This window comes from Coregonus clupeaformis, chromosome 30 (assembly GCF_020615455.1).
Source record: "Coregonus clupeaformis isolate EN_2021a chromosome 30, ASM2061545v1, whole genome shotgun sequence".
Taxonomy (NCBI): Eukaryota; Metazoa; Chordata; class Actinopteri; order Salmoniformes; family Salmonidae; genus Coregonus; species Coregonus clupeaformis.
Window position 1 is genome coordinate 24,478,803 of NC_059221.1, and position 126,015 is coordinate 24,604,817.

At 42.4% G+C, this 126,015-nt stretch overlaps 1 protein-coding gene across 1 annotated transcript; it reads right to left on the reverse strand.

Annotated features, from left to right (window-relative positions):
* Positions 1-13,076: 13,076 nt before the first annotated feature.
* Positions 13,077-75,196, reverse strand: LOC121546055 (potassium voltage-gated channel subfamily D member 1). The gene is made up of 7 exons (XM_041857060.2): positions 74,992-75,196; positions 71,633-73,552; positions 23,784-23,946; positions 23,406-23,489; positions 15,285-15,380; positions 14,797-15,044; positions 13,077-14,233 (listed from the first exon to the last, which is right to left on the reverse strand). Exons 2-7 carry the CDS (start codon positions 72,745-72,747, stop codon positions 14,032-14,034), a joined length of 1,908 nt encoding a protein of 635 aa, XP_041712994.2. The 5' UTR covers positions 72,748-73,552; positions 74,992-75,196; the 3' UTR covers positions 13,077-14,031.
* Positions 75,197-126,015: the final 50,819 nt, after the last annotated feature.

The window sequence follows — 126,015 nt, forward strand, 5'->3', positions numbered from 1 at the left end:
AGGTTAAATGCAGGGGAATGTATTTGAGTCAGTGTATTTGTATTTGTATTCAAATACATGCCAATACTTTCCAAGTCTATTTCCAAAGTATATTCCAATATTCAACTGAATACTTACTTTGAAATGTATTTTAAAGTAATTGAGCTACTTGAAATGGTATTTGAACCCAGGTCTGCTATTTAGTTACTGTAATTCCTGTGTAGCTCAGTTGGTAGAGCATGGTGGCTGCAATGCCAGGGTTGTGGGTTCTATTCCCATGTGGAAAATTTATGAACTCACTACTATAAGTCGCTCTGGATAAGAGCGTCTGCAAAAATGACTAAAATATAATTGGGGAAATATCGGAGTGAAATCCTAATTTACTAGCTATTTAATGGTTGGGAAATTATCAAAAAATGTTAGCCCCACTTTATGAATGTGATAGCATTTTAAAAACTCCCTGAATATGGCACCACAATATTCATAGATTCATAATCTGATAAGATAGAGGTAGTTCTACAGTAGTTTTTCTTTTTTAATTCTTCAAAAGACAAAATTGCTTGTTTGATTGCTTGTTAAAAGCATCTAGAACAGGTTAATATTAACCAAAAAAAACTAGCTTTTGTACCAAAATCTAGGACAATAATTCAATAAATATTAATAACATAAGTTTAGAAATCATACAAAATAATTGATTTACTAATTTAGAACTAGGCCTAATGCAGACACATCTGTATTATCTATATTTAACAAATACATTGTAGGCCTATCAAGGGATACTGTATGTAATGGGGGACAATTTACTTCTAGTGTTGACATCTTATAGAAATAATTCAGTTATGGCCAAATATATTGGCACCCTTGCACTTTTCTTAATTTATTTTTCTAAAATAAGTTGAAATTGAAAAACAACTTTTGGTCTCCACATATTGTTATTGGATTTTCAACATTGCAGAACCTATTTTGTTGTCATGGAGAAAATTTAAGCAATTAGCTAATTGTGTCAACAACTGCAACGCTGCTGGGTTTTTCACGCTCAACAGTTTCCCTTGTGTTTCAAGAATGGCCCACCACCCAAAGGACATCCAGCCAACTTGATACAACTGTGGAAAGCAATGGAGTCAACATGGGCCAGCATCCCTGTGGAACCCGTGTAGCTCAGTTGGTAGAGCATGGTGCTTGCAATGCCAGGGTTGTGGGTTCGATTCCCACTGGGGGCCAGTATGAAAATGTATGCACTCACTAACTGTAAGTTGCTCTGGATAAGAGCATCTGCTAAATTATTTAAATGTAAAATGAACGCTTTTGACACCTTGTAGAGTCCATGCCGCAACGAATTTAGGCTGTTCTGATGGCAAAAGGGCGGTGCAACTCAAAATTAAGAAGGTGTTCCTAATGTTTTGTACACTCACTGTTTGTAGAACCTGGTGTTGTGCTGGAGATATTGAAAATTAGGTTGAAAAGTAGTGAAATTGACCCTAGAGAGATATTACCACCTATGGCTGCAAATAGACTATTGAGACGGCTTATTATGCTTCCCCAATAATAATGCATTAAATCACAGACCGGGCACATCATTGCACACATGTTGTCACACATCATGAAACACATTGAGGCAAACATTTCAGACAGTAGACTAGTCGCAAAATATAGTTCAATTGATTGAACATTACATTTATTTAAATATGATTGAAATAGCCTATATAGGCCCATGTGGCCTATGTATCTTTTAATGCCGTCATCTCATTTTTCATTTGATGCATCATTTGATCCTTTACTTAATTGTAACAATTGCAAATACTTTAGCAACTTTGTATTTGTAGTCAACTTTGTTCTGAAATTATTGGCAGTCACAGTCAGACAGATTGCCTAAACATCTTGATTCTATGTTTAGCGGAGATCTTCTTTGAATAAAGTGATGCAGAAGGGCAAAAAAAGCATCTAGCGATGCACTTTGGCTGCTGTACGAATGGTCTGGAGCACTAGTAGATGCACAAAGGTTTTTAAGGACCACGTTACTAACGAAGGCTTTGGGAAACACCTCGGCTACTAAAGATACATCGTAAGAAGGTTCTAACGATGATCTTAACACTACGAAGGCTCTGGGAAACGAGGTCCTGAATTTAACACTGGCCACTCCAGAACAGTCCAGCGTTTTTTTTTTAACCATTCCTGGGTGCTTTTTGATGTGTGTTTGGAGTCGTTGTCCTGCTGGAAGACCCACAACCTTGGATGGAGACCCAGTTTTTGGACACTGGGTTGAACATTGGATTTCAAAACACCTAGATGATCTACAGATTTCATGAGGTCTTGCACAAATTCAAGGTCCCCAGTACCAGAGGCAGCAAAGCAACCCCACAGCGTTATCGAACCTCCCCCATGTTTGTTTGTCGGCAGGGTGTTATTTTCTTTGAATGCTTAATTTGGTCGTCAGTAAACATAGCGCTGGTTTGTATTGCCAAAGAGCTCTGATTTTGTTTAATCTGTCCACAGAACATTTCCCCCAGGATTAAGGCTTGTTAATGTGAGTTCAATTGTGGTTTCTTGTGTCTCTTTCAGCAGTGGGATATTCCTATGTATATCAACTTAATGGAGCATTCAAAGAAAATAACACCCACTCCCTACAATCAAACATGGGGGAAGTTTGATCATGCTGAGGGGTTGCTTTGCTGCCTCTGGTACTGGGGGCAAGGCATCATGAAATCTGTAGATTATCAATGTGTTTTGGAGTCCAATGTTCAACCCAGTGTCCAAAAACTGGGTCTCCATCAAAGGTGGTGGGTCTTCCAGCAGGACAACGACTCCAAACACACATCAAAAAGCACCCAGGAATGGTTCAAAAAGAAACTTTGTTCTAGAGTGGCCAGCATTGAGTCCAGATCTGAATCCCAACGAAAACCTATAGCGAGTTCTGAAAACAGCAGTTGGTGGACGGCACCCCTCAAATATTGTAGAATTGGAGCAGTTTGCAGCTGAAGAGCGGGCCAATGTTCCAGCAGATAGGAGTAGCAAGCTCATTGATGGCTACAAAAAGTGTTTGTCAGCAGTTATCACAGCCAAAGGCTATACAACTAGTATTAGAAAAAGCATTAGCTCTTGGGTGCTAATAATTGTGCCCATGCCATCTGTTTTTATTTTCTACATTAAAAAATGCTAACTTAAGTTTGTTCTGCAACGTTGAAAATTCAATAACAATGTGTGGAGACCAAAAGTTTTTTTCAATTTCAACTTAATTTAGAAGAAATAGGAAATTGTTTAAGAAAAGTGCAAGGGTACCAATATATTTGTCCAGAACTGTAAATGCATGGAAGGAAAATGTTTCAGTTATATTGTCTATAGCGCACTCCAAGAAGGCTACATATCCCTTATATAAAGTACATTTAATATCCTATTGACTTCCATTATTAATCAAAGTTTCTACTTGCCTTGAGTGGAGGACAGGTGTGGGGATGATGCATGCAAGAGAAGCACGAGGAACCACATAGTCACAACAGGACAAAAAAATGAGGCAAAGAAAAACGACCTTGGTTTATAAAGGAGGGCATTTCCTTCAACTATGAACACAGGTCATCTTTGTCACCACACCTAGAAAACATAATTCAGCTCCAATAATCCCACTATTTGTTACATTACTGTATTCAGAGTTTAGGAAATTACACACTTTGATAAAGCTATGTTATATTTTACAGAATTATTTTAAATTGACAGATAAAGTTCTGTTTTACTGTAAATGAAGAGGCCTTGCCTTGACACAAAGTAGCCATCCTCACTTAGATAAATGTTACAGCCTAAACCATGGTTTTCTTGTGGTCATATAAATCAGTATTTCATGATACTGTTACAGCAAAGTAAGATGTAGTTTAGCAGGGTTGATATATTTACAGTAAAGGTACATGCATTATTGTCACATAGTGCTGACAACTGTTAAAATAACTACAAGAGTAGAGGTTATTATCAAGTTTCATATGTTTTAAGATTATTATTTTTTTGATTACATGTGAAGAACAGATATGAACACCAAATGAAACTAATATTAACCTAAATGAATGTAAACACACTTTTTGAAAGCAACAGGGCAGCAGGTAGCCTAGCGGATAGAGAATTGGGCCAGTAACTGAAAGGTCGCTGCGTTCCAGTACCCGATGCCGACAAGGTGAGAAATCTGACGATGTGCCCTTGAGCAAGGCTACTATGGCTGACCCTGTAAAACAACACATTTCACTGGACCTATCTGGTGTATGTGACACCAAAATATATATATATATATATTTTTTTTTTTACATGTAAGGTATTAAATGGCACATTTCAACATGGTAAAATATAAATTAGTTTAACTTGAACAACTATGTTTTCCATGAGCAAAAAAACTAATCTGAGGCCCTCAGCTAGATGTCATTACGGCAGGCTGTGGCTGTGGCTCAGATAAGAGATATGCCAGCTAAGTGTAAAGGTTGAGTGATCTGTGGCAATGTGGTCTGCCTGCTTATGAGAAAGATGCAGTTATCTCCTACCATCTCAGAAGAGAAAAGGGTAGGGCCACTTTTATAAACCTCATCACCTTTTGCAGAGGCATTTTCAGTAGTGCACACTGTTCTTCTATATGTGTAGAAGGGGAAATTCTCCCTTTCCAAAGAAACCTCATCAGATTAAGAGTAGTCCTATCAGTCATCCAAGTGTACCTTTTTTTGTGGCAATTTTTAAAACATGTTTTGTCATTTCTTTGTGGGGGGGGTTACAGGTACAATATTTAAATTAACATCAAGTCATATTCTGTTCATATATATTCAATACATTATTTCCCAGAGAAAACAATACAAACTGATACCTAGTCAGTTTCACAACTGAATGCATCTTCTACATTTAACCCGACCCCTCTGAATCAGAGAGGTGAGGGGGGGGGGCTGCCTTAATCGACGTCCGCTGCGCCTGGGGAGCAGTTGTTGTTGGGTGTTAACTGACTTGCTCAAGGGCAGAACGACAGATTTTTCCACCTTGCCGGCTCAGGGATTCAAATCAAATCAAATCAAATTTTATTTGCCACATGCGCCGAATACAACAGGTGTAGACATTACAGTGAAATGCTTACTTACACGCCCATAACCAACAATGCAGTTTAAGAGAAAATAAAAATAGCAAATAATTAAAGAGCAGCAGTAAATTAAAATAACAGTAGGGAGGTTATATACACGGGGTACCAGTACAGAGTCAATGTGCGGGGGCACCGGTTAGTCGAGGTAATTGAGGTAATATGTACATGTGGGTAGAGTTAAAGTGACTATGCATAAATAATAAACAGAGTAGCAGCAGCGTAAAAGAGGGGGTTGGGGTGGGGAGGGGGGCAATGCAAATAGTCCGGTTAGCCATGATTAGCTGTTCAGGAGTCTTATGGCTTGGGGGTAGAAGCTGTTAAGAAGCCTTTTGGACCTAGACATGGCGCTCCGGTACCGCTTGCCGTGCGGTTGCAGAGAGAACAGTCTATGACTAGGGTGGCTGGAGTCATTGATAATTTTTAGGGCCTTCCGCCTGGTATAGAGGTCCTGGATGGCAGGAAACTTGGCCCCAGTGATGTACTGGGCCGTTCACACTACCCTCTGTAGTGCCTTGAGGTCGGAGGCCGAGCAGTTGCCATACCAGGCGGTGATGCAACCAGTCAAGATAAATAATAAATAGTCATTTAGCAGACGCTCTTATCCAGAGCGACTTACAGGAGCAACTAGGGTTAAGTGCCTTGCTCAAGGGCACATCGACAGATTTTTCACCTAGTCGGCTCGGGGATTAGAACCAGCGACCTTTCGGTTACTGGCACAACGCTCTTAACCACTAAGCTACCTGCCGCCCTTAAGAGCAAGATGCTCTCGATGGTGCAGATGTAGAACCTTTTGAGGATCTGAGGACCCATGCCAAATCTTTTCAGTCTCCTGAGGGGGAATAGGCTTTGTCGTGCCCTCTTCACGACTGTCTTGGTGTGTTTGGACCATGATAGTTTGTTGGTGATGTGGACACCAAGGAACTTGAAGCTTCAAACCAACAACCTTGCGGTTACTGGCCCAACACTCTTAACCACTAGGCTACCTGCTGTACATTACTACAAATCATTTTGATCATATTATGAAGTTGAAGTGATAATACATTCAATATGTACAGTAGAAAAAAATAAAGAAGAAGTGGGCCTCCATCAACCTCCTATCCCATTTCCCCAACCCCACCCAGCCAACATGCCTCCACCCCCAACCTCCCATCCCATTTACCCAACCTCCTATCTCATTCACCCAAACTCCCATCCCATTTACCCAGCCCCAACCTCCCATCCCATCCACCCAACCCCAACATCCCATCCCATTCACCCAACCCCAACCTCCCACATCCCACATCCCATTCACCCAACCACAACCTCCTATCCCATTTACCCAACCCCAACCTCCTATCCCATCCACCCAACCCCACCCAGCCAACATGGCTCCACCACCAACCTCCCATCCCATTTACTCAACCCCATCCTCCCATCCACCCAGCCAACATGACTCCACCAACCTCCCATCCCATTTACCAACCCCAACCTCCCATCCCATTTACCCAGCCCCAACCTCCCATCCCATTCACCCAACCCCAACCTCCCATCCCATTTACTCAACCCCATCCACCCAACCCCACCCAGCCAACATGGCTCCACCACCAACCTCCCATCCCATTTACTCAACCCCAACCTCCCATCCACCCAGCCAACATGTCTCCACCAACCTCCCATCCCATCCCATTCACCCAACCCCACCCAGCCAGCATGCCTCCACCCCCAACCTCCCATCCCATCCTATTCACCCAACCCCACCCAGACAACATGCCTCCACCCCCAACCTCCCATCCCATCCCACCCCATTCACCCAACCCCACCCAGCCAGCATGCCTCCACCCCCAACCTCCCATCCCATCCCATCCCATTCACCCAACCCCACCCAGCCAGCATGCCTCCACCCCCAACCTCCCATCCCATCCAATTCACCCAACCCCACCCAGCCAGCATGCCTCCACCCCCAACCTCCCATCCCATCCCATCCCATCCCATCCACCCAACCCCACCCAGCCAGCATGCCTCCACCCCCAACCTCCCATCCCATCCCATCCACCCAACCCCACCCAGCCAACATGCCTCCACCCCCAACCTCCCATCCCATCCCATCCCATTTTTTTATTTTATTTATTTTTTTATTTTATTTCACCTTTATTTAACCAGGTAAACCAGTTGAGAACAAGTTCTCATTTACAACTGCGACCTGGCCAAGATAAAGCAAAGCAGTGCGATAAAAACAACAACACAGAGTTACATATGGGGTAAAACAAAACAAAGTCAAAAAATACAACAGAAATACATATATATACAGTGTGTGCAAATTTAGCAAGTTATGGAGGTAAGGCAATAAAATAGGCTATAGTGCAAAATAATTACAATTAGTATTAACACTGGAATGATAGATGTGCAAGAGATGATGTGCAAATAGAGATACTGGGGTACAAATGAGCAAAATAAATAACAATATAGGGATGAGGTAGTTGGGCGGGCTAATTTCAGATGGGCTGTACACTGTACAGGTGCAGTGATCGGTAAGGTGCTCTGACAACTGATGCTTAAAGTTAGTGAGGGAGATAAGTGTCTCCAGCTTCAGAGATTTTTGCAATTTGTTCCAGTCATTGGCAGCAGAGAACTGGAAGGAATTGCGGCCAAAGGAGGTGTTGGCTTTGGGGATGACCAGTGAGATATACCCGCTGGAGCGTAGCCTACGGGTGGGTGTTGCTATGGTGACCAATGAGCTAAGATAAGGCGGGGATTTGCCTAGCAGTGATTCATAGATGGCCTGGAGCCAGTGGGTTTGGCGACGAATATGTAGTGAGGACCAGCCAACAAGAGCGTACAGGTCACAGTGGTGGGTATTATATGGGGCTTTGGAGACAAAACGGATGGCACTGTGATAGACTACATCCAATTTGCTGAGTAGAGTGTTGGAGGCTATTTTGTAAATGACATCGCCGAAGTCAAGGATCGGTAGGATAGTCAGTTTTACGAGGGCATGTTTGGCAGCATGAGTGAAGGAGGCTTTGTTGCGAAATAGGAAACCGATTCTAGATTTAACTTTGGATTGGAGATTCTTAATGTGAGTCTGGAAGGAGAGTTTACAGTCTAACCAGACACCTAGATATTTGTAGTTGTCCACATACTCTAGGTCAGACCCGTCGAGTGTAGTGATTCTAGTCGGGTGGGCGGGTGCAAGCAGCGTTCGGTTGAAGAGCATGCATTTAGTTTTACTAGTGTTTAAGAGCAGTTGGAGGCTACTGAAGGAGTGTTGTATGGAATTGAAGCTCCCACCCAGCCAGCATGCCTCCACCCCCAACCTCCCATCCCATCCCATTCACCCAACCCCACCCAGCCAACATGCTTCCACCCCCAACCTCCCATCCCATTCACCCAACCCCACCCCACCCAGCCAGCATGTCTCCATCCAACCCCACCCACCCCCCACTTCCAGAAACCATGTTTTCCACCATTCCCACCCCCCTAAAAACGAGTATACCCCCCCTCCCTCCCCCTCCATACCATCCCCTCCCCGTGGGCCTGAAAGCAAAGAAAAGCAAAGAAAGTAAAAAAGATCAAAATCGGTATACATATATACAGTGGGGGAAAAAAAGTATTTAGTCAGCCACCAATTGTGCAAGTTCTCCCACTTAAAAAGATGAGAGAGGCCTGTAATTTTCATCATAGGTACACGTCAACTATGACAGACAAAATGAGAATTTTTTTTCCAGAAAATCACATTGTAGGATTTTTAATGAATTTATTTGCAAATTATGGTGGAAAATAAGTATTTGGTCAATAACAAAAGTTTCTCAATACTTTGTTATATACCCTTTGTTGGCAATGACACAGGTCAAACGTTTTCTGTAAGTCTTCACAAGGTTTTCACACACTGTTGCTGGTATTTTGGCCCATTCCTCCATGCAGATCTCCTCTAGAGCAGTGATGTTTTGGGGCTGTCGCTGGGCAACACGGACTTTCAACTCCCTCCAAATATTTTCTATGGGGTTGAGATCTGGAGACTGGCTAGGCCACTCCAGGACCTTGAAATGCTTCTTACGAAGCCACTTCTTCATTGCCCGGGCGGTGTGTTTGGGATCATTGTCATGCTGAAAGACCCAGCCACGTTTCATCTTCAATGCCCTTGCTGATAGAAGGAGGTTTTCACTCAAAATCTCACGATTCATTCTTTCCTTTACACTGATCAGTCGTCCTGGTCCCTTTGCAGAAAAACAGCCCCAAAGCATGATGTTTCCACCCCCATGCTTCACAGTAGGTATGGTGTTCTTTGGATGCAACTCAGCATTCTTTGTCCTCCAAACACGACGAGTTGAGTTTTTACCAAAAAGTTATATTTTGGTTTCATCTGACCATATGACATTCTCCCAATCCTCTTCTGGATCATCCAAATGCATTCTAGCAAACTTCACATGGGCCTGGACATGTACTGGCTTAAGCAGGGGGACACGTCTGGCACTGCAGGATTTGAGTCCCTGGCGGCGTAGTGTGTTACTGATGGTAGGCTTTGTTACTTTGGTCCCAGCTCTCTGCAGGTCATTCACTAGGTCCCCCCGTGTGGTTCTGGGATTTTTGCTCACCGTTCTTGTGATCATTTTGACCCCACGGGGTGAGATCTTGCGTGGAGCCCCAGATCGAGGGGAGATTATCAGTGGTCTTGTATGTCTTCCATTTCCTAATAATTGCTCCCACAGTTGATTTCTTCAAACCAAGCTGCTTACCTATTGCAGATTCAGTCTTCCCAGCCTGGTGCAGGTCTACAATTTTGTTTCTGGTGTCCTTTGACAGCTCTTTGGTCTTGGCCATAGTGGAGTTTGGAGTGTGACTGTTTGAGGTTGTGGACAGGTGTCTTTTATACGGATAACAAGTTCAAACAGGTGCCATTAATACAGGTAACGAGTGGAGGACAGAGGAGCCTCTTAAAGAAGAAGTTACAGGTCTGTGAGAGCCAGAAATCTTGCTTGTTTGTAGGTGACCAAATACTTATTTTCCACCATAATTTGCAAATAAATTCATTAAAAATCCTACAATGTGATTTTCTGCATTTTTTTTTCTCAATTTGTCTGTCATAGTTGACGTGTACCTATGATGAAAATTACAGGCCTCTCTCATCTTTTTAAGTGGGAGAACTTGCACAATTGGTGGCTGACTAAATACTTTTTCCCCCCACTGTATGTATGGCGTCATGTGTGCGAGCGGTTTGCTGATTCGGTTTGCTGATGTCAATGTTGTTCACAGAGTGCTACGGACAACAAACACAATTGCATTTAATCGATGGCAATTTGAATGCACAGAGATACCGTGACGAGATCTTGAGGCCCATTGTCGTGCCATTCATCACCTCATGTTTTAGCATGATAATGCACAGCCACATGTCGCACGGATCTGTATACAATTCCTGGAAGCTGAAAATGTCCCAGTTCTTCCGTGGCCTGCATACTCACCAAACATGTCACCCATTGAGCATGTTTGGGATGCTCTGGATCGACGTGTACGACAGTGTGTTCCAGTTCCCGCCAATATCCAGAAACTTCACAACTTTAAATTGACTGATTTGCTTATACGAACTGTAACTCAGTAAAATCTTTGAAATTGTTGCACGTTGCGTTTATATTTTCTTATGTATGTGTTGGGCTGTATAGAATGTTTATTTGTATGTGTTGGGCTTTAGCTGAGATTATTCTTTACAGAGTCAAGTATATTTGTCCAAGCCTTAATTGTTCCCTGACTAACACCATTCATTCTTGCTGTCGCTAATTCTAATATTACAACTTCTAATAGTAACTGTATCCACTGGTTAAATGGGAGAGAGTGAGGTGATTGCCATCTAAGAGCCAACATATTTTTTTGCGGCAGTGCTGCCTGCCAGGGTACTTTTAAAGAAGCACTTAGTTAAGCACAGATAAAATGCACTCTTCAACTTTTCCCTGTTGCAATATGACTGATGATAATCATTGTATGCATCGTGATTATGTTAATTAATTACTCACTTTGGATGTAACTTAGCAGCCAACATGTGTTAGAGAAATGCTTGGATGTCTACTTCGGTGATTATCATAAAACTCTTGTACTTGCAATGCTTGCTTACATTTCATGAGAAAAACACATACCACAGAGACATCTCTGCTAACAGAAACCACATCTTCCATCGTAGTGAGCCGAAGCACTGACAGTTTTTTTCACATTCTGTAGGTATTGCATGTCCTTAAATTGAACTTGCAATTTAGATGAACTTTTTATATTATACGATGTCTCCATCTCTTTCTTTGTTTGTTATTGATTTATTTCATTGAATAAGTTTAGGTGTAATATAAAGTATGTGGGTTTCTAAAATGGGCTATTGCATAAGACACTACAGCAAACATGGTGACAGTGAGGCCTAATGCTCTAATGTGATGCAAGTGCAATATGAGTGAAGCCGTGAATACCATTCAGTCATTCTCTAGCTAGCTCTGATGTCAATGGCACAAATCGTATTAGTGATGTCATTTTAAACAGGTTTAGTGGCACTTCAAAGGTCAGTGCCAATGTCAGGAAGATTCAGACTGACAGACAGACTGACAGGCAGAGTTGGACAGAGTTACCGAACACAGGTCATATTATGGTCAGATCATCAGTGGTCTGACCAGTGGTCTTAAACTAATCACACAGTACTTGCGATTTTAACTGCAAGGTATTTATTCTGCACTATTTATGAAAACAGACTGTTGGTAATTGTAATAAATTAAAAAATAATAAACCATTGGGATAATGTCATCATTTGTCTACTCGCAGTGTTTCTTAATCCTGGTCCTGGGGACCTAAAGGGTCAAACGTTTTGGTCTTTGCCCCTTAGCACTACACATCTGATTCAAATAATCTAAGCTTGATGATGAGTTGATCATTTCAATCAGCTGTGTAGTGCTCGGGGCAAAAACCCCAAAACGTTTGACCCTTTAGGTCCCCAGGACCAGGATTAAGAAACACAACTCTACTGTAATTTGAGCATAAAGGTGAAAATGTTATATCAAACGCTGTAGTGCCCCCTACTGGTGACTTCTCAAATCTCACAATGGAGGGCATTATGGGTAAAATATTTATATATATATATATAAACGTATCACCATCATTCAGGGGGAGAAACACTAGACCAAACCAACAACTTCATGTTGGCAAATATGTGTGAGGTGTCCATGACATAGCTGCAGATTGTACACCAGATAATGAGATACAACCAAAGATTTTTGGCATCCATTACTGGACGTTACATGTTGGCCTACACAAAACGTTGCCATAGATTCTTCAACTAACCTGGTATTGAGAGTATCGCCAATACCAGGTTAGTTGAAGAATCTATGGCAACGTTTTGTATAGGCAAACCTGGAACGTCCAGTAATGGATGCCAAAAATCTTTGGTTGTATCTCATTATCTGGTGTACAATCTGTAGTTATCCATAACAGTGCTGATTACTCTAGTCCTATCTGCATTATATAACTCAAACTAAAGCTAACGAATAAATACTAAAGTAACTTTAAAACAGCTGTGGTGCACAGTTACAGATTTTCCATTGCAATATTATGCAAATAATAATAATTGGAGGATAAAAAAAGTAGGATTATAAACACCAGATCTCATAAATAGAAGTCCAATCAACTACAGTAACAGCACCGATATGTTAGCATGTTGAACAGAAAAGGAGTCTGTGTCTTACACAGCCGTCAACAGGCTGCATACACTTAAACCTGTAACACAATATTACAAGAGGGTCTGAACTGAATGACAATGTGATGATAATGGATGTCAATGATAGGTAACTGTGAACTCAAAGATGGATGGATACTTTTTTATTACTGGTAACCTCTTCTCCCTTATTTATGACTCATTGACAATGGATGCTGTTGAATCCCTCCTCTACATTTGATTTCCCAAGGGAAAAAACACTTAAAATACCTAAAACGGTATCCATGCATATTTGTGATCAATTAACACAAGTCCTCCCAACCTACCACACACACAGACCATACAATCGGACTCACCCACTTTGCATTCTGGCGAGGAACATGCCTGAATGTTTTTATTTAATTCATTTTTGACCTAATGTACACTTCTGGTGCAGACATCATTATTACGTTACAATGTTGTTGTCAGGAAAAAATAAATCAAACAAACTGTTCTGAGAGAAAGAATAAGGTACCATGCAAAAAACAGATGAGCTAGTCATATCTGACATCACTAATATCAGTAGTTTCTCTTCTTCACCATCTACTGAACAGGAACATGCACTGCTGTATTAAGCTAGTCAGTACACTGACATTTTTTGGTAAAGTTTGAAGATGCATGTGATTTAGAGATGTATTATACAAAATATGTTACATATGTACTACCATCTAACGCTCCCTCACTCCTTTATTTTCAAATTAATTTGTGTAATGATATCTATTGCAGAATACAGTATTCATATTTCCATCTGTAAAGATGTATTTAAATATCAATATAGTTGTGCAATTATTCAAAATCTTTATAATCTCTCCCTGCAATTTATTTTACACCAATTATGTATATTAGTTTTTCCTGCTTGTTCTAACATTGCATATCTTGAAAAGTAAAAGGCTTTCGACGCCACGGTGGGTGTATTATTGTTGAAAAACACTTACTAACCACACCATCCATCCCTTCTCTGAGTCCATGAGGCACTGTCATCTGTTCCTGGTCAGCTCAGAGTGTGTCTGTGATACTGCCTCAATTTAATAACCCCCCCGTATCTCCCTGTGCCAAAAGGTCAACCTCACAGTAACTACATGGATAGTTACAATTAATGTACTTTTTTTTTTCTCACGCTGCCCCTACCTTGACTGTTCAGTAGACACTACGTTGGTATTGGAGTGAAGCATTTGCAAAGAGTATGGACGTTATCATCCTTCTTTCACATGTTCTTCTCTGATGATCTTCCTCTTCTTTTGTGCAATGGGTCAAGCTCCTGTGCTTCAGAGGGTTATAAAGAGGAGATCTTGACAGTTTCCTGGGTGTTGTAGGTACTGGACCGAGAGTTGCGTAGGATGCCAGGGATGGCGGGCGAGTTAGGTAGGCTCTCATCAGGAGTGTTGGCTGGGGGAGTGGGGATACTGATGATGGCTGCTGTGTAGTCATCACAGTTCAGCTTCAGGTCTTCGGTCCTGGCGTTTAGATTGGAGCGACTGCTCACACACGCACACAGAAATAAAGTTAGACAATTCACGTATCTGTCAATATTACTCCAAAATAGTTACATTTGTTTATGTTGAGAGGACTTTTATGTGTCACCATTGTAAATAGATCAGTGTATTCTAGACAAGTGGTTTGTTCTTCCACCGTCTGTATAGTGATACATCCATCACAGCAACTACGTATAAAAATGCAAACAATCTCACCATTATCAACTGTTTCCCTTACAAATAAACGATCATTAGTCATACTACAGTGACAAATGAAATACATTTTCCCATGGTTTTAGGCTACATTTCTCATTAAACCCATGGAGGTTGTTTTGACAAACATCAACAGCATCAAAATAGTTAGAGCCAGCAGAGCTTGAACAATTTAGAAAATATTCGCCTCAGCTTGTAATTCAGGATCAGCAGAATGTTATTTTCAATTAATCGGCCTGAGCAAAATATACTAAAACATCAACAGCCTCTACAGATTATTGAGTGGTGGGGCAAAGATAGAAAGGGAGAGGTGGGCTCCTTGGATCAGGTGGATAGTGTGTGCGGTACTGTACCTCTGTGGGTACTGGGTACCAACAGGAGTCTTGGTGATGTGCAGCGTGGCCAGCTCCTGCACACTTCCCCGGCTGACAGATACGGTGGAGTTGGCAAGGCGGATAGCCCTCCTCTTGGACCGCCGGGAGCAGCAGGTGGTGGTGGCCCCCTGCTGGCTGGACAAGGAAGTGCTGCGGCTGGTGCGGAAGCCCACTGAGTCCATCATACACACCTCGCTGTAGGTGACTTCATCGGTGAATTCGTGATTCTGTCGACACATAAAAGAAAGAAAGACATCTATCCTGGCCTCTGAACGGCCTCACATCTTTAAACTAGCTGTAGGGAGCTGTATACTATATGATAGCTTCTCGTAACTGCCGAAAGTGAGAAACAGCGTGAAACACTGTTGAGTATATATACAGTACATCACAGTGAGTAATAAACTTATCCGACAAAATTATACATGAGATACTTGAAACATTTCCCAGGTGGAAAAAGCAGCACTCACAGTAGTTTTCTCCAAGCACTGCAATAGGTGATGATGTTGGTGCTCAAAGGCGGACCTGTTCTTCCCACAAAGAGCTGTGCTGTCACTATCACCACCCTGAGGGACACAGCAAGACAACAACTCACTTAGCCCAACATAGCCCCATATGAAAGACGTCGTCAGTGAAAACACAATCACATCAACAGTTGAATTAGTAGTTGGCAACTTATTGCTGTGGTAAGCAAACTTCACATTATAAACACAAGTGGGAGGTGATTTTGTCTAACAAACATTGTAGAATGAGTTATTATTTAGGCAATAATACAGTATACTGATGAGTAGCGCATATACTGATGAGTCGACAGTATACTGATGAGTCTATAGTATACTGATGCGTCGACAGTATACTGATAAGTCTATAGTATACTGATGAGTCGACAGTATACTGATGAGTCTATAGTATACTGATGAGTCGACAGTATACTGATAAGTCTATAGTATACTGATGCGTCGACAGTATACCTCCACAGCTTATTACTGAGTGACTGCCCTTGACTGTCTGATTGCACAGTAATCGGCCTCCCTCTCTAGTGATGTTAACCCGGGCACAAAGAACTGTCTCCTGTACTCCCTGTGTACCCACGACAGCGTGGTCTCACACAGTTCCAACTCCATCATCAAGTTCGCTGACGAAAATAGTATGCCTGATTACCAACAACGATGAGACGGCATACAGAGAGGAGGTAGGCAGCCTGACGTCGTGGTGCCAGGTAAACAACCTCTCCCTTAACGTCAGCAAAACAGAAGAGCTGATTGTGGACTTCAGGAGGAACCAGGCTGGGCACACACCCATCCTCATCAACGGAGCCGCCATGGAGACGGTCAAAAACGTCAAGTTCCTCGGCGTACACATCTCCGAGGCGCTGAAATGGTCAAACAACACGTACACCGTGGTGAAGAAGGCACGACAGTGACTCTTCAACCTCAGGATGCTGAAGAAATTCGGCCTGTCCAAGAGGGCCCTCACAGTATTCAACAGGAGCACCATCGAGAGCATACTGTCGGGCTGCATCACAGCCTGGTACGGCAACTCCACCGCCGCGGACTGCAAGGCACTACAGAGGGTGTTACGCTCAGCCGAACGCACCACTGGTGCACACTGCCTGCCCTCCAGGACACCTACAACACCAGGTGTCGCAGGAAGGCCAAGAAGTTCATCAGGGACCCCAGCAACACTAGCCACGGCCTGTTCTCCACGCTTTCACAGCCAGTTCTCCCCCCAAACATACATTTATCCACTGGCCCCTCCCCCTGCACCCCCTCAACCCCCAATGGACATTTATACTCGTTAGTCACTTGTCACAATCTTTGTTTACACACTTCGCCACTTTTAACTGCAGCAACTGTATAGAATTTTAATCTAGCTGTAAATATATATACAGTGGGGAGAACAAGTATTTGATACACTGCCAATTTTGCAGGTTTTCCTACTTACAAAGCATGTAGAGGTCTGTAATTTTTATCATAGGTACACTTCAACTGTGAGAGACGGAATCTAAAACCAAAATCCAGAAAATCACATTGTATGATTTTTAAGTAATTTATTTGCATTTTTTTGCATGACATAAGTATTTGATTCATCAGAAAAGCAGAACTTAATATTTGGTACAGAAACCTTTGTTTGCAATTACAGAGATCATACGTTTCCTGTAGGTCTTGACCAGGTTTGCACACACTGCAGCAGGGATTTTGGCCCACTCCTCCATACAGACCTTCTCCAGATCCTTCGGGTTTCGGGGCTGTCGCTCGGCAATACGGACTTTCAGCTCCCTCCAAAGATTTTCTATTGGGTTCAGGTCTGGAGACTGGCTAGGCCACTCCAGGACCTTGAGATGCTTCTTACGGAGCCACTCCTTAGTTGCCCTGGCTGTGTGTTTCAGGTCGTTGTCATGCTGGAAGACCCAGCCACGACCCATCTTCAATGCTCTTACTGAGAGAAGGAGGTTGTTGGCCAAGATCTCGCGATACATGGCCCCATCCATCCTCCCCTCAATATGGTGCAGTCGTCCTGTCCCCTTTGCAGAAAAGCATCCCCAAAGAATGATGTTTCCACCTCCATGCTTCACGGTTGGGATGGTGTACTCATCCTTCTTCTTCCTCCAAACACGGCGAGTGGAGTTTAGACCAAAAAGCTATATTTTTGTCTCATCAGACCACACAACCTTCTCCCATTCCTCCTCTGGATCATCCAGATGGTCATTGGAAAACTTCAGACGGGCCTGGACATGCGCTGGCTTGAGCAGGGGGACCTTGCGTGCGCTGCAGGATTTTAATCAATGATGGCGTAGTGTGTTACTAATGGTTTTCTTTGAGACTGTGGTCCCAGCTCTCTTCAGGTCATTGACCAGGTCCTGCCGTGTAGTTCTGGGCTGATCCCTCACCTTCCTCATGATCATTGATGCCCCACGAGGTGAGATCTTGCATGGAGCCCCAGACTGAGGGTGATTGACCGTCATCTTGAACTTCTTCCATTTTCTAATAATTGCGCCAACAGTTGTTGCCTTCTCACCAAGCTGCTTGCCTATTGTCCTGTAGCCCATCCCAGCCTTGTGCAGGTCTACAATTGTATCCCTGATGTCCTTACACAGCTCTCTGGTCTTGGCCATTGTGGAGAGGTTGGAGTCTGTTTGATTGAGTGTGTGGACAGGTGTCTTTTATACAGGTAACGAGTTCAAACAGGTGCAGTAAATACAGGTAATGAGTGGAGAACAGGAGGGCTTCTTAAAGAAAAACTAACAGGTCTGTGAGAGCCGGAATTCTTACTGGTTGGTAGGTGATCAAATACTTATGTCATGCAATAAAATGCAAATGAATTACTTACAAATCATACAATGTGATTTTCTGGATTTTTGTTTTAGATTCCGTCTCTCACAGTTGAAGTGTACCTATGATAAAAATTACAGACCTCTACATGCTTTGTAAGTAGGAAAACCTGCAAAATCGGCAGTGTATCAAATACTTGTTCTCCCCACTGTATATACATATTGTAGAATAATAGTGAAGACATCAAAACAAATAAAAATACATTTTATATTTGAGATTCTTCAAATAGTCACCCTTTGCCTTGATGACAGCTTTGCACACTCTTAGCATTCTCTCAACCAGCTTCATGAGGTAGTCACCTGGAAAGCATTTCAATTAACAGGTGTGCCTTCTTTAAAATTTTAATTTGTGGAATTTCTTTCCTTCTTAATGCGTTTGAGCCAATCAGTTGTGTTGTGACAAGGTAGGGGTGGTATATAGAAGATAGCCCTATTTGGTAAAATACCAAGTCCATATTATGGCAAGAACAGCTCAAATAAGCAAGAGAAACTACAGTCCATCATTACTTTAAGACATGAAGGTCAGTCAATACGGATAATTTCAAAACCATCAAGAGCTATGATTAAACTGGCTCTCATGAAGACCACCACAGGAAACACGAGCAATGAACATTAGACCAGTGGAAATGTGTCCTTTGGTCTGGACCCCAAATTTGAGATTTTTGGTTCCAACCGCTGTGTCTTTGTTCCCACCGTAAAGCACAGAGGAGGAGGTGTTATGCTTTGCTGGTGACACTGTCTGTGATTTATTTAGAATTCAAGGCACACTTAACCAGCATGGCTACAACAGCATTCTGCAGCGATACGCCATCCCATCTGGTTTGGGTTTAGTGGGACTATCATTTGTTTTTCAACAGGACAATGACCCAACACACCTCCAAGCTGTGTAAGGGCAATTTAACCAAGAAGGAGAGTGATGGAGTGCTGCATCAGATGACCTGGCCTCCACAATCCCCCGACCTCAACCCATTTGAGATGGTTTGGTGTGAGTCGGACGGCAGAGTGTAGGAAAAGCAGCCAACAAGTGCTCAGCATATGTGCGAACTCCTTCTAGATTGTTGGAAAAGCATTCCAGGTGAGGCTGGTTGAGAAAATGCCAAGAGTGTGCAAAGCTGTCATCAAGGCAAAGGGTGGCTATTTGAAGAATCTCAAATATAAAATATATTTTGATTTGTTTAACACTTTTTTGGTTACTACATGAGAGAAAATAGTAAAAATAAAGAAAAACCCATGAATGAGTAGGTGTGTCCAAACTTATGACTGGTACTGTGTATATATATATATATATATATATATATATATATATATATATATACATAGTTGAAATCGGAAGTTTACATACACCTTAGCCAAATACATTTAAACTCAGTTTTTCACAATTCCTGACATTTAATCCTAGTAAATATTCCCTGTTTTAGGTCAGTTAGGATCACCACTTTATTTTAAGAATGTGAAATGTCAGAATAATAGTAGAGAGAATGATTTATTTCAGCTTTTATTTCTTTCATCACATTCCCAGTGGGTCAGAAGTTTACATACACTCAATTAGTATTTGGTAGCGTTGCCTTTAAATTGTTTAACTTGCGTCAAATGTTTCGGGTAGCATTCCACAAGCTTCCCACAATAAGTTTGGTGAATTTTGGCCCATTCCTCCTGACAGAGCTTGTGTAACCGAGTCAGGTTTGTAGGCCTCCTTGCTCGCACACGCTTTTTCAGTTCTGCCCACAAATGTTCTATAGCATTGAGGTCAGGGCTTTGTGATGGCCTCTCCAAAACCTTGACTTTGTTGTCCTTAAGGCATTTTGCCACAACTTTGGAAGTATGCTTGGGGTCATTGTCCATTTGGAAGATCCATTTGCGACCAAGCTTTAACTTCCTGACTGATGTCTTGAGATGTTGCTTCAATATTTCCACATAATTTTCCTTCTTCATGATGCCATCTATTTTGTGAAGTGCACCAGTCCCTCCTGCAACAAAGCACCCCCACAGCATGATGCTGCCACCCCCGTACTTCACGGTTGGGATGGTGTTCTTCGGCTTGCAAGCACCCCCCTTTTTCCTCCAAACATAATGATGGTCATTATGGCCAAACAGTTCTATTTTTATTTCATCAGACCAGAGGGCTTTTCTCCAAAAAGTACGATCTTTGTCCCCATGTGCAGTTGCAAACCGTAGTCTGGCTTTTTTATGGCGGTTTTTCAGGTTATGTCGATATAGGACTCGTTTTACTGTGGATATAGATACTTTTGTACCTGTTTCCTCCAGAATCTTCACAAGGTCCTTTGCTGTTGTTCTGGGATTGATTTGCACTTTTCGCACCAAAGTACGTTCATTTCTAGGAGACAGAACGCGTCTCCTTCCTGAGCGGTATGACTGCTGCGTGGTCCCATGGGGTTTATACTTGCGTACTATTGTTTGTACAGATGAACGTGGTACCTTCAGGCATTTGGAAATTGCTCCCAATGATGAACCAGACTTGTGGAGGTCTACAATTGTTTTTCTGAGGTCTTGGCTGATTTCTTTTATTTTCCCATGATGTCAAGCAAAGAGGCACTGAGTTTGAAGGTAGGCCTTGAAATACATCCACAGGTACACCTCCAATTGACTCAAATTATGTCAACTAGCCTATCAGAAGCTTCTAAAGCCATGATATCATTTTCTGGAATTTTACAAGCTCTTTAAAGGCACAGTCAACTTAGTGTATGTAAACTTCTGACCCACTGGAAATGTGATACAGTGAATTATAAGTGAAATAAACAATTGTTGGAAAAATTACTTGTGTCATGCACAAAGTAGATGTCCTAACCGACTTGCCAAAACGATAGTTTGTTAACAAGAAATTTGTGGAGTGGTTGAAAAACGAGTTTTAATGACTCCAACCTAAGTGTATGTAAACTTTCGACTTCAACTGTATATTTACACAAGACAAGGTGCTGTCTTGTGATCTTTCTGTATTCTATTATTTTACTTAGTATTATTACTATTATTATTATTATTATTATTGTTATTGTTTCACTCACTTCTCTTTGACCTGCATTGTTGGAGCTCAGAGCTTAAGAATTTCACTGTACCCTGCAATTACTGTACATCTGTGCATGTGACTAATAAACTCTGATGTGACTTGAACACACAGAACCCCAGAGGACCTCAGATGCTTCCTAAAAAGCTGTTTCTTTGTGGTTCGTTTAGAGATAAAACAACTGGCTGTGGAGTTGAGATTTCCAGGTCAAGGTGGTTGAACACCATCATAACTGTTATAGACGGTGAACAGCCTGTCAAAATCATTAACATTCAGATGATCTAATCTGTTAGACTGAGAGAAATGAGTTTGCCAGGCTGGGAGGGAGGGATGGAGGGAGCAGGGAAACAGCTCTGTTAGTCACAAAGCCAGTCTGGAGACCTGTTGCAGCGTCACTACCGCTAAGGCACATCTGTTGGATTCACTACAGACATGTCCGATAACATCGTCCCACAAACTGATATAGAGACTATACTGCAGCCAAGACCAAGAAAATACCTGGGAGAGAAAACAACACCTCTAGGTTTATAAATAGCTCTGCAGTCCTGTTAGTAATGGGTTTATAGATCCCTGCTCTCACTCTGGGATTGTAAATATTGGATTATAGTGACTTTCAACTGCTGAGAAGAAACAGAAACAAGATTACTCAGGACTCAACCTGGTGCATTAGTAAAGATGGGAATTCAGTCTCTCTCTAGCTCTGCCTCTCCCTCCTCCTCTATCACCTGTAGTCCTTAAATCAGCAGGACGTACTCTCATATTCCTCTGTCCTCCACTGGTGTGAAGAGAGATTAGGATACTGAAATATGCCTGTTAGGGAGAGGGAACACTTCTTCACCTCCCTCCCCTGGCTACGGCTATTAAGGAAAGTTACAGGAGATACTTACAGTTGCATTGTTTTCAATCATATTTGGCATCATAGAGTGTACACTCTTAGAAAAAAAAGGGTTATTCGTTTGTCCCCATAGGAGAACCCTTTTTGGTTTCAGGTAGTAAAACCCTTCGGTGGAGAAGCAGATAATATTTCAAACATTTTACACTATATGACATGCTTTTACACTATATGACGTAATTTTACGCTATATGACATGATTTTACACTATATGATGTGATTTTACACTATATGACATGATTCTTCCTCAGGAGGGCAATAACTAGGGAAATCCAAGTGATAAAAAGGTAGATACTCTATGTTAGAATGTTTTATTTAGGTGAGGGTCTATGTATTGGTAATACAACTGAGGTGAAAACAGCTAGGAGTGGAGGATGAATGCTGAGAGCAGCGAATTGCAACTCATCCTCTAGTAAATGTCTTTATCTGTTCTGGTCCCCTGTTGCTAACATCATTACCTCTGTGTGTCCATAAACCACCTGTCCACGTCATCTGCTTTCTGTCCTCTGACTCGCTGATCTCGCATTAGGATTCCACATCACACACACCTCACAGGAACGCCACATATAGCCAGGGACCTTATCTTGTTTGTTTAAAACTGTTTCTTTGCATACTGTCAATGAGACTTTGTCTCATTCTGGGGGGGGAAATAATACATATTTGCCAGGATTCCATTTTGTTGTAGCAAGTCATCCTTCATTATTGCAGGACTGACTCCGGTGGATAGATTTAATCAAGGGAAAGTTTGGGATGAAATATTAATGACTGTCAAAGTGACATTTGGTTATTTTAAACGCTGTTGAAACTGAAGATGACTGATCCCTACAATGTGCTTTATTCATCAGTTTTTTGTTGTTGGCAATCACAGTGACGTGACATTCTTATGCAGATTTCATGAAACTGCAGCAGAACGTCCTGGTGAAGGGAAGGTGTTCCAGAACAGGTAGAGAGCGCAAGAGATAGAAATCGAGAGAGAGAAAGAGAGACAGAGAGAACAGCAATCTGTCTGATTCTGAAGTAAATACAGTCATTACTGGACAAGAACAAGCTACAGTTAGTTACAAGCTACAGTTAGCTACAGTTAGTTACAAGCTACAGTTAGCTACAGTTAGTTACAAGCTACAGTTAGGTACAAGCTACAATAAATGATACAATGGCAACAAAACTGTCTCCAGAACAGAGAAATGCTTTAGCGTTATTTTAATTTTATCACAAAGCTGAACAAGTGTTTGATCTTATTAGTCCATCCAAGTATATTGTACATTTGAAATCCAAATGTGAACACGTGAAATAAGTGTGATTGTCTGTATATGAGCATAAGGAAACATTTGCTCATGTGATTTGCTCACCTGCAATCCCCCATCCTCTTTGTGCTGCAAGAATGCATTGGTGGCCCCTTTTTTAGCCATTCGAATCCTTGCCTGGCGCACTTTCTGCAGAATGGAAAAGAATTGGATGGAAATGCCTGTGTCAGCACTTGTTCCACTTACAACCCAGTGAGCAATATCTGGGGAATAAATACAAAACTCCCATTTCCCAAGACAGTGTGTTTCCTCATAGCTTTACGATAGGCTTTTGCCTGACAAGCACACCTAGATATTTGAAGGCAGAATCGTCCTACTTATTTGTCACACACACAGCATGCAATACAGCAAAAGAACTGCGGACCTTCACAACAATCTGACACAAACATGATGAGAATGACATCATGCCTCTCTCTCTCTTACCTGCTGTGCCCTCATCTTATCTGCTCTTTGGTTCTGGTGGTAGATCCTCGCGAAGTTGGAGACTATAACAGGCACAGGTAGAGCGATCACCAGCACACCACTGAGCGAGCAGATGGAGCCAAATATCTTGCCTGCTATGGAGTCTGGAACCATGTCTCCATATCTGCAAACAGCAACAACAAGCCAGTGGGGGATTAATGTGAGCAACGCTTCTCTCGGGTCATTACCGTGACTATTGAGACGGAACAGTTACATCTCAACATCACAGTGTAGACAGACAGAAAGAGGTACAAACCAACTGCTGTGAATGTAAACGTGTCAATCATCCTGCCTTGAATTTCAAACAGTTTACTTTAGAATTGCTCTGAAACTAAAAAAGAAATGTGCCAGAAATAGATGACAATTACAGCACTCTACCGCCTTTGAGAAAAAGTATTCAAATTGGAATCAAACTCATACGGTGACAAGAGAATGAAATCAACTGAAGCATACTCTTACTACAGCATGTGTAGTGAGACTTCAATACTGTATATCCATTGTGACAAGTCTTCACTGTGCATGTGTGAACATTTGATTTATAATACATTACTTGTCAAAATTCAGAAACGTATCTTTGTAATTTATCACTTTATTAAAGAAAGGCTGATTAGGGAGTGAACCTTATTTCTAATAAGGGTTACATGGAGAAAAACTGACCTCTCTGAAATGAAAATGGATGGCCCTCCCTTCAGCAAGATATATTTGACCTAAACCCTCCCTGAATGCTTGAAAAAACAAAACAAGTGACCCTCCCCTATACCCAAAATAATAATAAAAACATAAAGTGGATAGCAGAGGACATGCCTACCGTTTACCCTCACTTCCTGGACAGACCAGAAACTTAGATAGGCCTATGCAGTTTTAGAAACTGTTCTTCGTCCTGTAAGCATTACAATACATTCATTTTGATAGCGCACAGGGCTGCGGACCAGAAGGTTGTGGGCTATCAGACCACGGTGCACAAGAGTAGGGTTGGAAATATCGTTTTTATTATAAAAGCATTGCACAAATCTATCATCGTATTTGCGGGTCTGAGAAAAAAATTGCCTTTTATAAAAATGTCGTGCAACTCTACGTCATTTTACGTGACTAGAAACCTTAGCAGGATATTTTTTAATGCCACACAAATTACTGAAATTACAGGCTAGGAATGGACAGACAGATAGGCCGATGCATTCATCTTTATCATATTTCTCCAATGCCAAATCAGAATGTCTTGTTTGCAACAAAATTGTCCCTGTTTGCAAATAATTAAATCTGAGACGTCATTATGCATGGTCTTTTAAAAATGTAGGCCTACCTTTCCACCCCAGACAGTGTAGGCCTACCGATGCAGAAACATTTAAACTTGAACTGCTGGCTACTCTTATTCCGTGGCTTAACCCAACGAGAGAAGGTCACAAGGGTTTCCCTAAAAGCTGTCTGGGTTTAAACATCTTCTATTTTTACAGAAAGTTAATAGCTCAATCAATTGATAGCGACAGAATTAGACTACTTTCCAAGCAAAGTTAATTTTCTGTCTCCTCGGCTATGAAAGGTTGTAGCTCAGCCAATGAATGTCATAGAAACGTAACAAAGATATCCCCATATGCATTCAGAGTCCCCTCTTTCCCGGGTATTATACAGCTTGTTTCAAGCAAAAAGCATCATGGACCAAATCGCAGTTATAGATCACGTTATTTAATTGGATCTGTTTTATTTTCTTCAAAATCTTAAGCTAACAAGGGGTAGGCCAGGCCTATGCTTTTTGACTCTACTCCTGAACTGTCCCTATAGGGCTACACAGCACAGCCATTGGTTAGGCAGCACAAAAAAAAAAGGTTTTGATCAGGAAGAGCAGAGCGAGGCTCAGGGTTGGAATATCCATTGCAGTGTATAATGCAGCTTAGTTTTATTTACACCATCCCAGCAGCACAAAATAAGAAAGTTAATGTATAACTTTGCTCTGTGCTTCTCCCAGCATGCACTTTGTATAGCCTAGCCTACAGCCTATAGGCTATGGATCATTTGGTTGAGACCACACTAAATAGCCTATAGGTGCACTTGATATTGTGTGCCCAGCAGAGAATCAGAGATGAGGGGTGGCATCAGGCACACATAGATATATAGCCTAGTAAGCAACTCATTCTAAAACACTAAGAAATATTGAGATTTCATCTATTACAAATGACATGACCTCCCCTGGACTAGATTTAAACAATACTAAACCTTCCCCATGACTGAAAGTGAAAAAGCATTTCCCTCCAGGTCCCCATTCTGTACATTTTGAACCATCCCTTACCATGACTGAGAGTGATTATGCCAGAGCAATTCAGAAAAATCTCACTGAACACACACATGTGCACACACTTTTTCCACTTTCTCTAAGCACATGCTATCATGAACACACAGGCACACAAGTTGCTGGTGGTTGCCTCATAAAGTACACCATCTGGCCTCTGATTGGCATAGTTTGGTCCATAGATCACTGGTGCTGAGCTGAGCGACTGTTGAAAATAAATAAAAGTGGAGGGGTGTCAGAAGCCAGCCAGGTGTGGTGGAGACAACATTTCCCACATTCATCATTGCCATTGCAGTGCATTGGAGGAATATGCCACCTGAATTCTGATCAGCAAGCTGTCTCATTACAGTAAGGCCTACCCTACATAGAGAAGCTGTCAGATTACAGTAAGGCCTACCCTACATAGAGAAGCTGTCCCATTACAGTAAGGCCTACCCTACATAGAGAAGCTGTCCCATTACAGTAAGGCCTACCCTACATAGAGAAGCTGTCCCATTACAGTAAGGCCTACCCTACATAGAGAAGCTGTCCCATTACAGTAAGGCCTACCCTACATAGAGAAGCTGTCCCATTACAGTAAGGCCTACCCGACATAGAGAAGCTGTGCTCCAACAGGGAAGGGGGCTGCTGTCTGAGACAAACACCACAAACCCCGGTAACACTTTGGATAGATGGTTTGTAGATGTTCAATAATTGTCATCCACATTTGAACTTACTGTCCACTAACCCTAACCCTAATCTTAACCATACCCTAACCCTTATTATAAACCTAACCCTAACCTTAACCATACCCTAACCCTTATTATAAACCTAACCCTAACCTTAGCAAGCAGCTGCTTATCAACATACAGTTTGATGATAGTATCACCATCTGTAGATTAACCCAAATACCTTAGCATCATTCATTCATGATAAATGCACAAAAAAGTCCATACAGTAAGGCACATATGTCCAGCCCTTTGGAGCAGCAACAATCAGACCACGTAGTGGTACTAGAGTATGTAACACACTACGCCTATTTGACAACATTCTGCAGGTACAATAACAAGCATGAACATATTGGGATCTGCATACCTAAACAGCCAGTCACTGTTACAGTGGCATATTGATCTGGAAAATATTGATAGAAAAGTCTAATACTGTAGGATGCATACGACCATAAAAGGTTTTAAAAAATAATACGAATAAGAATACTGCCCCACAAACATATTTGATTTACTGCTTGGATTTTAAGCTACTGATAGACTCCTCAAGGCATACAGTCTTAGAAAAAAAGATGCTATCTAGAGCCTAAAATTGTTCCTCGGCTGTCCCCATAGGAGAACCCTTTTAAGAACCCTTTTTGGTTCCAGGTCCAACCCTTTTGGTTCCAGGTAGAACAATTTTGGGTTCCATGTAGAAGCCTTTCCACAGAGGGTTCTACATGGAACTCGAAAGGGTTCTACATGAAACCAAAAAAGGGTTCTACCTGGAACCAAAAAGGGTTCTCCTATGGGGACAGCCAAAGAACCCTTTTGGAACCCTTTTTTCTAAGAGCGCACAGTTGAAATCAGTGCTGGATAACTGCAAGGGGGAAACAGAGTGCTGAGAAAGATTACTCTACAATGGATAGGAAAGCTAATGGAGTTACTTGGGACTGGGGACATTTGTAAACCAACCAAGCCCTTTAGATTGGCACCATTTTAAGCCTTTGTTGTGCCTCATACTGTAGTTAGTGCATCATAATCATGCTCAGGAGCGTCAGCCATTTCCAACCATCTGAGTACTTGTAATAGTACTGTAAAGGTAGGGCTGCAGTGGAGATGGTTGTTCAGTAATATTAGTAGAATTAGTACAGGCATTTGGTTTAGTATGCCGATACTGTACATGAGTGGCGCAGTGGTCTAAGGCACTGCATCGCAGTGCTAACTGTGCCACTAGAGATCCTGGTTCGAATCCAGGCTCTGTCGCCGCCGGCCGCGACCGGGAGACTCATGGGCGGCGCACAATTGGCCCAGCGTCGTCCAGGGTAGGGGAGGGAATGGCCGGCAGGGATGTAGCTCAGTTGATAGAGCATGGCGTAAATGTAAATGTAAATGTAAAAACTGTATAACTTCATTCAGGACAGGATTTACATGCTCACAGCGAGACTTACACGTCTTATTAAACAAGTTATCTATCATAAGCAAATGTCTATGGGACTTTATGAGGTATAAGAAACTACAGTATATATATTTTTACTACAGAATCATTCAAATCCATCCTAGGTCTGATCCTAATAAATTCCACAGCTAACTGTTTTCCCTTTGAATTGAAAATAGATGAACGTGAGCAACGTTTTACCTGATTGCAAATTAGAGAGGAAACAAAGCGACCAGGCCATACCCGGCATAATAACAAGGTTGAACATCTCAGAAAGCCCATAACAACAAAGTGTTTGCTCAAATCCTGCCTGCTGCCTGCTTCTAATGGGAAGATGTTGTTTATTGTTGCGTTCCCTACTCCCCTTTCTTCAATAGGCCTTAAGGGGTTCTGCGCTCCCTGGACCAATTTACGTCAAACCCCAGCCTCTAATCTCCGCATTGGAAAACATCAAAATGATCGAATGGAAGGATATCTGCAGATGGCTTTGGGTTCAACGATAAGCAAAAGAGCAAGTTCTATAGATCTGTAGAAAATATGGTCATTAACATAATCGTCACCCTGTGTTCTACGAATGTTAATGCAAATTGATATCATGCTATGAAAGCTATACTGCATAATTGCAATCCATATCAATTTAAATACGGGAAAATTTACCGTAGATTGAACACAGGCATTAATAGAATACAAATAAAAATGTGATATGAAAAACAGAAAACTATTGTACACAGGCAGGCGATCAGTGTCAGAGTCTTCGTTTTTTCTTACACACCAATATCCATGCGTTTCTCATCAGTATTATGAAGCACTTCCTAGCTCTTTAATTAGCCCATAATATAATAATGTTTTAGACGGATTCTCCTTTGTGTTTGTTTGACTGTTTTACACTCCAGAGAGAAGGAATCCAAATATTGAACTGCACCCGTTAAGTGAGTTAACAAAACAGCCAGAAGGAAATTCATTAAAAACAAACTCTTCTCCTCTTTTTCGCAGGTTTAGCTAAATTCTTCCCTTGAGCGAATAGACACCGTTTACATTCAATAAGCCATCTTGATATGCTGCTCATTGAGGTGTTGATGCTACAAACTAGATAATTAGCTCAAAGGTCTTCATTAGCTGAGTACTATATGCAGGATCCTTTATTAAAAACTGTGAAGCTAGATCTCATTCAGGATCCTTTATTAAAAACAGTGAAGCTAGATCTAATTCAGGATCCTTTATTAAAAACAGTGAAGCTAGATCTCATTCAGGATCCTTTATAAAAACTGTGAAGCTAGATCTCATTCAGGATCCTTAAAAAAAAACAGTGAATCTAGATCTCATTCAGGATCCTTTATTAAAAACTGTGAAGCTAGATCTCATTCAGGATCCTTTTTAAAAACAGTGAAGCTAGATCTCATTCAGGATCCTTTATCAAAACTGTGAAGCTAGATCTCATTCAGGATCCTTTATTAAAAACAGTGAAGCTAGATCTCATTCAGGATCCTTTATAAAAACTGTGAAGCTAGATCTCTTTCAGGATCCTTTATTAAAAACAGTGAAGCTAGATCTCATTCAGGATCCTTTATAAAAACTGTGAAGCTAGAGCTCATTCAGGATCCTTTATTAAAAACTGTGAAGATAGATCTCATTCAGGATCCTTGTCACGCCCTGACGTATGGAACTCTTGTATGTTGTGTCAGGGTTTGGAGATCTATGTGATGCATTCTATGTTTGTATTCTAGGTATTGTGTTTCTATGTTTGGCCGGGTGTGATTCCCAATCAGAGACAGCTGTCGCTCGTTGTCTCTGATTGGGGATCATACTTAGGTAGCCCAGTTGCCTACTATGTTTGTGGGATCTTGTTCTGTGTTAGGCTTGTATGTGTATAGCCTGAGGACTTCACGTTACGTTGTTTCTTGTTTTGTTTATGTTTATTGAGTAAATAAACATGTTCGCATACCACGCTGCACCTTGGTCTGACCCGTCTCTCAACGATCGTAACAATCCTTTCTTAAAAACTGTGAAGCTAGATCTCATTCAGGATCCTTAAAAAAAAACGGAATCTAGATCTCATTCAGGATCCTTTATTAAAAACTGTGAAGCTAGATCTCATTCAGGATCCTTTATTAAAAACAGTGAAGCTAGATCTCATTCAGGATCCTTTATAAAAACTGTGAAGCTAGATCTCATTCAGGATCCTTTATAAAAACTGTGAAGCTAGAGCTCATTCAGGATCCTTTATAAAAACTGTGAAGCTAGAGCTCATTCAGGATCCTTTATTAAAAACTGTGAAGCTAGATCTCATTCAGGATCCTTTTTAAAAACAGCTGTGCTGTATGTATCCTAAACATCAACCTGCATCTTCCACCTGAAGCTCTGCATCCTCAGCCACACGAAGCATGACCATGACGTGTGTGCCTCTACATTCCAATATCTGCTCTATGCCAGGCCTTGGACCAGTACAACGTTCCATTTTAGGTCATTCTTGAGACACTCTCATTCCATTGTAAACGTCACTCTACAGGGAACACAAATGGCAAAGACTAATTACAAACAATATATTTTTATTTTACTTCCATTTCATAATCTCAAAACAGAACTGTTCCTCAATTGGTGTTTTCATTTTCTAACAAAGGCAATAATGCATTCACAAGATTTCATAATCACCACTCCTCCTCCCCCTCCATTTACTTAACATACAGACTGGTTCATCATTTTGTTTCAGAGCTGTTTTGTCTCAAAATATTATATTAATACTAGTTTTAGAAATATGCTTGCCTGTTTATAAGGTACGCTTGTTCAGGTGTACACCAGTCTTAAACCTTTTCAACACTAGAGGGGAATATATAGCTAACCATTACATTATATCACCTGCACGTGGGGCTTAATATCTGCTTCATAGAGGTTTGGAATAAGTGCCTGCACCTCATCAAAATTATTTTAGTGTGCAGAGCTCTCGTGGTAAATTACGGACGACACAATGCAGGCAGTTGTACCATATTTGTATGGCTTTTAGCCTTGCCCTTCAAGGTACCTCTGTTTAAAAAGGAAAATGCAACCCAAGCCGACTGCATCTATTGGCTTCAAGCCCAGGGCGAGGGACTGAGAGACTGCAGCATCGCTGTTAGACTAGACCAGACCAACACGCTATTTCAGACCAAGGACAATCTACATATATTACCAAAAATATCCCAAAGATATGGATATGCAATCAAGAAGATGGAAATTATACAGACAAGTCACTGACAGTCTGGCTGTAACAGATAACTTTTTAATGGAACTTTATTCAGAGGTTTTTGTTCTTTACCTTTTAATATTTAATCTGGAATGTTCTACCATCTAACCCAGAGCCTTTAGTCTGCATAGTCGAGCACTAAAGCTGATGACGTCATAAGTTATAAGTAGGCTACTTCCCTCAGCACAACTGAGGTTCATTGCATGCTTTCATAAACTCATGATTTTGCTCTTTCCAAAATTCTTGAGGGTTTGAAGTAAATATTGAGGAACTGGTAACAGATACTCAACTGGAATCTAATGACAAAGAGAAAAGGCCTCCAGAAGAGTTTTGACGGTCGGATATTGCGGAGAACTACATTCTTCGGGTGTTTTCACACTTGGTCCCTTTCAGCCAATTTTGTTGAATTTTTTGTGCAGTGTGAACACTCCAAAGGAACTCCAGTCAAAAGAGCCCCCAAAGCGAACCGAACTGAGACCATCTCGAGAGGTGGTCTGAGTTCAGTTCGCTTGAATTCAGCGGTCTGGTTCCCTTCTTTAGGGCAATATGCAGGGCCGGCTCTAGCTTTGTGGGGGCCCTAAGTGAGATTTGGTTGGGGCCCTAAGTGAGAATTGGTTGGGGCCCTAAGTGAGATTTGGTTGGGGCCCTAAGTGAGATTTGGTTGGGGCCCTAAGTGAGATTTGGTTGGGGCCCTAAGTGAGATTTGGTTGGGGGCCTAAGTGAGATTTTGGTTGTGGCCCTAAGTGAGATTTGGTTGGGGCCCTAAGCGAGATTTGGTTGGGGCCCTAAGTGAGAATTGGTTGGGGCCCTAAGTGAGATTTTGTTGGGCAAACAGCTAATTTCCTGCAATTCTACCCATTTTGCCATGGGGTAGAATCAAATCAAATTGTATTCATCACATGCTTGGTAAACAACAGGTGTGGACTAACAGTGAAATGCTTACTTACGGGTCCTTCCCAACAAAGCAGAGAGAAAGAAAATAGAGAAAGAGGAAAACATTTTTCAGTTTTAAAGCAAATTTCCTGTAATTCTACTCGTTTTGCCAATACTTATTCCATGTTAATGATATCTGAGTGAGAGTGACTAACAAAATCAATGTGGGCCCCATGGAGGTCAGGACCCCTGGGCACATGCCCTGTGTGACAGGTCGGTATTTGGCCATGATTACTACAAGTTTTAGATAGCTGGCTAGACTATTTTACCAATCTGAAAATTGTTAGCTGACATGGCTAATTGAGTGACAGTCAGTGATTGACATACTGTAAAAAGAGAAAAATTGCTGATGCAGAACAACATTTCGAACATGCATCTTGTGTATTCTACTATTCTAACTCTCAACAGTAAGATAGCTTTTTTTGATGATGTGCAGGTTTTTGGATATTGATTAGTGATTGTCAAAGATGCACAGAAATGCCAAAATACTCTATGTGCAGAGTTTTAGTTCAGATTATTTGTTTGCAATGTGTGATCTATAAGAGAGCTTCATACGCTGTTTATTCGATTGTGGGGTTTGAATAGTGTGAGAAGACAACAACATATTTGGTGACTATCACAACATAGGGTACAAAATCTACATTTCACATTTACATTTTCGTAATTTAGCAGACGCTCTTATCCAGAGCGACTTACAAATTGGTGCATTCACCTTATGATAGCCAGTGGGACAACCACTTTACCATTTATTTTATTTTTTGGGGGTGGGGTAAGGGGGGTGTAGAATGATTACTTTATCCTATACCAGGTATTCCTTAAAGAGGTGGGGTTTCAAGTGTCTCCGGAAGGTGGTGTTCTATTCTTGCTCTTAAAGGGCCAGTAGCCTACATTGGGTGTACAATGTTCAATTACAGCATTATATAATCTGCAGTTATTCTTCTCTTACCAATAATATTGACATGTTAATAGTATCTTCTGATTACAATTATTATGTCTAATCTTTTAACTAAATGCAATCTATTAGCTTCCAAAATGTAAGTATGTATATCTAGCTGTCCGATAACATGTTCTGATGGAATGGCTTGTTCTGCACTTTGTAAAAACCCAGAGTGCATTGAGTGAATGTTGGAAATAGATTATGGTTCCTTTCAAAACATAGCAATTTGAATGCAAAGAGGACTCGGACCACAAAATAGGTGAAGTGAACTGGCAAAAGAGTTGAGTCCTCATTCAAAGGCAAGGGCAGTGTGAATGCTCTTTTTTTACCCTAGAGTTCACTTTAAAGAGGACTGAGATCTGTTATTTTAAGGAGGACTACAAGTGAAAACACCCTTGGAAAAAGGGGTTCCAAAAGGATCCTCAGCTGTCCCCATAGGATAACCCTTTTTGGTTCCTGGTAGAACCGTTTTTGGTTCCAGGTAGAAGTACCATATAGAACCCTCTGTAGAAAGGGTTCTACATGGAACCCAAAAGGGTTCTACCTGCAACCAAAAAGGGTTCTTCAAAGGGTTCTCCTATGGGGACAGCCGAAGAACCCTTTAAGGTTCTAGATAGCAGCTTTTTTTCTAAGAGCGTATACATCCCTTTATTCAAAAACATTATTATGTCTCCTCCTGCAAGATTCTTGCCGTGTGGCAGGTTTGACTTGAGAATTCTGCCTAAGCATGATGTTGTATTATCACCTGAAATAGAGCGTTGCATGTTCTGTAGCAATAACTACACTCTTAGAAAAAAGGGTTCCAAATGGGTTCTTCGGCTGTCCCCATAGGATAACCCTTTTTGGTTCCATGTAGAACCCTTTTTGGTTCCATGTAGAACCCTTTCTACAGAGGGTTCTACAAGGAACCCAAAACGGTTCTACCTGCAACCAAAAATTGTTATTCAAAGGGTTATCCCATGGGGACAGCCAAATAACCCTTTAAGGTTCTAGATATAACAAGTGTATCCTTCTCTGCTTCTCTGTGTACCTGCCTGCAACCCTACCCTCCTCTACAGACTGTGTACCTGCCCTCCTCTACAGACTGTGTACCTGCCCTCCTCTCCAGAATGTGTACCTGCCCTCCTCTACACACTGTGTACCTGCCCTCCTCTCCAGACTGTGTACCTGCCCTCCTCTACAGACTGTGTACCTGCCCTCCTCTACAGACTGTGTACCTGCCCTCCTCTACAGACTGTGTACCTGCCCTCCTCTACAGACTGTGTACCTGCCCTCCTCTCCAGACTGTGTACCTGCCCTCCTCTACAGACTGTGTACCTGCCCTCCTCTACAGACTGTGTACCTGCCCTCCTCTACAGACTGTGTACCTGCCCTCCTCTACAGACTGTGTACCTGCCCTCCTCTACAGACTGTGTACCTGCCCTCCTCTACAGACTGTGTACCTGCCCTCCTCTACAGACTGTGTACCTGCCCTCCTCTACAGACTGTGTACCTGCCCTCCTCTACAGACTGTGTACCTGCCCTCCTCTACAGACTGTGTACCTGCCCTCCTCTACAGACTGTGTACCTGCCCTCCTCTCCAGACTGTGTACCTGCCCTCCTCTACAGACTGTGTACCTGCCCTCCTCTACAGACCTCCTGTTCTCACTCTGCTCTGTTAGACATCTGCTTGTCGATAGAAGACAGCTAAACAACAGGATGAGAATGAACATTTAAGTTATTATCTGAGTGTGGTATCGAACCAGGAATCCATCCTATAGTCTAAGTAGGAGAGCCGCGAGGGGCAGAGACAGAGAGAGAGAGGGGCAGTGTACAGAGAGAGACAGAGAGAGAGACAGAGAGAGAGAGAGAGATAGAGAGAGAGACAGAGAGAGAGAGAGAGAGAGAGAGAGAGAGAGATACAGAGAGAGAGAGACAGAGAGAGAGAGAGAGAGAGAGGAGGAAGGAGAGAGAGAGAGAGAGAGAGAGAGAGAGAGAGAGAGAGAGAGAGAGAGAGAGAGAAACAGAGAGAGAGAGAGAGGAGGAAGAGAGAGAGAGTAGTGAAGGTAAAAGGGAAAGAGCAGAGAAATGGACACCAGCTAAATGGAAAGGTATAGTGATAATAAGGGTTATGGACAAAGGTTGGCAATAAAAGGAGAGGAGGTGTGAGTGTCAGCTTGTCAGGATGCCAGAGGGGGACAAGTGGATGAGGTGGGCCAAGGACAAATAAGAGGGAAAAGAAGAGGAAGTCCAGGAGAGGTCAAGGAAACAAGAGGAGCATGGGGGAACAGGCTGATGATCAACAGGACACCAGTGAACATGCTGAAAGAAGGAGCAGAGCCTTGAGATAGAACATAAAACCTGTACACAACCCCAGAGTGGCTGGCTGGCTGGCTGGCTGTGACCATGGCAAAGGGCTCAGGTGGAATGTTGTGGCTCTGTAAGCAGGAAGGGCATTCTAAATATCCCCTATGCTCCAATGGATAAGGAGTCTGCTATTTAGAGGAGTCAGTCAGTGTGCCAGGGGATCTGAATGTCCTGGAAGTACACAGTGTAGACAATGTGTACATTAATTACTCATAGTGGTTTGAGCGAATACTCTGATGGGAATGACAGAAAGTCATTAGGAAAGAATAATAATAACAATAACTTTCGTCTTTGCATGGCACTCAAAGCACTCTATATAAAACGGAAAACAAAGTCAATCCCAAATAAATGTTATAGATTGGCACCATTTAATTCAAATCAAATCAAATCAAATCAAATTTTATTGGTCACATGCGCCGAATACAACAGGTGCAGACATTGCAGTGAAATGCTTACTTACAGCCCTTAACCAACAGTGCATTTATTTTAAACAAAAAAAGTAAGAATAAACAACAACAAAAAAGTGTTGAGAAAAAAGAGCAGAAGTAAAATAAAGTGACAGTAGGGAGGCTATATATACAGTAAAATAAAGTGACAGTAGGGAGGCTATATATACAGGGGGGTACCGTTGCAGAGTCAATGTGCGGGGGCACCGGCTAGTTGAGGTAGTTGAGGTAATATGTACATGTGGGTAGAGTTAAAGTGACTATGCATAAATACTTAACAGAGTAGCAGCAGCGTAAAAAGGATGGGGTGGGGGGGGCAGTGCAAATAGTCCGGGTAGCCATGATTAGCTGTTCAGGAGTCTTATGGCTTGGGGGTAGAAGCTGTTGAGAAGTCTTTTGGACCTAGACTTGGCACTCCGGTACCGCTTGCCGTGCGGTAGCAGAGAGAACAGTCTATGACTAGGGTGGCTGGAGTCTTTGACAATTTTGAGGGCCTTCCTCTGACACCGCCTGGTATAGAGGTCCTGGATGGCAGGGAGCTTTGCCCCAGTGATGTACTGGGCCGTACGCACTACCCTCTGTAGTGCCTTGCGGTCAGAGGCCAAGCAGTTGCCATACCAGGCGGTGATGCAACCAGTCAGGATGCTCTCGATGGTGCAGCTGTAGAATTTTTTGAGGATCTGAGGACCCATGCCAAATCTTTTTAGTCTCCTGAGGGGGAATAGGCTTTGTCGTGCCCTCTTCACGACTGTCTTGGTGTGTTTGGACCATGATAGTTCGTTGGTGATGTGGACACCAAGGAACTTGAAGCTCTCAACCTGTTCCACTACAGCCCCGTCGATGAGAATGGGGGCGTGCTCAGTCCTCTTTTTTTTTCCTGTAGTCCACAATCATCTCCTTTGTCTTGGTCACGTTGAGGGAGAGGTTGTTGTCCTGGCACCACACGGCCAGATCTCTGACCTCCTCCCTATAGGCTGTCTCATCGTTGTCGGTGATCAGGCCTACCACTGTTGTGTCGTCGGCAAACTTAATGATGGTGTTGGAGTCGTGCCTGGCCATGCAGTCATGGGTGAACAGAGAGTACAGGAGGGGACTGAGCACGCACCCCTGAGGGGCCCCCGTGTTGAGGATCAGTGTGGCAGATGTGTTGTTACCTACCCTTACCACCTGGGGGCGGCCCGTCAGGAAGTCCAGGATCCAGTTGCAGAGGGAGGTGTTTAGTCCCAGGATCCTTAGCTTAGTGATGAGCTTAGAGGGCACTATGGTGTTGAATGCTGAGCTGTAGTCAATGAATAGCATTCTCACGTAGGTGTTCCTCTTGTCCAGGTGGGAAAGGGCAGTGTGGAGTGCGATAGAGATTGCATCATCTGTGGATCTGTTGGGGCGGTATGCAAATTGGAGTGGGTCTAGGGTTTCTGGGATTATGCTGTTGATGTGAGCCATGACCAGTCTTTCAAAGCACTTCATGGCTACAGACGTCAGTGCTACGGGTCGGTAGTCATTTAGGCAGGTTATCTTAGAGTTCTTGGGCACGGGGACTATGGTGGTCTGCTTGAAACATGTTGGTATTACAGACTCAGTCAGGGACATGTTGAAAATGTCAGTGAAGACACTTGCTTCTAATTAGATGTTGCTATCTTCCATTTTCATTTTTAGTTTGTTGAGGTGACCTGGCCCTAAGAGATAACCTTACGAAGATATTAGATCAATCAAAGGAGACCCATTGCAGTTAAATTAAACCTGACAGACTAGACACTAAACAGAGGTCAGTAGGCTATACTGTATAAACCAGGGGCACAACTTTGGTTTTAGAAATGGGGGGGGGACATAACTTTTATTTTATTTTTATTTTATTTTTATTTTCAGCTGGATGAACACTCCAAACAGCCTTTACCGCATGGTCATGAAGCACACCGTTGCCTCGTTTTATATCACATTCCAACTGAGGGGGACAATCCCTAGTGAAAGTTACGCCCCTGGCCTACAGTATGAGTGGGGAGGATGGAGGGTCTGGGTAAAATTTGTGGAATAAACAATGAACATCACAATCAGAACTAGAGGACAAGAAAAACTGTCTCCAAGTGGCCCAATGAAGATGTCAAAGAGAGAACACAGAGAGGATCATTGGCTGGTTGTGTCGAGCCAGACTGAGCAGATATGAGTCCATTTGTGATGACTAAGGCAGAGAGAGCCATTAGATTGCTATCAACAGTATCTCATACACAACCCATATTAACAAGAAATTACGTAGGCAAAAGTCATTAGTCTTAAGATGAACGATCACGATTGGCCCATTCAATTTACTTAGGCTTAGTTACTGCTGCATTAAAATCAAATTATCATAACCCAAACAAACAATATACTGTGCAATCTCTCTCTTTTAAAAAACACTGCATGGAAATTCTCTCTTCTGGGTGGCCAGTTGGTTATTCTCTGTGCCCTAGCTAAAACTTGAGGGGAAGTGATATTAGATTTTTGTAAATGTAAAAATATACATTAGGCCACTGGTTATTATGTATAAACTGTCTGACCTGAGTGCAGGACCTGGCTGGTTAATGGTATTGTTAGGTAGATATTACCCCAGAGAAGAGGTTTCTCTGCAGCATCTGGTTTCTCTCAGAGTGGAATATCAATTATATACTACTAGAAGCTACAGTGAAATACAGTATGTACCTCCCTACAGCTTGGGGCTTGGGGAGAAACAAAGAATGCAATAAAAAGTAGAGGTCCACTCTCTCTACTCCCCGCCTTACTCCACTATGCAATCTAATCCATACTCTGCCTATAACTTAACCACCTAAGGTCGATGTCCACGACCCCGTGGACATCTAATTAGCATGATAAACACATCCCCATAAAAATCTGTCAGTTTATGCAAGATATCATTTTTTGCATTGGATGCCTCTCAATCCACCGCATCCGCCTGTGTAACACTTCCGTATCTGCGGTGAAAGGTGACAGAGCTAGAGAGGTGTTTGTCAGACCATGAGACATCCCGAAAATCAGTCTTCTCACAAATTTGACTCCCACAAGCGTCTTGGGACACGTCTGAAGTCGGTACAGCCAATCTGCCAACTTCTGTATGTAGAGTCCAAACAGTTTCGGCTCCACAATAATATGACCCCTCTGGGTAAAGGTGAGACTCTCACGAACACGTGCATGTTTGCTGTATTAATATATGATGCCCACAGGCCTCACAAGACTCGTCTGAAGGTCCCCCGGTACCAATTGAAAAACGTAATGGAAGTATACTGTACAGTGGGGGAAAAAAGTATTTAGTCAGCCACCAATTGTGCAAGTTCTCCCACTTAAAAAGATGAGAGAGCCCTGTAATTTTCATCATAGGTACACGTCAACTATGACAGACAAAATGAGATTTTTTTTCCCAGAAAATCACATTGTAGGATTTTTTATGAATTTATTTGCAAATTATGGTGGAAAATAAGTATTTGGTCAATAACTAAAGTTTCTCAATACTTTGTTATATACCCTTTATTGGCAATGACACAGGTCAAACATTTTCTGTAAGTCTTCACAAGGTTTTCACACACTGTTGCTGGTATTTTGGCCCATTCCTCCATGCAGATCTCCTCTAGAGCAGTGATGTTTTGGGGCTGTCGCTGGGCAACACAGACTTTCAACTCCCTCCAAAGATTTTCTATGGGGTTGAGATCTGGAGACTGGCTAGGCCACTCCAGGACCTTGAAATGCTTCTTACGAAGCCACTCCTTCGTTGCCCGGCCAGTGTGTTTGGGATCATTGTCATGCTGAAAGACCCAGCCACGTTTCATCTTCAATGCCCTTGCTGATGGAAGGAGGTTTTCACTCAAAATCTCACGATACATGGCCCCATTCATTCTTTCCTTTACACGGATCAGTCGTCCTGGTCCCTTTGCAGAAAAACAGCCCCAAAGCATGATGTTTCCACCCCCATGCTTCACAGTAGGTTTGGTGTTCTTTGGATGCAACTCAGCATTCTTTGTCCTCCAAACACGACGAGTTGAGTTTTTACCAAACAGTTCTATTTTGGTTTCATCTGACCATATGACATTCTCCCAATCCTCTTCTGGATCATCCAAATGCACTCTAGCAAACTTCAGACGGGCCTGGACATGTACTGGCTTAAGCAGGGGGACACGTCTGGCACTGCAGGATTTGAGTCCCTGGCGGCGTAGTGTGTTACTGATGGTAGGCTTTGTTACTTTGGTCCCAGCTCTCTGCAGGTCATTCACTAGGTCCCCCCGTGTGGTTCTGGGATTTTTGCTCACCGTTCTTGTGATCATTTTGACCCCACGGGGTGAGATCTTGCGTGGAGCCCCAGATCGAGGGAGATTATCAGTGGTCTTGTATGTCTTCCATTTCCTAATAATTGCTCCCACAGTTGATTTCTTCAAACCAAGCTGCTTACCTATTGCAGATTCAGTCTTCCCAACCTGGTGCAGGTCTACAATTTTGTTTCTGGTGTCCTTTGACAGCTCTTTGGTCTTGGCCATAGTGGAGTTTGGAGTGTGACTGTTTGAGGTTGTGGACAGGTGTCTTTTATACTGATAACAAGTTCAAACAGGTGCCATTAATACAGGTAACGAGTGGAGGACAGAGGAGCCTCTTAAAGAAGAAGTTACAGGTCTGTGAGAGCCAGAAATCTTGCTTGTTTGTAGGTGACCAAATACTTATTTTCCACCATAATTTGCAAATAAATTCATAAAAAATCCTACAATGTGATTTTCTGGATTTTTTTTCCTCAATTTGTCTGTAATAGTTGACGTGTACCTATGATGAAAATTACAGGCTTCTCTCATCTTTTTAAGTGGGAGAACTTGCACAATTGGTGGCTGACTAAATACTTTTTTCCCCCACTGTATATGGAGAGTTTAGTGCCAAAAATAAGGGGTTAAATACATGTAAAAAAACAACAACAAATGTTTCTTATATCGCTCAGATAGTAATGACAGAGCCTCAATGAATTGCAGTGAACACATCACTGCACAGCAATACACGTCCACTACTTGAAATAGGGGCTTATTTTCTGGTCTAAATATAGCCACGTCCATTTGTTTTAATTTTACAAGGATCACTTTGCAAATAATGCCTTTGCCATTTGTAAATCTACTAGAGAATGATACCTCTTAAAGATACCTCTTAAATATACCTCTCAGAAGATACCTCTCAGAAGATTCCTCTCAGAAGATACCTCTTAAATATACCTCTCAGAAGATACCTCTCAGAAGATTCCTCTCAGAAGATACCTCTCAGAAGATTCCTCTCAGAAGATTCCTCTCAGAAGATACCTCTTAACCTTTTACTGCAGTGTGTTAAATCAGGGTCACAGAGAGTGTTTCTTGGTAGTCGTTGAAACAAAGGTATACACCTCACACACACGGTTATGGGCTTAAAAAAAGAAGACACCTGTACCATGTCAGATATAGAGTTGAAATGTATTCCATTTTGAGTGTGCATCAAAATATTACACTTTACATACATCCCAGAAGACTGAAATATAACAAAACCGTTTGTTATTATTAATTATGAAATTATGAAAAATATTTAATAACACTCCACCCATGAGGCCACTAGTCATTTGACTGCAGGAAAGGGCTACAGATACCTCTTAGGGAGAAATCTAGAGAACATAATGGGTAACTCCATCACATTAACCTTTTAACCTTTTAAAACCTTTTTGGAAAACGTAATTAACGCTCCTTGTATTTTCACCCAGAGATGATTTATGAGATACTCTGTTATTTATAAATGACGTTAGGAATAATAATGTTATAATTAAGCAATAAGGCCAGAGGGGCTGTGGTATATGGCCAATATACCACGGCTAAGGGCTGTTCTTAGGTATGAAGCGGAGTGCCTGGATACAGCCCTTAGCTGTGGTATATTGGCCATATACCTCAAACAGGTTACCAACATAATTAGAACAGTAAACAAGTAGTTCTGCATCCTACCCGTGGTATATTCACCAAATCAGCATCTAGGGCTCTAATGGCCTTCAGAAGTTGGAAGTTCACATACACTTAGGTTGGAGTCATTAAAACTCGTTTTTCAACCACTCCACACATTTCTTGTTAACAAACTATAGTTTTGGCAAGTCGGTTAGGACATCTACTTTGTGCATGACACAAGTAATTTTTCCAACAATTGTTACAGACAGATTATTTCACTTATAATTCACTGTATCGCAATTCCAGTGGGTCAGAAGTTTACACACACTTAACTTGACTGTGCCTTTAAATAGCTTGGAAAATTCCAGAAAATGATGTCATGGCTTTAGAAGCTTCTGACATAATTGACATCATTTGAGTCAATTGGAGGTGTACCTGTGGATGTATTTCAAGGCCTACCTTCAAACTCAGTGCCTCTTTGCTTGACATCATGGGAAAATCAAAAGAAATCAACCAAGACCTCAGAAAAACTATTGTAGACCACAAGTCTGGTTCATCCTTGGGAGCAATTTCCAAACGCCTGAAGGTACCACGTTCATCTGTACAAACAATAGTACGCAAGTATAAACACCATGGGACCACGCAGCCGTCATACCGCTCAGAAAGGAGACGCGTTCTGTCTCCTAGAGATGAATGTACTTTGGTGCGAAAAGTGCAAATCAATCCCAGAACAACAGCAAAGGACCTTGTGAAGATGCTGGAGGAAACAGGTACAAAAGGATCTAAATCCAGAGTAAAACGAGTACTATTTCGACATAACCTGAAAGGCCGCTCAGGAAGGAAGAAGCCAAACTACGGTATGTAACTGCACATGGGGAAAAATATCTTACTTTTTGGAGAAATGTCCTCTGGTCTGATGAAACAAAAATAGAACTTTTTGGCCATAATGACCATCATTATGTTTGGAGGAGAAAGGGGAACGCTTGCAAGCCAAAGAACACCATCCCAACCGTGAAGCACGGGGGTGGCAGCATCATGCTGTGGGGGGTGCTTTGTTGCAGGAGGGACTGGTGCACTTCACAAAATAGATGGCATCATGAAGAAGGAAAATTATGTGGATATATTGAAGTTTCATCTCAAGACATCAGTCAGGAAGTTAAAGCTTGGTCGCAAATGAGTCTTCCAAATGGACAATGATCCCAAGCATGCTTCCAAAGTTGTGGCAAAATGGCTTAAGGACAGCAAAGTCAAGGTGTTGGAGTGGCCATCACAAAGCCCTGACCTCAATCCTATAGAAAATGTGTGGGCAGAACTGAAAAAGCGTGTGCGAGCAAGGAGGCCTACAAACCTGACTCAGTTACACGAGCTCTGTCAGGAGGAATGGGCTAGAATTCACCCAACTTATTGTGGGAAGCTTGTGGAAGGCTACCCAAAACGTTTGACACAAGTTAAACAATTTAAAGGCAATGCTACCAAATACTAATTGAGTGTATGTAAACTTCTGACCCACTGGGAATGTGATGAAAGAAATAAAAGCTGAAATAAATCATTCTCTCTACTATTATTCTGACATTTCACATTCTTAAAATAAAGTGGTGATCCTAACTGACCTAAGACAGGGAATTTTTACTAGGATTAAATGTCAGGAATTGTGAAAAACTGAGTTTAAATGTATTTGGCTAAGGTGTATGTAAACTTCCGACTTCAACTGTACATTCTCCTATAGTCTACTTTTCAGTCATTACGTACAGTACTGTATTCTCTAAAGAAAGAATGACTCGGTCAAAGTAAGTCCTCGTGATCATTTAGAGAATGTTATTATAACCATTATACTGTCATTTTATGCATGACCAAATACCAACACAATAACAACATAATTCTATTTGGCCTACTATAGCTCTGGATTAAAACGGTATTTTATCAGACTAACAGAATAACCGACTGTAGACTGCCATTGTGGACCAGGACAATTTAATTTGATTTGCCATGAATATTAAAGACAATCTTCAGTCAGGGAAATTACATTTAAATTAAGTCTCCATAATAGCAGATTGCTCAAGTGCAACGGAGGACTGTCATGTAACTGTCAGATTTTTTTTTTTTTCATAGAAGGAACTAAAGGACCAACCATAACTGTTCCATTGAGATATTATATATTTATATATTACTGTAAAATATATTAATGAATAATGTATATAGCAGTATGCAATAATGATTTAACAAAATGTCACTCAATTCCAAAGGCCTTCAGTTTCAGTCTATAGAAACATATCACATTCACAATGAAGCTCCTGTACATTCAATTGCTTTACATTTAATTTAGCTAAGCGTCTATGTCCCTTTCAGTACTTTACAGTACCACATACAGTAGATAGCATGTGCAATGCAAGAAGAGCGTCTCCCCTTCCAACAGTTCATCAAAACAGTGTAATATTCAATTGAATATTTTTTTTTATATTACAGATAGATTGTAACTTCCATCAATGTAATTGTCTCCATCACTTCCAATCACCAAATATGTTTTTTATTTCCACAAACATACATTTTATGGACACAGTCAATTTTACAATAATTCTAGTTTGTTTGTTTTTACGCCTAAACTTCCTCTACCCTCAACCTCGCAGTTCATTGTCATGATGTCCATCCGGTTTGCTTTTATATGCTATATATTTATAACTCTGCTCTTTCACAAAAGCTCTCAACCTATATACTTATTATGGACACAGTATGCTTTACATTAGTTATCTTGTTGTTATTAGTTGTTGTTAGTTGTTATTAGTCCCATCCTTCAACTCCATTCAACACCTCCCATCTATCTCTTAACACAATCCATATTGGATTTCTATTTGCCATATATTTTTCAACTGTACTGTGATGTTTTACAAAAGTTCTGAACCCTTCTATTCTCATTGTTTCTACAGATTGTAAATTGAAATTAAACATTTTTGCTAAAAGTATTATTATATTATTGATCGATTGACTATGACTTTTCAGATCATCCAGTTGTGCTATCTGCAGGGTTAGCTCAGGTAAATATTGCAATCCTTTAGCCATTCCTGGACCTGTGTCCAAAAACAAGCTACAAATGGACAGTACCAAAACAAATGATTTAATGATTCTGTCTCTTCGCAGCAAAATCTGCAGAGCTGGGAAGATTGTATCCCCCATATAAATAACGTTATATTGGTAGCAAATTGAAAAATTATAAGTTTTGAATCCGGCGTCGTTTTGCCTATCAGTTCATAAACACTATGCCATGGAATTGGTACGTCAAAAATCTCTTCCCAACTATTTTGCAATCTATATGGGACGGCTGTCAATCCTTTGGTCCTTCAATGAAACGGGTATACTTTTTTATTTATCACAATTTTCTTTTACCATTATGTTCTTTAATGCAGGGCCGACAGACAAGTTCCTTACTTTTTCCCCATTCCACTTTCCTCTTCCGTTTTTGCGGTAATGCTGTAATTATTTGGTTGTAATTTTTGGTAGAGCAGACATTTCCATATGTTTTTGTTAGCTGCATGTTCGACAAAACTCCACCAGTCCTACCTATGATGTCATTTACAAAGATTGTACCTTTTTTTTTAAAAAATTCAAAAAATAATGTTTTTTTAATCAATTAGTATAATTGAGTTTAATCACAATATTTGTTGCATTATATGTTCTGTAGTTTCTGGAGGATTCAATTGAAATTGCAACCAACTTGCTATGGCTTGTTTTAGAAATAGTAGGATATTTGGGAGATTATTTCCTTTTCAAATAACTGAAAGTGAGAGGCTGTAATCTGAAAAAAGGGAAAAAGGCCACTCTTGAACAATCTTACTAATTTGCTAGAGAACCAGTTTGGATTTAAGTATAACTTTTGTATGACTGAAGCTTTTAGGGATAGGTCTAATGCTTTAATATTTAATAATTTCTGTCCTCCGAATTCATATTCATTATATAAATAGGCCCGTTTAATTTTGTCTGGCTTGCCGTTCCAAATAAAATGGAATATGTTTTTCTCATATAATTTAAAGAACTGTTTGCTAGGCGTAGGCAAAACCATAAGCAAATAGGTAAACTGGTATTTACCTTTCCATTGTAGCAAGATCTTATCTATTTTTGCTAACTTTCTATTCAAATGTATTGGAGTGAGATCATTTATTTCATTTGGGATATGTATTCCGAGTATATCCACATCACCATCAGACCATTTTATTGGTAAACTACATGGTAATGTAAAAAATTAAAAATATTTGTGATCCATCACGTAATATAGTACATTTATCATAATTTGGTTGTAATCCAGAGAGGTTAGAAAATGTATCTAGATCCTCTTTGAGGCTTTGGAGGGATTCAAGTTGTGGATTTAAAAGAAAACATGAATCATCAGTGTACAATGACACCTTTGTTTTTAAGCCCTGGATTTCTAATCCCTTGATATTATTGTTGGATCTGAATTTAATAGCTAACATTTCGATGGCCATAATAAATAGATATGCCGATAGTGGACAACCTTGTTTCACTCCTCTTGACAGTTTAAAACTTTCTGAGAAATACCCATTATTTACTATTTTACACCTAGGGTTACTATACATGATTTTAACCCATTTTATAAAAGATTCTCCAAAATGTAAATGTTCCAGGCATTTATATATAAACCCCAGTCGTACTTTATCAAATGCCTATGAATAGCAGGCCTGGTTTCCCAGATTTTTCATAGTGTTCTATTGTTTCCAGTACTTGCCTTATATTATCTCCAATGTATCGTCCATGTAAAGATCCTGTCTGATTCGAATGAATAATGTCCGACAGTACCTTTTTAATTCTATGCACTATACGTATTGCTAGAATTTTTGCATCACAACACTGAAGTGTAAGGGGCCTCCAATTTTTTTAATGGACTGGATCTTTATATTTACCACTTGGGTCCTGTTTCAGTAATAATGAAATCAGACCCTCTTGAGTGTCTGATAATCTACAATTTACATAGGAATGGTTAAAACACGCTAATAACGGTCCTCTGAGTATATCAAAAAAGATTTGGTATACCTCGACTGGTATGCCATCCAACCCTGGAGTTTTCCCGGACTTAAAGTCTTTAATTGCATCCAGAAGTTCCTCCTCTGTAATTTCACCTTCACATGAGTCTTTCTGTATGGCTATTAATTTTACATTATCAATAGAAAAACAATCTCTACAATTAGCTTCAGTTAGAGGAGAAGGAGGCAACTGAAACGAAAACATATGCTTAAAGTACTTTGCTTCCTCCTATTTTTGGTAGCATTTCTATGTTAAAGATACAAATATAATTTGGTGCATTTTTCCCCATATTCTATCCAGTTTGCTTTATTTTTTATAATATATTACACTTGATCTTTCTTGAATAAGTTTCTACATTTCTTTTTGTTTTTCCTCTAATTGATTCTGAGCCTCTATGTTACAGTTTTTATTGCTATCTATCTGTTCTGTTAGACCTTCTATTTCCTTTGTTAGTATGGACTCTTTTGAACTAAATTGCTCTTCATTTCGAGATGAGTACTGAATTGCATGGCCTCTAAAGGCACATTTAAAAGTGTCCCATACAATAAGGGGATTTGCTTGTACCTATGTTATGTCGGAAAAATCTGTTATAAATTCCTCTGTCCTAGTTAAAAACAAGTTATCATCCAATAGGCTTTGATTACATTTCCAATATCCTCGCCCACGTGGAAATTCAGTAAGAGTAATGTATATGCCAATTATATGATGATCCGACCGCATTCTGTCCCCTATCAACACTTTTTAAACTTTTGGTGCCAATGAGAATGACATAAGAAAGAAGTCAAGGCGACTAGCTTGATTGAGTCTCCGCCATGAATATCTCACTAGATCAGGATATTTAAGCCTCCATATATCTACTAGTGTCACGATCGTTGTGTAAAGGATCGGACCAAGGTGCAGCGTGGTATGCGTACATAGGCTTCGGGCCATGGATCATCACTGGAGCCCGGCAAGTGCGGGGCGATGGCACAGGACGCACTGGGCTGTGGACACGCACCACTGGTTTGGTGCGAGGAGCAGGTACGGGCCGTACCGGACTGGAGACACGCACCAGTGGTTTGGTGCGAGGAGCAGGTACGGGGCGCACCGGGCTGGAGACACGCACCACTGGTTTGGTGCGAGGAGCAGGCACGGGCCGTACCGGACTGGAGACACGCACCACTGGTTTGGTGCGAGGAGCAGGTACGGGGCGCACCGGGCTGGAGGCACGCACCACTGGTTTGGTGCGAGGAGCAGGCACAGGCCGTACCGGTCTGTGAAGGCACACTGGCGGCACAGTGCGTAAAGCCGGCGCATAGCCTGGTGCCTGCACGGTCACACGCTCCTCAAAGCGAGTGCGGGGAGTTGGCTCTGCTAAACCTGGCTCCGCCAGCCTCTGCTCTAAGGACCGAGCTCTCTGCTGCTGGAGGGTTAACTCCTCTCTCAGCTCCTCCTGTTGCCTGGCCAGCTCCTCTCTCTGTGCATCCACTGACTCCTTCTCCCTGTGGGCCTCCTGCAGCGCCTCCTTCTGAAGGGAGAGCTCCTGCTCCCTCTTAACTAACAGCTCCCGTAAGGCGGTTGTCTCCTCTCTCAGAGTACTGAGCTGCAGGTCTTGGAGGGCATCTATCATAGCGGCTTCTTCCCTCGCTATCTCCCTCTCCACAATCAGCCCTTCCAGGGCCTCCTGCTGCTCCGCCAACCACCCCGTGTGCCCCCCCAAAAAATTTATTGGGGCTGCCTCTCGGGCTTTCTTCGCGGTCTTGAACTACGATGTCGCCGTTGATCCTTTCCTGCCTGGGCTTCTTCCTTCACCCAGGGTCCCTTACCGGCCAATATCTCCTCCCATGTCCAGAATGTTTTCCCCACCTGTGTCCAGCATGTCTGCTCCTCCTGGCCACGCTGCTTGGTCCGTTGGTGGTGGGATCTTCTGTCACGTTCGTTGTCTAAAGGATCGGACCAAGGTGCAGCGTGGTATGCGTACATAGTCGTTTATTTTAATAAACACCGACAAAATAACAAAATTCAACAGAACGTGAAGTTCAAGAGGCTAAACATCAAACAAGCCAAACAGAAACAAGATCCCACAACTAAGGTAGGCAACATGGCTGCCTAAGTATGATCCCCAATCAGAGACAACGACCGACAGCTGCCTCTGATTGGGAACCACACCCGACCAACATAGAAATATATAAATTAGATTTCACACCCTGACCAACCCAACTAGAGATCTCAATGTCAGGGCGTGACAACTAGTTCTAATGTATCCATGACATTCACAATTTCCTTAAGAGCATGAGGGTGATAGTTTGTAGTGTGATTTCCTTTACGGTCCATTGAGCTATTTAAAACAGTATTATAATCTCCCACCATAACAATAGAGTCTTGTATTGCTTGCAGGGTTGATAATTGATTAAATATATTTCAATTGAATATTACTTATTGATAAGAAGCATATAAAAGTTGCAGGAGGAAGGATTGGTATTTCTTGTTTCTATGCTCTCTGCTAGTCCCTGATATTGAATTGTTTACACCCCTTTCTTCAGCGATCCTGTGGTTGGCAGCTGAAATGGAGCAACAGAACCATACACACCCTAGTGAGACAAGTGCACTGTGCATTGAAGTTGCTTGTAGATCGTTATTCAACATGTTCACTCCATTCTGATTGACAGACCTGAAGAGATTATAATTGTTTTATTACAGTATAAACATAAACTTTGTTCACACCTTTAATGGCTTTGACGTGCAAGTAGTGTTGTGAAGCAGAAGAATCGTATGGAGGTATGAAACCTTTGGATTATGGGTAGTATGTGCATTGATTTATCAGAATCAAACTGTAAAATAAAGTGTGAGTGGCAATGGGGCAGCTTTTTATGCATGTCCTGGGGAACAAGATCTCTCGTCCTGGGGCACAAGATCTCTCGTCCTGGGGAACAAGATCTCTCGTCCTGGGGCACAAGATCTCTCGTCCTGGGGAACATGTTCTCTCATCCTGGGGAACATGATTTCTCGTCCTGGGGAACATGATCTCTGTCCGAAGTAGCAGAAAGCAGAGCTGCCAAAGGAATGCCATTTGTATCCACATAAATGAGTGATTTCCTGAATGAGGCTAGTAGATACAGCGTTGGGGTATTGAGCAGTCAGTAGTTCCAGTCATGTTATACTACTATATCCCCCCTAGTCTATGAAATCCCATATCTAAGGAAACAAACATTGTTAATGTGGGAGGGAGACTATTTCCCCCCTAAACACTGAGTGTATGCTCCACCTTCCTCAGTGTGTCCACTGCCCAGTCTCGGTGTAACCACTGCCCTGCCCAGTCTCAGTGTAACCACTGCCCAGTCTCAGTGTAACCACTGCCCAGTCTCGGTGTAACTACTGGCCTGCCCAGTCTCGGTGTAACCACTGCCCTGCCCAGTCTCAGTGTAACCACTGCCCTGCCCAGTCTCAGTGTAACCACTGCCCTGCCCAGTCTCGGTGTAACCACTGCCCAGTCTCAGTGTAACCACTGCCCTGCCCAGTCTCAGTGTAACCACTGCCCTGCCCAGTCTCAGTGTAACCACTGCCCTGCCCAGTCTCGGTGTAACCACTGCACAGTCTCAGTGTAACCACTGCCCAGTCTCGGTGTAACTACTGGCCTGCCCAGTCTCGGTGTGACCACTGGCCTGCCCAGTCTCGGTGTAACCACTGCCCAGTCTCAGTGTAACCACTGCCCTGCCCAGTCTCGGTGTAACCCCTGCCCTGCCCAGTCTCGATGTAACCACTGCCCAGTCTCAGTGTAACCACTGCCCTGCCCAGTCTCAGTGTAACCACTGCCCAGTCTCAGTGTAACCACTGCCCAGTCTTGGTGTAACCACTGACCTGCCCAGTCTCAGTGTAACCACTGCCCAGTCTCAGTGTAACCACTGCCCAGTCTCAGTGTAACCACTGCCCAGTCTCGGTGTAACCACTGGCCTGCCCAGTCTCAGTGTAACCACTGACCTGCCCAGTCTCGGTGTAACCACAGGCCTGCCCAGTCTCAGTGTAACCACAGGCCTGCCCCAGCCTCAGTGTAACCACTGTCTGACAAGGCTGGCTGTAATGGCTGGAAGCAGAGGTGATGCATCCCAGCCATCTCCTGTGATTATTGTTAGAATTGACAGAGGACATAAATCCAGAACTATGCATAAAAGGTGGTAAATTAGTGGCTGTGCTGAGAATGAATGTGAGGCATCATCCCTCGCAACAGAGTCCTCTGAACACTGCAAATGACCTCATCATTTAAGGAGAAACATTACATTGAATTGCCATTTGGGCAATTTTTACAGGTTCTTTCACCTCAACTGTACATGATCGCGCTGATTGTTCATGTTCAATTACTCATTTTCCAAACCTTAAACCAGCCACATTTAGTCCTACAGTAGGTGAAGTCTGGGCTGAGGTTGTTTGTAGCCCAGAAATAAAAGATTTAGATCACCTGTTAATTGTCTCAGCAAATGTTTTAGTTACATGACTGGATGTACAAGACTACAAGATGCATCTTAAACTACTGTACCTCAGGATTACAGCAACAAGGTGAGATAATGTACAGATATATAAATAGCTGTGTTATTACATTACAGTTGCAATGGTTATTTCCATTTATGTCGTTCTGATTAATGGCTGAGAGTTCATTAGCATACATAGGAGTGGAATTTACGGAAAACATTTCATGAAAAGGAGGAAGCTGGCTTTAGAAATGTGTTCCTGTCTGTCTACGTTCAGAGTGACATTGGGAGCTGCTGTCTCCTGGACATGGAGACGATACACCATGAGGACAATGAGCTCCTGGGGCTGTACTGTAGGCCGGAACCATATATTTAGAGAGTTGAGCAAACGTATAATTGTTTATATTGTTGTAATTCTAGACATAAGAGTTAGATAGTGTCCAGTGTTTCCAGATTTCTATGAAATATCACCGATAATTACTTACAATATGAGTGAAATTGTTTTTTTTTTCCTTACAAACAATTGTAATTAAGTATGTTAAAAAGCAGCTTTTCTGTGTTGGAATGGTGTGGGCGTACCCCAACAAGAGAATGAAGTGGGCGTATACCGGTCATTAAAAATATTTATGCAAGTAGACCGCAAATTGGCCAGCTCAGACTCCTTTAGACTACTGATTGGCCAGTTCATCCTCCTCATGATTATGACATCATACTGTGAGGAAAAAACAAGAATTTTTTTAACAGTCTGCTTGAGGGGTTTTCATTAAGTGTTTTTTTCTCTCACATTTATGCTTTGGCCACAAATACAAGTATAGGACGAGTCAACAACATTATTTGGGTATGAGTTAACAGAATATTAAAAGTGAGAATTTCACTGGACATTTCCTTTAAATATTCCCCATGTAATGTTAATGGGGCGCTAACATGACTGCCATAGAATGTTGTAGTGTCATGTAATGCATCATATTGCAGAATCCTCATTGTCCCATTTCTCTAAATACATGGCTCTGCTGTAGGCTACCTGTGAGAGTCAGGGCTGCAGAAACACTGGGTAATCAGCGTTTACATCCCGACTTGGTCCTTTCCTGCACGAGACTGTTGTATGCAAGTAAGTGCGTCGCTGAGTACGTCTACTGTAACTGTTGAGAGACATGTCATAACATTCTCTTTTTGCTGTTTGGTTTGCGTGTAGACAGTTTTAAAAAGTGTTGCAGACAGTGTCTATTTTGTTAAATCAACATTGTCCAATAGCTGTAACATGGGTTGGCGGTATCAGGTATTGTTAGGAACAGCCAATGCCAGAACATTCTGCACAATGTAAACAATGGTCTTAATCTAGTTAAGGCACAGCAGTAGATGAGAGGGAGGATGATATGGTGGAGTGATTTTGGAAGAAGCGTTCTAAAATAATCCAATGTGCATATCTCAACTGCCAATTGAGTTACAACTTGACATATGCCACTGCCACACATCATCTTCAATGTCCAGGTTATGGGCATAAGTGTTGTGTCTGTGTATGGTACTGTTGTAAATAGAATTGTACTTGCTTTCTTGTACTCTTTGTAAGTGGATATGTGTGTCTGTGACTGAATAAGAGTGAATGCTGTGCGATGCAGAGCTGATCGATTTTCTTCCAGCGTATTTGAGTGGAAGGCGTCTTCTAGTTAATGTGTTCACTGACTCTGGAAAAAGCGGGGGCAGGACAGGGAGGGGAACTTGCTCAGGCTATCAGGAACATATTTTTTGGGCCAAAGAAAATATGTATAAAAGTGTTAACTCTTCACTGTCATCATGAGGCATCTAAATGTCATAAAAACCAATGACCATACCTTGTGGCATGACCGAAACTGGAGAAGTAGTTAAGAGAATTTATAGTGGGCTGTAGAAGAGTATTACGGCTTTAAAAATCAATAAATTCTATCGAAATGTTGAATTCATAATGGCGTAAATCACATAATTTCCTTTGAAAGATGTTTCTCAGCAGTGATACATTATGCTGTTTAATTATTAGGCTACATTACTGGATCCAGAACATCCATTAGTCTTCCCTGATCCTTTTCACATCAGATCAAAAGCCATCCAGTTTCACAAAACAAACACTATCCATGTTAGGCTTATTATATTATGGCTTGTGCTAAGATATTTCATACCATATATTATTATAAATTGCAGTGGAATGCCTTGGGGACTCTTACAATATGTAGATTCATTATTTTTCTCCATGGAGAAATCCTATTTTTAAATACTTTGGCTATTCCCAAATTAATGGATTCCCTCCCAGATTTTCAAGATAAATAAATATACAAGTTCAGTGGTTTTGTATTTTCTTTGAGGATATTTATATATTCTGAGAACATAATTGAAGAGTTTCATTCCAAAATGCGATATATACATTTTCAGAAATGTTGGTAAATTGACATTAATTAAAACTACATCTTGTGAAAGAGAGCTATCATTTTTTAAATCTTACCATGACATGGGCTAGTGAAAAGACAGACGTGATTTAGTTTGAAATATATTGCAAGGTAAAAAATTAATAAAAACTGAGAGACAAATAATCCTGTTTTGTGTCAAAATGTACTTCAAAGAACAGAACTTCAACAGAAAAAGTACTTTATCCCGGTTGGGTTTTAAACAGTTAGGCTACATGTAATAAAGTATTGATACAGTACAGGGGGGTGGCTCTCCAGGTACAGGGTTGGAGAGCCATGACTGAATCCCCTGTGTTCCCCCGCTCAAGACAAGAAACATGCTTTGCTTATAATAGCCATATAAATGAACAATGTTGAACCACAGAATGGGCACAATTACGTTTATTTTTCCCCCATTGAGAGTGTTACATTAATTACACAACGAGAGCAATGTTATGTGCATGCTTCTAACAAACCAGAGCTATCTACTGTAGCAATTTGTGGGTCATATATATTAAACATATACAGTAGAGACTAAATATAAACACTGCACAGAGAAAACATTTTTTGTGTTAATTTTCTTGAAGGAGAGAAGGAAACTGCAGGAGTAAACTGTCCAGAAATCCATTTGCAGTAAAGACCCAGTTAGATGCAGTTACATTTCTCATCTCAAGCATCGTATTGCCATTTTAGCATATTGTGTTATTGATTTTGTGCTATGCATAGAGCTCCCATTCTGAACAAATGAATATGGATCACTGTATGTCCTCAGAGGGTCATCCTAGTTATGTACATCCTAATATGGAGGTTGAGCTCAGTTATATTCCAATAATAACTCACAATCTCACATTTCGGCTAGGCTACATACGTATTCGTACGCACATGCAAGTGTTTATATTATCAAGTAACACAAAACCATAGAAACAAAATAATGATATAACCCAGCTTAGCCCAGTGAGGATTTCAGTCACTTTAAATATACACTGCGATGCATGAGGTTTGAGAAGGCAGTTAGAAGTGCAAGGAAACTTATTGAAAATAATTGATGAGAGTAGAGTATTCGCTGGAGTTTTTTCTTTTCAGTGGCTTTGCTCTCTGCCTCGGCGTGAGAGATATTCAGAGAGACAGAGTCTAAGCGGCACAGCTGTGCAGTGTCTGCCCATTCCTGAGAGCTCCGCGGGGAGAGGTGTGGTGTGGATACTACAGAGGCAGACGGGAACTTGGGAGGAAGATACGTCAGCGTTGTCATCTCTCCACGCAGCCTGTAAATAGGTCAGCCTGAGAAGGCAGAAGGGCCACAGCGAGAGCCTGCCCAAAACTGTGAGCACATCCAATTACTTAGAGAGGAAGTCAACACAAAGCTACATAGAGAACAGGAAGGAAAAAAAGGAAGAGCAGAATAGGATGTATTCTTTCTACTGAGACATGTGAGATTGGTGCTCTTAGTAATACGTTTTACTGACCTCGTTTAAGGTTTCATGCCATGTACTTACTTACTTACTTCCTTACGACTTACTTACTACTCACTTACTACTTACTTACTTACTACTAACTTACCATTTACTTACTACTAACAAACTACTTACTAATAACTTACTTGCGTACTACTAACTTAATATGTACTTACTACTAACTTACTACTAGTGTACTACTCACTTACTACTAATGCACTACTTACTTACTTACTTACTTACTTACTTACTTACTTACTTACTTACTACTAACTACTTACTTACTACTAACTTCACTACTTACTTACTACTAACTTACTACTAACTTATTACTAACTTACTACTAACTTATTACTAACTTACTACTTACTTACTACTAACGTATTACTAACTTACCACTAACTTACTACTAGTGTACTACTTACTTACTACTAATGCACTACTTACTTACTTACTTACTACTAACTTACTACTTACTTACTACTTACTACTAACTTATTACTAACTTACTACTAACTTACTACTAGTGTACTACTTACTTACTACTAATGCACTACTTACTTACTTACTTACTTACTACTAACTTACTACTTACTTACTACTAACTTACTACTTACTTACTACTTACAGACTTACTTACTTACTACCTTACTTCTTACTTACTTACTTACTTACCATATGTCATGCAATGTATGCAGAATGACAATGCTATTTAACTTATAAGCTACATAGACAACATAGAGATCAGCATTGTGATTGATTGTACAGTATACAGTACCATTAAATAAAATAAAGCCTCGTGGTGATATTAAGTACAGATCTACCCTTCCATCTGTTCAGTCTCTGTTAAACTCCCTGAGTGCAGTGCAGACGTATACCACATAACATTTGACTGGCGCTCTTATCCAGAGCGACATACAGGAGCAATTAGGGTTAAGTGCCTTGCTCAAGGGCACGTCAACATATTTTTCACCTAGTCGGCTCGAGGATTCGAACCAGTGACCCTCTGGTTACTGGCCTAACGCTCTTAACCGCTAGGTTACCTGCTGCCCTACCTGCTGCCCTTCATGACATCAATTAAGCCAAGGGCCATTACCTCAGCCTGTTGTGTTTTGCTCATGTTGTCTTCTTTGGAGTAGAATCCCCTACGGAGCCACCTCTCCTCACGGTGTGCTTTATCCTCAATGTTCATCAAAGTCCACAAAACAGCTTTCAATTGCTGTGACCTCAGAATGGTCCCTGAAAGAACTCAAATCAGCTTAGCATTTGCACAGTGCACACTGAATCACTACAATAACTGGGATACAACAAGAGCTTTAACCTAATACCAATTATCTTTCCAATTCCATTGACCGATTTGATTGACCAGAGAAAGTAGCATACAGCAAACCATATGACTCCCAACTTCCAGGTCCGTGTCAGTGTGTGGTTTCACATGACACTAATCCGCTCAATGCACAGCCAATCTGTAGACCTTAATGGGTCAACAAATCCAGTAATCTGTAGAAAATCCAGTTGTCTGCTTTTTCCAAAATGATGGATAGCTTGTTATTGTCAAGCTGCAGAGTACTGTCAAAATGACGGCATAATGATACATAATAATCCATCTAATGGTATAGAAAAGAGCTTAGAAATGCCTCCATGAAAAATGAACCAACGCATGTCCTGACAAACAGTCAACGTCTCAGAAAGTAAAATATATAGTGAATGTTGGATCGCTGCTTTGGCACAGGCTGTTCTCCACCTCTCTTTCTCTCTCTCTCTGAGGAGTGTTGACTCCTGGGAACACTGTTCTGCCATCCAGAGAACAAAAGGTCAGCCCAATATACCGATATATGGTACTTGGCTAAAATGAAATTCTTCTACAAAAGAAAACTAAACTCATTTAAAGTCAACTAAAATCAGTTTATCTTTATGGGTGTTCTCAACCTCCAGCAGCAATGTTAATACCACCAGCAGGTAGGTAGACAAGACATGCCATCCGGTACAGTATTTGGAGAGTGGAAGACAATTTCTAAGTATCACATACATCAGAAATTAAGATGAAGCCACGTTACATCACAAGATACTACAATTGTTCATAAATACTAAACACAATCACAGGCAAACTACACATTGAGATACAACAGTTTGTCACAGAAGATACGTGCACTCAGTCATAAAACATTTTGGTGTTGGTGAGCCCAGACAGTCAGCCTGTTATTGTTCAAGGATAGCGGTGCTCCCAAAAGACACTTACATAATATAGTAACAGATGGTGACTGATGTGTATTGGGAGTGAATTACTCAAGAGAGGGGAAAGTGATGCAACGGAAGTAAAGAGGCTTGTCCTTTAACCAAAATCAAGGATCAAAGTCAATATGGTATTTCACCTTTTATAATGTATTTCACCTGTTCCTGATGGGATTGGACAGTTTCACTATGAATAAGGTATGCATTATGTATAAATAATAATTAATAATAATAATATTTGTATTAAAAGTTAATAAATAATTGCTACATATAGGAAAAAGGGACTGTGATGAGGTTGTGGGCAGTGGCGGCTGGCCGATAGAGGGCGCTAGGGCGCCGCCCCCTTAAATACAATTATTTTAAAAAATAAAATACAAAATAAATAAAAATAATAATAATAATAATAAAAACATCAGTATGTCAATATTTGTGTGTTTGAAATATGGAATGCACACAGTAATATGTGTAAGATATGATAGAAAATCATATTCGCAACCTTTCCTCTGCCTGTCAAACGCCTCGTCAGCTCTGGGCGATACAGAAAGTGCCCCGAGGAGGCGGGTCTACGTAGCAGTTAAGCCAATTGCTAATTTAAGATATGAATGTATGACATAAAATGTAGCCAATCAGCGATCTTAAATCGAATCCAAGGAGGGCGATTATTTTATCGCCCCAAGCTCGCCCCTGATAAAATAAGGACCGGGCTCCAGTGGCGCCATTTTTACTAGACGACAATGGCGAGCGCAAACGTTACTCCTCCAAGACCCAACCCTAACTCGGTGAAATCTCTCCTCCAAGATCCGTTTGAGAGGAGAACTTTGTCAGAGAAAGTTCGGGTGAAAGAGCTGGGCCCAGATCAACCTGACCGCTCTCAATCAGACAGCAGGCTAGCGAGAAAGGGAAGCAGTATATGCGCGGCTTCTCCCGTAGCTGGTACACCAGGAAGGCTTGGCTAGCTGGGTGCACTGATGCTAATGCTTTATTTTGCTTTCCGTGCTTGCTTTTTAAAACGACGGGGTCAGATTCAGCATGGACAGGTACCGGAGTGAGGGATATGAAGCACCTGTCAGAGAAGGTAAAGAAACATGAGAACACCAGGGCACACATGGACAACTCTGTAAAGCTAGCTGTATTAGGAAGGGTGAACATTGCTACGCAGCTGGATGACGGCCACAGGATTGCGGTGAGGAAACACAATGAGGAGGTGGATAAAAACAGGCACATTCTATCCAAAATTATCGATTGTGTGAAGTTCTGTGGGGCTTTTGAGTTGGCCTTGCGTGGGCACGAGGAGACTGACTCCTCGGACAACTCCGGCATTTTCCGGGGCTTAGTGGATTTTGTTGCCTCCCTCGACAGTGTGCTGGAGGAGCACCTGAAGACAGCTACCGTTTTTAAGGGCACGTCAAAGACGATACAGAACGAGCTGTTGGACTGTATGCTGTCAGTGCTTAAGGATTACATCCTGGAGGAAGTAAAGAGTGCTGATTTTATCGCCATTCAAGCTGACGAGACGACTGACGTTTCCACCCACTGCCAGTTGGTGCTTGTGATACGCTACATCGATGCTAAAAGTAACGTCCCAAGAGCGTTTTTTCGAGTTCATTTTGATCGAGAACGCAACCGCCGACACCATCGCTACAGCGCTGCTGGAGAGGCTCAGCACCATACTCTCACATGGACAAAAGGCCAAACTTATTGCCCAGGCTTACGACGGAGCAAGTGTGATGAGGGGAGCCACCGGCGGAGTGCAGCGTAAAATAGTGGATGTGTACGAAAATGCGCACTACGTCCACTGCTATGCACATCAGCTGAACCTCATCATGCAGCAGGCTACTTCACGCATCCCCAGGATCGGCACTTTCTTTTCCGACCTTGCAGGATTTTCTGCTTTCTTCTCCAGGTCTCCCAAGCGAACCACCATGCTTGACGAAGTGGTTGCGCATAGACTCCCAGAGCCTCTACAACACGGTGGAACTTCCACAGTCGCGCTGTAAACACTGTGTACGAGTACAGGGATGACCTCCTAACGTGTTTCCAGACCATCAGAGACTCTGGGAACTTTGATGCCCCGACTGTCAGAGAGGCGGGGGGCTTTGTGAGGATGCTCGAAGACGAGGCTTTCTGTTTTTTCCTGGCACTGTTCCACAAGATCATGCCAAATGTGGACATGCTTTTCAGCCAGCTGCAGAAGAGGAACATCGACCCTGTCTTCATTAAAGCACTTGTCCAGAGGTTCACAGACAGCATGCTAACAATCAGGTAAATAACTATATTTACTATTGGCTGATAAAGATGTTGTTAGAAAGATGAATAGTTCACTTACAACAGTTTAAAAGCCTAAATGTGTCTGGTCATCAAAGTGAGTGATTATCATAGAGCCGTCACAATTATATTTGTTTTAGTATTTTAAAAGGAAAGAGAAGACACAATCAGACGTTGATAATAATGCAGGAAAGTACTACACAGTTTGTAATAATTATTCAGGTGTCCACCGGGTCAATTTCTAGAAGAGGCCTAGTTGTTATTGAAGATTAACTTTATTGCTAAGTGCACAGCAGAACAAAATGATGTTGCATCCCTCTCACAAATGTAATAGAAAAAGGCTTTAAAACGTAATAACATCAGTTAATTATGTACATCACAGGTTAAAAGCAGTTACTAGACATAGTTTGTGTGTATATACACACTATCTGTCTGTCTGTCTGTCTGTCTGTCTATATATATATATATATATATATATATATATATATATATAAAAGTCACTGGTTGTGTGTTGAGGGGGAATTACAGTGAGTTAAGAAGTCTGATTGCAAGTTATCAAATTAAACTTTATTTTTTGGACCCAGGGCCTCAATTCCCTCTTTGTGTGGGGACAGCGCATCTGACGAGCAGCAACAGCCCATCAAGCGACGGAGGATGCTGGGACCAGGAGAACAACAGAGGTTGGCTATAGAGGTAAGTTGTGATGTAATTGTCAGTGTTTTCCCCCTAGAACTTTTTTTCAGGCCTGGTAGTATGTAGCCAAAACCCTGAACAATCAGCACCTTGGTAATCATATACTTGAGTTGGACATAGGCATGTGTCAGTCAGGATCACTTGCATCAAAATAGCTTAATTGCAAATTAAAGCTGATGATGTATCTTTTACAGGTATGTGATACCATCCTGAGTCATGCCAAAGAGAGGTTCTCCTTCACCCAGCACCTCATCAGCGCAACACTATTGCACGGAGAGTTGTTCCCACAACACAGTGTGAAGTTCCCCGATACAGCGCTTGAAACAACCGTGGAGGCGTACCCCATGTTGAACAAGGCCAAGCTCAAAAACGAACTGTCCCTCATCTATGAGAACAGTGAGTTCAAGGCTTGTAGTGGTGCAGTGCCCCTGTACCAGTTCTTCATGGAGAACAACCTTCAGAGCACTTTCACAGAGACTGCCAGCCTCCTCAAGATCCTCATCACCACACCCATGACAACTGCTGAGTCAGAAAGGTGCTTCTCTCAGCTATGGGTAGGTTGGGAACTACACTGAAAAGGATCAAGACCTTCCTGAGAAACAGCATGACACAGGATCGCCTGAACGCTCTGGCCATGCTCTCCATGGAGAAGAAACTTGTCAGGGACATTCCTGACTTTAATCAAAGGGTCATTGAGAGGTTTGCCACTCAGAAGGACAGACGGGCAAAATTCCTGTACAAATAAGATGACAGACACACACACACAGAGCAGCTCTGGCCGCATGTTTCTTTGTATATAGTTGACCTTAGCATAAAAAATCCAGTTATATATGGTACTCTAGAAAGTCTTAATAGTGTCTTTGCTAATATTACTGTATATATGTTGTTTTGTATCAATTAATTGTTGCAGTTCTGGAGCACATTAACAATTAGTCACATTTAGTATGATCATAAAATACTGTATGCTATTCTTCCAGTCAAAGGTTTGAGTTCATCCACTTGATATCCATTTCTATATTATACATCCTTTTATACAGTGTAAGATTTCCTATAAACTTTATAATAATTTCATGTTATTGTCCACTTTCCACTCTGTTCTGACAGCATGCCTGTTGCGTTGCCTGTTTACTACCAATGGTGAAAAGTTCACTTTAAATGCAAATGAAAGGCTTGGGTTTGTGTAATATGTTTTTGTGTAAGAATGCCTCAACTTTTTAATATTGGCATTAAATAATTACTGAATGTTTCACTGAGCACTGCTGTCCTGCAGTTTGTGTTAAAATATATCGCGATGGTTACAGGAAAAAAAAAGTATGGCACAGCCCCACCGAGAATATTTTTCACCAGCCGCCACTGGTTGTGGGCAGGTTTTCATGGCTAGTTATTTCATATTACTATCTTGAATACTTCATTTCCTTCTAAACTATTAGCCAATGTTCTGGATGGCCAAGGTCAAGGTCAAGGTCAAAAGGGGAATGAATGAAAGGTAGATATGAAGTCCTATTAATGAGGAATCAAGTCGGTTGCCTTAGAGACATGGTCAAGTAATTGCAAATAGAAAAGTGCACTGATTGGAGACTCCACAAGTCTCAGTAGAGTGTTTCCCCTCTGCTTTGATCAGCATAGCTACATTACTTGCAATCTTTCTGCAAAGGAAGACTAAAGGATAATGTTTAACGAGCTATCATCAGTGAGCATAGAATATTACCCAGAGTCTACCCTGAAAATATATACAATTAATTACCCAGAGTACATTACCCAGAGTCTAGCTGAACAGATAGATAATACATTACCCAGAGTCTAGCCTGAACAGACAGAGAATACATTATCCAGAGTACATTACCCAGAGTCTAGCCTGAACAGACAGAGAATACATTACCCAGAGTCTAGCCTGAACAGATAGAGAATACATTACCCAGAGTCTAGCCTGAACAGACAGAGAATACATTATCCAGAGTACATTACCCAGAGTCTAGCCTGAACAGACAGAGAATACATTACCCAGAGTCTAGCCTGAACAGACAGAGAATACATTATCCAGAGTCTAGCCTGAACAGACAGAGAATACATTATCCAGAGTACATTACCCAGAGTCTAGCCTGAACAGATAGAGAATACATTACCCAGAGTCTAGCCTGAACAGATAGAGAATACATTACCCAGAGTCTAGCCTGAACAGAAAGAGAATACATTACCCAGAGTCTAGCCTGAACAGATAGAGAATACATTACCCAGAGTCTAGCCTGAACAGACAGAGAATACATTATCCAGAGTACATTACCCAGAGTCTAGCCTGAACAGACAGAGAATACATTACCCAGAGTCTAGCCTGAACAGACAGAGAATACATTATCCAGAGTCTAGCCTGAACAGATAGAGAATACATTACCCAGAGTCTAGCCTGAACAGGCAGAGATAATATTATCCAGAGTACATTACCCAGAGTCTAGCCTGAACAGACAGAGAATACATTACCCAGAGTCTAGCCTGAACAGATAGAGAATACATTACCCAGAGTCTAGCCTGAACAGACAGAGAATACATTATCCAGAGTACATTACCCAGAGTCTAGCCTGAACAGACAGAGAATACATTACCCAGAGTCTAGCCTGAACAGAAAGAGAATACATTACCCAGAGTCTAGCCTGAACAGATAGAGAATACATTACCCAGAGTCTAACCTGAACAGATAGAAAATACATTACCCAGAGTCTAGCCTGAACCAATAGAGAATACATTACAGGAGAATTTATAACCATGCCAGCATAAAAAAATGAAATGCATAAATTTTTTTCGCTTTTATTACCATTAGGAATTACTATATACCGCTCTAATCTGAGCAGTAGCAGTTCTTTACACTATTAGGTAATAGTTCCATCTGTCTGTAATTCTGCCAGGATCCACCCTCAAAAAGTCAAACCATGGCAGGCTGATAATGTGTTTGGATTCCTCTTCAGTATGCATCTTCTACTATAGCCCAGTACTGTATTTACATCTTTAGACATTTACAGTCATTTAGCAGACGCTCTTATCAGAGAGACTTACAGGAGCAATTAGGGTTAAATGCCTTGCTCAAGGGGCACATCGTCAGATTTTTCACCTAGTCGGCTCGAGGAGTCAAACCAGCAAGCTTTTGGTTATTGACCCAACTCTCTTAACCGCTAGGCTACCTGCCGCCTACATCTAGTTAAGACAAAATAAGGTCAATATCAGGGACATTAAGCTACTTCAAAGCAGTCTGCTCTGACAATATCTAAGATAATTATTGGAAATTAAACAGTTATCAGTAACAGTTATCATCAGAATGTAAGATTAGCAGTTTTCAATTTTAATTATGACAGCATTCCAAGAGGAAACGGCATGAATAAGGGTTTTTGGATAATTATGCATGTGGCCATTTTGGGAGGATGGTGTCATATAACCCGGACATGCTCCAAACCTGAGAGGATAAAGTGGGTGCTAACCGAACGTAGCAGGCGTAAAAGAAACGCCTGAAACTAGATCCCCTACATACTGATCTTGACAAGAAGAAAAAAAAACTGCCCGGGGAGGTTCTCTTCTGCACTCTTCAACCAATCCAGTAAATGTGGAGGAGGAGTTAAGATGGAGTGTCGCCTTGTTCAGAAGCGGAATTCACGTGACGTAACAGGCTCGCTTTCCATTTCCCCTGAAAACCGGAACATCTGGTTGTTGGGGTCCCGGCAGACTATAGTATAATACCAGAATGTCAGAATGTATCTTTACTTTCCCTTTCTGTTGTATGATTGCACAATAATAGACAGCATACTGTATAACATAGAACAACCACAGTATAGTAATCTCCATGTTCCTTCCCTCTGTCATGGTCATTTGCTTTTGAATGAGTAGGCAAAGCTTTTGATCTGAAATGGTGGATAAAGGTCCAATGCAGCCGTTTTTATCTCAATATCAAATAATTTCTGGGTTACAAATAACTACCTTACTGTGATTGTTTTCAAATAAAATGGTGAAAAAGAAACAAAAATAGCTTCTTAGAAAATAGCAATTTCTCAAGCAGGAATTATGCTAGGACCATCTGGGAGTGGTCTGAGTTTGGAGGGGAAAACTGAAATCTAGCTGTTATTGACAGAGAGGTTAGGAACTCTCCTTTTTATTGGTCAATTAACTAATTTACCGCCTGGTGATGTCACCAGGCAGGCCAAAACTCAATCCCACCAAAACAGGCTGAAATTTCATGTGGTCTTTTTAAACAGCTCTTACACTGAAAGGGCATTATCATAATTTTCACAATTTCACCGTTTTATTCCAACCTCATAGTGTGGAAATACACTGAGTGTAAACATAAGGAACACCTGCTCTATGCATGACATAGACTGACCAGGTGAATCCAGGTGAAAGCTATGATCCCTTATTGATGTCACTAGTTAAATCCACTTAAATCAGTGTAGATGAAGAGGAGGAGACAGGTTAAAGAATGATTATTAAGCCTTGAGACAATTGAGACATGGATTGTGTATGTGTGCCATTCAGAGGGTGAATGGGCAACACAAAATATTTAAGTGCCTTTGAACGGGGTATGGTGTAATAGGTGCCAGGCGCATCGGTTTGAGTGTGTCAAGAACTACAACTCTGCTGGGTTTTTCACGCTCAACAGTTTCCCGTGTGTATCAAGAATGGTCCACCACCCAAAGGACATCCAGCAAACTTAACCCAACTGTGGGAAGCACTGGAGTCAACATGGGCCAGCATCCCTGTGGAATGCTTTCGACACCTTGTAGGGTCCATGCCCCGACAATTGAGGCTGTTCTGAGGGCAAAAGGTGTTCCTAAAGTTTTGTACACTCAGTGTATACATAAAACACTGCACTGGGCCTTTAACACAGCACTGCTTTTGACTGCCATTGAACTGTTAGTCAATTGTTGAAAAGCAGAGAAATGTCACTGCCGAGGAAAGCCCATGCATCTACATTGTTCCATCATGGTCTCAGGCAGCCTCCACACAATAGCAGAAACCCAGGACAAAACAGGCCACTTGACATCACACATGCAGTTGAAGTCGGAAGTTTACATACACCTTAGCCAAATACATTTAAATTCAGTTTTCACAATTCCTGACATTTAATCCTAGTAAAAACTCCCTGTTTTAGGTCAGTTAGGATCACCACTTTATTTTAAGAATGTGAAATGTCAGAATAATAGTAGAGAGAATGATTTATTTCAGCTTTGATTTCTTTCATCACATTCCCAGTGGGTCAGAAGTTTACATACACTCAATTAGTTTTTGGTAGCATTGCCTTTAAATTGTTTAACTTGGGTCAAACGTTTCGGGTAGCCTTCCACAAGCTTCCCACAATAAGTTGGGTGAATTCTGGCCCATTCCTCCTGACAGAGCTGGTGTAACTAAGTCAGGTTTGTAGGCCTCCTTGCTCGCACACGGTTTGTCAGTTCTGCCCACAACTTTTCTATAGGATTGAGGTCAGGGCTTTGTGATGGCCACTCCAATACCTTGACTTTGCTGTCCTTAAGGCATTTTGCCACAACTTTGGAAGTATGCTTGGGGTCATTGTCCATTTGGAAGACTCATTTGCGACCAAGCTTTAACTTCCTGACTGATGTCTTGAGATGTTGCTTCAATATATCCACATAATTTTCCTTCCTCATGATGCCATCTATTTTTTGAAGTGCACCAGTCCCTCCTGCAGCAAAGCACCCCCACAGCATGATGCTGCCACCCCCGGGCTTCACGGTTGGAATGGTGTTCTTCGGCTTGCAAGCCTTCCCCTTTTCCCTCCAAACATAATGATGGTCATTATGGCCAAACAGTTCTATTTTTGTTTAATCAGATCAGAGGACATTTCTCCAAAAAGTACGATCTTTTTCCCCATGTGCAGTTGCAAACCGTAAGCTTTTTTATGGCGGTTTTGGAGCAGTGGCTTCTTGCTTGCTGAGCGGCCTTTCAGTTTATGTCGATATAGGACTCGTTTTACTGTGGATATAGATACTTTTGTACCCGTTTCCTCCAGCATCTTCACAAGGTCCTTTGCTGTTGTTCTGGGATTTATTTGCACTTTTCGCACCAAAGTACGTTCATCTCTAGGAGACAGATCACGTCTCCTTCCTGAGCGGTATGACGGCTGTGTGGTCCCATGGTGTTTATACTTGCGTACTATTGTTTGTACAGATGAACGTGGTACCTTCAGGCATTTGGAAATTGCTCCCAAGGATGAACCAGACTTGTAGAAGTCTACAAAAAACTTTCTGAGGTCTTGGCTGATTTCTTTTGATTTTCCCATGATGTCAAGCAAAGAGGCACTGAGTTTGAAGGTAGGCCTTGAAATACATCCACAGGTACACCTCCAATTGACTCAAATGATGTCAATTAGCCTATCAGAAGCTTCTAAAGCCATGACATCATTTTCTGGAATTTTCCAAGCTATTTAAAGGCACAGTCAACTTAGTGTGTGTAAACTTCTGACCCACTGGAATTGTGATACAGTGAATTATAAGTGAAATAATTTGTCTGTAAACAATTGTTGGAAAAATTACTTGTGTCATGCACAAAGTAAATGTCCTAACCGACTTGCCAAAACTATAGTTTGTTAAAAAGAAATTTGTGGAGTGGTTGAAAAACTAGTTTTAATGACTCCAACCTAAGTGTATGTAAACTTCCGACTTCAACTGTACATGTGTCAAGCACGGGAGGCTGGTAGGAAGAGCTATAGGAGGACGGGCTCATTGTAATGGCTGGAATGGAATAAATGAAATGGTATCAAACACATTAAACATATAGAAACCACACGTTTGACTCCGTTCCATTGATTCCATTCCAGCCATTACAATGAGCCTGTCCTCATACAGCTCCTCCCACCAGCGGCAAGTCGCATTTTGGGGGAGGGAAACAATAGGACAAGCCAGCTCTCCCTCTGCTGTCTTTGACTGTTCACACGCTGACACTGAAACAGGCTCCAACCTTCATCAATCAAATGGAAAGATGCTGTTGTAGCATTGATAACCAGAAACCTGGAGCAGTCCGTCTGACTGAGCTCATTTCTCCATTGATGGCAAGGCTGCTACACTTCAGTAGGCTCATCAAGCATCTCCTGCTACATCATTAGCTAAGGGTGAAGCTACAGTCATAAGCCAGCGTTAGATAATGTCATTCAACATGCAGTAAGATGGACACAGATATACAGTGGGGGAAAAAAGTATTTAGTCAGCCACCAATTGTGCAAGTTCTCCCACTTAAAAAGATGAGAGAGGCCTGTAATTTTCATCATAGGTACACGTCAACTATGACAGACAAATTGAGGGAAAAAAATCCAGAAAATCACATTGTAGGATTTTTAATGAATTTATTTGCAAATTATGGTGGAAAATAAGTATTTGGTCACCTACAAACAAGCAAGATTTCTGGCTCTCACAGACCTGTAACTTCTTCTTTAAGAGGCTCCTCTGTCCTCCACTCGTTACCTGTATTAATGGCACCTGTTTGAACTTGTTATCAGTATAAAAGACACCTGTCCACAACCTCAAACAGTCACACTCCAAGCTCCACTATGGCCAAGACCAAAGAGCTGTCAAAGGACACCAGAAACAAAATTGTAGACCTGCACCAGGCTGGGAAGACTGAATCTGCAATAGCTAAGCAGCTTGGTTTGAATAAATCAACTGTGGGAGCAATTATTAGGAAATGGAAGACATACAAGACCACTGATAATCTCCCTCGATCTGGGGCTCCACGCAAGATCTCGTGGAGCCCCTAGTGAATGACCTGCAGAGAGCTGGGACCAAAGTAACAAAGCCTACCATCAGTAACACACTACGCCGCCAGGGACTCAAATCCTGCAGTGCCAGACGTGTCCCCCTGCTTAAGCCAGTACATGTCCAGGCCCATATGAAGTTTGCTGTAGTGCATTTGGATGATCCAGGAGAGGATTGGGAGAATATCATATGGTCAGATGAAACCAAAATAGAACTTTTTGGTAAAAACTCAACTCGTCGTGTTTGGAGGACAAATAATTCTGAGTTGCATCCAAAGAACACCATACCTACTGTGAAGCATGGGGGTGGAAACATCATACTTTGGGGCTGTTTTTCTGCAAAGGGACCAGGACGACTGATCCGTGTAAAGGGAAAGAATGAATGGGGCCATGTATCGTGAGATTTTGAGTGAAAACCTCCTTCCATCAGCAAGGGCATTGAAGATGAAACGTGGCTGGGTCTTTCAGCATGACAATGATCCCAAACACACCGCCCGGGCAACGAAGGAGTGGCTTCGTAAGAAGCATTTCAAGGTCCTGGAGTGGCCTAGCCAGTCTCCAGATCTCAACCCCATAGAAAATCTTTGGAGGGAGTTGAAAGTCCGTGTTGCCCAGCGACAGCCCCAAAACATCACTGCTCTAGAGGAGATCTGCATGGAGGAATGGGACAAAATACCAGCAACAGTGTGTGAAAACCTTGTGAAGACTTACAGAAAACGTTTGACCTGTGTCATTGCCAACAAAGGGTATATAACAAAGTATTGAGAAACTTTTGTTATTGACCAAATACTTATTTTCCACCATAATTTGCAAATAAATTCATAAAAAATCCTACAATGTGATTTTCTGTCATAGTTGACGTGTACCTATGATGAAAATTACAGGCCTCTCTCATCTTTTTAAGTGGGAGAACTTGCACAATTGGTGGCTGACTAAATACTTTTTTTCCCCGTTGTATGTTACAAATCCACACTACAGGCACTACATTCCAAGGCCAAAACCACTAATCTATTTTCTAATCCATTCAAGGAGGGCCAAATGACATATCTGAAATGTGCAAACACATATATTTTACAACTGGATGACTTTGTAATTCTACAGAAGAAATCGAGGAGATTGCATTCAGTTTTATGGCGTCATGGTACATTATATCTCTCTACTCTACGTATTAACACATTGATAGTCTCAGAGTCGTGTTGGTTTGAAGCTGAAATCATAATAGGGGCTGAAGTTTGTCAGGCAAAATGGAGCCAGTAGTAAAAGCGTATGTGCTGCGTTACCTGAGCCCATTTAGTGCTTGGACACATACTGATTTGAGTTTAATGGCCTGGGGGGATTGCCATAAAAACAAGCCGGATGACTCTGGGTCGTAGTGAAGAAAGAGGCCTGGGTGAAGACGGGGCGAGGACCATGGCTCACAGGGGTACTGTCGTTGCTGTGGCCAAACCGCACTTGAAATAATCCAACAGATGAGTCCTCAATTAACATAACAACATGTAGTCTCTGCTACAGTGGTAGTCTGACGAAGGACAGTTTGAAACAGCGTGCAGCTCTTCTGAGGTCCCTTAAATATCTATTTTCCTGCACTCACTCTGTGTATTTCATTACCCTCCACCACAGCATGATACTCATCTGCCAAACGCTGCTCTTATTTCCTGAAATATTTTTGTGGTGTTTTGATATGTTAAGATTTTAATTCATTAGCAATGATTACATTGTTTCCAAACTAAATGAAATGATGTGACAGGTTCCCCACATTGGGGAACCTGTAATACAAAATTCAGCATCTTTTTCCAGCACAGAGTACTATTATTACATAACGATAAACCTTATGTCAAATAAAATATGCTACAGGATCTTTTTACTACTCAATCTCAAATGCAAACTAAAATCAGTATTCTTAAACCCTGGTCGTTTACACCAAGTGCCTGGAGTGGGCTGTCAAATCTTCTGAACCCCATTCATTTCCCATTCACAGCACACAACCCAGTACTCTCCCATTCACAGCACACAACCCAGTACTCTCCCATTCACAGCACACAACCCAGTACTCTCCCATTCACAGCACACGACCCATTACTCTCCCATTCACAGCACACAACCCAGTACTCTCCCATTCACAGCACACGACCCATTACTCTCCCATTCACAGCACACAACCCAGTACTCTCCCATTCACAGCACACAACCCATTACTCTCCCATTCACAGCACACAACCCAGTACTCTCCCATTCACAGCACACGACCCATTACTCTCCCATTCACAGCACACAACCCAGTACTCTCCCATTCACAGCACACAACCCAGTACTCTCCCATTCACAGCACACACGACCCAGTACTCTCCCCATTCACAGCACATGACCCAGAACTCTCCCATTCACAGCACCACGACCCAGTACTCTCCCATTCACAGCACACGACCCAGTACTCTCCCATTCACAGCACACGACCCAGTACTCTCCCATTCACAGCACACGACCCAGTACTCTCCCATTCACAGCACACGACCCAGTACTCTCCCATTCACAGCACACGACCCATTACTCTCCCATTCACAGCACACGACCCATTACTCTCCCATTCACAGCACACGACCCAGAACTCTCCCATTCACAGCACACGACCCATTACTCTCCCATTCACAGCACACGACCCAGTACTCTCCCATTCACAGCACACGACCCAGTACTCTCCCATTCACAGCACACGACCCATTACTCTCCCATTCACAGCACACGACCCATTACTCTCCCATTCACAGCACACGACCCAGTACTCTCCCATTCACAGCACACGACCCAGTACTCTCCCATTCACAGCACACGACCCAGTACTCTCCCATTCACAGCACACGACCCAGTACTCTCCCATTCACAGCTCACGACCCAGTACTCTCCCATTCACAGCACATGACCCAGTACTCTCCCATTCACAGCACACGACCCATTACTCTCCCATTCACAGCACACGACCCATTACTCTCCCATTCACAGCACACGACCCATTACTCTCCCATTCACAGCACACGACCCATTACTCTCCCATTCACAGCACACGACCCATTACTCTCCCATTCACAGCACACGACCCATTACTCCCCCATTCATAACACACCTGCAGGGAGAGTGTTTGAGAGTGTGACACCTGAGAGCAGCGTAGGACTGAGGTAACGACAGGGGATTTAAGCTATAAAATGACTACTTCACAGTCAATTGATTCTACTGGAATACTCCCACCATTTCATATTCAGAGCAGCAAAGTAATATATTCTGAGGCCTATGAAACAGTATGTGGGTGGTAGAAGTCGATATGGAACTGGTGATGATGCTTTTACAGTATATAAAGGTTAAGTAGTATAACAACATCCAAACACTTACCCTAGTGTTGTCATGGTGACGATGGTGTACCAGAAAGAGGCTGGGATGCTAGAAAACGTGGTTCCCTTGGTGCCTTTCTCAGCATAGAACATGACGGTGGCGAAGATGATGACAGCCATGGTGAGGGAGAAGAGGAGGAAACCCAGCTCCGAGGCGCAGGCCTGCAGCGTGCAGCCCAGGATGCGCAGGCCCTGAGAGTGGCGGGAGAACTTGAAGATACGGAACACCCGGAAGACTCGCAGGGTAACAAAGGCCCCGCTGACTTCCTCGTTCTCGGGCATCACAAGGCCAATGTAGAAGGGCAAGATGGCCACCACGTCGATCACGCTCATCACCGAACGAGCAAAATCACAGCGGCTGGGGGCAGCATACAGTCTCATGAGGTACTCGCAGGAGAAGATAAGCACACAGGCCGTGTCCAAACAAGAGAAGGCCACTGAAAACTTCTCACCGCACGGCAGGTCCTTTACACTCCCTTTGAGTGGTCGGCAGGGAACCGTTTCCACAACGTTGGCAATAACAGACACAGCGATGAAGAAGCCAGTGACGTAGTAGAAAACCAGGGCCATGGTGCTTGTGTGAGGGTTCTCGAAGGCCCTCCATAGCTTATCTCGTAACGTGGCGTCTGGGGGCAGTGGAGCATCTCCGGCATTCTCTGCCTCTGTGTCCTCAGCCAAACGCTCCTGGTTCTCCTTCTTACGATCCCGGTACTCTTCCATACAGCAGTCACCTATGATCTCAGGTATTATGCCATAGAAAGCCAGCTCCTCCTCAAAGGCCTGAATGCATTCATGTCGGGGATAATGTAGCTTGCCTGTTCGAAAAAAGTTGAGTATATGGCGAAACATCTCTGGATCCCTGTCAAAGAAATATTCCTGAGTTTCCTCATTGTAGAAAAACTCCTTTTCTGAGCTGCCTAGAAGGGTGTCCGGGTAACGGTCCAAGGTGTTCTTCCATGTCTGGAAGCGTAGTCCACTCACATTAACAAACAGGATCTCATCACTGCGACTTGTTTTGTCCACAGGAGGCTTGGGCATGGTCTGTTGGGCCAGTGGTAGCCAGCCCACGGCTGCTGCCCGAGCAAAGGGCATCCATGTTGCAACTCCAGCAGCCATTTTGTTTAGTAGCTTATGTTTGAGGAGTAAACGGGATGTTGAGTAATGGTACAGAGAGTCTCTAGGTACTTGAGGGATATTTCTGGGTCTTTTCTGATCAGAAGGAAAAGGCTAGGTATATCCAATCTAATCATCCGTCCCAACTGAAGGCCTCAACAACCGGATTGGCTTGCCTCCATTACCAGTCTGTCAGTTTGTTTGTGCATCGGTTTCAACAGGAGAGGGAGAAGTGATGCTGGTAGAGAGATGATAGTGTTTCATCGTCAAAGAAAAGGGTCACGGTAAGGCAGTTGTGGACTAAACACAAAGGTCAGGCCATTGGAATAGCTCAGGAAAACTTAGTCTGATTCATAAAATATCAGACTATTGACCTCTCTTGTATAAATAATAGCACAATGATATTGTAGAACAATACTGTATATGGCTTTTCAGTAGTGTTTAAAAGGACTTCCAGAGAACTAATGGTTGAAGTCTCCAGCCTTTGCTTGCTGCCTCCCCTCTCTCAGAAGACAGATTGGTTGCAGTGCTGTGGTTTTCAAATTCGTATTAAATTGTGATGATGGTCCCCGAAGTTGCAAGATAGACACATTTTCCTCTGTTGCTTTCTTTCTGTCCCTCGCAGTGTTGCTCTCCAACTTTGATTATGGATGGCTCTCTTTGTCGCTTGGTTTCTCTCTCCCGCTCTCTCAAATGCACAACCAAACCTTAAGTGTAATCGATTTTTCTGGTGTCTGAGAGGCCTTGTGAATGGAAAAGTTTGAGTCTTAGGCGTTTCTATTCCTTGTATGGTCGTCCCTTTTTATACCTGTCAAGACACACAACACACACAACTTAGACATTGAGCAGCACAGGCTGTGAAGGCACCGTGTGCTACATCTAGTCGTGTCACAGCTTGGGTGAACTGTTTAAAAGTCTTTGCTTCGATATACAAACAGAGAGGTTCCTCACAAAGGAAACTTTCAAGTTGACCACGTTTGAATAATATTTAGAGCCTAGACCAAACAGTTGTACCAATAGAAATACAATCCTTATACTTAAACGTCCATTTTGCAATAATTGTGAACTTGTACAGAGCACCAACCCAAATAAGCACTGTGCTCCTTTGATCTTTAAACACATTATACATCAACCACACAACTGTACCTCTTTAGTATAAATCCACAAAGGGATTATGCTTTCAATGTGTAATAACAGAAATAACCCTAAATTGAATTTCAATATAAAAAGGTTACCATTAAATCTCGAGATTCAATTACTATATTTTATTTTGAATTTACTGTCACTCTTCTAAACAAGAGATGTGTTAGGGTGTATCCATGAAACATATAGTCTGCCTTGTGAGGGAGCTGGAGTGTGCCCAGACCTGTCCCTAACCAACAGACCTGTCTCTAACCAACAGACCTGTCTCTAACCAACAGACCTGTCCCTAACCAACAGACCTGTCCCTAACCAACAGACCTGTCCCTAACCAAGAGACCTGTCCCTAACCAACAGACCTGTCCCTAACCAACAGACCTGTCCCTAACCAACAGACCTGTCCCTAACCAACAGACCTGTCCCTAACCAACAGACCTGTCCCTAACCAACAGAACTGTCCCTAACCAACAGACCCGTCTCTAACCAACAGACCTGTCCCTAACCAACAGAACTGTCCCTAACCAACAGACCCGTCTCTAACCAACAGACCTGTCCCTAACCAACAGACAGGTGACCCAACACAGATGCATAGCTGTGCACAAGATGCTCCCCCAATCAAAAATCAATAAGACACTATAAAACAGCATTCCTGCTGCAGTGGACAGGAATTACATCCAAAACAGCTACTACAGTAAACAAAAACAGAACAATATCACATATCAGTCAAGCACTAACGGTTAGTCTACAAGTGACATTAGGCTTTCACGCTGTGTCCACTTAGCCTTCTATGTAAAGTGTTACTTTAATGTGCTCGCCATTTTGTTGCTTAAAACAACATGACCACACAGTCAAAGGAAAACAAAATATGAAATAGCCCTAAGGAAAAGGCATAATTTCAACTAAAGTATCTTTAGACTAGCACTTAAATTCAGATAAGTATTATTTAAAAACAGTGATGTATATATGTCAGTGTATAGTAGAGTATGTTAGGTACATCGGAATAACATACATCTGATGACTCTTGAAGTTATGTGTCTGTTCCATTACTATTAAAGCTTTTAAATGTCTAGCGATGTATCTGGAGCAATTAAGATCATAGCTACTTACCCTGCATTAAAGCTGAAGACAATGTAGGATGAAGGGACCAATGTGTCAGAAAAGAGAAAGCAAAGGCAATAGGAGAATTAAAAGCAGGCATGAACAAGCCCATCTCCCGGAATCGAACCATATCGCACACCGGATAGTGGGGGAGTGATTCTCATGCTTAGCCTTAGCTCCTCTCCACTCTCTCCTCTCACTCAGTACTGTGACTCCGCTTGCTCTCACTCTTTCCAACTCTACCTCACATTTGCTTGCTCAACCCTCCCACCCTCTCTTTGTCTCTCTATTGCGCTCTCCCTCTCTCCGATCACACATACTCACCTCCATACCTCTTGAAAACACAGAACAGAACACATTTACATTTTTAGTCATTTAGCAGACACTCTCTATCCAGAGCGACTTACAGGAGCAATTAGGGTTAAGTGCCTTGCTCAAGGGCACATCGATAAACTTTTCACCCTGGTCAGCTCAGGGATTCAAACCAGCGACCTTTCAGTTATTGGCCCAACACACACCAGTTACTTAACCACTAGACTACCTTACACCATTAGGCTGATAGGAAATAAAGATAATGTTATTTGATATACCAAAAACTGCTCGGAGTGTTTTTGCATGCACCATGGCTTATGAAGTTTGACTCAGCAGTTTTACTGGGGGAATACACTTCAGATTTTATACTCAGTCTCGACCCAGTCCTAAAGATGCTTTGCGTGCCTGTTTTCCTACAGTATTTATAGGGCAGCTTGATTCGGAAGCAGTAGGAGTAGTATTTCAGGCTGTGTTTAAGCTTTAATTACCTAACCAGAGAAGAAGACAAGGCTGCTCCATAAGGGCGGGGATAGTAGTGATCTTAATGTTTATCGCCCCATTTCAAGGCTTCCTTGCCTAGCTAAGATTCTTGAATCCTTAGTAAATGTAAACTTTGCTATTTTTTATCTGAGAAATTCATTTAGAATGTAAACCAATCAAGGTTTTGGCCTGGGCATAGCACTTTTACAGCAACCACTTTAGTTGTTAATGATCTTAGACACTAAAATGAAATGTGCTGCGTTGTTTGTGGACTTGTCAAAAACTTTTTATACTGTTGATCATGCTATTTTGATTGAACAAGTTGTCCTTGATAGGCCTGAGCTCTGACGCATGTTCATGGTTTAATGATTATCTTAGTGACAGAACTCAGGCCATCGTGATTGATGGAGTTAAGTCAGAATTTCTTGATGTATATAAAGGTGTACCACAGCGGTCGATTTTGGGACCTGTTCTCTTCACTATTTATATAAACACTATTGGTCAATCTGTTAAAAAAATTTAACTTAATCTATATGCGGATGATACTATTATGTATGCTATTGCTCCAACTGTTGATCTGGCTGTGTCAACACTACAGTCAATGTTATAGCTATGCAGGAATCTCTTGCTGATTTAAAACCTGTGCTTTACGGGCAAAACAAAATACATGTTGTTTTTAAACTCTCGTAAGAATGTTTCAGATGAACTACATGTTCAATCATTAGATTGTTCTCCAATTTAACGTGTTCCCGCATATAAATACTTAGACATTTGGATTCATATGGATTTGACGTTTTTTAAAACATATAGATGAGCTTGTTAAGTATGACAGTGTATGCACTCACTAACTGTAAGTCGCTCTGGATAAGAGCGTCTGCTAAATGACTATAATGTAATAATGTTAAGAAGCTAAGATTTTAAATTGTCTTTTTCTACAAAAACAGATCGTGCCTCTCTCTAAGCAGTAGAAAGCATATTATTCAGTCAACCTGTTTATCTGTTCTTGATTATGGTAATATTATTTATCAAAGAGCAGCTGCTACTACTCTTAAACCTTTGGATGCCATCTACCATAGTGCCCTTAGTTTTTGTTACAGGTGACAGTTTTGATATTCACCACTGCATCCTGTATCAAAAGGTTGGCAGGACTTCGCTAAAGACCGATCTCTACATTACTCCCTTTTCGTTTACAAGGCCCTACTTCATAAACTTCCGTCTTATCTAACTTGTCTGTTGAAGTATAGACACCGGAGTTGCCTAACCCGTTCACAGGATTGGTTAACTTGAGGTTCCTGGGGTCTCCACCGAGCTAAAAGGTAAATCTGCTTTTAGTTTTAATGCACCATATTGCTGGAACAAAATTCTAAATACATTTCATCTTGATGTTCTGGTGCCTTTCGGGCAATTTAAAGCATTGATTGGGGACTTATTTGTGGAGGAATGTAACTGTTTTTCTGGTTGATTTGTGATGTTTTAATTGTGCTTCCCATGACTGTGTTTTGTATTTTAATGTGTGTGTGTGTATATACAGTGCATTCGGAAAGTATTCAGACCCCTTGACTTGACTTTCCACATTTTGTTACATTATAGCCTTATTCAAAAATGGATTAGTTTGTTTTTCCCCCTCATTAATCTACACACAATACCCCATAATGACAAAGCAAAAACACGTTTTTAGAAGAAAAAAACCTGGAAATATCACATTTACATAATTATTCAGACCCTTTACTCAGTACTTTGTTGAAGCACCTTTGGCAGCGATTACAGCCTCAAGTCTTCTTGGGTATGACGCTACAAGCTTGGCAAACCTGTATTTGGGGAGTTTCTCCCATTCTTCTCTGCAGATCCTCTCAAGCTCTGTCAGGTTGGATGGGGAGCGTCGCTGCACAGCTATTTTCAGGTCTCTTCAGAGATGTTCGATCACGTTCAAGTCCGGGCTCTGGTTGGGCCACTCAAGGACATTCAGAGACTTGTCTCGAAGCCACTCCTGCATTGTCTTGGCTGTGTGTTTAGGGTAATTGTCCTATTGGAAGGTGAACCTTCGCCCCAGTCTGAGGTCCTGAGTGCTCTGGAGCAGGTTTTCATCAATGATCTCTCTATACTTTGCTCTGTTCATCTTCCCTCGATCCTGACTAGTCTCCCAGTCCCTGCTGCTGAAAAACATCCCAGAAGCATGATGCTGCCACCACCAGGTTTACTCCAGACGTGACGCTTGCCATTCAGAGTTCAATCTTGGTTTCATCAGACCAGAGAATGTTTACTTATTTTTATATTTATTTTTGAATATTTAAAACATACTATCTTCTTGCAGTGAAGCCGCTCAACATCTACATCACATTAGTCATCTAACAGACTCCCATCCAGAGCAACCCACAGAAGCAACCAGGGTCAACGCCCTGCTCAAGGGCACGTCGACAGATCTCCCACAAGGTCAAAAACGAGGACCCGAACCAGCGACCCATCAGCCACCGGCTCCCAACCGCCAGGCCACCAGCCCTCTAAGATCCCACCCACAGTTGCCCAAGAGCTGCCCCTCAACCAAATCTCTTCCCAAATATTTTGCAATCTGTATGGCACAGCTGTCAACATCCTGGTCCTCAAATGAAACTGGTATACTTTCTTATTTATGCTAGGCATTTATAAATAAAATCCAGTCTTACTTTATCAAAGGCCTTTTCAAAATCCGCTATAAATAGCAGGCCTGGCATCTTAGATGTTTCATGTTGTTCTATTATTTTACATTAAGTTTCTCATGGTCTGAGAGTCCTTTAGGTGCCTTGTGGCAAACTCCAAGCAGGCTGTCGTGCCTTTTACTGAGGAGTGGCTTCTGTCTGGTCACTCTACCATAAAGACCTGATTGGTGGAGTGCGGCAGAGATGGTTGTCCTTCTGGAAGGTTCTCCCATCTCCACAGAGGAACTCTGGAGCTCTGTCAGAGTGACCATCGGGTTCCTGATCACCTCCCTGGCCAAGGCCCTTCTACCACGATTGCTCAGTTTGGCTGGGCGGCCAGTCTAGGAAGAGTTTTGGTGGTTCCAAACATCTTCCATTTAAGAATGATGAAGGCCACTGTGTTCTTGGGGACCTTCAATGCTGCATACATTTTTTGGTCCCCTTCCCCAGATCTGTGCCCTGTCTCAGAGCTCTACGGACAATTCCTTTGACCTCATGGCTTGGTTTTTGCTCTGACATGCACTGTCAAATGTGGGACCTTATATAGACAGGTGTGTGCCTTTCCAAATCATGTCCAATCAATTGAATTTACCACAGGTGGACTCCAATCAAATTGTAGAAACATCTCAAGGATGATCAATGGAAACAGGATGCACCTGAGCTCAATTTCGAGTCTCATAGCAAAGGGTCAGAATACTTATATAAATGTTATATTTACGTTTTTTATTTTTAATAAAATGTGAAAAAAAAATCAAAAAATCTGTTTTTGCTTTGCCGTTATGGGGTATTGTGTGTAGATTGATGAAGAAAGAAAAATATTGAATCCATTTTAGAATAAGGCTGTAATGTAACAAAATGTGGAAAAAGGGAAGGGGTCTGAATACTTTCCCGAATGCACTATATATATATATATACAGAACCAGTCAAAGGTTTGGACACAGCTACTCATTCAAGGGTTTTTCTCTATTTTTACTATTTTCTACATTGTAGAATAATAGTGAAGACATCAAAACTATGAAACAACACATATGGAATCATGTAGTAACCAAAAAAGTGTTAAACAAATCAAAATATATATTATATTTGAGATTCTTCAAATAGCCACCCTTTGCCTTGACAGCTTTGCACACTCTTGGCATTCTCTCAACCAGCTTCACCTGGAATGCTTTTCCAACAGTCCAACACATATGCTGAGAACTTGTTGGCTGCTTTTCCTTCATTCTGCGGTCCGATTCATCGCAAACCATCTCAATTGGGTGGAGGTCGGGGGATTGTGGAGGCCAGGTCATCTGATGCAGCACTCCATCACTCTCCTTCTTGGTAAAATAGTCCTTACACAGCCTGGAGGTGTGTTGGGTCATTGTCCTGTTGAAAAACAAATATTGTCCCACTAAGCCCAAACCAGATGGGATGGAGTATCACTGCAGAATGCTGTGGTAGCCATGCTGGTTAAGTGTGCCTTGAATTCTAAATAAATCACAGACAGTGTCACCAGCAAAGCACCCCCACACCATAACATCTCCTCCTCCATGCTTTACAGTGGGAACTACACATGTGGAGATCATCCGTTCACCCACACCACGTCTCACAAAGACACGGCGGTTTGAAACAAAAATCTCCAAATTGGACTCCAGACCAAAGGACACATTTCCACCGGTCTAATGTCCATTGCTCGTGTTTCTTGACCCAAGCAGGTCTCTTCTTCTTATTGGTGTCCTTTAGTAGTGGTTTCTTTGCAGCAATTCGACCATGAAGGCCTGATTCACACAGTCCCCTCTGAACAGTTGATGTTGAGATGTGTCTGTTACTTGAACTCTGTGAAGCATTTATTTGGGCTGCAATTTCTGAGGCTGGTAATTCTAATGAACTTATCCTCTGCAGCAGAGGTAACTCTTGGTCTTCCATTCCTGTGGCGGTCCTCATGAGAGCCAGTTTCATCATAACGCTTGATGGTTTTTGCAACTGCTCTTGAAGAAACTTCCACATTTCTTGAAATATTCCATATTGACTGACCTTCGTGTCTTAAAGTAATGATGGACTGGCATTTCTCTTTGCTTATTTGAGCTGTTCTTGCCATAATATGGACTTGGTCTTTTACCAAATAGGGCTATATTCTGTATACCCCCGTCACAACACAACTGATTGGCTCAAATGCATTAAAAATGAAAGAAATTCCACAAATTCACATTTAAGAAGGCACACCTGTTAATTGAAATGCATTCCAGGTGACTACCTCATGAAGCTGGTTGAGTGAATGCCAAGAGTGTGCAAAGCTGTCATCAAGGCAAAGGGTGGCTATTTGAAGAATCTCAAATATAACATATATTTTGATTTGTTTAACACTTTTTTGGTTACTACATGATTCCATATGTGTTATTTCATAGTTTTGATGACTTCACTATTATTCTACAATGTAATAAATAAATAAAAAATCAAGAAAAACCCTTGAATGAGTAGGTGTGTCCAAACTTTTGACTGGTAGTATATATATATATTTTTTGTATAATGTGTATATTTATGTCTTATCATACAGGACGCATCTGAAAAAGAGACCTAGGTCTTAATATGTCTTCCCTGTTAAAATCAAGGCAAAATATATCTATCTATTTTTAAATCCCTAAACACTTGGTGAAGTGGTGTCATGTTTGCCCTACCACTTACAAATACACAATTCATGTTCAAATAGCTCTCACTATACCCTACCTGGATACTGTGCCTGGACAACATTTTTAAATCAGACAAATGATTGGCTGAGGAGAAAAGCTTGGGACGATCACAGACACAGCCTGAGGAGGAACATATAGGATCAACAGCATCTTAATAATAATAAAGAAACATAAAGAAACAGTATTACATACACAAGCTGTGGTGATTCTATTCCCTCGCTTGAATTACTCATGTGGGCAAAAGCTGCATTCAGCACTCTGACATTCATGCAACCTACCATTTACAACCAGCCAATGACCATTGACCGAAACAAACATACCGCACAATCCCACGTGTGTGAATGGGATCATCATTTAATGCAACTGTACTGAAATATTGGTTAATTCTGTAACAATAATGGGACTTGATTCTGTTAACTTCAATAAAATAAAAATAAAATATATATACTGTATATATAATGCACATCGTACCAAAAGTCAAATTATACTACGTTCTCAGCATTTGAGAAGAGTACATATGTAATGATCAGTCATATGTACCTGCAGGAAGCTTGTGAGGGATTGAACTGCAAAGCAATCAGATATTGATCTGTTTGCCTTTGAAACCTTCAGTGGAAAGGATCTGGAGCTGATGAACTATATTGGGGATTCTCTGGTTCAATTTTTATGCCCACTTGTTTTTTTCAATGAGAGCACAGCCATTACAGAGTACATGCGATTCTCCTGGTCTAATTAAATGGTGCAAACCTGGAAATGTGTTCCTTGGGGCATGAGGACCACAATGGATTTAAGTCTTATACTTCTTCGTGTTTATCCTCGAAGAGTATTAATCAAGTGTGTAATTTTGTATGTGTACCTTGTTTTAAATGACCAAATAAACTAAACTAAACTAGATAATTTTGACTGAAATACTATAAGAATGGCCCCTAGACACCTACATGGATTCTTCACTGCATTAGGTATTGATTTACAGGGGGTCGGCATCCCTGCCTTCAATAGTGAATAAAAACACAACAGATACATTTAACTGCAGTGAGAGGGAAAGCACGGCAGAGGCGCATCGTCAAAGGAAGATGGCTGAATTGCATTGAGGTGAATGACTTGATAGTGATTGAGGCTGCATAAAGACTCCCTGCTCAAACTAATGTTAATGGCAATCACAGCAGTTACTTAAAGGAGGAGTTTCACTCTTCCAATCGGTGAAGTAGTGATACAATATTCAAAGGGAGGGCTTTTCATTGAAGTCAAATTTCATGGGCTGCGTCTGTATTATCTTATTAATAATTCAGCAATCTCAGTGCGGTCCTGTGCAGAGTGGAAACAATGGGATGGAGAAAACAGTTGAAGCGTAAATGAATATAGGTGGACAAGGAATGATGATGGGGAAAAGAGAAGCTCGACGGAGTCACCCCCGGGCTAGTCTCGCCTGCCCTGTGCTGTGATGGCAAGTCTCACCAGCCCCTGTAGCTGTCTGATAGCTAGTCTCCACCTGCCCCTGTAGCTGTCTGATGGCTAGTCTCTACCTGCCCCTGTAGCTGTCTGATGGCTAGTCTCCACCTGCCCCTGTAGATGTCTGATGGCTAGTCTCTACCTGCCCGTGTAGCTGTCTGATGGCTAGTCTCTACGTGCCCCTGTAGCTGTCTGATGGCTAGTCTCTATCTGCCCCTGTAGCTGTCTGATGGCTAGTCTCTACCTGCCCCTGTAGCTGTCTGATGGCTAGTCTCTACCTGCCCCTGTAGCTGTATGATGGCTAGTCTCCACCTGCCCCTGTAGCTGTCTGATGGCTAGTCTCTACCTGCCCCTGTAGCTGTCTGATGGCTAGTCTCTACCTGCCCCTGTAGCTGTCTAATGGCTAGTCTCCACCTGCCCCTGTAGCTGTCTGATGGCTAGTCTCTACCTGCCCCTGTAGCTGTCTGATGGCTAGTCTCTACCTGCCCCTGTAGCTGTCTGATGGCTAGTCTCTACCTGCCCCTGTAGCTGTCTGATGGCTAGTCTCTACCTGCCCCTGTAGCTGTCTGATGGCTAGTCTCTACCTGCCCCTGTAGCTGTCTAATGGCTAGTCTCTACCTGCCCCTGTAGCTGTCTGATGGCTAGTCTCTACCTGCCCGTGTAGCTGTCTGATGGCTAGTCTCTACGTGCCCCTGTAGCTGTCTGATGGCTAGTCTCTACCTGCCCCTGTAGCTGTCTGATGGCTAGTCTCTACCTGCTATTGTAGCTGTCTAATGGTTAGTCTCTACCTGCCCCTGTAGCTGTCTGATGTCTGTGTTAGTCTCTACCTGCCCCTGTAGCTGTCTGATGTCTGTGTTGGTCTCTACCTGCCCCTGTAGCTGTCTGATGGCTAGTCTCTACCTGCCCCTGTAGCTGTCTGATGTCTGTGTTAGTCTCTACCTGCCCGTGTAGCTGTCTGATGGCTAGTCTCTACGTGCCCCTGTAGCTGTCTGATGGCTAGTCTCTACCTGCCCCTGTAGCTGTCTGATGGCTAGTCTCTACCTGCCCGTGTAGCTGTCTGATGGCTAGTCTCCACCTGCTCCTGTAGCTGTCTGATGGCTAGTCTCTACCTGCTATTGTAGCTGTCTGATGGCTAGTCTCTACCTGCCCCTGTAGCTGTCTGATGGCTAGTCTCTACCTGCCCCTGTAGCGGTCTGATGTCTGTGTTAGTCTCTACCTGCCCCTGTAGCTGTCTGATAGCTAGTCTCTACCTGCCCCTGTAGCTGTCTGATGTCTGTGTTAGTCTCTACCTGCCCCTGTAGCTGTCTGATAGCTAGTCTCCACCTGCCCCTGTAGTTGTCTAATGGCTAGTCTCTACCTGCCCCTGTAGCTGTCTGATGGCTAGTCTCTACCTGCCCCTGTAGCTGTCTGATGGCTAGTCTCTACGTGCCCCTGTAGCTGTCTGATGGCTAGTCTCTACCTTCTATTGTAGCTGTCTAATGGTTAGTCTCTACCTGCCCCTGTAGCTGTCTGATGGCTAGTCTCTACCTGCCCCTGTAGCGGTCTGATGTCTGTGTTGATCTCTACCTGCCCCTGTAGCTGTCTGATGGCTAATCTCTACCTGCCCCTGTAGCTGTCTGATGGCTAGTCTCTACCTGCCCCTGTAGCTGTCTGATGGCTAGTCTCTACCTGCCCCTGTAGCTGTCTGATGGCTAGTCTCTACCTGCCCCTGTAGCTGTCTGATGGCTAGTCTCTACCTGCCCCTGTAGCTGTCTGATGTCTGTATTAGTCTCTACCTGCCCCTGTAGCTGTCTGATGTCTGTGTTGGTCTCTACCTGCCCTTGTAGCTGTCTGATGGCTAGTCTCTACCTGCCCCTGTAGCTGTCTGATGTCTGTGTTAGTCTCTACCTGCCCCTTTAGCTGTCTGATGTCTGTGTTAGTCTCTACCTGCCCCTTTAGCTGTCTGATGTCTGTGTTAGTCTCTACCTGCCCCTTTAGCTGTCTGATGTCTGTGTTAGTCTCTACCTGCCCCTGTAGCTGTCTGATGTCTGTGTTAGTCTCTACCTGCCCCTGTAGCTGTCTGATAGCTAGTCTCTACCTGCCCCTGTAGCTGTCTGATGGCTAGTCTCTACCTGCCCGTGTAGCTGTCTGATGGCTAGTCTCTACGTGCCCCTGTAGCTGTCTGATGGCTAGTCTCTACCTGCTATTGTAGCTGTCTAATGGTTAGTCTCTACCTGCCCCTGTAGCTGTCTAATGGTTAGTCTCCACCTGCCCCTGTAGCTGTCTGATGGTTAGTCTCTACCTGCCCCTGTAGCTGTCTGATGGCTAGTCTCTACCTGCCCCTGTAGCTGTCTGATGTCTCTACCTGCCCCTGTAGCTGTCTGATGGCTAGTCTCTACCTATCCCTGTAGCTGTCTGATGGCTAGTCTCTACCTGCCCCTGTAGCTGTCTGATGGCTAGTCTCTATCTGCCCCTGTAGCTGTCTGATGGCTAGTCTCTACCTGCCCCTGTAGCTGTCTGATGTCTCTACCTGCCCCTGTAGCTGTCTGATGGCTAGTCTCTACCTGCCCCTGTAGCTGTCTGATGGCTAGTCTCTACCAGCCCCTGTAGCTGTCTGAGGTATGTGTTAGTCTCTACCAGCCCCTGTAGCTGTCTGATGTCTGTGTTAGTCTCTACCTGCCCCTGTAGCTGTCTGATGTCTGTGTTAGTCTCTACCTGCCCCTGTAGCTGTCTGGTGGCTAGTCTCTACCTGCCCCTGTAGCTGTCTGGTGTCTGTGTTGGTCTCTACCTGCCCCTTTAGCTGTCTGATGGCTAGTCTCTACCTGCCCCTGTGTAGCTGTCTGGTGTCTGTGTTAGTCTCTACCTGCCCCTGTAGCTGTCTGATGTCTGTGTTAGTCTCTACCTGCCCCTGTAGCTGTCTGATGGCTAGTCTCTACCTGCCCCTGTAGCTGTCTGATGTCTGTGTTAGTCTCTACCTGCCCCTGTAGCTGTCTGATGTCTGTGTTGGTCTCTACCTGCCCCTGTAGCTGTCTGGTGGCTAGTCTCTACCTGCCCCTGTAGCTGTCTGGTGTCTGTGTTGGTCTCTACCTGCCCCTGTAGCTGTCTGATGGCTAGTCTCTACCTGCCCCTGTAGCTGTCTGATGTCTGTGTTAGTCTCTACCTGCCCCTGTAGCTGTCTGATGTCTGTGTTGGTCTCTACCTGCCCCTGTAGCTGTCTGATGGCTAGTCTCTACCTGCCCCTGTAGCTGTCTGATGTCTCTACCTGCCCCTGTAGCTGTCTGATGGCTAGTCTCTACCTATCCCTGTAGCTGTCTGATGGCTAGTCTCTACCTGCCCCTGTAGCTGTCTGATGGCTAGTCTCTACCAGCCCCTGTAGCTGTCTGAGGTATGTGTTAGTCTCTACCAGCCCCTGTAGCTGTCTGATGTCTGTGTTAGTCTCTACCTGCCCCTGTAGCTGTCTGATGTCTGTGTTAGTCTCTACCTGCCCCTGTAGCTGTCTGGTGGCTAGTCTCTACCTGCCCCTGTAGCTGTCTGGTGTCTGTGTTGGTCTCTACCTGCCCCTGTAGCTGTCTGATGTCTGTTAGTCTCTACCTGCCCCTGTAGCTGTCTGATGTCTGTGTTAGTCTCTACCTGCCCCTGTAGCTGTCTGGTGTCTGTGTTGGTCTCTACCTGCCCCTGTAGCTGTGCTAGTCTCTACCTGCCCCTGTAGCTGTCTGATGTCTGTGTTGGTCTCTACCTGCCCCTGTAGCTGTCTGATGGCTAGTCTCTACCTGCCCCTGTAGCTGTCTGATGTCTGTGTTGGTCTCTACCTGCCCCTGTAGCTGTCTGATGGCTAGTCTCTACCTGCCCCTGTAGCTGTCTGATGTCTGTGTTAGTCTCTACCTGCCCCTGTAGCTGTCTGATGTCTGTGTTGGTCTCTACCTGCCCCTGTAGCTGTCTGATGGCTAGTCTCTACCTGCCCCTGTAGCTGTCTGATGTCTGTGTTAGTCTCTACCTGCCCCTGTAGCTGTCTGATGTCTGTGTTAGTCTCTACCTGCCCCTGTAGCTGTCTGATGTCTGTGTTGGTGTTCCTCTGTAACAGTTACTGTATGACCTCTTTATTTGTTCCATGGCTTGGTCTGGTTGGGTCTGGCTTGGTCTGGTTGGGTCTGTTTGGGTCTGGCTTGGTCTGGTTGGGTCTGGTTGGGTCTGGCTTGGTCTGGTTGGGTCTGGTTGGGTCTGGCTTGGTCTGGTTGGGTCTGGTTGGGTCTGGCTTGGTCTGGTTGGGTCTGGTTGGGTCTGGCTTGGTCTGGTTGGGTCTGGTTGGGTCTGGCTTGGTCTGGTTGGGTCTGGTTGGGTCTGGCTTGGTCTGGTTGGGTTCTCCTTGTGTGATTCACTGGCTCTTTTCACCTCCTGTTCTCCAGGGACGTTTGGTGGCAGGCTTTACGTTCTTGTTAACTCAGCTAAGAAGCCTCAGCTCCCATCACATCCAGCAACACAATTCCACAAAGCTGATTCCAGAGCTTTACAGTATGCTCCACCAGACATCAAGGGAACTGTTTTTGTTAGCTATACAAACGTCATAACTGCCACAGTGTTAACAACAAACTTCACATGTGATTAATAACACATCTACTACTGTTAAAAATGCCTACATAGCTGAAATACACTGATGATATCATCACGATTCTAGTAGACTTGATTTAGCAACATCCAAGTGGACATTCACAATTGACCTCCATAACTGCATTCCACATTTCCTTCCCCCTTTCCTTCCTCCTTTCCTTCCTTATTTCCTTCCTTCCTCCTTTCCTTCCTCATTTCCTTCCTTCCTCATTTCCTTCCTCCTTTCCTTCCTCCTTTCCTTCCATCTTTCCTTCCGTCTTTCCTTCCTCCTTTCCTTCCTCATTTCCTTCCTCCTTTCCTTCCTAATTTGCTTCCTTGCTCCTTTCCTTCCTTCCTCCTTTTCTACCTTCCTCCTTTCCTTCCTCCTTTCCTTCCTCCCTGCACTGAAATATTAGCACACCGTGTCACATGATCAGAGTCTGGTGGCCAACATCAGACAACCCATTACTGTAATGTTTAGTAACCTGGTTAGAAATGAGCCCTTTCCCATCCAGTGATGTTATGTTCACCGTTAAAACTTTATAGCAGTACTACGCAGCCTAATGACCCTATTCCTCATACAGTACATTAACAATCACAATACTTGCCATCTGAGCACCATGCATGTTGGCCTGTAGCTGAGGGCAGTGTTTATTTCATGTTTAATTTATCGCCACCTTTCTATGAATGAGGTTTAAAAAGGCCCTCCTGTGCCTAACACTTCATTCCATCACTTCAAACGCTCGCTCAGCTTCATCTGACAGCAGGCTACAGCTTTACTTGGGATTCTTCAAGTACCCATACTAACCTCTACATCTACATTACACTGCACGGCCCGCTATTCAGGAAAGAAAACATACTGAAATATATGCACAGTTGCTTTTCAACCACACAGTTACATTTCCTTCACTATTAATCATAGCATTTCCCATTGTTCATAAACACGTACTACACTATGATTTACTGTGAAATTAGTTTGGCACATGCCCTTTTCTAGGCCCATCTCTATTTCATACTAGTTCAAATCACCCGGAAGACACAAGGACTCAAATTTGCGTTAGTCACCTGTAATACTAAAACAACGACAGTATGTGTGTTGCATACAATAGCAAAGTCAAGGCCTTTGAGACCTTTATATAACTCTGTTTCCCAGAACATGTTAGTCTGGTGAAATAGGGACTCAGTGTATATAATTTAAGACTCATGAATGAAATATGAGGCGCTCACATAGAATGGGTAGAATTCAGACACAAAGTTACGAGTTAAAAGCTATGGAATGGCAATGTGGCTGAAATTGCATTTGAAAGCACTCTCAAAATTCTGAGTGCCACCTCCAAAATCTGCTCATCCTCTGGGAGGACAGCCAGTGGAACAAAAACAAAACCACTATTCATAGTGAATGACAACCTTTTTTACCTCAGCACAGATAATGTTTATAGTGTACATACTGTGGATTCATGTAAATGATTATATTATGTTTATCGTCTACACAGCCAACGCTTCTGTTCCATGTATAGAGAGACATTAAACACAGGACACTTCCTGTTTCTTTTATACCGTATTTCACAGTGTGTATTCACATACTGCATTCTTCACACTGCTCATTCTAATATACACTGAGTGTACAAAACATTAAGAGCACTTGCTCTTTCGGTGACATAGACTGACCAGGTGAATCCAGGTGAAATCTATGATCCCTTATTGATGTCACTTGTTAAATCCACTTAAAATCAGTGTAGATGAAGAGGAGGAGACAGGTTAGAGAAGTATTTCTAAGCCTTGAGACAACTGAGACATGGATTGTGTATGTGTGCCATTCAGAGGGTGAATGGGCAAGACAAAAAATGTAAGGGCCTTTGAACGGGGTATGATAATAGTTGCCAGGCATAGGGCTGTTGCGGAGACAGTATTACCGCCACACCGGCAGTCATGAGTCAGGATCACAGTCAAATTCCATGTGACCATTGAGTCACGGTAATCTCCTTTTATGCACACGGGACATGTTTTGGTAGTACTCAACTCGCTAACGAACATCAGTTCCTAATGGCCTGGTACTCAGGGCTCTATTGTCCCTCTAACCACTCTGACATCAATGCAAATGCAAATCCGAAAATCACATCAAACACTTATCATCAAAACTGTATCTTGCTTTTAAAACTCACCTCACTGTGATGATGAATTTGAAGAAAGAAATGAATCGCCTTTGAGTGAGGACCGTATTATTATGCATACTGGATGGACTGGTTACATACGTTATGCTACGCTCCAAAATTCTAACATTTCTATCCACGAGTCTGGGAGAGAACGCGTAGCCCCGTGTAGCTCAGTTTGTAGAGCATGGCGCTTGCAACGCCAGGGTTGTGGGTTTGTTTCCCACGGGGGGCCAGTATGAAAATGTATTCACTCACTAACTGTAAGTCGCTCTGGATAAGAGCGTCTGCTAAATGACTAAAATGTAAATGTGATGCTGTTGGTTCATTGATTGTGCATGGCGGCTCACAGTTAACCTATAATTATAGTGAATTTGTATTTGATTTTGAATAGCCTAGTAATATGGAATTGTTTATATGTTCATAAATAATAGGCTGAGACATTACCTTTACATAATATCCCTCCACCGTGCGTTTCCATCTCCTCCTCTCTCTCCTTTATTCCTTTCTCGAGCGCGTAGACGGGCTGTCAACAGTTTAGTGAAATACTGTGTGTTTCGTTGCAAAAACATGTTACAATCCATGTTCCCTGAACAGATTTCACTTGTTTTCCCAAATTAAGCACTGGGTAGCTGCAGGAACAGGGTTGAAGAGCCCATGGCATACAGAGTTTGGGCAGAATCACCTGTCACGCAGCGAGAGCATGCTCCTCAAACAGAGGAATGAAATAAGTGTTTTTATATTTATTTCTCAGCTGCTCATATTAAGTACATGCTCCGCTATAAAACCGAAGTAGCGGCATCACTGAAAAACAGACCGGTGGGCCTCCATTCACTATAACAGTAATCCTTAATTTGTGTACTTGTTTGACATATTTACTGCACTGTAACAAGCATTTCGCTGCGCCTGCTATAACATCTGCTAAACTGTGTATGCGACCAATAAACTTCGATTAGATTTATATTCTGTCTGTTTACTCTGTTTACTGTAGCAGCACCATTTCACCAAATCAAATTCTGGGTATATGTAAATGTATTGGCGAATAAAGGTGATTCTGATTCTGATACTGATCATACCTTACAGTATCCTACAATACAATAACACTATTTTAATTTTTGCCGCAGGATGTATCACGACTCAGGATAAGACCCAGATAAGACCCAGATGCAGAAACGGCAGGCAGGCTCAGGGTCAGGACAGGCAGAATGGTCAAAACCGGGAAAAACTGGGAAAACAGGGGCTAGAGCAAAACAGGAGTACGGGAAACCCGCTGGTAAGCTTGAGAAGACGAACTGGCAACAGACAAACAGAGAACACAGGTATAAACACACTGGGGATAATGGGGAAGATGGGCGACACCTGGAGGGGGGTGGAGACAAGCACAAAGACAGGTGAAACAGATCAGGGTGTGACAGGATTGGTAGTTAGTATCGTATAAATGATTAAAAGTACCACAGCGGTAAAGAAACCAGTGACTTCTCCATTAAGCCTAATATCTCACTCTGATCTAAACCACTGTGTACAGTATTATGTGCTCTTTCTTTTTAGCATTATTTCACCATAAATATTTCTGTTTAGCCTAACTGGACAGAATCATTCCAGTTGAATGTTTACCCAACAGGTGGCTGAATGCTGTGCTACAGCATAATTGATTTGATCTTTAAATAGTAAGCAGCTAATTACAGTTACAATTTAGGCCAGTTGCTCTGGCTGAGTTACCCAATGGGAACTGAGGGTTTCTCAGAGAAATGTAGCTCTACAGGAAAACGATTGCCTCGAAAAGGAGTCCGATTTCGATGGTATTGTACAGCTGGGACCTGTTTGAGTCCACATCTGCCATAGAGGTTTGTAGGGTCTATCCATTCATATAGTTACATGGACTTTAATACAGAACATTCTCCGACCTCTTGGATATCCTGGGACTTTAGCCAATAAATGCAGAATACAAGACAACTCAGGGAGACGATTAGGATATCTTAATCATTACTCGACTATGGTTTGTTCAAATAACTGTGCAAGCTCAGAGACATGACGTGAATGAAATGCAACACTGACAAACCGTGGGATATTCTTAGGAGAGGAAGCTCCCCCTCACCTCCTTGCGGAGAGAGAGAGAGAGAGAGAGAGAGATGAGAGAGAGAAAGTAAGAAAAAAAGAGTGAGAGTTTTGTGAGCATGTTTAATTCCTACCTCCCAGAGAGGTCTTCCATCAGGAAGGTCACTAGTCTCCATTAGTGGCAACAGAACAGTCAAGAGGAACATTCACTCCTTACTGTCCCCTTTCATACACCGATATCATCTCTACACACACTCGCTCCTTAATTAAAATACTTCCTTAGTTCCATCTCCAAAATGGACACCTTTGCAAATCCAATTATCATACTCGTTATTGTAGGGATTACTTTTCCCTCATTGATTAACTGACTAATGTCTGTCTCATACATGGTCTCATTGACTAACTGACTAATGTCTGTCTTAGTTTAGCGGTTAAGAGCGTTAGGCCAGTAATTTAAAGGTTGCTGGTTTGAATTCCTGAGCTGATTAGATGAAAAATCTGTTGATGTGCTCTTGAGCAAGGCACTCAACCCTAGTTGCTCTGGAAAAGAGTGTCACTAAAATGTAAATGTTAGGATGAGTATCAGAGGTGGGGCAGTGTCATCTGACTAATGAATAATCCCCAGGAGCATGGTTAGACCCAGTATTGCTCTCCCTGGGCCAAAGTGTTCAGAGAGGGTTCTAGCAGATTAATCTGTGCACTGCCAAGGCTGTGCTTTAGCCTACAGAACCTGTTAAAATCCAGGTAGTCAAATTTAAAAGAGGCCAAGAAAAAGAAATGAGCTCATTTTAAGGGCAGCATTCACCAGGTTGGGTCCATTCAGCTGCAGCAATGAGATACTCAGTCTGTCATAATGACACAGTAGGATATCAACATCGCTGCAGGGATAACTGGTGCTGATTGGACAGTGAAAGTCCCTTACTGACTCATGTAGTTTAATGAAAGCTCTGCACTCTGAGACTACTGTTTTGTGAATGATGGTCATCTAATAATGGTCAGTGTGCTAAAGCTTCTACACAATGTCTCCCTTCCATGCTGAGTTGACGAATGATAGGGGATACATGTCACACATGGGGTTTTGCATTTAAATGCAAAGTGGGGTGGGGTTTTGCATTTAAATGCCCAGTGTTTCCCAGCAGATCTCTTTTAATGCGTGTACAAGTTGGCGTGCAATGGGAGGACGAGAGGGGGGACGGTGTGGCCTAGTCAAAATTCAGTGAAACCGAATCATGAAAGTGTGTACGTGTGCAGCTTGAGTGGCCATCTTCATCCGGATCCACCCTCCTTCTCCGAGGGCACGCCCTCCTTCAATTGTCAGCACTTATTGTAGATAATGCTATTGATTGTCCAAACTAATTGTTCATTTTGATAGATATCCTGTTGTATCAGCGTTAGCGCTTTAGATGATGTTGGAAAGGTTGTTTGAGATGTGCGGAGCACTCCGATTATTTATTGATGATTGTATATGTGATCACATGGCTGCTTCACCACAATGGAAATAATTCACAGACTTTGTGTTATCCTCGATGATTTTACTCATGTGCATGAATGCTTTTTCAAGTTTTATGTGTGTTTTTTGTTTTTTTTATGGTCAAATTAATAAACGAAACTAAAACAGCAGTACATAAATAGAGAAGCTTTCTGTCTTTATCATTTCCATGTCTTTTTTTCATGTTTAGTTGTATTTAGTTATTTATCAGAGGACCTCACAAAAGGTGGCACATAGCAGCTACAATCCTCCTCCTGTCACAGAAACATGTGGAGAGCTATGGAAATATCAATCCCTGCTAAAGCAACATGGGAAACATGTGGAGAGCTATGGAAATATCAATCCCTGCTAAAGCAACATGGGAAACGTGGAGAGCTATGGAAATATCAATCCCTGCTAAAGCAACATGGGAAACATGTGGAGAGCTATGGAAATATCAATCCCTGCTAAAGCAACATGGGAAACATGTGGAGAGCTATGGAAATATCAATCCCTGCTAAAGCAACATGGGAAACATGTGGAGAGCTATGGAAATATCAATCCCTGCTAAAGCAACATGGGAAACATGCCAAAACAAATGTATTAAACTGTACATGCTCTTGAGAGATGTCCAAAACGATTTCAATCTACCTATTAGACATTACTGTCATTCAATGAATAGTGCCTTTAGAAAGTATTCATACCCCATGACTTATTTAACATTTAGTTGTTACAGCCTGAATTCAAAATGGATTAAATTGATCGTTTTTCTCACCCATCTACACACAATACCCAGTGATAATATAGTGAAAACATGTTTTTAGAGATTTTTGCAAATTTATTGAAAATGAAATACAGAAATATCTCATTTACATACGATTTCATACCCCTGAGCCAATACTTTGTAGAAGCACCTTTGGGAGCAATTACAGCTGTGAGTCTTTCTGGGTAAGTCTTTGGTCACCTGAATTGTACAATATTTGCACATTATTCTTTAAAAAATCAAGTTGGTTGTTGATCATTGCTAGACAGCCATTTTCAAATGTTGCCATAGGTTTTCAAGTAGATTTAAGTCAAAACTGTACCTCAGCCACTCAGGTACATTCTTCTTGGTAAGCAACTCCAGTGTAGATTTGTGTTTGAGGTTATTGTCCTGCTGAAAGGTGAATTAATCTTCTAGTGTCTGGTGGAAAGCAGACAGAACCAGGTTTTCCTCTAGGATTTTGCCTGTGATTAGGATCCATTCAGTTTCTTTTTTATCCTGAAAAACTCCCCAGTCCTTAACGATTACAAGCATTCAAATAACATGATGCAGTCACCACTATGCTTGAAAATATGGAGAGTGCTACACAGTAATGTGTTGTTGTGGTTTTGCCCCAAACATAACACTTTGTATTCAGGACAAAGAGTTAATTGCTTTGCCACATTTTTTTGCAATCTTACTTTAGTGCCTTGTTGCAAACAGAATGGCTGTTTATTCTGTACAGGCTTCCTTCTTTCACTCCGTCAATTAGGTTAGTATTGTGGAGTAATATATAAATCCCTGCTAGGCAAATCCCCGCCTTATCTTAGCTCATTGGTCACCATAGCAACACCCACCCGTAGTCTGTGCTCCAGCAGGTATATCTCACTGGTCATCCCCAAAGCCAACACCTCCTTTGGCCGCCATTCCTTCCAGTTCTCTGCTGCCAATGACTGGAACGAACTGCAAAAATCTCTGAAGCTGAAGACTCTTATCTCCCTCACTAACTTTAGGCGTCAGTTGTCAGAGCAGCTTACCGATCACTGCACCTGTACACAGCCCATCTGTAATTAGCCCATCCAACTACCTTATCCCCATATTGTTATTTATTTTGCTAATTTGCACCCCAGTATCTCTATTTGCACATCATCTCTTGCACATCTATCATTCCAGTGTTAATACGAAATTGTAACTATTTTGCACTATGGCCTATTTATTGCCTTACCTCCATAATTTACTACATTCGCACACACTGTATATATATTTTCTGTTGTATTTTTGACTTTATGTTTTGTTTACCCCATATGTAACTCTGTGTTGTTGTTTTTATCGCACTGCTTTGCTTTATCTTGGCCAGGTCGCAGTTGTAAATGTTTTATTTCTATTTTTTATCCATCCTCAGTTTTCTCCTATCACAGCCATTAAACTCTGGAACTGTTTCATAGTCACCATTGGCCTCATGGTGAAATCCCTGACTGGTTTCCTTCCTCTCCGGCAACTGAGTTAGGAAGGACGCCTGTATCTTTGTATTGATACACCACCCAAAGTGCAATTAATAACTTCACCATTCTTCAAAGGGATATTCAATGTCTGCTTTTTTGTGTGCTTTTTTTTACCCATCTACCAATAGGTGCCCTTTGTGAGACATTGGAAAACCTCCCGTCCTTGTGGTTGAATCTGTGTTTGAAATTCACTGCTCGACTGAGGGACCTTACAGATAATTGTATGTGTGGGGTAAAGAGATGGGGTAGTAATTTAAAAAATCATGTTAAACACTATTATTGCATACAGAGTGAGTCCATGCAACTTATTATGTGACTTGTTAAGCAAATCTTTACTCCTGAACTTATTTAGACTTGCCATAACAAAGGGGTTGAATACTTACAAACATGAACATCAAACATCTCATAATGCAATTACTGAGAGATTACTGGGAGTTCATATGAAAATTACATATGATTTCCTAGCCCTGCAACACTGATGACTTGAGAAACAGATAATATTATCTGAATGTTATGGGAATGATTACATTTACATTTACATTTACGTCATTTAGCAGACGCTCTTATCCAGAGCGACTTACATCAGCAGTAATCTTAAAAGCCTAGTGTTGTTTACATTTGAGATGGTGAGGATAGTCAGACTGCTCTCATAGACTAGACGTAACATAGTAAATGAAAATCCAGACACTCAAATTACGTTTACGTCATTTAGCAGACACTCTTATCCAGAGCGACTTACAAATTGGTGCATTCAATTTATAGCCAGTGGGACAACCACTTTTTTTTTTATGGGTGGGTGGGGGAGGGAGGGGTAGAAGGATTAGTATGATATGTTACGTTTGGTATGGTTACATAAGACAGAAGGTTACTTAGTAGGGTAGTTGGTCGGGGTGGATGGGTAGGTGTATCGGGGTGTATCTGTCATCATGGACAACTTTAGCATTTGAGCTAATTAGCAATTTTGCAACTACTTACAATGTTTTAGCTACTTTGCAACTATTAACATGTTAGCTAACCCTAACCCTTTAATCTAACCCTAACCCTAACCCTTTAATCTAACCCTAACCCTAACCTTAAAGAGCCACTGAACACGCCAATTGGCATGTGTTTTTCTGTTGCTCATTCGAAAAAGATTTCACTCTTGGAGGTGTGTTTCCTGACCGATTCCACGTTTGGTTAATGATGTTTGTCCCTCATGAGACACTGTAGACATGGAAGCCTATTTCACTTCCTCAAAATCCCCAGAATAAATCTAAGAACTTAAGAAATCTGTAATTAATTTTGAAGTTTTTGCCAAGGTTGTTTCAGTTGCGCAATTTTACATCTAACTAAGGTGTTTGATGCAGTATTTCTCAAGTTAAAAAAATGCGTGATGTGTTGTCTTATGTAAACAAAGTCGGGCTGCTGGGCAGGTCTGTCTCACTGTCTATGCAATCACCGCAGCTGTTCATCTCACGTTAGTGAGCAAATGTACATCGTCAAATCAAAACCCAACCTTCATTTACTCGTTGTGACGCACGGATGTTCCAAACTCCGTTTTAGACGAGACTGACTTTATGACCGAAATCATCCTATTTACACTTTGTAGTCAATTTTGACACTAGAATAACTCTTTCTGACTCATATCGATACCACATAGGCCATTTTCAAAGGGATTCATAGATTTTTAACCCCTAGCCTAGCTAACGTTAACCACCTAGCTAACATTAGCGTTAGCCAACCTAGCTAACGTTAGGCACAACAAATTGGAATTCGTAACATATCAAACGCTTAGCAATTTGTAACGTTGTAAGAATTGCAATTCGTAACATATTGTACAATTTCCAATTCGTAAAATTTCATACGACCTGTAATCCGTAACATATCATACAAAATGGTTTATGGACATCCACAAATGAATACATACCATACGAAACATAACGTAACATATCATACTAATTGGAGTGTCCCGGATTTCCATTTACTATGTTACGTCTACCCCTGAGTCCAGGTTGGGATAGTGCAGTGGGAAATGCCTGTAGAGCAACATCATTTTTTGACATTGAACTACTTATAACAACAAATGTAAATGATAGATGATTCTGTAAGTATTCATTTGCTATTCCATGTCGAAATAATGTATTATTCATCCTCACTCTTACTACCATGACAGCACATTGCGTTCCTCTGCACTGCATGTAAGCTTCTTAATGAAATGTGATGCAAGGATCCTGGGAAAGCAAAACCAATAAAGTAATGTGACAGGAGAGAGAGAAGAGAGAGAGGAGAGAAGAGAAGAGAGAGAGGAGAGAGAAGAGAGAGGAGAGAGGGGAGAGGAGAGAGGAGAGAGGAGAGAGGAGAGAGGAGAGAGCGAATAGAGAGAGCAGAGTGAGTGTTTGGTTCTTAATGTGTGTCCTTCACAGAGTTGTGGTGCTCTGAGTCAGTGTACATCCTCATTTACCCAGCCTCCTCTTTCTTTGAGAATTTCTCTCTCTCCTCCCCCCATCCAGGATTACGTCTCCACTGCTTGGCTCATTGACTCCATTAGATTTCAATTATGTATCCTTTACCCCTCTTGTCCTGTAAATCCAGGGAAGTGGTAAAGTAGGGAGAGAAAATATGCTGTGTGGGGCATGAAAAGAGGATGGGTGAGAGAGAGGGAGTAATGTAAAAAGATTGGTGGAGATACAGAGGCAGAAATACATTATTTATTCATCATGATGCTTCTGTAATTATTTCTATTACCAGATAGATTGCCTTCAGTTAATGGGCACTCTCTTATTTCTGTCTATATTTCTTTGAAGTCATTTTTATGCTCCAGAGTGGAACATCAATGCAAGGCAATAGGGGATCCAAGGCAGTATGTCCTCTGGAGTGGGATCAGAGTGAGAAAAAGGCTGGACTGTGAGAGTCATCTGTGGCTGTTCTCCTCCTCACCTCCTGCTTCTAAAGCCAATGTCTTTGTCCCATGGGTCACAGTGTTAGTATTGATGATTGGTGTCCTCTCTTAACCTCTCTCTTGACCAAAAATAATAATCCTTTCACTCTTTCCCATTCATTTTTAATGCTCAATAAAACTAGATAATGTGTCCCAAAACAGCTACATTAGTTTATGGAATATACATTTAAGAGCATTTTGTGCCATTACTATTAAGAACAGTTGTTTTTTTACTTATAAATTAATGATATATATATATATATAATTTATATAAACCCATTCATTCTTGAAGAATATAACTTAGAAATGCCTCATGAGCTTAGTTCAACTGTCGTATCCCATCAGAACCCAAAATCTAGGTTTGTTTTGCTCCAATGTTTGTAAACAATGTAAATGTAAACAAGCACTAACAGCCTCAAAACATGGTTAGAACTATAACTTTGACACCTTATATGGTCAGTCCTAGCATCCATAGATCTGTCTATGAATTTGAGTGGTTACATTTCTCCAGGCCCATCCCTCAGCTTTTTACCAAAAAAGAGGCAGGGGTGGCCGCTTTGTTACTGTTTCAACTAAGGATTCTAGCTTTAAATTTCTTCAATTATGACTCAATTAAGAGATCACAAAAAGAAAGTACCGTAAAGTTGTATTGAATTGAATTGATTTTTCTTTGTTCTGCAATGAATTTGTCAATATAGATTTGTATGTGCATGAGAGTAAGTTTAGTATTCTACCTCTTTGAATGCAAGACAGATAAGGTGCATCACTGAGTAAATTGAAAACCTATTTAGTTCATGAAACATCTGCTTATATCCGTGAGCTTTAGAACTCAGAACAATTGCCCTGCTCTAATTGGAGCATACTGCATGGCATCATGCAGAAGAGACTTGTAGGGCCAATTACTTGATTGTTTGTGACAACTGTTTACAAAATGCCACAGTTGTTTACAAAACGGTCTCTTGAAACATACAGTTGAAGTCGGAAGTTTACATATACTTAGGTTGGAGTCATTAAAACTCGTTTTTCAACCACTCCACAAATTTCGTGTTAACAAACTATAGTTTTGGCAAGTCGGTTAGGACATCGACTTTGTGCATGACACAAGTAATTTTTCCAACAATTGTTTACAGACAGATTATTTCACTTATAATTCACTGTATCACAATTCCAGTGGGTCAGAAGTTTACATACACTAAGTTGACTGTGCCTTTAAACTGCTTGGAAAATTCCAGAAAATGATGTCATGGCTTTAGAAGCTTCTGATAGGCTAATTGACATAATTTGAGTCAATTGGAGGTGTACCTGTGGATGTATTTCAATGCCTACCTTCAAACTCAGTGCCTCTTTGCTTGACATCATGGGAAAATCAAAAGAAATCAGCCAGGACCTCAGAAAAAAAAGTGTAGACCTCCACAAGTCTGGTTCATCCTTGGGAGCAATTTCCAAATGCCTGAAGGTACCACATTCATCTGTACAAACAATAGTATGCTAGTATAAACCCCATGGGACCACGCAGCCGTCATAAGGCTCAGGAAGGAGACGCATTCTGTCTCCTAGAGATGAACGTACTTTGGTGCGAAAAGTGCAAATCAATCCCAGAACAGCAGCAAAGGACCTTGTGAAGATGCTGGAGGAAACAGGTACAAAAGTATCTATATCCACAGTAAAACGAGTCCTATATCGACATAACCTGAAAGGCCGCTCAGCAAGGAAGAAGCCACTGCTCCAAAACCGCCATAAAAAAGCCAGACTACGGTTTGCAACTGCACATGGGGACAAAAATCATACTTTTTGGAGAAATGTCCTCTGGTCTGATGAAACAAAAATAGAACTGTTTGGCCATAATGACCATTGTTATGTTTGGAGGAAAAAGGGGGTAACTTGCAAGCCGAAGAACACCATCCCAACCGTGAAGCACGGGGGTGGCAGCATCATGCTGTGGGGATGCTTTGCTGCAGGAGGGACTGGTGCATTTCACAAAATAGATGGCATCATGAGAAAGGAAAATTATGTGGATATATTGAAGCAACATCTCAAGACATCAGTCAGGAAGTTAAAGCTTGGTCGCAAATGGGTCTTCCAAATGGACAATGACCCCAAGCATACTTCCAAAGTTGTGGCAAAATGGCTTAAGGACAACAAAGTCAAGGTATTGGAGTGGCCATCACAAAGCCCTGACCTCAATCCTATAGAACATTTGTGGGCAGAAATGAAAAAGCGTGTGCGAGCAAGGAGGCCTACAAACGTGACTCAGTTACACCAGCTCTGTCAGGAGGAATGGGCCAAAATTCACCCAACTTTTTGAGGGAAGCTTGTGGAAGGCCACCCGAAATGTTTGACCCAAGTTAAACAATTTAAAGGCAACGCTACCAAATACTAATTGAGTGTATGTAAACTTCTGACCCACTGGGAATGTGATGAAAGAAATAAAAGCTGAAATAAATCATTCTCTCTACTATTATTCTGAGATTTCACATTCTTTAAATAAAGTGATGATCCTAACTGACCTAAGACAGGGAATTTTTACTAGGATTAAATGTCAGGAATTGTGAAAAACTGAGTTTAAATGTATTTGGCTAAGGTGTATGTAAACTTCCGACATACATTTTAGTCATTTAGCAGACACTCTTATCCAGAGCGACTTACAGTTAGTGAGTGCATACATTTTCATACTGGCCCCTCCGTGGGAAACGAACCCACAACCCCTGGCGTTGCAAGCGCCATGCTCTAGCAACTGAGCTACAGGAGGGTCTTCAACTGTAAATAGATTCATGCACGTTTCAAACAGGTCAGTAGAACACTTCGAGTCCTCCCAGTTACCATACTTCCTTTCTGTGTATTTCTACAGTATTGTAGAGTTGGCAAGAACAAGGACTAGTCAGGACATTACTAGAAGGCAATATGATCATGTGCCATTATGCTTCATTGAAATCAATTAGATCAAATTCCATCTCTGCACCAATATCACAGCCATTCAGTGATAAAGGCCATGCCCCTGCTTTGCTGTGATATGTGTATCGGTTTCATGCCCATGTCTGGCTGTGGCATGTCAACATTTCTTAAGCATCAGGTAGCCCATGGATAATGGATTGAGCTGGGCACAGCAACCTGGCTGGCACTGAGGCTATGGAACCTAATCTGCTGGAACCATGGTTCTGGCAGCAGCTGATACAGCAGACAGGTCTGGTGTTCATTCAGGCCAAATGGCCCTGTTGTATTGGCACAGAGGTGAACGTTTGAACATCTTGAAGAAAAATCTGGCCTTAATGGCCATGTACTGTTATAATCTCCACCCGTCACAACCAGAAGGGGACTGGCCACCCCTCAGAGCCTGGTTCCTCCCTAGGTTTCTTCCTAGGTTTCTGCCTTTCTAGGGAGTTTTTCCTAGCCACCGTGCTTCTACATCTGCACTGCTTGCTGTTTAGGGTTTTAGGCTGGGTTTCTATATAGCACTTTGTGACATCTGCTGATGTAAAAAGGGCTTTATAAATAAAATTTGATTGATTGATTGATTGAACAGTCAGCCCAACCATTATCTCAACAAACAGTGGGTGACACTGGAGGCCCAAGCCCACAAAGACAGCCAGGCAGGAGTCAGGGTGTTACTGGAGGCCCAAGCCCACAAAGACAGCCAGGCAGGAGTCAGGGTGTTACTGGAGGCCCAAGCCCACAAAGAGCCATGTATGAGTCACAGGTTATCATGATCTGTTGGTTTCAACATTTGAAGCCGTAGCTAACGTTGAGAAGGTTATGATCGACTGCCAGTTAAAGATAACATGACAAGAGACAGAGTAAAACACCTCTCCTTTGGAGCACTCAACAAAAAAAGCAGATTAATTTAATCTGCTCACTTTAATCCATTGTTCAGGATGAGTACAGGTGACTGACGTCTCTCAGAGGAAGACGTCAGTTTGACGTCCAAACGTCAGTCACTTGTACTGATCCAGAACCTGCCTTTTTTGTTGAGTGCTCCAACTCTTTTCTGCCTTGAATTAGTCTTTTTTGACGTTTTTCTTGGTAAGCCCTTTTGTTGGATTTTCGTCTTGTTGTTGAGCACCCCTCCTACCATTGTTTGTTTGCTGTAGCGCGGTCTACCTGAACTCACCACCAGAGAATTACATCCCCTTCAATCTTCCTGTCCTGTCTCAACTGATCTGGTATTTCTATAAATCACCATGACTATTGGCAAGAGACCCTCTCTTAGGAGCTGATACATGTTCTCAAACAATAAAACAGTCATTTTTAGATTTATAGACTGTTAGCCTGTAACAATTAGTTAAATTGAATACACCTTAGCTACTGCTGCTACTGCTACTACTACTACTACTGCTGCTACTGCTACTACTACTACTACTACTACTACTGCTGCTACTACTACTACTACTACTACTACTACTACTACTACTGCTACTACTACTGCTACTGCTACTGCTGCTGCTACTGCTACTGCTACTGCTACTGCTACTGCTGCTGCTGCTAGCTGCTACTGCTACTGCTACTACTACTACTACTACTACTGCTGCTGCTGCTGCTGCCACTGCTACTACTGCTACTACTGCTACTACTGCTACTACTGCTACTACTGCTACTACTGCTACTGCTACTACTACTGCTACTACTGCTACTACTGCTACTACTACTGCTACTGCTACTGCTACTACTACTACTGCTGCTACTGCTACTACTACTGCTACTGCTACTGCTACTGCTACTGCTACTGCTACTACTACTACTACTACTACTACTGCTGCTACTGCTGCTGCTGCTACTGCTACTACTACTGCTACTGCTACTACTACTGCATTATAGATAGACTGATAATGGTTAATTAAATGGACCGTTCCTACCAATATAATAATGTCTCTAGTGTATCATAAGGCCCAGTTTACAAAGCAGAGTAATGAAATGGACAGGTTGGAAAAGCCATCAGAGGACAGACAGACAGGACACGTTGGCCCAGAGAAATGGACTATCCAGATTAATTAACTGTCCCGAGAGAACTATAAAACAATGGTAATTACCAATGGTTCCTGCTAAAGCAGTGCATCTTTAAAATCCATAAAAATCCATCTTCTCATTTGACAATAAGGGCTATTTGTCCCTAAGGGGACAAGAACACATGGGAAAGCATTTAAGCCAGCTAAAATAACATTTGATGTAAAACAATTCTTGAGGTTAGTCTAGTATTTTACTTAACCCTAGGCACAAATTAATCACATTTATCGTTGGGACAGACATGGGCTGTTCGGTCAGACAGTAGCTAAACAAAATATATGAGAAATGCATTACACTCCTTACATTTTTTGTTTTGTTTGTTTGTACAGCATGACTAAGAAATGTCCTACAGTATATAGTTCTTAACCCTGACTTTTAAGACAAGAGCTATTCTAACACTTGAGAAAAAAAAATGTCTCCTGATTATTCCATGGGCTCAGATAGTAGGAGGGAAACCTTCCTCATCTCTTTTGGGAAGTGAAAAGGTGATTAAGTGTATAATAAAACTCCAGCTTTTTCATTATCTCCAGACAACTACTGGAATGGATCAAACAGCATAAAGAGAGATATTTGGCAAAGGATCATTTGACTCCTCTTTTTTCCCCCCGATAAACGGTTTCTTCAAGATAGATTGGATTTAAAACCTTCATTCTGAATGAGGAGATTCCCCACACACTCTCTGACAGCCTCCCACGCTGCTTGGCCGTGTGCGTGCACTGCCATGATGACACACTGCACACCCACTCTGGAGGCAAAAGGAATAACTTGCAGATTTCATTACACAGACACTTAGAAGGAGAATCAATACAACCTTAGCAACATGTTACAGTGCTCTTCAGAACATCTCACATTGAAGGGCAGGAGATAGTAGCGTTAAGAGGGCAGGTAGTAAGAGGGCACTGATGGAGGAAATGGTTGCGTCACAGGTTTCCCCTCCCTGGCAGGTGTTGAAGGAAGTTGTGAGGTCTACAGGAATGATGGCTGAGGAAAATGAAAGAACATGAAAGAACTGAGAAAGTAGACCATTTAATATGGTATAGAAGGGTCTACTGCAAATGTCATCATATACTGCTAGTGAAAGCCTATGTGGTCAAACAAAACGCAAAACAAGTTTTGGATTATATCTAATCTCTAATATCAAAGACAATGTTCAAGCCAGCCATATATGTTTTATTGAGTAAGTGTGCAGAGTAGCACTCACGTCGGTAGCCATGAAGTGCTTTGAAAGGCTGGTCATGGCTCACATCAACACCATCATCCTGGAAACACTAGACCCACTCCAATTCGCATACCGCCCCAACAGTTCCACAGATGACGGCATCTCAATCGCACGCCACATTGCCCTTGCCCACCTAGACAAAAGGAACACCTATGTGAGAATGCTGTTCATTGACTACAGCTCAGCGTTCAAAACCACAGAGCCCACAAAGCTCATCACTAAGTTAAGGACCCTGGGACTAAACACCTCCCTCTGCAACTGGATCCTGGACTTCCTGACGGGCCGCCCCCAGGTGGTAAGGGTAGGCAACAACACGTCTACCACGCTGATCATCAACATGGGGGCCCCTCAGGGGTGCGTGCTTAGTCCCCTCCTGTACTCCCTGTTCAACCACGGCTGCGTGGCAAAGCACGACTCCAACACCATCATTAAGTTTGCTGACGACACAACAGTAGTAGGCCTGATCACCGACAATGATGAGACAGCCTATAGGGAGGAGGTCAGAGACCTCTCCCTCAATGTGAGCAAGACAAAGGAGCTGATCGTTGACTACAGGAAAAGGAGGGCCGAACAGGCCCCCATTAACATCGACGGGGCTGTAGTGGAGCGGGTCGAGAGTTTCAAGTTCCTTGGTATTCACATCACCAACAAACTATCATGGTCCAAACACACCAAGACAGTCATGAAGAGGGCACGACAACACCTTTTCCCCCTCAGGCGATATTTGGCATGGATCCCCAGAACCTCAAAAAGTCCTACAGCTGCACCAGAGAGCATCCTGACTGGTTGCATCACCGCCTGGTATGGCAACTGCTCGGCATCCGACCGTAAGGCGCTACAGAGGGTAGTGCGTATGGCCCAGTACATCACTGGAGCCAAGCATCCTGCCATCCAGGACCTACAGTACCAGTCAAGAGTTTGGACACACCTACTCATTCAAGGGTTTGTCTTTATTTTTTATATTTTCTACATTGTAGAATAATAGTAAAGACATCAAAACTATGAAATAACACATATGGAATCATGTAGCAACCAAAAAAGTGTTAAACAAATATATGTCCAAACTTTTGACTGGTAGTGTATATACTAGGCGGTGTCAGAGGAAGGCCCAAAAAATTGTCAAAGACTTCAGTCACCCAAGTCATAGACTGTTCTCTCTGTTACCGCATGGCAAGCGGTACCGGAGCACCAAGTCTAGGTCCAAAAGGCTCCTTAACAGCTTCTACCCCCAAGCCATAAGACTGCTGAACAATTAATCAAATGGCCACCCAGACTATTTACATTGACCCCCCTGTATATAGCCTCATTTGTATTATATTCTTTTTTTTTTCTTCATTTTTTAAAAACTTTTGTTTATTTAGTAAATATTTTCTTAACTCTATTTCTTCAACTGGGCTGCCTCCACCTGTTGTGGTCCTCTGTAGCTCAGCTGGTAGAGCACGGCGCTTGTAACGCCAAGGTAGTGGGTTCGATCCCCGGGACCACCCATACACAAAAATGTATGCACGCATGACTGTAAGTCGCTTTGGATAAAAGCGTCTGCTAAATGGCTTATTATTATTATAACTGCATTGTTGGTTAAGGGTTTGTAAGTAAGCATTTCACAGTAAGGTCAGTTGTATTCGGGGCATGTGATTTGATTTGAGAGTTACACTACTCTTTGGAAGTAGTAAGTGTTGGAACAGTAAATGTACAGAGCATGCAGATAGCTCTTGAAGTCAGGCTGATCTGTCAGAGTTCTTCTGAAAGATGCAGGAGTGACGCACTAGAATGAACATGCAGTCCTCACACACATCATGGGAGTTTTTTATTTATTTATTTTTTACATCTCCTAAAAAAATTGTGATAAAGTAATTATTAAAATGTTTACAGCAGCCTTGAGAAGGCCTTGTTTGAGTTCCACCACCGGGGATTTTGACTAGCGAGGAGAGATTATAAAAAGTTAGAAATAATAAAATATGGTCAGGGTGAGAATGGGAAGTTAGAATCACTATACTTTTTTAGTGTTATATTTTAATGTTATGATGGAGGCTGAGAGAAAGAATAGGAGGAAGACAGTGTTCAGGTCTTGGTGTCCCATTCTGTTAGGATAGTTTACCTCTGCAAAACTAAGAGAAGCTTCTATTTATAGGCAGCTGTAAAGAGGAAAAAGGAAAACGGCTAACTCTTAACTCTGTAACTCAATTTTCCATCTTCTAACCCTCTCTCATTGCTGGCTGGATACGGTTTCCCATGCTTAAAATAGTAGGTTATGTCATAGCCAGATTAAAAAGGAACATCGCCCCCTTTAAAGTTCAAAAAAAGTGTTCTAACTTTCAGGGCCGGATTACTGACCGGGCAAGCAGGGTTTGGGTTGGGGGCCCGTAAGCAGGGTTTGGGTTGGGGGCCCGTAAGCAGGGTTTGGGTTGGGGGCCCGTAAGCAGGGTTTGGGTTGGGGGCCCGTAAGCAGGGTTTGGGTTGGGGGCCCGTAAGCAGGGTTTGGGTTGGGGGCCCGTAAGCAGGGTTTGGGTTGGGGGCCCGTAAGCAGGGTTTGGGTTGGGGGCCCTGCCACATGGCAAAATGTGTAGAATTGCAGAAAGTTCTACAAACTCTTACAGTCAAACGTCACATTTTGAAGTTGTTCCAAATGTCAAATTTCGAAATGTTTAAGGTTAAATTTAGGCATTAAAGGGATAATCCAACCCAAACCACTAATTCCTTAGATTACCAGTGTTAAATATTGTTAAATAACACTAATATGTGAAAACAAATTTTGTGAACAAATGTTTCATTTTCTCGTTATAACAAGGTTGGTACAAACGTGAAAATTGTTAGTCTCTGCCACAATCAACTTGCAGTTAGTCTCTGCCACTGAGCAATAAACGGCATCTCTGCCCAGAGACAGAGCCGAGTAACGTTGCTTTCCCACATTGAAACTATTGAGGAGATGGGAAACTCCATTAGAATCGTATTAACGGCCATTGTGTACGTTGCCCATGCGTCGTCAATGGGACACGCGGTCCATTCTGGGGGATTATGGGCCAAGGAGAGCTCTCCTTCAAGTAGTGAATGGAAGTTAAATTGGCGCGAGCTCAAAAACCGAACTTAAGCATGAATGAAGTACAAACATTGCAAATATTTTTCAAGATGTGAGATAACTTGTTCTCTGTAATATCGTATAGCTTTGGAATCGTGCCATTACCTACTTTCGAAATAAATAGGCAGGTGACTCGACTCATACCCTGATATTGATTAGCTTAGCAACCGCGTCACACAGCATTACACCGTAAATGCGATGGGTCGACAGTCAGTAGGGTGGGGCGTTTTTCCGTTCATTGCCCAATGGGATTCCTATCTCGTCATTTCTGTAATATGTCTGTTTCCCACAGAAACAGGGTGCATTGCGACAAGGTACTTGAAAGAGAAAAATAGTTGAATAATTTGGTACACCGTTTAGATTGACCACATTTAAGCGAAATACCTTCGGAAAGTATTCAGACCCCTTGACTTTTTCCACATTTTGTTACGCTACAGCCTTATTCTAAAATTGATTAAATAAAATATTTTCCTCAGCAATCTACACACAATACCCCAAAATGACAAAGCGAAAACAGGTTTTTAGAAATGTTTGCAAATGTATTATAAAATAAACAGAAATACCTTATTTACATAAGTATTCAGACCCTTTGCTAGGAGACTCGAAATTGAGCTCAGGTGCATCCTGTTTCTATTGATCATCCTTGAGATGATTCTACAACTTTATTGGAGTCCACCTGTTGTACATTCAATTGATTGGACATGATTTGGTAAGGCACACACCTGTCTATATAAAGGTCCCACAGTTGACAGTGCTTGTCAGAGCAAAAACCAAGCCATGAGGTCGAAGGAATTGTCCATAGAGCTTCAAGACAGGATTCTGTCGAGGCAAAGATTTGGGGAAGGGTACCAAAAAAATTCTGCAGCATTGAAGGTCCCCAAGAACACAGTGGCCTCCATTGTTCTTAAACGGAATAAGCTTGGAACCACCAAGACTATTCCTAAAGCTGGCCGCCTGGCCAAACTGAGCAATCGGGGGAGAAGGGCCTTGGTCAGGGAGATGACCAAGAACCCGATGGTCACTCTGACAGAGCTCCAGAGTTCCTCTGTGGAGATGGGAGAACCTTCCAGAAGGACAACCATCTCTGCAGCGCTCCACCAATCAGGCCTTTATGGTAGTGGCCAGACGGAAGCCACTCCTCAGTAAAAGGCACATGACAGCCCGCTTGAAGTTTGCCACAAGGCACCTAAAGACTCTCAGACCACGCGAAACAAGATTCTCTGGTCTGATGAAACTAAGACTGAACTCTTTGGCCTGAATGCCAAGCGTCATGTCTGGAGGAAACCTAGCACCATCCCTACGGTGAAGCATGGTGGTGGCAGCATCATGCTGTGGGGATGTTTTTCAGCGGCAGGGAGACTAGTCAGGATCGAGGCAAAGATGAACGGAGCAAAGTACAGAGAGGTCCTTGATGAAAACCTGCTCCAGAGCGCTCAGGTGAAGGTTCACCTTCTAACAGGACAACGACCATAAGCACACAGCCAAAACAACGCAGTAGTAGCTTCAGGACAAGTCTCGGAATGTCCTTGAGTGGCCCAGCCAGAGCCCGGACTTGAACCCGATCAAACATCTCTGGAGAGACCTGAAAATAGCTGTGCAGCAACGCGCCCCATTCAATCTGACAGAGCTTGAGAGGATCAGCAGAGAGGAATGAGAGAAACTCCCTAAAAACACGTGTGCCAAGCTTGTAGCGTCATACCCAAGAAGACTCAAGGCTGTAATCTCTGCCAAAGGTGCTTCAACAAAGTACAGAGTAAAGAGTCTGAATATTTATGTAAATGTAATTTTTCCGTTTTTAATATTTGTATAAATTTGCTACAATTTCAAAAAATGTGTTTTTGCTTTGTCATTATGGGGTATTGTGTGTAGATTGATAAGGAACAAAACATTTTAATAAATTTTAGAACAAGGTTGTAAAGTAACAAAATGTGGAAAAAGTCAAGGGGTCTGAAAACTTTCCGAATGCACTATATACTTTGTCATGACGATATAAATGGACGGTGGTGTTCTAGACAAGTATGCCCATACCATATACAGTGGGGGAAAAAAGTATTTAGTCAGCCACCAATTGTGCAAGTTCTCCCACTTAAAAAGATGAGAGAGGCCTGTAATTTTCATCATAGGTACACGTCAACTATGACAGACAAATTGAGGGGAAAAAATCCAGAAAATCACATTGTAGGATTTTTAATGAATTTATTTGCAAATTATGGTGGAAAATAAGTATTTGGTCACCTACAAACAAGCAATTTTTCTGGCTCTCACAGACCTGTAACTTCTTCTTTAAGAGGCTCCTCTGTCCTCCACTCGTTACCTGTATTAATGGCACCTGTTTGAACTTGTTATCAGTATAAAAGACACCTGTCCACAACCTCAAACAGTCACACTCCAAACTCCACTATGGCCAAGACCAAAGAGCTGTCAAAGGACACCAGAAACAAAATTGTAGACCTGCACCAGGCTGGGAAGACTGAATCTGCAATAGGTAAGCAGCTTGGTTTGAATAAATCAACTGTGGGAGCAATTATTAGGAAATGGAAGACATACAAGACCACTGATAATCTCCCTCGATCTGGGGCTCCACGCAAGATCTCACCCCGTGGGGTCAAAATGATCACAAGAACGGTGAGCAAAAATCCCAGAACCACATGGGGGGACCTAGTGAATAACCTGCAGAGAGCTGGGACCAAAGTAACAAAGCCTACCATCAGTAACACACTACGCCGCCAGGGACTCAAATCCTGCAGTGCCAGATGTGTCCCCCTGCTTAAGCCAGTACATGTCCAGGCCGGTCTGAAGTTTGCTAGAGTGCATTTGGATGATCCAGAAGAGGATTGGGAGAATGTCATATGGTCAGATGAAACCAAAATATAACTTCTGGAGGACAAAGAATGCTGAGTTGCATCCAAAGAACACCATACCTACTGTGAAGCATGGGGGTGGAAACATCATGCTTTGGGGCTGTTTTTCTGCAAAGGGACCAGGACGACTGATCTGTGTAAAGGAAAGAATGAATGGGGCCATGTATCATGAGATTTTGAGTGAAAACCTCCTTCCATCAGCAAGGGCATTGAAGATGAAACGTGGCTGGGTCTTTCAGCATGACAATGATCCCAAACACACCGCCCGAGCAACGAAGGTGTGGCTTCGTAAGAAGCATTTCAAGGTCCTGGAGTGGCCTAGCCAGTCTCCAGATCTCAACCCCATAGAAAATCTTTGGAGGGGAGTTGAAAGTCCGTGTTGCCCAGCGACAGCCCCCAAAACATCACTGCTCTAGAGGAGATCTGCATGGAGGAATGGGCCAAAATACCAGCAACAGTGTGTGAAAACCTTGTGAAGACTTACAGAAAATGTTTGACCTGTGTCATTGCCAACAAAGTGTATATAACAAAGTATTGAAAAACTTTTGTTATTGACCAAATACTTATTTTCCACCATAATTTGCAAATAAATTCATAAAAAATCTTACAATGTGATTTTCTGGAATTTTTTTCCTCATTTTGTCTGTCATAGTTGACGTGTACCTATGATGAAAATTACAGGCCTCTCATCTTTTTAAGTGGGAGAACTTGCACAATTGGTGGCTGACTAAATACTTTTTTTCTCCACTGTATTGGCTGATTTGGCGTTCTGGAGTGCAGGTGATTGTTTTAAAAGCGTCATGAAATGTGATAGTGTGTTATCCCCTATTTCTAGTGATAAATGAATTATGTAGCTAACGATTTCCTGATTTTCACAGATGGACCACTTAGAAGTTAAATCATGAGAAAACAATTTATTTTACCGACTGACAGAACATAGGCTTTCAGCAAATTTACAGGAGTTTCATGATTTTTCTTTCTGGGAGTGGATTATCCCTTAAACACCCCACAGAAAATAATAAAATATATATTTTTCGGGTGGGAGCTGCCTACTGGAGGTAGGTGTCCCGGGGCCCCAGATGTGGTGATCCGGCCCTGCTAACGTTATAGCAGACAGTGTACCTTTTTTCTTTGTCAAAATACTTATATAGGACTAAATCATGTAATGTTACAGAGGGGATATACAGTACAGATACAATATGAAAGTATAGCAATAAAAGGTATCAACTTTCATTAAGGCACATCACTGACACAACCTGCGAGACAAACCAACCTCCAACAAGCTCAGGTTGTTGTGAGTTTGTTGTGACCTGACCTGAATGACCTGATAGGAAAGAACTAAGAGACCTGATATTTCAAAAGCGTCTGGGACAGCAACTCAACATCAATCGAAAGCTGCTGGTAATGGAGAAGTGTATGTGTGTAACTGGAGAGGTATATTAGAGAGCAATGAGCTTCACAAAGCAAGCTGATTTTGCATTACTAAGGAGTAGCTAGGCTATGCCTACCAGTCTGCCAAAGGTGTCCCCTGGTTTGTTGGTTGGCATGCACCATTAAGGTTACATCTATAACTTACGAGTCGTACCCACTGTGTGGAAACACTGGACATTATGCAATGGGACACATGAGAACATGGCAGTAATTTACCAGTGCATTTCTGACCTCTAAAATAAACTCAGTGGACAGTTTCTTAGGTACCCAGTTCATGAAAATGGTTCACTCCTACAGTGAGTCGAGGGGCCTTGGCTTGCTATATAAAGCAGGCAGACAGGCATTGAGACATTCAGTTACTGTTCGATTGAACATTAGAATGGGCAAAACGAGTGACTTAAGCGATTTTGTGTGTAGTATGACCGTCGGTGCCAGGCGCGCCGGTTCCAGTATCTCAGAAATGGCCGGCCTCCTGGGCTTTTCATGCACAACAGGGTTTACTGAGAATGGTGAAGAAAAATAAATCACCGGCAGTCCTGCGGGAAAAAAACAGCTTGTTGATGAGAGAGGTCAAAGGAGAATGTCAAGAATCGTGCAAGCTAACAGGCGGGCCACAAACAGGCAAATAACAGCGCAGTACAACAGTGGTGTGCAGAACGGCATCTCGGAATGCACAATTCGTCTGTCCTTGTCACGGATGGGCTATTGCAGCAGACGACCACACCGGGTTCCACTCCTATCAGATAAAAACAAGAAGAAGCGGCTCCAGTGGGCACGCGATCACCAACACTGGACAATTGAGGTGTGGAAAAACATTGCCTGGTCCGACGAATCTTGGTTCCTGTTGCGTCATGCTGATGGCAGAGTCAGGATTTAGCTTAAGCAGCATGAGTCCATGGCCCCATCCTGCATGGTGTCAACGGTACAGGCTGGTGGCGGTGGTGTAATGGTGTGGGAAATGTTTTCACACGTTAGGTCCCTTGATACCAATTGAGCAACATTGGAATGCCACACCTTGTAGAATCCATGCCCCGAAGAATTCAGGCTGTTCTGGATACAAAGTGGGGTCCGACCCGGTACTAAATAAACTGGCCACTGAGTGTATGTAGTTGCCTGGCTTCTGCAACCCTGTAGGCTATATGGGGGCTGACAGGGGCATATACAACAACATTGCTAAGGATGCTTAAATAGCCAACGTTAGCCATTTGTTTGTAATGTGAGAGTAGCACAGATCAGTTTCTCACAACACTGATACCAAGAGGATCCACCTGTGTGCACATAGCTACCACATCAGCCATGTAAGTGTAAGCTAGCCCCCCCCAAAAAAAATTATTCCTGGGTGAACTCAGGCATCACCTCATAGTTCAGTGAATTATTCAATGGTAACCTTCACATTAATGTTTCCTAAATGGAAGGTTGAATCTAAGTTATTGTATTTTTTCCTTCCTCATGTTCATAATACCCAAGCGATGGACATCCATTTCATCATAGCTGCTTGATTTTGTCCATTTTAGATTAGGCTACATCAGCTGCACGTATACATACGCATAAAATATGGCACTACATATTCAATATGGAAGTAATCAACATACAAATGACTCTGCCTCCCTGCTACAACCTGCTTAAAATAATCTGACAACATTAAATATTAGGCAGTGAGTCGTAGCCACCACCAATGCAGATCTCTACTGCAATACAATATATGTGAAATGGGGAGGGGGACTTCAGTTTATGCAGCAAAATGGATTCCAGTGAGAGAGGGACATCACTTTCCTCCAGTCCTGTCATTCACCATACTGCAGATACTGATATCCTGAACCCCCCATGATCATTACACAGGTGCACCTTGTATTGGAGAAAATAAAAGGCCACTCTAAAATGAGCAGTTTTGTCACACCACACAATGCCACAGATGTTTCAAGTTTTGAGGGTGCTTGCAATTGGCATGCTGACTGCAGGAATGTCCACCAAAGCTGTTGCCAGAGAATTTAATGTTAATTTCTCTACCATTAGCCGCCTCCAAAGTTGTTTTAGAGAATTTGGCAGTACGTCCAACCGGCCTCACAACGGTATGGCGTCGTGTGGGCGAGCGGTTTGCTGGTGTCAACGTTATGAACAGAGAGCCCCATGGTGGCAGTGGGGTTATGGTATGCGCAGGCATAAGCTTCGGACAATGAACACAATAGCATTTTATCGATGGCAATTTGAATGAACAAAAACAACTTGACGAGATCCTGAGGCCCAATGTGAGACCCCATGTTTTTTTACGGTATCTGTGACCAACAGATGTAAATCTCTATTCCCAGTCATGTGAAATCCATAAATACCGTCAAATGAAATTATTTCAATTGACTGATATCCTCATATGAACTGTAACTAAGTAAAATAAATGAAATTGTTGCATGTTGCGCTTATATTTTTGTTCAGTATATATACAGTTGAAGTCAGAAGTTTACATACACCTTAGCCAAATACATTTAAACTCAGTTTTTCACAATTCCTGACATTTAATCCTAGTAAAAATTCCCTGTTTTACGTCAGTTAGGATCACCACTTTATTTTAAGAATGTGAAATGTCAGAATAATAGTAGAGAGAATGATTTATTTCAGCTTTTATTTCTTTCATCACATTCCCAGTAGGTCAGAAGTTTACATACACTCAATTAGTATTTGGTAGCATTGCCTTTAAATTGTTTAAATTGGGTCAAACGTTTCGGGTAGCCTTCCACAAGCTTCCAACAATAAGTTGGGTGAATTTTGCCCCATTCCTCCTGACAGAGCTGGTGTAACTGAGTCAGGTTTGTAGGCCTCCTTGCACGCACACGCATTTCAGTTCTGCCGACAAATTTTCTATAGGATTGAGGTCAGGGCTTTGTGATGGCCACTCCAATACCTTGACGTTGTTGTCCTTAAGCCATTTTGCCACAACTTTAGAAGTACAGTGGGAAAAAAGTATTTGATCCCCTGCTGATTTTGTACGTTTGCCCACTGACAAATAAATTATCAGTCTATCATTTTAATGGTAGGATTATTTGAACAGTGAGAGACAGAATAACAACAACAAAATCCAGAAAAACACATGTCAAAAATTTTATAAATTGATTTGCATTTTAATGAGGGAAATAAGTATTTGACCCCTCTGCAAAACATGACTTAGTACTTGGTGGCAAAACCCTTGTTGGCAATCACAGAGGTCAGACGTTTCTTGTAGTTGGCCACCAGGTTTGCACACATCTCAGGAGGGATTTTGTTCCACTCCTCTTTGCAGATCTTCTCCAAGTCATTAAGGTTTCGAGGCTGGTGTTTGGCAACTCAAACCTTCAGCTCCCTCCACAGATTTTCTATGGGATTAAGGTCTGGAGACTGGCTAGGCCACTCCAGGACCTTAATGTGCTTCTTCTTGAGCCACTGCTTTGTTGCCTTGGCTGTGTGTTTTGGGTCATTGTCATGCTGGAATACCCACCCACGACCCATTTTCAATGCCCTGGCTGAGGGAAGGAGGTTCTCACCCAAGATTTGACGGTACATGGCCCCGTCCATCTTCCCTTTGATGCGGTGAAGTTGTCCTGTCCCCTTAGCAGAAAAACACCCCCCAAAGCATAATGTTTCCACCTCCATGTTTGATGGTGGGGATGGTGTTCTTGGGGTCATAGACAGCATTCCTCCTCCTCCAAACACGGCGAGTTGAGTTGATGCCAAAGAGCTTGATTTTGGTCTCATCTGACCACAACACTTTCACCCAGTTCTCCTCTGAATCATTCAGATGTCCATTGGCAAACTTCAGACGGCCCTGTATATGTGCTTTCTTGAGCAGAGGGACCTTGCGGGCGCTGCAGGATTTCAGTCCTTTACGGCATAGTGTGTTACCAATTGTTTTCTTGGTGACTATGGTCCCAGCTGCCTTGAGATCATTGACAAGATCCTCCCGTGTAGTTCTGGGCTGATTCCCCACCGTTCTCATGATCATTGCAACTCCACGAGGTGAGATTTTGCATGGAGCCCCAGGCCGAGGGAGATTGACAGTTATTTTGTGTTTCTTCCATTTGCGAATAATCGCACCAACTGTTGTCATCTTCTCACCAAGCTGCTTGGCGATGGTCTTGTAGCCCATTCCAGCCTTGTGTAGGTCTACAATCTTGTCCCTGACATCCTTGGAGAGCTCTTTGGTCTTGGCCATGGTGGAGAGTTTGGAATCTGATTGATTGATTGCTTCTGTGGACAGGTGTCTTTTATACAGGTAACAAACTGAGATTAGGAGCACTCCCTTTAAGAGTGTGCTCCTAATCTCAGCTCGTTACCTGTATAAAAGACACCTGGGAGCCAGAAATCTTTCTGATTGAGAGGGGGTCAAATACTTATTTCCCTCATTCAAATGCAAATCAATTTATAACATTTTTGACATTTTGTTGTTATTCTGTCTCTCACTGCTCAAATAAACCTACCATTAAAATTATAGACTGATAATTTCTTTGTCAGTGGGCAAACGTACAAAATCAGCAGGGGATCAAATACTTTTTTCCCTCACTGTATATATGTATGTGTGTGTATGTATGTGTGTATATATATATATATATATTGTGACGTCACAAGAGGCTACACGGCTTTCAGCGGGATTGCTCAAGTAGTGCAAGGAGACAAGGTTCAAACAAAACAAGGATTTTATTAAAGGTCTTGGAAAATTAACGAAAATATAACAAAATTATGTTCTCTTGTGGCTCTTTAAGGGTTAACAGTTCAGGGATGTCTCTTCCACATCCAAAATCATAATTCTCACTCGCTCAGATAACTTTTCCCCAGCCTTACTGTAGTCCACGTTGCAGCTAGTGGCCAACCCAGCAAAAAGTCCTTCCAAATGTCTCTCACGTATTTCCACAGGTGCATATATCCAAAGGTGAGTATTTCCCAAAGGTAAGTATCTCCAAATCCTTATATTCCTCATGGAAGTGGACGTGCAGCACTCTTGTCCTCCAGAGAGCCCAGGTTGGAGACTGTGTCTCTTCACTTCCCAAACCTTCAGCTCATCAGCTCCTCATTGTTCCAGCTGCGTGGGAAGATTGGCCATAGAGGGGGTGGAGTTCCCGACCATACCAGCAGATGGAGCCATAGCTGTCTGGGTATGCAGCCACCTCAGGGGGATGTAACGTCCCTCCAGGACACAGCCTCTCGTGACATCACACATCCCCTCTCGGGACCGACGTCCTGGTCGTGGGTAAAGGCAGCGAAGAAGGCATCACGCCGGGAGAGGCGCGTCCGTACGCCGTGGTGCTTGCCAGACTGCTCTCTCTTCAACTCCTCCAACTCTAGGACCAGGGACTCACCTCCTGTTGTCTCTCCTTGAGTTTCTTACTGAACGCATCGGCCTTGGTTTTAGCAGAGTTTAGCTTCTGTGAGCAGCTTTCAGTTCCTTTCTCTCTCTGCCTCCGCATTCTTCATCTTGTTCTCCAACACCTTGTACTTCTCCTCTGCCTTCTTCTGGACCTCCTTACTACTGCGCAGGGTCTCCTCACACTCCTCGATGGTCCTGCGCAGCCTCTCCAGCTCCTCCTGTTGCTTAGGGAAGGAGCTCTGTTGGGAGTTTAGCCTGGAGGATATCTAACTCTTCTGTCTTCATGTCTAACTGTTGCTTTAACAAACGATACACTCTCAAGCGGTCCCCTTCAGACCAGACAGTTCTTTGTCCAGATTCTGAGCTCCGTCTCTGTGTCGGTCTGGGCACCTGCCATCCCTATCAGAGCCCGGGGCGGGAGTGAGTAACTCGGAGGATTGCACGGGCCTTCCCAGGATGAGTCTTGCCTCTCCGTTTCCGAGGTACTGGGTTATCCTCTCCTGAGACTCTCTCCAGAGTGGGTAAAAGGCTGGGCAGTCTCGTCCAATTGGACAGAAACGGGGAGGGATCAACCACCCCCGCCGTCGTGTGTATGGTTCCCCGAATGTGCTGGTCTTGTAAGTTCAGTAATGGGGTATTCTCTGGTGTCCCCATGGACACAGGAAACTGGGAGGACTTTCCCGAGGTCAGACACGTTGGGCCCACAAATCCTTACGCACCAGGGTGGCCCGGCTACCAGAATCAGTAAGGCCTCCACATCATGGTGATTCACAGTTACCGGCCAGGTGGGGGGGTCGATCTGGGCCGCCATCTCACGACTCCCCAAGAGCGAGGCAAAACGGTGTGTGGGTGCTGAGCTGGAGACTCCGCAGTGGGCATAGGTTCATCGGCTGGTTTCCCACACTGCCAGGAGATATGTCCCATCTCCCCACACCGGTAACACTGTCGAGTTTCCCCCCTCCTGGTGTACTCTTCTTGGACCCGCCTGGTTTCTGGCTCCCCCTGGAGCCGGGATAAATCCTGACGTGGCTGGGTTCGGACCTTGGGGTCCTTTGGACGGGTTCTTCCCATTTGTGGTGGGGCCGCCCTCCTGGGGTCTTTTCGGGAAGCATTCAGCATCTCCGCTGTGGCCTGGTACTTTTCCACAGCTTCCACGGTCAGATCAGCCGTGGTCAAGGCCTGTTGACTGATGAACCGTTTTGCCTCATAAGGCAGGGGGCGCGTGAGGTAACGATCCACCACAACGGCCTCCACCACCGCCGCTGCTGTGGCCTCTGCGGATCCAGCCATTTCCTTGCGATTCGGACAAGTTCATGCATCTGCGCCCGAGGAGGTTGGTCTGGTTGCGGAAGGTCCAGCTGTGAAAGCGCTGGGCCATACCAAACTTTGTGAGTCCATATCTGCTGAGGATCTCAGACTTCAGGGCATCATAGTCAGTAACCTGGTCAGGGCCCAGGTCCCGGACAGCATTCAGCGATTCCCGGTTAGAAAGGGGGCTAACAGACCAACCCACTGTTGCTTGGGCCCAGGCTTCCCTAGTGGCCGTGGCCTCAAATGCATGCAGGTATGCCTCAATGTCATCAGTAGCTCCCATCTTAGATATAAAGTCACTTGCCTTTATTGGGGCGGGTATTTTGGACCACCCTCTGTCTCTGCAACTGCAATTTCTCTGCCTTCAGAAGGTTGGCTTTCTTTTGTCTCCTCCAAGAGAGCCACGTTTGCTTGCATCTGGGCTGCTAGCCAGCAACAAGGGCTTTAATATGTCCTCCCATTTCCAGTCGGTGGGGAGCCTACGGCCAACTTGAAAAACTGGGTGATCAAACCTTCGGTATCCTCCTCTGACATGCACTATTAACGCTTCGTGCCCGTATTCTCCACCATCTGTGACGTCACGAGGCTACACGGCTTTCAGCGGGATTGCTCAAGTAGTGCAAGAGACAAGGTTCAAACAAAACAAGGATTTTATTAAAGGTCTTGGGAAATTAACGAAAATATAACAAAATTATGTTCTCTTGTGGCTCTTTAAGGGTTAACAGTTCAGGGATGTCTCTTCCACATCCAAAATCATAATTCTCACTCGCTCAGATAACTTTTCCCCAGCCTTACTGTAGTCCACGTTGCAGCTAGTGGCCAACCCAGCAAAAAAGTCCTTCCAAATGTCTCTCACGTATTTCCACAGGTGCATATATCCAAAGGTGAGTATTTCCCAAGGTCAGTATCTCCAAATCCTTATATTCCTCAGAAGTGGACGTACAGCACTCTTGTCCTCAGAGAGCCCAGGTTGGAGACTGTGTCTCTTCACTTCCCCAAACCTTCAGCTCATCAGCTCCTCATTTGTTCCAGCTGCGTGGGAAGATTGGCCATAGAGGGGTGGAGTTCCCGACCATACCAGCAGATGGAGCCATAGCTGTCTGGGTTTGCAGCCACCTCAGGGGGATGTAACGTCCCTCCAGGACACAGCCTCTCGTGACATCACAATATATATATATATATATATATATATATATATATATTTATATATACAGTCGTAGTCAAAAGTTTTGAGAATGATACAAATATTAACTTTCACAAAGTCTGCTGCCTCAGTTTTTATGATGGCAATTTGCATATACTCCAGAATGTTATGAAGAGTGATCAGATGAATTGCAAATTCCCTCTTTGCCAAGAAAATGGACTTAATCCCAAAAGAAACATATCCACTGCATTTCAGCCCTGCCACAAAAGGACCAGCTGACATCATGTCAGTGATTCTCTCATTAACACAGGTGAGAGTGTTGACGAGGACAAGGCTGGAGATCACTCTATCATGCTGATTGAGTTAGGATAACAGACTGGAAGCTTTAAAAGGAGGGTGGTGCTTGAAATCATTGTTCTTCCTCTAACCATGGTTTCCTTTGCTTTGCACAAAAAGGGCTTCACAGGCAAGGATATTGCTGCTAGTAAGATTGCACCTAAATGAACCATTTATCGGATCATCAAGAACTTCAAGTTGAGAGGTTCAATTGTTGTGAAGAAGGCTTCAGGGTGCCCAAGAAAGTCCAGCAAGTGCCAGGTCCATCTCCTAACGTTGATTCAGCAGCGGGATCGGGGCACCACCAGTGCAGAGCTTGCTCAGGAATGGCAGCAGGCAGGTGTGAGTGCATCTGCACACACAGTGAGGCAAATACTTTTGGAGGATGGCCTGGTGTCAAGAAGGGCAGCGAGGAAGCCACTTCTCTCCAGGAAAAACATCAGGGACAGACTGATATTCTGCAAAAGGTACAGGGATTGTACTGCTGAGGACTGGGGTAAAGTCATTTTCTCTGATGAATCCCCTTTCCGATTGTTTGGGGCATCTGGAAAAAAGCTTGTCCGGAGAAGACAAGGTGAGCGCTACCATTAGTCCTGTGTCATGCCAACAGTAAAGCATCCTGAGACCATTCATGTGTGGGGTTGCTTCTCAGCCAAGGGAGTGGGCTCACTCACAATTTTGCCTAAGAACACAGCCATGAATAAAGAATGGTACCAACACATCCTCCGAGAGCAACTTCTCCCAACCATCCAAGAACAGTTTGGTGACGAACAACGCCTTTTCCAGCATGATGGAGCACCTTGCCATAAGGCAAAAGTGATAACTAAGTGGCTCGGGGAACAAAACATCAACATTTTGGGTCCATGGCCAGGAAACTCCCCAGACCTTAATCCCATTGAGAACTTGTGGTCAATCCTCAAGAGGCGGGTGGACAAACAAAAACCCACAAATTCTGACAAACTCCAAGCATTGATTATGCAAGAATGGGCTGCCATCAGTCAGGATGTGGCCCAGAAGTTAATTGACAGAATGCCACGGCGGATTGCAGAGGTCTTGAAAAAGAAGGGTCAACACTGCAAATATTGACTCTTTGCATAAACTTAATGTAGTTGTCAATAAAAGCCTTTGACACTTATGGAATTATTGTAATTATACTTCAGTATACCATAGTAACATCTGACAAAAATATTTCATAACACCGAAGCATCGAACTTTGTGAAGACCAACACTTTTGACCACGACTGTATGTATGTATATATATATATATTAGGGCTGTCAAAAATAGCGCGTTAACGACGTTAATTAGTTGTTTGCTGTTAATTACGTCAATTTTTTTTAACGCATTTCACGCATGCGCAGTGTGACAAATTATTCAGGTCAGGAAAGTGGTTGGGAGCTAGAGGCGAGATGGAGCAAGGTGAGCAAAGTGGGCCTATTGACCGGATTCAAGATATAAAAAGAATGATGATGGTACAGTTAACAAGTACAAGGTTATTTGCAAGATTTGTAAGAAGGAGTTTCAATTTCACCGGAGCTGTTCAAGCTTGAAGTACCATGTCAACGCCAAACATGCGTTTGCTGGGCCGTCAGATTCAGCAAGTGGTTTTGCGCCAGACCACGCTGAATGTTTGCAGGCAATTAACAAAATCAACCTCAGATAATTTGATATCTGCCACTCCTGCAACCACTGTTCCCTGTGAAACGACTTTTCTCAGTTGCAGGTCACATTGTGAACAAGAAAAGGTCAGCTTTACTTTCAGAAAATGTGAACAAGTTAGTTTGCCTCAGCAACTGGCTGAAAGATGATGAAGCTCAGTAGATTTGAAAGGTGATGTTCAAACAAAAGACCAGTTTCAGTGCAACATGTTATAGTAGTTAGCAACTGGATTTTTGAGCAACTGGATTAAGAATGGAGGAAAAGGTAAAAGATTGTTCTTTGGTTTGATTTAAAAAGTTTTATTGAAAATGTTTTTTTCCACAGATGACTCAAATTGTGCAAAAATGTGGTAGGTCACTGTTATGATTTGACTACATTTATTGCTTTCTGTTCAATTGAATACTGTAAATTGTACATCCTGGTTAAGAGGAATGCCAAAGAGGAAGTGATGGAACATTACAAAGACAAATATTATGGTGTGTAGTATGTTTCAGCTTGATTTAAAACACCATTATTTGGCTGTGTTAATAAACAGACATAATATGAAAATTATGTATCTGTGTCCTGTTATTTATCTTTTGGTATGCATTTCAGAAAAAAAATGGTTAGGATTCAGGTGTAATTGCAAATAGTGATTAATCATGATTAATCCACTGAAAATTCTGATTAATTTGATTAAAAATTTTAATCATTTGACAGCCCTAATATATATATATTTGTGAGAAGAAAAAAAACATATGGGGGATTGGAAGTGATGCAGACAATTACATTGATGGAAGTTACAATCTATCTGCAATATTAAAGCTGATCTACCCCTAAAAAAATAATATATATATATATATATATAATAGTTGGTGCCTTCATCTTGAAGTGCAAGCATTAAGCAGTTTCTCAAACTTTTTTGTGCCAGGGACAGGCAAGGCATGGACATCTTCTGCTGGGACCGCTTGGGTAAAAAAATGGACAATTGCTTTTTCATTATTATTTATTTTGGGGGATACAACTTGAGTTTGGCCTTACTGCCATTATCTCAACAAATACAAATAACACACAAAGATATGTCAAATCAGGTAGGTCAAATTATGGTTTGTAGTGACTGAAATGCATCAGAAAGTATTGGGAAGTTCAGGAAAACGATCATCAGACAATTATTGTGTGTGTGTAGAAAAGATCTGCATTGCTTTCAAATGCGATTTTCTAACAGTCCCTTCTAGCTTGTCCTGTGCAGCTTGTGAGCATCGTAGAGGGAAACAGAAGACATGTACGTGTTAATGAGAGTCACAGCTCTCAGGAATGGTTAATAGCTGACAGCTAAAGTTAGAGCCACATTTGTAGGAAGAAAACAGAAACCACTCTGTCAACCGCTAAGCGGACATCGGAGGTTACTCACGTAACTGTGGTTCTATGAACTAAGCGGCGCATTCAGTGGATTTAGACGAACCAGTGCAATCTGTAGGACTTTTGCATGAGGGATATGCCGCGGACCGGCAGGCATTCCTCCACAGACCTGGGTTTGAGAAAGGCTGATCTAATACTCAATACCATTTCATGGAATTACTCACTATTGGGTGAATAGAGACCAACACAGGTTCAGAAGCAGCGCTGAGGTCAACATGAAGGTATATTAATATAATAATTTAACGCTCAGGAGGAACACTTCATTCTACTGTTGAACCACCACTATATGCCCACATCAGTCCAATTATGAGAGTCAAGAGTGAGACGCCTCAGTGAATTGTGTTTAATTAAAAACAGATTAGAAAGGTTGGTACCATGACACTCCAATTAACCCCAACCACCAAATTCTGTCTATCTTTTTCTAAATGAACTCAATAAAACTTGTCTTCACCTTTCGATACTTCATTTTCCAGGGGGACATAAAATACAAGAAAAGCAATTAGTGTAACAAAACATATGCACTTTAGAGAATATGACATCAATAAAACAGTATATTACATTTTCTAAAAAACATCTAGACCCTAATGGTGGCTACACAACACATCAACTTTACATTTATCTCAAATCCCATTCCTTAAATTGTCGCTCAGTTTGTAATCAGAACAGTGATTGGCGACAAAGCTAGCTAGTCTGTTTGCAAGTCACCAGGGACCTTTCAAGGTGGGCAAAGGTTGGGTTGCCTCACAAGCCTGTCAATCATCACTAAATCCAGTGCACACTCTTAACAAATCGGGAACACTGCTAACACAAACACTGTTAACAATTTCCTCCATCTCACAAGGCTTAAAGACATGTGTGCTACACGTGTGTTCACAGACCGGGTGTCTAATGTCAGCTTTAAGCGAATCTATGATTTATACATGATCTCGAGATTTGTTTGGAGGTCAGTGAATAACTCAAATCGTTTGCACTTCCTGGTGCCATTTTGGAGTAGCGTATGTTTGGGTGCATTGCTTTATTCCCCTTTCAAGCCCAAACGGCTCTCTAACAAGTACAACATCCATCATGTCACCTGGGTATGCAATGCCTCTATCTTTATGAGATTAGTACAACTACCCATTCTTTGTGGGGGGTTTTCACTTTATGAATAATGCACTCTGTTCAGCTCTATGTTAATCTTTAATGGCCTCGCCTACTTCAGTGCTGCTAATTTTCTTCTGGCGCTCTTCCTGTATCCAATGTGTATACCATAAGATTGGTCTCAACCTCAGACACAGAGGAGTGAATTAAATTGCATGCACCTATGAGCGCAATTGCCAAAAGTGAGCCTCTGAAGGATATAATTATCAATGCTTAATAAATACATTGAACAAAAATATAAACGCAACATGCAACATTTTCAAAGATTTTACTGAATTACAGTCAGGGGTAAAGGGAGTTTCAATTTCTTACCGGTGCTGGACACCCAAGTGCGCGCACGCATTTTATTTTATACTACAAAAATTACAGGGTAGCTTACTCTGCTGACACTGACAAACAGATCAATAAAAACGATGTTGTCTGATCCATATAATAGGCCTACAAAAAGGGGCACACAAATACAATATGACGTCCATCTAACCTGGAGGAAATTATTGTTCAAAAACAAACAAAAAAGTGGCACTGACCTAATGATAAAGACAGTGAATACTTAATTAACTTAATTAAGCGAACAGTAGCCTATCTAATTGGCACCAGCGGATATGGCAATGTTCTCTGCTGGTGCCAATTAGATAGGCTACTGTTCGCTTAATTAAGTTAGGAATTTTGATAGGCTAACTAAAAGACAGATTGGAATCTTTTCATTGTCATCTCTTTATAGCAATAGCTATTTACTTTCCAAACAGTTTTCCCGCGATTATATTTTTAAATATTGCGATATGCCTGGCTGGGCCTCTCTGCCAAATAGCGGGCCCTTCCGACTGTAGGCTATGCAATTTCAAACAATCCACAGGTTTTGTTTTAAGAAGGTAATAATCCTCTGTGGCCAAATCATGCTTTCTGGTGTAGTAGCCTATTTTTTATGATTTTTATTTATTTCTGTATAGACAGGAGTAAGGAAATTAGGCTATATAATTTTGGCAATTCAATTTACTTCAGGGGAAAGCTTAGCTTCCCCTTGCCTTATGGACAGCCGCCTATGACTTTTAATGTGACATAAACACAACCAGTCATGATGTTTTCATCTGATTGTCAAACAATCACTTAACAAAGGCGCCCCTGTAGGTTCCCTGTGCACATTCGTTCACTCACAAAATAATTTCAGCATCCAAGCCCCAACAGTGGACTGTGCACCCGCAATTTGATGAATGGAGCGAGACATCAGTTATAAAACACCTACATGTAGTGTAATGAAATTCTGCGATTGTCATTAGGCCTACACTTGTAGCCTTAATTGATGCATCCACTGTTGTCCAAGCGCACCTTGGTCTCGGCCACTCATCTCCGCCTTGTCCGTGAGCGTCTCGGCCACTCATCTCCGCCTTCACAAAATGTAAGTGTTCTCCTTAAACCAAAACGCAATTTGGAGTGTATACTACCCGGTTTCCAGTCAATTCGCTAATTTGTCATGCCGGATTAATTTTGATAGGCTCTTGTTTTACCAGTACGGCAGTACCTGACCATATCGCCTTACTTTCACCCCTGGTTACAGGTCATATAAGGAAATCAGTCAATTGAAATAAATTAATTAGGCCCTAATTTATGGATTTCACATGACTGGGGGGAAAAAAGGTAGGGGCGTGGATCAGAAAACCAGTCAGTATCTGGTGTGACCACCATTTGCCTCATGCAGCATGACACATCTCCTTCACATAGAGTTGATCAAGCTGTTGATTGTGGCCTGTGGAATATTGTCCCACCCCTCTTCAATGGCTGTGCGAAGTTGCTGGATATTGGCGGGAACTGGAACACCCTGTCGTACACGTCAATCCAGAGCATCCCAAACATGCTCAACGGGTGGCATGTCTGGTGAGTATGCAGGCCATAGAAGAACTGGGACATTTTCAGCTTCCAGGAATTGTGATCCTTGTGACATGGGGCTGTGCATTATCATGCTGACACATCAGGTGATGGCGGCGGATGAATGGCACAACAATGGGCCTCAGGATCTCGTCATGGTATCTCTGTGCATTCAAATTGCAATCGATAAAATGCAAATGTGTTCTTTGTCCGTAGAGTATGCCTGCCTATACCATAACCCCATCGCCACCATGGGGTACTCTGTTCACAAAGTTGACATCAGCAAACCGCTTGCCCACACGA

What these genes read in the sequence shown, in the direction of transcription:
- LOC121546055 (XM_041857060.2), bottom strand. Translation starts at nt 72,747, where the DNA reads ATGGCTGCTGGAGTTGCAACATGGATGCCCTTTGCTCGGGCAGCAGCC. An exon ending in GTCACCATGACAACACTAGG is followed by an intron (nt 23,947 to 71,632) that starts GTAAGTGTTTGG and finishes TGCTGTTTGCAG; the next exon opens with ATATGGAGACATGGTTCCAG. An exon ending in AGTGCTTGGAGAAAACTACT is followed by an intron (nt 15,045 to 15,284) that starts GTGAGTGCTGCT and finishes ATGTGTCGACAG; the next exon opens with AATCACGAATTCACCGATGA.